The sequence below is a fragment of the Saccostrea echinata genome, unplaced genomic scaffold (genome assembly GCF_033153115.1).
Source record: "Saccostrea echinata isolate AGI-Se365-2 ecotype Australia unplaced genomic scaffold, CSIRO_AGI_Sech_v1 ptg000010l, whole genome shotgun sequence".
Lineage (NCBI taxonomy): Eukaryota > Metazoa > Mollusca > Bivalvia > Ostreida > Ostreidae > Saccostrea > Saccostrea echinata.
In genome coordinates this window covers 3029987-3174165 of record NW_026889759.1, presented here as the reverse complement: position 1 = coordinate 3174165, position 144179 = coordinate 3029987, and the positions used below count along the sequence as shown (strand labels likewise).

Here is a 144179-nt window from a genome sequence, read left to right as displayed (position 1 = left end):
TGTTATATTTAACAACAAAAGACTGCACCCCTTTCCCCCGCCTATCAAGGACTGCGTGACTCGCATAAGTGCTTTTCAGCTTATCATTCTAGATTCATGTTAATCATTAAAGGTTTTCTAAACACTTGATTTTTATTTTGGAAATTTTATCAAAACATACAATATATGAATTACCAGGCAATGCTTTCAAATGCAGGAGTGATCGGAAGGTCGCTGGTCAAGCCTGGCAGCGACAGAACTAAGTATAAAAAATAGGTAGCAACTATTCCTTCGCCAAGCGCTCGGTCTCGGTACTTTTAAGTGAAAGTTGCGGGTCTTTTGGATGAAACCTTAAAAACCGAGGCCCTGTGTCATGATTTTTTTAAATATGTGATTGTGAGTGAATATTCCATATGCATATATTGAAAAGATTCTGCCTTGGAAAAAGGAAAAATCAGTTTAATTTGACTCGCTACATGTAGGTGTAAAGTTGAACAGGAAGAATTTATGAAGTAGACTTAGAATATTCTTTGCTAAAAATATACAGTGTGTGATTGTGTGAATATGCTTTAAGATTTTGTCTTAGAAAAAAGGAAAAATCAGGTTTAATTTGACTTGTTGGGATTAAAGTTGTACACGAGGAATTTATAAAGTAGATCTTGAGTATTCTTTGCTAAAATATATAATTTTTTATAAAGAAGGTACAAAAGCCTGGTCTCAAAAGAGAAAAAAAAGGGGGAGAACTCAAAAAGACTTAATCATGAGATTAAAAAGTCTTCATAACGAGATAAATAGCCATTATTACGAATTAGGAAAGTCGTTATTAGAGAGAAAGCCATTTTCATGAGGAAAAAAGGTCATTATTGCAGGATATAGTTTTTGGGTCTTTTTTAGGTCTTCCTCATTAATAACCAAAAGCTTTGTATGCATTCATATATTCAATGTCTGGGCATTTTTCGACAGTTTTATTTTAAAAACAAAAGTATAAACGATGTATTATTGATGGTATTTTTAAACAGTTATTATTTAGTACCATTTTGTATCAGTCTCAAACATTTCTAAGAGTGTGTGTTGGGAGGGGGTAGTTAGTTTAATGTACAAAGCAGTCAATCCTTTCAAAGCTTTTTTTAATAAACAAATAATATATGCTGTAATCATGAGGCATTTTATACACACTGCCCTCCTTAAAATTAATCCGCCCTATTTTTCATTTTGTCAATATGAACTTACGTTGTGCAGAAATGCCTCATAGCATCACAATAGTGCGTTTCAAGTTTCACGGTACAATCTGGCTATTTGTTTGTCTGCGTTACTATGTAATAGACATGCCATTTTCACACGGCAATGCTTCTTAATGTAATTATAAATACAGTACCACTGTTGTTGCTCCTTTAGATGGTATCTCTGTTTTTGTGTTCTACCGAGATGTTGATTGTTGGAGGTTATTTGAACCTAAAGACTCGTTGGATATTGTAGCTTTGGTTTTTTTTATATTAGAAGTTAAATATTTTCATCGTGCTGTCTTTAATCTGGGGTTGCATTTTAAAAACATGTCTTTAAAAAAGCTGTAGTTTACATACATGCATACATACATACATACATACATACATACATACATACATATATATATATATATATATATATATATATATATATATATATATATATATATATATATATATATATATATATATATATATATATAAACTAACTATGTTTTGTTCATAAATTCTAGGTATGGCAAACGTTAGTATTTGATCTTGAAACAACCGATCATTTTCAAATTATAAATTAAATATCATCGTTGACGATTTTTTTTAGTTTCATAATAGATATCATAATATCTAGTAGAACTTAGCTATCGTTTACGACGGTAAACTTTGATGTACAAATGGTCATTACAGATTCTCTCTCAAAACTATAGTTTACAACAGTAAGTTATAGTTAACGTCTGTTAATTATAATTTATGAGTATAAATAAATTTTTTAACTAAAGTTTACGACCAAAAACTATAACAAGAGGCCCATGGGCCACATCGCTCACCTGAGCACATTTGCTAGGCAAAAGCACAAATTAGTTCAGCATTGAAAAGATTACCGGGGGGAGGGGGGGGGCTTGAATTTTAAACTACCTGATGATGCTTCCATGTCAATATAACAAATGGCTTTATTGTACTTGAGAAGATTTTAAAAAAAATTTTCCCATATATTCCTTTGTAAAAATTTGATCCTCCATTGTGGCTCCTCCCTATCCCAGAGGTCATCATTTGAACTTGAATCTACACTACCTGAGGATGCTTCCATATCAATATGACTAAACATAGCTTTCCTGTTCTTGAGAAGAAATATTTTTTCTATATGTTCGTATGTAAAACCTTCGATCCCCCAATGGGCCCCATCCAACCCCTAGGGGTCATCATTTGAACAAAATTGAATCTACACTACCTGAGGATGCTTCCATATCAAAATGACTAACCATGGTTTGCAGTTCTTCTTCAGAAGAAATTTTCCTATATATTTCTATTTAAGACTTTGATCCTCCATTGTGGCCCCATCCTACCCACGGGGGTCATGATTTGAACAAAATAGAATCTACACTACCTGAGGATGCTTCCACATAAATATGATCAATCAGGGCTTTGCTGTTCCTGAGAAGAAGATTTTTAAAATTTTTCCTATACATTTCTATGTAAAACTTTGATCCTCCATTGTGGCCCCGCCCTACCCCCGAGGGTCATGATTTGAATAATTTGAATCTACACTACCTGTGGATGCTTCCATATAAATATGAACAATCTGGGCTTTGCTGTTCCTGAGAAGAGGATTTTTCCTATATATTTCTATGTACAATTTTGATAGTCCATTGCGGCCCTGCCCTACCTCCGGTGGTCATGATTTGAACAAACTTGAATCTACACTACCTGAGGATGCTTCCATATAAGTATGACTCATCATGGCTTTGCTGTTCTTGAGAAGAAAATTTTTAAAGATTCTTCCTATATATTACTATGTAAAACTTTGATCCTCCATTGTGGCCCCTCCCTACCCCCTGGGGTCATGATTTTAACAAACTTGAATCTACACTACCTGAAGATGCTTCCATATAAATATGACTTATCATGACTTTGCTTTTCTTGAGAAGAAGATTTTTAAAGATTTTTCCTATATATTTCTATGTAAAACTTTGATCCTCCATTGTGGCCCCGCCCTACCCCCGGGGGTCATGGTTTGTACAAACTTGAATCTACACTACCTGAGGATGCTTCCATATAAATATGACTCATCATGGCTTTGCTGTTCTTGAGAAGAAGATTTTTAAAGATTTTTCCTATATATTTCTATGTAAAACTTTGATCCTCCATTGTGGCCCCTCCCTACCCCCGGGGGTCATGATTTGAACAAACTTGAATGTACACTACCTGAGGATGCTTCCACATGAGTTTCATCTTTCCTGGCCCTATGGTTCTTGAGAAGAAGATTTTTAAATGTTGCCATTATTTTTTCACTAATTCCTAATTATCTCCCCTTGAAAGAGGGCGTGGCCCTTCATTTGAACAAACTTGAATCCCCTTTACCCAAGGATACTTTGTGGAAAGTTTGGTTTAAATTGGCCCAGTGGTTCTTGAGAAGAAGTCGAAAATGTAAAAAAGTTTACAGACAGACAGACAGACGGACGCCGGACAAAATGTGATCAGAAAAGCTCACTTGAGCTTTCAGCTCAGGTGAGCTAAAAAGTACAAAAGTAAAACCTAGTTTATCTAATAAATATAGTTTATCGTGAAACTATTATTTAAAACTCCTAACTATGTTAATGTTAATGATAATTTATCAACAAAAACTATAATTAACATCATACATAAACTACAGTTTAGAACCTAGTTTTTTTTTCAACTATAAATTATTTAAAGCTCATTTTTGTGAATTTGACGTGTCGTCCCAGTTATCCTCAGTAAATTGTAATGACAAATTAACCTACAAATTGATTATTTTAAGAAACTATTAGTTTTTTGGTTTATTTCAGGACAAATATATTCTGCAAATACGTACCAGTACACTAATCATCATCTACAAGCATTTTTAAAATGTTTATACATGACTATTTAAAGTGTTATTGCATTGTAATCTTAAACTGAAAATAAATGTTTGGTTATAAAAATAAATCTACCACACGAGACAAGTATACAAAAACCAGCATATACAAAAAGAACAAACATAACACAAATTTACGAGAACTGCTTCACAAACTGACATAAAAATGTTCTTCTAATTAAATCCTGTAAATGGCATATCACCAAAAAAAATGTGTTGACTTCGAGTATATTTCATTGTATCTAAATGCCAAATTGGCGATGCTATAAAAGGATACTTAATTTTTATTCCAAAAAAAAATACGATGTACGAGAAGTACCTAACTTTGATAAAAAACTGTTGATTTAAATTGTCATATCTAGGCGAACATCTCCGAATTAACTTCTGCATAATTGTGGTGCATAAATTCATTATAAAAATTCATTCACTATTTTTAATATGAACACATAATTTTACATTTCAACTCGTTACTCTGCACTTCATTATCACAAACAGGTAAATTAAATCGGCATTTTCATTTCGCCACTTCAAAACAATATTACCAAATACATTCCCATATAAGTAATCTGTAGCAAGTTTGCATTTTTACTTCAAACTATCAATATCAGTTTTGAAAACAGTGCATTGTATATTTACTTCTTTCTCTTATTCAACATTTTTGGACTGTAAATGTATCATTAATCAAGTCACATATTCAGAAATCAACTCAACTTTTTCAGGACATCTACATCCATTGGCACTGCAAACTGGGGTTAAATTTATTGCCGTTCTATCAAGTTCTCTGCATTCATTTTCCTCACAATGTTTCATGTTATCATCACAAGCATAACACTTCATATATGTAATTTTTGCATACCCAGACGGTAGCAGCGAATCAGTTTCACCTTTATCTGAAAATTTATCAACTTCGACAACTTCTTTTTGAAGGTCTAATTTCATTTCAATGACCTCATCGCTTGGGTCACTGTTCTGTGCCCAGACTGAATTTAAGCTTTCTTGTGAAGCCATCTTGATAATTTGTTCGAAGCTGGAATTACTTGTTGGAGTGTGAACCACGTTGTTTAAATCCGTTACACCAGAATCGGTTAAGCTTGATTTCAGTGAAGGATGTTCCTCAATTTTGTGGACTGCATCAGAACTTTTACTGGAAATTATTTCGTAATCAGCATTGCTTTTCTCTGCATGGTGACCATCAACAAAATCATGGCGACCTTTGACATTTACTCGTTCCTCTTGGCATTTGTTGACCATGTCTACTGTATCATTATCACTGCTGTAGCTAGTGTACATCTGTAATTTGAAGTCATCTTCCAATGTGCTGTTAATTTCTTCGTTCTTGTATTTCTGTAATTATAAATTCTTATTGATAGTCATTATGAGATGAAAATATGTCAAAAAGAATGGTCAATTTCTTTTAAGAAGGAATAGCGAAAAAAAAAATTCCAATAGCTCACATTAGTACCTTTTGGAAAATTTCAGGTAGATCGATTCTGAATTCTTGACAGTATCTTTGCCTCGAGTATCTACAATTATACGAATCATTCAAATAACTGTGGGTGAGTAAGCCTATCCTTTAAATAGTACCAATCAAAATTAACTGTCACACAAATAACAATGATGAAGGCGAAGTTGGCTTTGGTTACCTTAGCAACAAAAGCAGAACGAATATCAACGCCAACGAGACCATAATCAGCACAACAGTGAGGACTCCATCTGGAATAACTGAAATCACAAAAGAAAATAACAAAAAAGGAGTTTTTATTGCAATTAAAGTGATTGCACTTTGATTGACTGATTGATTGATTGATACTGTCTGAAATTTTACGATATTCAGGCAGGCTTCGAACTTTGACAGATACATGTAACTAGAGTTGCTTTATAAGTCTGTTTTTATCAGTTCACAACCATTTTAGTCAGATTGGATAAATTCAACCGCTAAGACAAATGTGTATGACACTATTTTTGATAAGTTTACAGCGATTTTCAATGTTGATTTTGGCGATTTCTATCAAGCTTAAGGGGTTGTTGGCGTTATTTCCAAAGATCACATGAGTGTGACTTACAATGAGTGTCGATTCCGAACGTCATAATGTTACTGGCGGTATAAAGATCCCTTTCATATTAGTACATGTGTATTATCGATGCTAATGACATTTTAACTTACCTGTCAAGCTTTCTACCTTTTGAATACTGGCATCTTCACAACTGATGTTGACAGAGGAATAACAGCTCGCAAATGAAATGCCACCAGAAGTGTAATCATTGGCAACTAATGATACCCCAAACATCCAATCTCCATATTGGCCACTTGGAACTTTAATTGTATGTCGCAGTATGGCACCATTTTTATTTATCCAGTTGAAGTCACTCTGGAAGAGTGTTTAATTAAAAATTATTGGGGGTATCGTTCCTAGCATTGTCAAACATAGAAATTTAGCATTATATTGCTTCTTTTACATTTATGAATTTTGTCTTTTCAAAGAATTTTGTGCATTACATATGTGCAAATAGTTATTTCATTTCAGGGTTTTGAATCACCTTTTTCCCGAACTAATCAAAGTAGAATCAATATTACTCCAATTTTACCAGTCTACCATTTTATATGACAAAGACGTACAAGACAGGTATGGCTTTCCCGAAAACCACGACAGTAGTAGAAAATGGTGTACCGGATGTTCCTTCGGAATTTCTCTCTTATATCACAAGATACCGTATACAGATCGCTGCCATCGTCCTTCATAGCTGTTACACCGACAGGACGGAAATCTGACAAAATTTTAATACATTTTATACTTTTTTCAGTATCCGTTTCCTCAGCCATATTTGTTTTTTCATATTATCTTTCTAATGAACCCTTTCATAATCTTCAGTTTCCCCTTAAATATAAATCAATCGTGTTTAACTAGACACCATTGTTTTTCTTAACTAGAATACTTATCATTGCCTTATGGTAAATATTTTAATTACTTTTTTGTTTTCCATCAATAAATGCTACAGATATACGTATAAATCTGAATTATTATGCAATAACAAAACTTAACAAAAGTATGTATTGTGGCGTGTGGTCAACATGCATGGTTAATTCATCAATGTTTTCAAGGTTAATGTGTTATTTAAAAATCTTCTTTTGGGTTGTTTGACGCCAAAAGTACAAGTGAATTTTATGCAAAAGATATAATGAATCGTTGCCTTATTTTGTACCAAGAATTGCCAGGCTGTAACAGTTGAAGGCGACTGTAGGTCGTATTAACAATGGGAACAATGCCTTCGATGGGCCTTTTTATAGCTACAAGATTAGTTTGTATGCCATCCTAGTACTTTCTTCTTATCTTAAAGTACATATTCCGCCATATTTTTTTTCGTTTTCGCAGCATAAATATGTATTTTGTAAATGTACCCTATAACAATGACAAATTGCGTTACACATATGAAATATCTTGTGTTACCTGGTGCAATTTACCTGCTTTCGCTTTGTGAATGTTAACGTATGTGGAAGGGTCACTGCATCCTATGTCATTACACGACCTAATTCTTACGGTAATTTTATCATTGCCTTTAATCCAGTTGGATGGAATTTCTATTGTTGTGTTCGGTTTTGTCGTGATGTTGGAGGTCACCTGACCACTTTCGAGTCGCAGGATGGAGTAATTATAATTTTTTGAAGTGTTATATTTGGAAGGAATTTTCTACAAAATTAAAACCATACTTTATTTTTTATATAAATAAGCTCAAACTTAAAGGTATGCGATTGTAAATTTGTGATCATATAAGTAATTATTAACTTTCCTGTTAACTACTTGTAATGGTTTTATTTGCCAAAAAAAAAAATTCTTCGTGTAGTAATTCTATTAGGTCAAAGCCTCGAGAGCTATTGCCACCCTTTAAAAAACAACGCTTTTGCAAAAAAATGAGTTGCAAAAAGTGCAGGATGCTAATTAGACATTTCTTTCTCTCATTATTATGTGTAAGCATGACATCGAAATGCATAACTGATTCTTTAATTGACATGTGTGTTAAAAATAATGACTTCAACTAGGTGTATGCGTGATTGTATTATAACCTTCAAGTACAATCGAACTCGACCACTTCCTTTTTCAAAGTAATATGCCCATTTTGTTGTTTCTGGTGCATGTGTTGGAACTGTAAAACAAAAATTAAATCAGACAAGACCAATCCATAAATTATTGTACTATATATGACATGATGAGGTAGAATGATTATATATATATATATATATATATATATATATATATATATATATATATATATATATATATATATATATCTTCAAAATTAAAAAAGATAACAGATCAGCCATTTTTAAACATGGCATGTTTTAATTACAATGCACATAATAAAATTTGCAACTTGATTTACTTGAGGCATGATATTATAAACATTGAATCACAAAAGCATCACGCAGCATGATACCTCCTTCTTTTGTGACTGTTTTGCCACAGACAGGTTTACTCCAATGACCAATGGCTTCAAATAACCTAGTTTGTATACAAATTTCGTAACGAGTGAAAGGTTTCAAATCTGTGATATTCTTCTCGTAATTCTCCTGTATTTCAGTTATCCACTGTGTCAGATTTGTTAACTAAAACATAATAATAATTGTAACCATTGAATCAATTTCAGACATGCACATCATACATGTCATAGTCAAATTCGCAGATTCGTTACAATTACGTATAATCGAACACACTAGTTAGAATTACCTCAGATTCTGAGTCTTGTAGTACACGTTTTTCAATTTGAAAAACAATTTTTCCAACTCTAGACAGAAATACATGTTCATGCAGCTGCACGACAATTGACATTGATATGTTGGATGGCACGAGTTCCAACTTTTGAATTGAAAGCATTGCTGAAATATAAAGTAATCATTGTGGTGAATTCTTATTGAATTTTGATAAACTTTTTAAAAAAAAATTGATATACATGTATGTATATTGCAGATAAAAGCTAGATACCATAGTTCTCCGGACTGATGTTGTATATTCTCGAGACATTTCCGAGTTGGTTCCATCCGTGTAGGTACACGTGGTATTTTCTGCCATTGTCACATGACCAGTGACAGGTTATACTTGTATTTGTGATGGTCTGGTTTGGACATGATACTAAATCGCTGTAGGGTTACAAGAAAAATCCTTCATTGATAGAACTTGCAGCAAAAACACGTTTATTTCCCTCGAAAATATATATTCCCAGTTTGAAAGTTAGTTTGTAACCTACAAAAGGCTATTTTTGACAAAATAAAAAAAAACACAAAATAATAATCTCGTTATAACGAGTTGGTATCTCGTTATCACGAGTTAGTCAACTCATTATAACGAGTTAAGTACTATCTCGTTATATAGAGTTGGTTGTCTCATTATTACGATATTCATTATAAACAATATTACTTTCGCTCTGGTAGCCAATGCTACTTAATCGCCATTTTTTATAGTAACATATGCCGCATCAATAACATATCATGATCAAATAAATAGTATCATCAATAAAAGTTCAATTTTCAGAAACACTACAAAGGAATAGATATTGTATAAAGTTTCGAAGGATTTTCTATGTTTATATTACATTAATAATTAAATAATTAAAGTCTGCTGTCTACGATGAGTATTAAATTTCAATATGATAAAAATACAAAATTCTCAGGACTTTATCACATTACACTGCTCTTCCTATATGATGAATTATCCATGAACAAAGAATTAATAATTATTAGACAGCTTTCTATAGATGCCAATCAATGATCACCTGAACTTAGATCCGCCCTTTACACTCCATCTTATTGTAATGTTCCATTTGGTCGGTACGGAGTTAGAGACTTGGGTTTTGGATTTATTCCAGGTACAGGTTAAATCTTTCAAATCCTGAGAAACACAATTAAAGTCTTCTGGAGGCTCGGGTATGACTGTAAAAAATTTCAAGAGTAAGTGATATTCGCGAGAAAAGTAATGCATTGTGTTTCAAATAAGATCTTTACCATGGTCATTGCCAAAAGTAAATTATAGACTAATAACGGCAAGGAAGAGTAAAATGATATTTTACAGGAAAATATGGAAGTATTACATGTAACTTTACAAATTACAGCATTATGTCAGTATGAAATGCACTGGTATTAGAATAAAGTTCTAAGTAAGCATTGTTTTTTTTTTATTCATATACCTCCTACTTTCAGTATAATGTACGTTTCTTCTGTGGTGTTATGATCCAAACAAATGTAGGTTCCGCTGTCATTGGCCTGTAAGGACTGAAATCTCACCCTCACCTGTGAACCCAAACTCTCAACTTCTGTGAGGTTTCTGCAATCACGCGATGAGATACAATGCATAAGCTGCAATTCAGCTGCCGAACTATCGGATGAACGACATCGAAGATCAAGTTTTGAGTTTGCGTGTCGTATCAGAGTTGTTGAGTTATACTTCGAAAGCGGCTCCATCTCTGTTCACAAAATAGTACCGAAAAAGTAACACAAAAAGTTATGGCTGAACAATACAGAGCACGCAAACATCTAAATACCATGATACTACAGTATATCCCCTTGAAAATCCCCCATCAACTTCTTTGTTGGAAAATAATGGCAGATTTGAAATTAAGTAAAAAGGCTCTTAAAATATATACAAATAAGTAAGTTTTTCCTGTCTGCGTACGGTCAGTTTATATTGTGCTGTGGTTTTCTCCAACTTCGACATTTTTGCAATGTCTGTTATTGAGATTAAAACCTTGGTGCATTCATTGTATACGGGTTTGTCACTGATATAGCACAACCATATGTATATATTTGGTGGCGTCTCCATATGAGTGAAAAATTCTCGAGAGGGACGTTAAACAACAAACAAACAACCAATCAATCTTATTGACCGATGTAGATGAACTACGTTTATTATTAGACAGATGTAGATGAGCCACCTTTATAACTGACCGCTGTAGATGAGCTTCGTTTATTACTGGTGATGTTACTGTAGTTCAAAATGACGACCTAAAAGCTATCATTTTAAAATTTTCTGCCATCCGAAAAAAATCAAAATAAGCGAGTTTATTGGTCTGTAGAGACGACTATACAGGGTTAGTAGGTGGATAAAACATATACGTTGATTAAAGAATATGTCTAGAATTTGGGAATAAAAGGTAGTTGATTGACTAATGCTGGAAAGTGGACAAATTCTCCCCAACCGTGCGCAGAAAATCTTGCACCGTAAATTGCATCATATTTGCATTACGGGATCTGTAGCGTAGTCAAAGACTAAACACGCTACAGTTCTGCAGCTAGAAGTGGTGCAAATCAAATGTAGATTCTAAAAATACGCAAAGGAAAAATCAAAATCTCAAAAACTTTTCAAAGATTAATAACATTTAAACATATGACTTATCTACACTTTATACAACTATTCCACACGAAAAATTAAAGAGCAGGCTTTTTTGACATCGTAGACAACTGCTTTCCCAGTAAAAATGGAACTCGTAAATTTTCATATCTTATGATTGGTCATCTGCAAAATTATTATGTACACGCTAATGTACGATTAAAACTTACCCATACCGTTGTTTAGATTCTAGCGCGCTATTTCATGATTACGCTACTCAGTTGAAGATGAATATTGCGCTAAATTTTTTAGTGCACTAATTGATGTACGCTTGCAGTATGTGATCGATGCATATGAGCTATACGTTTACTATTAACCGATGCAGATGGGCTACGTTTTTATCATATACTGACCGATGCAGATGATGTGACCAATGCAGATGAGCTACGTTAATTATTGACCAATGCAGATGAGCTCCCTTAATTATTAACCAATGCAGATGAGCTCCGTTTTGAATATGACCGATTCAGGTGAGGTTGTTAATTTAAGTATATGTGACCGATACATATGAACTACGTTTTGCAATATACATGATAGTTAAGCTTGACTTTCAGTGATTGGATGAAAAAAAAAAACACTGCAAAATTAGAGATTATAAAAGTTTTACAAATAATTAAATTTTCTGGAATGTAGGTTTCTTCGTGGCATTTTTTATAAGGACAAAATCATGCCGCATCACTGAGTTATGAGAATTTTAATGTGTTTTCACAGCTTGATAAAAGAATCAACACTCGTATTTCAGTTAACACACAAAGGGTCATTTAAGATACTATATATGCAATAATATATGTATTTAAATATGTCTAACCTATTATTTAGTAAATAAAGTTCGAGATAATTATTTTTTCTAGTAAGTTTCATTCAATTTGAAGTTCAAATCCCATGTAGAAAACTATTGCATAAATTCTGAAGTTAATTTGTATGGATTGATCGAAAGTATCTTTTCTATTCATATTCTTTTCATATGTACACGTTGATGGAACACTGTTTTATAGATAACTGTCCATCAACTATGCAAGATTAGTTTATATTAAACGATTAAATATGACATCTCATACCACCTTAACCTGGTCTGACATGAATGAAAAAAGGTACTTTATGAGGTACAAATACGAGCTTCTTATTATAAACCATTCCACACTGCTAATGACATCAACATGACAGGGAAATTGCACTGTATGTTTATTTAAATCATATGAACATCTAATATTATAATTCAGTTCATCATTAAGACATTTAGTCTTCCAGAGAGTTCGAACATTGAGGGACTTTCAAAAAGGTGAGACTCGATTGTATGTTACGACTGGTGGGACAGCAAAATCACTCCGAAGCATAGAGGTCAGAAGCAAATTGAAAGTGGGGGGAGGGGTAAACCAACAATAAAAAATGTTTTGTGTGGCTTAACCCCAATTTCAATGCCTATATTAACTATATCAATCTTTGCAAAAAAAGTGGGGGCTAAGCATGGGCCCCTAGCCCCCCCCCCCCGGTTCCGACGCTATGCGAAGCATTCTAGTATTCGAGATATCAAAGTTTCACTTAGCAAATTTTAACTTTACTTGAGATACATGTCTGTATTTGAAACTTCTTACGAGAAATGAATATATTTAATCAAACAGGTTGAATAAGGTACACAAATTTATTTTTACCTATAATAAATGGAGCTGTTGCCTGGATGTCTAGATAATGATAAACCTTCAAAGAAGGCGGAGTTTAAGAATATACCGGTAATACTGGGGCAAGAAAATCTCAATCCAATGCTTACATTATTGATCATTCATCTTTTTATCCTAATATAAATTTTTATGCATTTCAGATGAATCTGTACATCGGAAAGTCATTGCAAATTACAAATTATTGAATGTAATAATTTACATGAAAGCGAACACATACCGATGTTAGTAGACGCGAAAGTAAATCCAAAAGTGCAAAAAACTGCCAAGGACAAATACATGTCGGCTAAGTACAATAAACTGGATGCACAAATCTCAGATGTTTAAATAAGCACAAAATTTATAATATGTTATGCGTACTTGTTTTTAAATCGTTCACCCATAGAAAGGAATCACACAAGCGCTAAACTCGATCTCACTATAACAACCTTAAGGACAGAGGTACAAAAATAGTGATCAAATTTCATTAAACTGAAAGAGCAGGTCGAAATTGTATCTTATTTATCGAAGTTTTTTCACTGTGTTCATCAATTGTAACTTCATCGTGGTATAAAGTTGTCATAAAAAACTTTCATGAACTGCACAGCTGTTCAATATATGTTGAAAAATAAACCTTTGAAATCAAGGCCTCGCGTTGTTTTTGTTCCCGATGGATCAATTTTTTGTCAACATAGGGTTTCATCAAATTTCCACTTCTTTTTGTGTATGTTTTTTACTTCTTAAAAGTGTCCAATACATTTTCATGGGGTGGTTCACTTAAAATATTAATGCTGGAACTCTTTCTCTCAATATAGAAAACACAAAGTGGGTAACTGTAATATCTTTCATTTTGTTTTTATCTTTAAAACTGAGAAGTTTGCAGTATTCAGTCGTATTAATTTTCAAAAAAAAAAATTTCCCACAGACCACGACAAAAAGTTCCTGAGTTACTGTCTGTGGGTCATATTTTGGGTAATTAATAGCGATTCTCTGTAACCACTTAAACTTCTTTGCCACGCATGGTCACCGATTTTGATGAAACTTTGCCCATTATTACAACTTGACACAAGAAACATATATCAAATAAAATTTCGTTGCTATGTGTCTTGGTTGCCATGGTAACAGCCAGAAAAGTTGAAAAAATTGAGATTTTCAGCTACTTTAAATCTTTATTAAGTCTTATTAAAGACTAAGAAAAACAAACAAACCATTCTCCCAAAAACATGACACCTTGTTGCCACTTATGCTATAAAGAAACTATTTAGAATTAATCTCTAAGTAAGTGGTAACCATGGGTACATTTGGAATACATTTTAGATGCTGAAAAATGCTGAAAAACGCTTTATAGTCACAAATGATAGATGTTACATGATCAAACTCAATCAACAACGTAAGAAAAACAATGAAAAATATTTGACCTCATGTAATTAGGTATTGGCAATATTATTCTAAAAATAACTTTCATCGTTGCCATGGTAACACAGTGTCACCATGCAAAATCTGTTGCTATGATTGGGTTAATGCTACTATCTTGAGGAAATACAATAAAATTCATGACTGGCACATATACATCCTTAGGACCTTGCAACACCGACAACATAAGAAAAATTGAGATTAATTGTTACTTTGCAGTGTAACCATGGGAACAACGTACTAGTTGTTTAAAGTGATATTTTTTTGCTGCTTTGGGTATTTACTAACCTTTTAATCAAGAAAAATATTATTTGAATCACCTTGAATAGTACTTATCTCGTAGAACTAAAGTTGAATATCATATATTGATAAAGTTTATTGAAAAATACAACACTGTTGCTATGGTTACCAAGAAGAGAAAATGTTCGATTTTGTTAATTTTTTGTCAATATTAGACCCTATGTGCCAGCTTCTTGCATCCAGTTAGAGATTGGGTGATAGTCAAAACTTAAAGTCAGGTTAGTTGTTCACATATATCAATCATTAAAGTTTTGGGAATCTACATACAACTGTACGTATCCAAGGAAACCGAGTATTTTTCAGATTTTTATGCATGTTTTTTCGCCTTATTTCCATAGCAACGCACTATTTAAAGAATTGAAATTGAATTTTTTGAAATGTGAAAATTAGGGTCACACCAAGGCCTTTAAAAATTGATCATCAGTTATATAGAAATATGCTTTTTAAAAAGATAGGATAAGATTAAAACACTAAGAGAGTAAATTTAAAATCCCTTCGTGGTATTAAAACCATGGCAACCATTGCCAACCTATAAGAAATATCATATTTTGTCCTAGGTATATGTTACAAGGATCTCTTCTCTATTAATTGCTTGCATTTCAACCTATAATTGTTTTTTATTCTTAAGTGTATGACTTTATAAAATTAAATGAACAAAATTATTACTTTTGAATACTTTGTTTCCATAGTAACGTATGTTATAGATGATTTACCAAACATGTTTATCATGCATTTAAGACACCAGGCCTTCAACTTTCAGAAACAGTCATTGCCACTTGTTTGCTTTGCTGCGAACGTTAACTGTGGGACTCTGAAGATGTTGAAAAATGCCATTTTTCAAACTTTAGGACATGTTGCCATGGTAACCATGTCACGTAGCAACCAATTTCTGCCTGATCTGAGTTTACGGTATCAAAGACTTTTATCATAGAGAGTTTGGAGAAATTCTGAGACTATGCGTGCCACAGCTTCTATATAAAAGTTCAAGTCGTTACAGAGAATGGCTCTTAAAGCCAAATCCATTCTTCCCTCATAGAGTTTGTCTCCATATTTGTATGTTTGGTAGTCCTCCCATTTAATGTCTCCTAAATTACAATATTACAGCATTAAATACAATGCTTGATAAGAAATATAACCTTTATATCAGAGAACAATCTTCATGTCTTTGATTTGAATTGAGAATGCAAGCAATATGCTTGAAGATTGTGCAATACATGTATCCAGTAATGGATGAATGGAAATTCTCTGTCGAAGTTCTAGATAAACAATCCATACCACTAGCAACCTGGTGTTGTAAAGCATGGTTATTAATTCTTCCTGCATGTTTATCTTCATGTGTCAAGTTTTTATTGTACATGTACTATCATATTACATTAGAAATTGTAAGAGGGGTCAAAATTTCTGATTAATCACGCTTCTAATATATTGAACAAGAAGCCAATAGGACACATCGCTCACCTGAACACTTTGGCTGGAGAAAAGCAGAAATCAGTTCATTATTGAAAAGTTTAAATATAAAGTGGTTCAATCCTATTTCCCAGGAGGTCGTGATTTGAACAATCTTTAATCTACACATGAAGGATGTTTCCACTTTGTTTAATCATGGCTTTAGAAGATTTTTTAAAAAATAAAATTCTACCTATTTTTATGTAAAAGTTTGATCTTCTGTTGTGGCCCCGCCATACCTCCGGGTTGGGAAAGGGGGGGGGGGGGGTCATGATTTGAACAAACTTGAATCTAAACTACCTGAGGACGCTTCTGTATTATTATGACTAATCATGGCTTTGCAGTTCTTGAGAAGATTTTTAAAGACTATTCCTATATATTCTTATATATATAACTTTGATCCCCTGTTGTGTCCCCTCTTCACTCCCAGGGGTCAGGATTTGAATTTGAATCTACACTATCCGAGGATGCCTTTGTATTAATATGACTAATCATGGATTTGCTGTTCTTTAAAGATTTTTCCTGTATATTCCTATGTAAAACTTTGATCACACATCGTGGCCCCACCCTAGCCCCAGGGAACATGATTTGAACAAACTTTAATCTACACTTATCTACCTGAGGATGCTTCCATATAAATATGACTAATCATGGGCTTCCTGTTCTTGAGAATATTTTTATAAAGATTTTTCCCTATAATAATCCTATGTAAAACTTTGATCGCCCCTTGTAGCTCCATCCTAGTCCCGGAATAAATTTGAATTTACACTATGTAATCTTTAATGGCATATTTGTTCTTGAGAAGAAGATTTTTAAAAGATGCCATTAAATTTTCACGAATTCTTTATTACTGAGTATTACCCCTTGGAAGAGGGCTTGGCCCTTCATTTGAAGGATGCTTTTCATCCAAGGATGTTTTCTAGCAACTTTGGTTGAAAGTGGCCTGGTGGTTCTTGAGAAGAAGTCGAAAATGGTAGAAGTTTACAGACGACAGTTGAAAGACGACACACGACAGACATGAACACCCTTCGACCGGAAAAGCTCACTTGAGCCTTCAGCTCAGGTGAGCTAAAAATATTATGTCAATGAATGTTTTCTAATTGGAAAACTCAACAAAATACATTATTTCTCATGTGGAAAGTACAGGTCACATGCAGCAACAAACTCAGGATGTATTTCCTGGTTGTCTTTCAAATATATAGAAAAGGTCTTATTGCATTATAATGATATCTGACTGTATGCATTTTCAATAAATAATTCAAGGAAGGTTTTTTTTTCTCTTTTTTTTTCATTTAGAACATACAGTTATTTAAACAAGTGACTGGCTAAGGAATTCTAATTTTGTATGTTTATATCTAGAAATTATAGATAACATTACCCTATTAAAAGTAATATACAGTCCTACAAACACTACCAGTGCAAGTTGGATTAATGCAGGGTCAAAAGTTAACAATCTTACAGTGAACTTGACTCCTAAACTTTCACTTGTAACAAAATAATTGAAAGTTTTAAAATGTGGTCAAAAAACTAGATAAAAGACAAAGTTCTAACTATCTGACTTATAATGCATAGGTGACCGAAATGTTCCAGAAAGATGACCATTCATTCAGTTCAGACTTCATATGAATTACCTCTTATGATTTACAGGCCAAGAAGTGCTGTTTCAATGTATCATCCTCTTCATTTCCCAGAATGCATTGAATAATTTGACTCATGGGAGCAATAATACCTGATCCAGCTGCCAAAAGAAGCATCTTTCTGTATTGCAAAATGAGTTCAAAATATTGCTAAGAATAGAGACTTTGACTTTCTTACGTCATATTGTATACAAAATCAGAGTAAATCAAAGTGACAAAGTAATGTAAGTTATAAATCCCTCAATACTATGGATTTTTAGTGTTGGTGTAATATTTGTACTTACATTACAACAAAGAGTCAGAGATGCAGACTGTAGCAGGTATATATATATCTGAGTAATCAAAATAAATGATAGGATAGAAAAATAGTGTTAATCTAACTCTATGTTTAACAGGTCTGGACGATTTCCATATATGGAAGTCAACTGAAGAAGGTTAACTGAAAGTTGCTATAAATATGCTTCATATGTATGCATGTAATTAAATTTGTCTGCCCAATCAGAAAAGACCATTTTCACACACCCCAAAACAGACAGAACATAAAATTTTTGACAAAAAAATCTTTAGAAGTAAGATGAAAAGTTTGGAAGAATACGGTATTCCCAACATATTTACCCTGAACAAACTTGACATTTTCATCTCGAAAAAAGCACATTAATACGATATTTTAGAAAGGAATAGATCACATTGTTAAAATAATTGTCAAATACAATTATAACATGTACCAGAAAATGCTCTATGTTGGTATATGTATAGTTTTACTTAGCCGTCCATTTTCATAGATTACGTTAAGTTTCAATAGATCTATATTGCATCCAAGTGTTCATCGGATCGTATAAGACTAGTTTTTAAAATATCACGTGTTTCATGAGTGCCAAATACCATGTTATATACACTTTAAACAGGCAAAGAAAAGTTGTAAAACATGAGGGAAAGGAATGTTTTTATCACCATGAGCAGAGAATAACAAAACAAAATAACAATGTCTCTGCCATAATTAACTTACCATGCACACCAGAAACTTGAAAATTTTGTTATCGATTTTTTTTTAAACATTGTATTTCTTGCCTGAAAATGTCAGAAGCTTTATTGAAGCACATATTTAAGTGTATTTAAAGTAGATTCAAAATTTTCTTAATTTATTTTACCTTTAACAATCCGGAAAATAAATCCCCTATGCCCAGTTCTTCGTTTTACTGGCTCCGAGGTGTTCCGAGTGAGCTGTCGCTATAGTGACGTCATAATAGTTATCTCATCATCGAGAAGCTGATTATATTTTGATTACTTCTTGAAACCCTCCTTATTTTTTCTCTGAAAAGAAGAGAAGGATGGCAAGGAGAGTTAATCCGGGTATTACTATCAATGAGGATAGATATCCATTAGTAAGTATTTGTACAAAATATTAAAAAAGTGTTAATATTAGCATAGATATAACCGAGATGTAATCATGCTGAATATGACCTATGTGTACCCCTTTTCTAGGGTGTGTGTTTCCTCCATGAAGGCCTTCATATTAAATCTCTTATGTTTTGTTTTAAATTAAAGTTTCCTCTCGATGTTGTACATTTATCTAAATAACTACAGCAGCTGGATTAAATTTGATGGCTTTTATCAAAACTTTGTAAGCATTTGTAAACATATTATCGATAACCTCACTCATCGAATCATAAATTCTGAACTGGGGGAAAAAAAACTTGCCCTGTTCCAGTGGCACACCCTTATTACTTCTGTCGTTTACTGGTTTGTATGAGTTAAATTACGCGACTATATTTTCAAATAAAACTCAATATCCGACACTTTGTATATATGAGAAAGTACTCCCACCATACTTGTTACATGATGCTTTTTCATGTGTCACAGACTCCTTAAACGGTATCTGATTTTTTTCCTTAATAGGCAGCCTTGGATGTAAATTTTTACGAACCAAGATTCGATTATACCAGAGAGGAGATCGAACACGTGAGTATGATTTATGTTTATGGAAATACATGTATATAGATATAGGTAAATATAACGGTAAAAAATACACTTTTTGATCTTATTATTTTAAAAAGAATTGCTATAATATTCAGATATTAGACTCTCCGTTATAAATGTATCACGAAAAAATGTCTATTTTGTTTACATCACACTATAATTCAACAATAAAGTTTGTCTTTAATCCTGTCGTCTATTTATTGTCTCTTTTCATCCAAGTACGCTGAACAGTTTTCAACCAAAAGGGAAATTCGGTCAATTGTAGACTAGTACATATAATTTCAAGTTTGATCGTGATGGGACCGCAAACAAGTGTCAGATTTCTAAATTCGATTCAAAATTTTGGAGCGATTCTTCAAACTACAAAATATGCAATAAGCAAATTCAGAGAACTTTCGAAGTCTTATTAGTTGGGATGCAACGATTCAGTGTATTTTGTCTGTCATGTCTTGTCTGTCTATCATGTTAGAAGAAGTTATACTTTTAGGTCACTTGAGTCAATGTGGGGACCTATCGCTATCCGTTTTTGTCCGATGTTGTATGCCGTGTATTGGTCGTAAACTTTTGAAAATTTTCAACTTCTTCTCAGGAACCACTTAACCAATTTCAGCCAATTTTGGCTTATAACAACAAAATATACTGAATTTCATGGTCCCCGCCCCGCTCGGGCTTGAGGGATGGGGCTAAAACTATCAAAATTAATGCAATCTTTTAAAACTTAATTCTTTGCTCCCGGACATCAAGCAGTCAAACTATTAATTATAACAAGCGATGAGTCCTTTGCAAAAAATTTGAAATTGATGGTCAGGGGTTCTGGAGTTAGGGTCGAACTCTATTGATCACATAGTGAAAGTGCATAAATTCTTTAAAATCTTCTTCCCCCCCCCCCCCTTGAGCAGATAAAATAAGTGTATTCACTATTGTGATGATGAGCAAGGATGTCTGTTCTAAAATTTGGAATTTTATGACCCGAGGGTCAGGCGTTTTTTGGTAACCCCCCCGGGGGGGGGGTCTATTGATTATAAAGTGAAAAAAGAACAGAGCTGTGGTTTGATTAAATACATAGGCATTTACGATGAAGGGGTAAATGTACTCGGAGTATAGAAAATAAAAATGTAGACTAGCTCGGTAAATTAAGATTTGATCACAAACACAAAGATTCTAACTTGCCAAAAAATACTAGATCTAGGATTACGATGTAGAATGACAACCTTGAAAAGTACAATGCTGTGTGGAACAAAGAGGAAATAGTTACATTTTCCTTTAGTCCAATTGTATGTTATTATTGACCCTAAAATAGAGCACAGAAAAGAAAAGACTTTGACATGAATTAAAATTACAAATTCATACTCTTACATCTGCTTGCTCCTGGTGCTAGTATATTTTTTGTCTTTGGTTTGTTTGTTAAAAACCAGTTCATTCATGTTCTTCCTATTGCTAGTCTACTCTGATAACAGGTTTCAAGAAAATCAACCTGCTCTCTTTATGTTCAACAGCTAGGCCCTATTTTGTCAGTGGATGTTATGAGAGTATGCTCTGGGGTATTTTTATATAAATACTTTAATGACATTTGCTGTTAGTCATTATGAAGATTTAAGACTTTGTCCCACATTCAAGTACTGGTGGGAGAAAATGTCCCACACAGCAGAATATATGGGATAAATCCTATGTTTGGCAGTGTGTGGGAGAAAATATCCCACTGATCAGTATCCGTGGGATTTATCCCATTTGTACAATTTTGTGGGAGAAAATATCCCATCTGAGATTTTTTCTCCCATGGGAGAATGGTGGGATAGTACTTGGGACAAAAAATCCCACCATTCTTCCATGGGATTCTGATATTTAGGACTTTATATTTTTGAAAATAGATAAGCTTGTGAATTCAGCATGAGATTATGTGATACTGCTAAAAAATCCCACCAAGAAATATTAAAGTTTCTTTGATATCGCAATTAGAAATGGTAGTAAAAAGTCCGGACTATGTCGTGTCCGGAGTTAAATGTCGCACTGTTAATGGATTATTTCTTTGAAAATCTTCTTCTATGCTCCAGGATATTAAGCAAACAAACTAAGTGCATAGTTATGATGAGCAAGAATGCCTTCCAATATTATGAATTTCATGGCCCGAGCCAGGGTTCGGTCGTTAGGGTGGGGCTCTGTTGAATATACATGTATAATAGTGAAAATGAATAATAATATATATTTCTTTGAAAATCTACTTCTCTATCCCTGGTATTCAGCAAACTAACAAAGTGCATGGTAATGATTAGCAAGTGTTCGTCGTCCAAAATTGCAAATTTCATGACCACTCGGTCTTGTGTTCTGTTGTGTGTGTGTGTGGGGGGGGGGTCTATTGATTACATAGTAAAAATGCTTTATTTCTTTGAAAGTCTTCACTTTCCCCGGGTAATGCATATAAACAAGTAAGCCAAGTGCTTTTTTTTACAACGAGAGCAAGGAGTACTTCTGGGCTACCAGAAGATATTTTAAAAATATTTTTCAGAGTATTTGTTATGCATGTTTTTAAAATCATACGTACAAACAAGTACTTTATTTATACTTTCAGTATTTCATCTCGCCACGAAGGCAGCTTGTTTCAAGATTTGCATGGAGCATGGGTGTTTACGATGAACCAGAATCGGTAAGATCTTTATTAGTCTACATATTAAGAGTTCACCATTGAACTAAATTTATGATGTAAATTGACTATCCTCTGGTCTAACATGTAACTGAAAGGTTACAAGGGTCAAGGGCCTCTGAGATACGCTAGGGTATTAATTATATCTCATTTCATCTGGATCATCTTTCGTACATCACTAGACTGTTTTAGCTGATCGTAGAGCAATATTTAAACCGGCTAATATAAAGGGGAAATCTTTAAATCTAAAATGTTCTTCTCAAGAACAGCAAAGACTTTATTAGTCATATTTATATAGAAGCATCCTCAGGTAGTGTATATTCAAGTGTCAGCCTGTTCAAATCGGAAGCTGACTGAACAGCTGCCAAATTAAATTTACGTGTAAAAATGTAGTACTTACTCTCAACTGCTTTTTGAAACAATGCAACCTCTAAATATAACAACCGAAATAAAAAAAAATAAACATCAATAGTAATAGTTTTGAAAATTTCAGTCATTTGTAAAGAGCTTCAATTATCATCAAATTGCATAATATTTAGATAAGTAGAATCAAACTAACTGATGTCGGTAATGTGTGTATGTTGTCTTCCAGGACGAGGATCAACCGTCCACCAGTACTCAGGGCTACACACCACCTGAATTACCGGAAGTGCCTCTTCACTGGTCCTACTTTCGCCATCGATACATCGGACATGATGTATGGATATCTTTTATCATTTTAAACAAAAAAATGTCAAATCATCATGATGTTTCAGATGAGAGAGAGAGAAAGAGAGAGAATCAAACTATATTTCAAACTTGAAAACAGTTGTATTAATCTTATAAATACAATTTTGCAGGATACCTTCACCGGTTTATGTCTCGATGATACCATCACAGAGATTGCTGTAAATAGCCTGGTACGTATCACTGGAACAAATGGTGTCCCTTACATGTTTTTTTATTCGATAAATTAAAATTACTTGAGATTTTCCAAAAATAATATAAAAATAAGACTCACTGATATTATGATATACTATAATTTATCTGCATATGTTTCTTAATTATATTATGTTTTAGTATATATGTTTTCAATGAGCAGGATCACGGTTTACCTTGTTTTAGTAGATATTTTATATGCATTTGATGTAACCATTCCATGTGGTTCTTTAAAGTGAATTTCTATAGTATGTGAATTCTGAAGGTAAGCATTTTTATTCATATACATTACATAGGCGGATCCAACGTTGGGGTGGGGTTCAGAGAGGTCTGGACCCCCACCCCTTGAAGATTCAGTGCTGTAAGATTAAAATGTTATATATTTCTCTTTTTTTAACCAAATTTATTTTGATACTAATATGTCTCTACTTTGCAGAGATTTAGCTGACATAACATGGGCCTTTCCTCTATAGAAATATTCCTGGATCCGCCCTTATATTTATCTATCAGATAGAGCGTGGTTTCATTAAACACCAGTACTAATAATTCTTTAAATTACCTTTTCAATCATAGTATTGAGATATGGACCAACAAATGAAGCATCAATTAAAAACGTTATACTCCGATATACATGTTTCTGTTGTGGACGGAAATTTATATGTTATGTGAATTGTTACAATAATCAGTTTAACCTTCCCGCTGCAATCTGAGACGATTTGTTCAAAGGCGATAAAATGGGCAAATATTCCCATAATTACATGTACATGTATATTATAGCTAATTATGATGTCATGATGCTAAGAAGAATAAAAATAAGTAAGATTCCTGTTAAGAAATAATTTGGTTTTATGGCGGAAATAAAATACAAATGTGTATTTTATGAAATCAAGGATGCGTATGAAAACTTGACTTTTTTTTTTGGACTAACACATTAAAGATTAAAGATTAATTGTCAGTAAGTATTCAATATATAAAATAGAAAGTTAATTATCAATGAGCATTTTTTTAAAAAGATGTTTATTTTCTTTATTATTTATCATAGTGGGACCATTTTGTTAATTCTGAAAATTTCCTTTTTGTTTTGGTTGTTTGTTGGTCCATGTTGTTTTACATGTATGTATACAGTACACGTACATTTGTTTGTTTGAGATATCTAGATGAGAAGGTTGTTTGTTTGTTTGTTTTTTCCTTCAATGTATATAATTGAAGGTTGCTCACAATAAATCTTTGATAAACGTTGTTAAATAATAAAAATTAAAATAACACGTAATTTCTTTAAAAAAAAAATGAGAAAAAGCTAATTACTCAATGATATCTGTACACAGCGATTTTTCGTACAACTACATTACCTAAAGTAAAAGATCCTAATTGATTCATTTTATTTTTTTTTTTAAATATTTACGAAACGTTTTCTGTTCTGTACATTTCTATCATTTATAGACTAAAAAGCTCGTAGATAAGGATCTGCTCATAGCTTTCTGTGACGCTGCAGATGTGCCAGAAGCCCGCAAAGCAGCCCCCAAAAAGGTAACACACATTTTAACTTGATGCCAGTGGTGTTTTTTATACTTCATTTCAATTTTTAAATACTCAATGTTATACTCCTATTTTTTCAGCCGAATTTCTTGCGTCGTATACTGCGCCGATGTTTTGGACGATGTTTTGGACAACCACATGAAATGGAGCAGCAATAGCTTTCAAATATAGACAAAACTTTAAAAAAGGATTGGTGATTTTGGAGCAAATTATTATCATCATTTTTTTAAAAATATTTATGGATGTAGGATCTTAAGAAATGTAATTTTTTTTAAGTGTAATATCACAGGCACCTGACGTATGCTTGCCGTGCCCCGTTTTTTTTTTTTTTTTTTAATTTCTGTACCGTTTAGACAAGGTCTGTTATCAAAAAGCTAATATGTAATAGCTTCTGGTATATGTATTCTCAGAAAGTCGGCGATGGGGTGGGGTGGGGTACACAATCGAAACGCCAGGTCCCTGTGGTAAAATTATATGACGCTTCATTCTCAGTAGTTTATGTCACAAAAATACGTACACCAATCCGATTAGATAGAATGAACTATTGCAACTTTGATCGTCTACGCATGTGCTCCATGTAACCATAAGACAGTGCTCTTCGCTCCATTGAGCACAATTTTTTTTATGGATAATTTCATGGATAATCATAATTTATTGTATTATTATTATTTATTTATTTATTTATTTTTGTATATTTGTAAAAAAAATTCAATATTTTTTTTTGTCTGTATGTTTAACGAAGAATAATTATGTGTAAATTTGTGTAAATTTATGTATTAAATGTATTAATTTTTTGCATCAAAAATTTTTTTTTTCCTTGATATGACAAAGGCTTAAATGTCCAGCATCTGTACACCGTTTGTTTGAGATTGTAAACTTTTAATAACTTTCCCCTTCTCACTAGAATCTGTTATCAAATTTTCACCAAACCTGGCACCAAGCTTAAGGATAAATTAAATTTCTTCATATGCTTAATTAATGTTGGAACAAGTTAGAAAGTGCAAAATATGCCACAATCTCACAGATCTTGACAGAATTTACAGTGTTTGTATAATAGACCATTTTGCCGTGGAGCGATATCCTACTGGTACATTAAAATTATACATTCGTATCTATAATTATGAAAATGTTTTGAATTGAGTCCATTTCTCCAATTGGAAAGCTTTACGCCAACACATGTTCTGGATTTGATAGTATGGACTGAGTGAGCATTGTTAGCTCATTTCATCAAAGCTGGGAAATCTTATGTAATAGTTTCGGCGTCCAAGGTTCTTACCAACTACTTCTGTGTCCTATACCGGTATTGATAAGATATATTTCCTTGATATGAACATAGAATACATGAATGAAAATCTAGTATGTTTCATTGTACCAGTTAGGCTTCAGATGCTACATTTTTAGCCAAAGAATATCTAAGTTAATGTTTTTGGAACTGTTAAATTTTTTGTGAGCAGGTCTCCTTCCCAAATGACTATAAGCCCTATGTTGACAAATGTATGGATGATACTTGTACATGTAGATATGCAGACTTGCTTCGAATAGTGATTCTGACCTATATTTTCCAGAGGAATGACCAGATTAACGTTTTTGGACTAAGTTCATTTTAAAGTAACTATGAGCACTATAGTGACTAAACAGGACTTGGATCTGACCTATATTTTCCAGATGATTGAAAAGGTTACCAGTTTACTAGAGGACCTATGCATAATAATATATAATAATATGATACAGACGTACAGTGCAGGGAACCAATGCTGATACGTAAATCAGCATGAGCATCCAGCTACAGTAACCATTTTTCCCAATCAAATTTTATTAATCCCTATAACCATGATTTAACTATACCGCAACAAAATTTGGAGGGGGCAACCAGCCTTTCAATGAACACTTTCAATACTCAAAAAGTAATGTTTGAGAAAGCCCCCCCCCCCCCTTACAGCCTTAGACAGTGAATCAAGCCTATTCAAGGACAAATTTCCAAAAGTGGACACAAAGGTTAAACACTTCCAAATCGTTATCGTGCTAAATAAGTCTCCATCTCAAAATTAAGTGCCAAAACTCATACCAAAACAAAGAAAACCAAAACAAAGTGCTATTTCATCAATTTCTTCTTTGTATACTAATGTAAACTTAAACAATTGAAAAGTTTGCCATCCAATTGTAACTCCTTTCTTAGGCTTTCTAGCTTTAACTAAGCTTTTCAGTGCTAATTAAGCTAGATGTGTCAGATTTTCAATTCATCAAGGGTGTGACAGACAAAGACCTTTAGAGAAAATAGTGCTAACAATATCAGTTTTCAAAAGTTTTTTTTTAAATAAACATAGAAATATAAAATTGTTAACAGTGAAACTGTGTCCAGGCCCCTTGAAAAGCAGCGATGAACACTCACTCAAATAACATGGGACGGGAAGGGCAAATGGTCATATCTGACGAAAATGCAGGTTTAGAATAAGATCACAGAATCAGTCGAAATTTGGTGAAAGGAATAGTTAAAGGAAGACATAATTAAGTCGACATAATATCTGACAAGCCAACTTGTCAGAAAATTATATAGACTTGTCAGATAATTATGTTGACTTGTCAGATAATTATGTCGACTTGTCACAAAAATATGTTTACTTATCAGGAAATTATGTTGACTTGTCAGATAATTATGTCGACTTGTCACAAAAATATATTTACTTATCAGAAAACTATGTCGACTTGTCAGTTATTATGATGACAAGTAGATGTCAGTCAGTGGCTGCTGCTATAATAATAAGATACCGAGTTCTTGGTTGTTGTGATTTTTATCTGACAAGTTGACATTAATATTTTTTTTTTTTTTTTTTTTTTTTTTTTTTTTTTTTTTTTGAATTCCACAATGCTATAATACAAACATAAACATATGAAATTGACACAATCTTTTCATTGTAGTATTCATTTTTTTTTTGAGAGACAGAAAGAGAAAGAAAGCTGGAGAGAGATAGGATAAGGGAGAGAGGAGAGGGAGAGAGAAAAGATGAGTTAAAAGAGAATGTGGATGACAGATAAATAGAGGAGACCTGTAGCAAAACTAGTTTAAAGACAGGGTTTATTCATGTTAGTCTAAAAGTATGGAGTGCCATTTTTGCCAGGAGGTGTTAAACTCATTTATTTTATTGTATTCCCTTGCTGTATATTTCAATGACTTATAAATAATTTTGAATTCATTCAGAAAACCATGGATAGAGAGGCTGAGGTTTTGACAACGAACTCTGTAGATATATTGTTTCATTGACAAAAGCAGTATATTTAAAGATTTTGATGATATTGTATTACTTGTATCTCCAAATATAAAAGTTTTACCATCTAGATTTAATAAAATGTCTTTTTGGTGACAGTGTCTAACAAAACCATCTAGAAATTGTTGTACAACTGGACATTGCCAAATTAAATGATATATTGTTTCTTCCTCTGCTTCACAAAATGTACATAGGTTAGAGTCTGTTTTACCTATTTTAAACATAAAACTATTGGTTGTCAATATATAATGATTGATTCTGTATTGAAGCCATTGTAATTTACTGTTTTGGGTTGTTATAATAGGCAGATAATAAATTTCTTTCCAGTTTGTATCTGTCAAGTTGAAAAAATTTGCCCATTTTCCCATACCCACAGGTTTTATTACTGATTTATTTAGTATATCATACATAGGCTTTGATCCTTTTTTGGTTAATACATTAATATCTGACAAGTCAAAATAAACATCTGATAAGTGGTGGTAGAAATATGCCACCATGGTATAGGGAATCCGTGGAATAAAAGCTGCAATAAAAGAAAAATTAAGGGAGTAAAGATTTCTAAATATGATTGTGTTTCAAATATTTCCTAAATGTTGTTGTTGAAATGCAGGTAACATATTCCAATAAAGAACCCTCACTGTTCAATGGCCCCGAGTGACGGATATAGGTCTAAATTTGAAGACCTTCATCGGTATATTGTGAAGTCTCTATATCAGTGAAAAATTCTCGAATTGGACGTAAAACAACATAGGCGTATAATCAATCAAATAACAAAAAAAATGTGTTTTTGAAACACTGATGCCTCTGTATGGCAGCTTATTGCCAAAGTTAAAGTTTCTCAAATGCAAGTCGTACTACAAAGTCATGAGAGCAAAAATATTGGTGCCAATGGAAGGTCTTATCACAAGGAATATACATGTGAAATATGAAAGCCTTTGCAGCAACCATTCAGAAACCATGGTCAAGGTTAGTTTTTTAAAAATAGATCAAACTTCAAGGTCAAGATATAGAGGTAAAAAATATTGGTACTTGAGAAAATGTCTCGTCACATGGAAAACACCTGTGAAAGCCTTAGCAGCGTTCAAAGGTTATGGCCAAAGTTAATTTTTTTTCAAAAAAAGTCAAACTCCAAGGTCAAAGTAAAAATTGTTGCTACCTAAAGAAAGTCCTTTCACAAGAAAAACTCTAAGAAATATGAAAGCCCTATCACCAGCCATTCAAAAGTTATAGCCAAGGTTAAAGTTTGGTTTAATTCTGCAAAAATGGGTCAAACTCCAAGGTCAAGATCAAGAGGTCAAATAATTATGTTGGTAACCAAAGAAAAGTCTTGTCACAAGGGATATTCATGTGATTATGAAAGCCCTAGCTTCAACCATTAAAAAGTTATGGGCAAGGTTTTAAGTTTTTGCCAACAACAAGACAGAAGGCAAAAATAATACGCCCCTGAATCTTCAATGATTGGGCATAAAAATCAAAGCATCACAGCATGATTTGGATACCCTCTAGCTAAATTTTTAATATGGAATGGGTCTTTGTATCAAGTTGATGAAAGTGTAAAAAAAAAAAAAAAAAACACTGTTCAAAATTTGACCTTATGCATCCAATTTATATACAAGTTTTCGTTCAAGCCTAATGATGCTTGTTGCTATTTTGGTATTTTAATTGTAATCAATTTCACTTTCACAGTATTCAAGTAGTGTCAATTTTTGCATACCAAGCATATGGTAATAAACCTTAAATAAATTCAACAAAAAGAGGAATTTTTTAGAAATATATTTATAGATTATTTTTATCTGTCGCTATGTAGGCATATGGCTTGACTAATCCCCTCATCTTCTTTTAATTCACACTCATTGCTTTTTATAATAATATTTTGGAATGGGATTACTTCTATGGGCCAAAATCAGGAAAAGGATATGGGCGTATTTTGAATTAATGATGTGTACAAATTATGTGTATGAATCATTCATAGTTTAATGTTCATTGTCCTTCAGTTCACCCATATAAAATATTGTTTTCCTAAGATAGCTTATTTATAATTAAAATGCTCATACATGTAATTTCAGCATACCTTGCGGGGCAAAATTTGACAGAAAATATAGTTTTTTAACACAACAATTTTATAAAGGAATAAGTCTTTTATCCCCATGAGAGTTGTCTCTCTTATCAGAGAATCACTGAACCTTAAATGTCCAGCCAAGCAAATGATTTGGTCGGATGACCACAGCAGTTTTTTTTTCTCTTTTGTATATTTGAACTGATCCGTTCGACTTCCAAACCATTGATCCAGTATACAACTGAAGAAAATAGGCTGGAAAAATAGGATATATAATACATTGAAAGGACAAGATAGGTTAAGACCACTTTTTGGCCCCTGGTTTGGGGTGTCTTCTAAGATGATGCAATAGTTCATCAATAAAAACCTGTTGTCATCCCTGATACAGAATGAGTATTGATTCTCAGGTATGGGGTACACAGAGATCACAGGAAGGTCACAAAGAGTGTAAATTTCCATATTTTTTCATTTTTATGCAAATTTTCATTCATTTTAAAGCACTTTTTTTTCCAGAAAATACAGAGCACAAACTTGCCTATCTACCAAATTTATATATTTCAAACATTATTATCAGATGCATCTTATGTATCAAAATCTCAGATAGGCAAGCTTGTCCTCTGTGTTTCCTGAAGTGAAAAGTGTCTCAAATTTATGAAATTCCACCAGAATCGAGAAAATTTGGGAAAATGTTCTACTTCTGCACCCTCTTGTGGCCTCCCTGTATGCTTGGAATCAAAATTAATCCTGTTTTTAAAACAAGCATCATTTTAAGTTCTTAATTGCAAACTATCACAATTTTAACTGTGTTTTGATTTTTACATCAAATAAGGGGCCATATTCGGCCATCACCATACCTTGTCCTTTTATAATATATTACACATACTTTTGTTTTTAATTTGCTCCACCATTAAAAAACATCGGATTAACACCACCACTCAACTTTATCTCACTATTACAACTTTGGGGGCAAAGGTACTAAATATAGTGATCAAATTTCATTAATCTGAAAAAAAAAACAGGTTGAAGTTGTATGTATTTATTGAAGTTTTTTTCATTGTGTGCATCAACTGCAATTTCTTACAGAAATTGTAAAATTGTCATAAAAACTATCATGAACTGCAAAGTTGTTCAATATATGTTGAAAAATAAACCTGTGAAATCAAACTTGTTTTGTTCTTGATGGATAAATTTTTGTCACTTAAGGCTCTCCTCAAATTTCCATTTTTTGTAAAAAAAAAGTTTATATCTTAAAAGTGTGTTACACATTTATTATGTTCCTAATATTTTTCATTTTTCTTTTTTAATTTTTAAAACACAGCAAACTATGAATATGTGAAGCATATTTGTCAACTTTGTTTTCAAAATCTATGTATCTGAGTTTCTTTAAAACTGAGAAGTTTACAATGCTCAATCATGTCATTGTCAAAAGATTTTGTCCCACAGACCAAGACAAAAGTTCCTGAGTTAATGTCAGAGGGTGACACATTTTTGGTGAGAAAATCCAAATCCATTCTACCTTCACAGACTTGATCCCCATACCTGTAAGACCCTCCATTTCCTGTCTCCTAAAAAAAATAATACAGCATGAAATACTACACATGATAATAAATAATAAAACTGTACATCAAAGAGTGGGGTAATGTTGAATGTGTCCTTGTAAACAGAATGCAAATGGCATTTTGATATGCTTGAAGAGTGTACAAAAATGTGGAAACAGACAAATACAAGTTCTCTGTTGAAGTAATATACAAACAATGCATACCATTAGAAACATGTTGTAAGTAAAGATGGTAAATTTTTCCTCTTCAAATTCATGTCCATTGTGTAAAGTTACTAACCTGCTATCATATTACATTAAGAAAAATTAAAAGCAGCAAATTTTGAATATTTATTCATACTTCATAATTCATTCTGAAAAACGAAAAATTCAAATTTTATATATAAAAAGAATTAGGTAACTGAAAATAGAAAAAAAATATAATGTCAATGTTTTCTGTGAGGAAAAATCAATAAAATGCATTGTTTCTCAACTGAAAAATATGGGTCATATGCAGCAACAAATTCAAGATCATAGGCGTCGGAAGCAAATTGAAAGTGAGGGGGCTAATTGAAAGGGGGGGGGGGCTAAACCAACAAAAAAAGGTAAGCCCCAGTTTTCAATGCCTATATTATGTCTATCTTTGCAAAAAAAGTGGGAGGGGGGCTTAGCCCCCCCCCCCCCAGCCCCCCTGGTTCCTATGCCTATGAAGATTGGCAGTATACACGACTTCATGAATTTCTATGTAAGATAGATCCAGGTACTGTAAGGTCTCTAGCTACTACATATGCACCCTCTCCAAAAAACTTCCTGGTTGCCTTTCTAAGTAGGTCTAATGACATTGTAATAATATCTGACTTGATGCTTCAATAATTTAAGATTTTTTTAAAAATGTTAGCAACCTACTGCAATGATTTTAAACAAGAGGCCCATGGGCCACATCACTCACTTAAGTACTTTGGCTAGGAAAAAGCAGAAATCAGTTCAGTATTGAAAAGTTTAAATATAAATGTGGCTCCAACATTTGATCTTCTATTGAGGCCTTCCTCCAGGGATGATTGGAATACTTTGAAACTACTCTACCTGAGGATGCTTCTGAATTAATAAGACTGGCTTTGATGTTCTTGAGAAGAACATTTTTATTGATATATACTTCATATTCTTTTTTTATTACTTTGATAACTTTGTTCCCCTGTTGTGGCCCCACCCAACCCTCAGGGGTCATGATTTGAACAAACTGGAATCTACACTACCTGAGGATACTTCTATATCAATATGACTTCAAGAGACTTCGCTGTCCTTGAGAAGAAATTCTGCAAGATTTTTTCCTTTATATTCCTATGTAAAATTGAATCCTTTATTGTGACCAGACCCAATCCCTAGGGGTCATGCTCTGAACAAACATGAATCAACACTACCTGAAGATGCTTCCATATTAATATGACTAATCATGGCTATGCTGTTCTTGAGAAGAAAATTTTTCAAGATTTTTCCTATTTATTCCAATGTTAAACTTTGATCACCCATTCTGGCCCCAACCTACCCCGGAGGTCATGAATTGAACAAACCTGAATCTACAATACCTGAGGATGCTTCCATTATCAATATGACTCAACACGACTTTGTTATTCTTTAGAAGAGGAATTTTCAAGTTTTTCCTTTATACTGTATTCCTATGTAAAACTTTGATCCCCAATTGTGGTCCCACCCTACCCCCAGGGCTCATGATTTGAAGAAACTTGAATCTACTCTACCTGAGGATGCTTCCGTATATGGCATTGCTGTTCTTGAGAAGAAGATTTTCAAAGTTTTTTCCAATGTATTCCTATGAAAAACTTTGTTCCCCCATTGTGGCCCCACCTTACCCTTGAGGGTCATGACTTGTACAAAATTGAATCTACACTATGTAAAGAAGATTTCACATAAGTTTCAACTTTTTTGGCCCAATGGTTCTTGAGAAGAAGATTTTTAAGAGATACCAGCAAAGGACTATATTCGATAATGACCAATATTTGCCCACCAAAATTAAACTTTGACGGAGAAATCTTTAATTATGTTCTAAAACAGGAGGATATCTACAGACTTCAAAGCATTGAATATTTTCATAAGCCATAGCACCATATGTTAGATATGACGTCAGAAAAATGACGTAAATTCAAAATTTTCATGATTTACACAGAAAAAGGTGTATATTACGTCAATATTTTGAGTAAAAATCACTGAGCGGAGGCCTGCTCCAACTCAATATTTTAATATAATGTGTAGAATGATAATATCAATGAAATATGTAAATATTGTTCTGGAGCAGGCCTGAGCTCTATAAATTTTGTAGTAAAAATTGAACAAATTTTGTCCATTTTTTCCCCTCTTTCTGAAAAATAACATAAAATCCAAATAGTTTGTGATGTCATAGAAACAAAAAATGCCAATAACCTACTTTGAAACTATAATATTTTTTGTTCATTTAGATTTCTCATACAATATATAAAATTCAGCACATTTCAAAAATTTTTCAAAATATGACTTTTGGAGGGGGCAAAAATATGCATATACCGCATATAGTTCTTTTCACTATTTCTTAATTATCTCCCTAGGAAGAGGGGGTGGCCCTTCATTTGAACACACTTGAATCCCCTTTACCTTTACCCTTTACTCTATGCCAAGTTTGGTTGAAATTGGCCCAGTGGGTCTCGAAAAGAAGATGAAAATGTGAAAAGCAACAATAACAGACAACGGACAAATTTCTATCAGAAAAGCTCACTTGAGCCTTCGGCTCAGGTGAGCTAAAAAGTCTGTTATATACAAAATATATGTCACATTATTTGAACCAAATCTTCAAAAGCTTGATTGACTGTGTGCAATCTACAAGCATATTCACTGCAAGTTTGATCAAAGCAGGGTTAAAAGTTATTATTTCTAATGTTGACTATTACACTTTTGTCTCATCCATCACTTCTAACAAAATGAAAATAATAGAAAGTTTGACAGTGTGATCAAAGAATTGGATTACAGACAAAAGTTCTAACTACCTGACTTAATACATAGGTGACAGAAAAGTTCCAGAATGATGACCATTCATTCAGTTCAGACTTCATAAGAATTTCCTCATATGATTTACAGGCATAGAAGAGCTGTATCAATGTATCATCCTCTTCATTTCCCAGAATGCATTGGATAACTTGACTCATGGGAGCAATGCCTGTTCCAGCAGCCAACAGAAATAACTTCCTGTTCTGCAAAATGAGATCAAAACAAAAAAAATGCTTAAGAAACATGTATGCCTCCTCCCACATGTGGTAATATTAAAAAGGGAACAACTTTAAATTAAGAATGTCTGTAATGATAATGAAAACAATTGGTCATCTTCTAGTCTGAGGCACACATTACTAAGTTTGATCTCTATGACTTCTCAGAGTGTACCATGCACCAAAATTGATGTCTGTATAGCAAATTGCTCTCCAGATACTGAACTGACATAATCAGTGTCTATGTTGTTTGACCCTTGATCTTTGAGCTTGTGATCTGAAAATCAACAGGGGTCATCTACTACCAAGGGGGAACAAGTGTACTAAGTTTGATGTCTATCAAGCAAAGAGTTCTTCAGATATTGAGTGTTCAATATGTTCAATGATCAGTATCTTCCTATGTCCAGTTTGACCCTTTACCTTTGATCTTGTGACCTCAAAATCAATAGGGGTCATCTACTCCAATGTACCAAGTCTGCCAAGCAAAGTGTTCTTAAAATATTGAGCAACAATATCTTTATATATTTACATTTCCAAATATTTTTCTTAAGATTCTTTGCAATTAGAAGACTGTTCATTTTCTCATGAACTACCATGGATGAGCAAGAATATTTAATTTATACATAATTTTAATCACAAAAAGTGAATATGATTGGGCAGCAGACAAACCCTAATTTATCCCTCTCCCTACAACAAGCAAGAATATCACCATTGTGACATCATAATACCATACTTGATGTCAAAACTATAGTGCAAACTGTTTTGTTCAAAAATGATCATTGAATGACATAAATTTGTGGCAATTCATCAGACAAATAATGTAAATATAAGATATGAATTTAATTTTTGAGAATTCATGAGGTACATGAACTACAGAGGTTCTGACCAAACTTTTCTCAAAAGCTGAAGAGTGTCATACCTTAAGTATAACTAGTATACCAAGTTTGATGTCCAACAAGCAAAGAATTCTCAAGATATTTAGTAATAAATATATTCCTATTTCCAGTTTGACCCTTGTTCTTGTGATAAAATATTTGGTCATCTACTCTTCAATGGGAACCAGTGTACCAAGTTAAATGTCTACCTAGCAATGGGTTTTCAAGATATTGTATGAACAATACTTGATCTACCAAAATACTGACCAACTGACCTACCTACCGAGAGGTGCAAAGCAATATGCCCTTTGCAAGGGGGGCATAAATATTGCTTAGAATAAAGACTGATTCTCCTAGTTTCATATTATATATATAAACTTTAAGGTTCATTGACCCTCTGATAAGAGAGATAACTCTCACAGCTAAATGCCTATTATTCGTTTATAAAAATATCAAGTTAGGCATTTCTTCAGATTTTGTCCTGCAAGGTATGCTGAAATTATGTCCATTTTAATTATAAATTAGAATTTCTTTTGAACAAATCATAAGTGTTAAAGCAAAATTTTATCAAGTAAACAAAGTGATGATATTAACCTTAAGGAACATGTCTTTCATGTAGCAGCAGAATTATTACAAATCCCCAGATAACCTGGACTTTCAGTGGGTACTTATCTTACAATGAACAGTTTAAACAAACATGGAGTAAGACTGTATATCAATGTAAACAGATTCAAACATTAGCACATGAAAATACAATAAATTTTGCAGAGTTTAATTGGTGCATACTGCACTTTCTATTACCAAAACCTCAGGCTTACATTATCTCCTTGTCAGCAAACACCCAAAAATATCTTAAAAATTATTACCTTGTTAGGAGAATACTGAAGATTTCCAAATGGCCCTCTGACTTCAATACCCATACCAACACTCCACTGTCTGACACAGTGACTCATTTTCCCATGGTCATAAATCTGAGTTTGAATAAATAACAAGTAAAGACTAGAAGTATTTTTTCCATTAACTTACAGCATCTGAAGGATAGTTTTTTTTTTTTTTTTACTTCAGTCAAGCTCAAAAACAACAATCAACTAAATGTTCCTTTTTTATGCATTGACTGAGAAATATAAAATACATGATAACTGTCTTGAAATATAAGTGATATTTGGGCGAGGGTGAGAAAACATGATAGAGGGCAGCACTTGCTGAGCTCTCTTTCATGTTTTCGACCTGAGCACAAATATTGCTTATATTGCAAGACAGTTATCATGTATTTTTTTATTCTGCAACATATTTTTACACATGACCTCTAAAACAAGCTATTTCCAACAAATTTAGGCACGTTTCTTCAGTTGAAACTATGACACCATAGTGTAAACAATGATATACATGTATATGACGTCACAATGCTCAAGGCTATATATTTCGGTCCCTAGGAAAGGATACCAGTAATCTCCAGAACCCATCAATTATAGTTCTATATAAAATAATGACACAGGAAATAACAGAAGAATTGCAATTTCTGAATTGATAATACATGTGTTTTACTAAATACCATCCATAGCTGTGTATATATACACATATTTTTAAAAAGAAAATCCTTGGCACACAAAGTGTTTGCTTCTCTCTTAGGCAAAATTAAGGTAATCCTAATAATGATAAAATTTAAAATTCTGATAAAAGGACATTAACAACTCTATAGGATCCAAATGACAGGTGAACATGAAAAGATCAAAAATGAATTTTGTAATGAATAGAATCTAAAATGATTTCATGCAAGACAAATTAAAAGTTTTTTATTTATTTTATTTCACCTATTTTGGTGGTGAATCCAGGATTCTTGAAAGGATGGGGGGAAAGGGGAGAGGGTAGGAGCAGGCCTAGGGTCACCTTAGGGCCCCCAGTGGGTCCAGGGTAAAGCTTTGATGAGGGTCTATTGAGGCCCCAAGAAGCTACAAGGTTTTAAGTCTTTTAAAAACATTTTTGAGTTATTTTAGCTATGTTTTATGTAAATAAAAGCAATATCTAACAAGAAAATAGAATTTATTCATCACTACATATTGAGCCCCCACCCTAAATATGCCAGTGCAGTTTGTGTCCCATTAAGTCATTCAAAGTATTTTGATAATATTAAAAAAATCTTTGTTTACATAAAATGCTAATGAAATGCAGCATGAATTATTTACCAATAATAAAAATTTTCTTGAGATAGTCATTTTTCGCACACTCTGATCATTGTCTTAAATTCAATCACATAAATAAATACATGTAAAAGAATAAACCAAATCCTTATTTTAAAATTTTTGAAAGGGAGGTAACTATGTATCTTGTAAAACTAGCACTGTAAAATGTTACCTTGATGAGGAGATCAAAATGTCCCAAACAACTGACATCAGATATAGGGGTATACTGTCGACTAACTGCTGAACCATTGTTTGTATCCCTAGAATATAAACATCAGTGTCCAAATAAATGATAACAAGTATTGTTATATATATTGTTTTTTAACAATGAACAAATCACTATTAAATCAATATTATTCAATATGAAACAAAATTAGTTTTTGTTTCCTTCATGTAATGAACTTATACTCAGATACATGTATATATGTATCTATTATCAACCAAATATTTTTTTTTTTCGAAGATGAAAGTGAAAATTATTATTACCTAATTATGATATGCTGTCCAACTTTGAGGCCCAAGGATGAAAATTCTGGCAATTTCAGTCGAAAGCGAAAACAATTTTTTGTTTCTTGTCTGATTTCTGTGATACAAAACTTCCTATACTCAGAATCAGTCAGCAAATGATCATCAGACTGAAATTTAAAAAAAAAACACATCAACCTAACACTGATTATTTCCATTACTGAACAAAACTCTCTTTATCTTAGGGTTTAAATAAATATTTTTTTGTTAAAATGTTTGCCAATTGCTACACAGGTTTACTGTCTTCTTTATCAACATTGTAGAATTTACATATATTAAATTACCAGATTTTCTTCATTTCTCTGGTTTTCTTTTATTTTTCTGCATTCTTTTCTCCATATTTTTAAATCCTGTTCATAGATATCAAACACACAAGGTACACATCCTGACCCACAACAGTCTGTATCCTCAGGTTTTAGAGGGGGACAAGGCAGCGAGACTCCAGGTTCTTTACTGGGACTGTTGTCACAATTCATTGAATTGCAATCATCAACTTGCTCAATATTTTTATCACTGGTTTTAATATGTACTACATTCATAATAGAGACACTGATACGTTTAAAAGCCTTGTGTTTTCCATGCTGGGAAGTAATGCTAATGTACTAACAAAATAAAAAACAGTACATTTTGTGAGGGAAAATCACAGCAGTTCATGTATATACATATCTTCAGTTAAAGTAAAAATAATAACATAAATTCAAATAAGTAACAGCAATTGTTCCAGACTTTGAGTTATTTCTGTGGTGAATTCTGATCGACTTTCTGGGGCTTTGTCATGCTCATTGGCATGTCCATCATTAAGCAGGTCCACCAGGAATGACCCTCCCTCACAGTACATTTGTTTGACTGAGTCTGTTTGAGTTTTCCTTGCTCTTCACTTTCAGTTCTGTTGATATTGTTCGTCTCATCTTCTTCATCACGTTTCCTTTTACAAGATGAATTCACAGAACTATCCATTGTCATATAACTTTAAATTACATAAAAAACTCTAAAATAAATCTAAATTAAAAAAAAAGGGGAAATGTTAAATCAACATGAACTGTCAGATCAGCTAGAGGAATATTCAACAGAATGCAACAAGACAGGTTGCCAGGTATTCTCTTTAGAGAAGTGGACAAGGTGCAGTCATACTACATTATCTCTGCAAAGGGTACTACTAAACAGAGAACCCTAGAGAACTCTAAAGAACCCTAGAGAACCCTAACGATTTTTAATTATTTATTGTTTGTAAATGAAATATTTATGTTTTAAATAATCAATATAGCATACAAAAACAAAATTAAATTTAAAAAAAGAATATTATGCCAGGTGTTATGCTTATTTTCAATGGAATACTAATGTATGAAGACTTCATCATACTTTGTGTTATTTTTAATTATTTTTTCAAATAACTTTATGCCAGAGTTAATGACTAAGAGTTCTATATAACTTTAAAAATAAAATTAAATAAAAAATAATGTGAAAAAGAATTGTAAAATTATGTGGTAAAATTATTATTTCAATTAACAACGTATTTGAAATTCAGTCGGGATCGGGATGACATAAAATATTACACTACTCTATGTTGTTCTTTCGAGGGAAAACATCCATAAAAAATTCATGTTATTGATTTTATAGATAGAATATGATTTATAAAGTAAAAATAAACTCAATTATGCATAAAATTTATTTGAATTGACCAAATAAACCTTGAGTTCTCTAGGGTTCTCTAGAGTTCTCTGTTTAGTAGGACCGCTCTGCAAAGCAACCTATCAAAGACCGTCAGTTTCTTAATTACTTGAAATCTCCCAAAGTAACACTTGAAGGATCTACTTTCCTTTTCAACAGATACATAAATATGTTTTTCACTCTGACTCTCTGTTCTCCGTCAACTTCAGTTCAGATTCTCAAAACGAGAAATCACGAAGACACGATAAATGCAAAAACTTCATTGTGTTCTTTCCGTAAAGTGTTTAAAAATTCAAAGTTTTTGATGACTATTAAAAATTGTCTTAATTCTAAATAATTTATTGGCAGTTAATTATATGAATCTAACTCTGTTTATGAGAGATAAACAGCAATCAATAAACATTTTCATTTCTTTTTAAATTCCGGAAATTATTTTCAAATAATAGTATCTCCCAAGTTGTAAACACAGTGTTGATACTGATAATAGGGTTTCTCAGTTTCTCCAATTTCCTATTTCCTTTCATCGTCAAATGAAATGCTCAGTATTAAACGGTAAACTGGTATTATCTTTCATCTTATGTTTGTTCTGAATGTATAAACGACATATTAGATTCTCTGCAGAGAAAATTCGAATTTACGTTTTATTTCCCCAGACTAGAACTGTACTTTTTAAGATATTTGTGAAAGACGCATCATTCTAAGATCAAAATGATAATATTCAGCCCAGTCCTTTTCATAGTATATGTGCCTATCTCAATTGGTAAATTAAAAATGTATCTTGATATCAGACAAGGTGTTAAATTTACCTCCTGTTTGATCACCCACAGGACACTTTGCTTATTATTATCTAATGTTTTTCAGCGCTCAGTCTTAGGCCTGTTCAACATTGTGTATGTTCTCTAACGCTCATTAAAATTCCTTATCCCTCTTACAGAAATGTTTGCAAGCACTTGTGAACTTTCGCTCATTTGAACAGGCCTCAGGTTTTGTTTCATACATTAGCTGCATGTGTACTTTTAATATTGATGTGATGGTTTTTGTATTTTGTCTATTTTTAGCTAGTGGTATTTTCCATGTATTGTATGTTTTATTATTTAGAGTTATCACCCTTTGCGCAGAAACCATACGGGTTATGTGCATCCAGGCTTCGTACCTGTCCGGGTTTCACCGTTGACAAATAATATCGACATATATACTTCTCCACAGTTCAGGCTAGATAAAGTTTGTTCCCAGATATATTTTAGGGGCAGGAGTTAAAATTAAGGGTATTACTGAAAATCACACTCTCCTTCAATTATATCTTAATAATTGTTTTTCAAATTACTTGTTTTATTTTTGCTTTTTACCAGAATGTAATTATTAAAACACTGAAAATCTCTTACCCTTCTTGAACTCAGTGATTGGATATTATACGGGAACTGAACCCTGGACAGTACCGTGTTACACTGAACATTGTAAAGTACAAGAAACCTGTACATCGACAGCTTAAATCACTCATATTGTGAACTTGATGGATATAATATTAATTTATGTTTATAAAAACAAAATTCTTTGCTGTAAGCAAGTTTTACCATAGTAATTAATTCACATTCATTAGTAAATTGGAGAATCTATTTAATGCCTGGCCTGTTATCACACTTAGATAGTGTCAGACTCTATGTGAAAACAGGCTCTGTGGCCTAATTGATTGGAGTTTTCAACCATTAACTTGAATTTGAGGTACTGAAAGGAACAACTTGAAACATGACTTGGTATCCAAAGAGCAATTTCTCAGTTCAGCATATCTCTTGTATTTGATATCCTGTAAAATCACATATATTCATGGGGTAAAATTTTTGTGTTCTGAGGAAAAAATATGGATTCATGGGGATATGATTTCTTGGATGAAGAACTGATGAGTAATATATATATACGTTTATGAAATTTTACAGTTCATGGTAGACATGAATTCATGGGTCTCTTCATACCTTGAAAACAACAAATATTAAATTTAAACCTCCACAAACATTAGAGATTTCACAGTATCTGTGTCAGAAAAACAAAGTTCAACAGCAATGAAACTGAAAAGATATGCTACAAGAAGATGAAAATAAAAATTTCACCAATTTTCTTTCAGATGAAGCTACTTACAGCAAATATAGATCAATGGAGGACCCTAAATAAGCTGTTGTCTGTTAGGAGGAGAATACTGGTTAGAAGTTTTCTACACAACAAGCCAAAATATTTGTCAAAGATGTTCCAGAAATTTACTGATCTCCCAAAGCAAGGGGAGATAACTTCAATTAGTCACAGAGTAAGCGTTTGTTTACAGTACTAATATTTGTGCATTGTTGAATAATTCGTTATTATTTTCTTTTAGATATGCATACAGTATTAGAAATTCTTTATCTGTGTTAAATGTGAAATCCACTATTTTCTTTCAAAGTAGCGCATTGATAGTCATAATCAACAGAAAAATTATTTTACAGACTAATAAAAAATTTTCATTTGCTTCCTTCACTGCTGATTTGCTACTTCATAAATGAGTGTAAGGGACAAAAATTTAAGAACTAATTTTAATCAGATTCTTCACATTTCAGCTCTTTTTGGCCAATGGAATCTACTATCCTAGCTCGCTAGGTGTATTCACTCTTATGCCTCAAGGTCTGAGAGCTCTACAAAAGTTAATCAAGATTATAGACCAAGAAATGGAAGCTATAGGAGCGGAGAAAATTCAGATGCCATCATTGGTACCAAAACGCCTCTGGAAAACCACTGGTGTGTATACTGATTTTGATAATTTTTATAATCTAATTAAAATTAAATGTTCTGAATGTGCTACTGCTTCTCAAGAGATATAAATTGTTTATATATTGCTTATTGCTCAAATGTGTTTTACTGTTAAAAAAAAGTTACTTTTAAATTTTCAGTCTTTGTCATTTTTATCTAAATTATCAAATGTAAATTTTGTTCCTGCACTGTATTTAGTTAAGATAGCTATTTAATTTTTGTATTATGTTAAATTGCTGTTATATATATATATTTTTTTTCTATAGGGAGGTGGGATGCAATGGGAGCAGAGTTATTCAGATTAGAGGACAGACATAAAAAAGGATATTGCCTTGGTCCTGTAAGAGAGAATGTCAGATATGACAGCTGGGCTTTATTTATTTTAATCCTCATAAATGATTAGTATTAGGCCCAAGAAAAATATATGTTAGTTTACTACTTTGTATTATATGTAAATAAAAAATTAGGTTGGTAGGAAGGATTATTATTTTGTTTAATACTAAACATTTTGGGTTTAAAATGTAAATTAAATATTTTAAATTTAGATGTAAACATGAAATATGTATTGATTAACAATACTTTTGTTAAATAACTTGTTTTACAACAGATCTAGATATACAGCTTTTAGTATGAATGTTTATTTCAATACAAATTAGAAATTTATAACCAGTTAAAAATATGATGTATATCATATTATGGCATGAATATTGTGATATATCGTATCAAAATATTATAAGACATGGTAGAAGGTGTATCATCAAAGCCCAATAATTGATAGTTCTTAATGAATCTAAAAACATAATAGTGTTTTGTCTTTTTATTGTGAAGCAATGAGAGATAACTCTGGTAACTTTATATATTTCATTGAATTTGAATAAATGATTGTAAAGCATGTGTTTGAGAAAACTTTGATTTTGTTAAAAAAAAAAAAAAAAATCAGATTTTTGTGTGATTTTAAACATTTTTTTTTATGAAGACACATGAAGAAATTGTTACAGAGCTGTTAGCCAGTCAGCTGAATTTCCAGCACAGGTTCCCTACCAAGCTATATCAAGTAAGGATAACAGCATAATGCATTAAATAGATTCCGTAACAGTTTGACTTGAACAAAAATTGTTTAGGTACTGCCGGTACATGTAGTAGAAAAGGGTTTTTTTTTTTAAATACATGTAGTCCATATTTACTTTCATCTTTGGTTGATGGGGTTTAAATAAGAATTGGATTAGAATTTTCAAGTATACAGTAACTGTCCTATTTGATGTCAAATCATCACATACTCTTGAAACTTATTATTTATTTAATTATTTTTATTAAAAGGGGTATTTTGAATACTTTTCTTACTGTCAAAATAAATGCTAACTTTTCTTTTTTTCTGGCCAGAAGAAAAAGTCTGATTAGAAAATTTCATTCTTGCAAAGTCTACTTTCTGCTAACAATAATGAGAACTTTGACACAAAATATAATTGAAATTATTCCTAATCTATTATAGATAACAAAGAAATTTAGAGATGAACCAGCACCTCACCATGGTTTTTTAAGAAGTAGGGAATTTGAAATGAAAGGTATCCTTTTTCTTGTAAATTGACAGCCAATTATGTGTGTATATGTTTGTGTGTGCTGGGGGGGGGGGGGGGGGGGGGGAGAAGACAAAAGTTTCACTTAAAAAAATTACTTTATTAGGCCTATCATTTTTTACCTTTTTTTTCTTTTGTTTATTTGTAGATCTGTATACTTTTCATACCTCAGAGGAGGATGCAAAAAGTACCTATGAGGAGGTGATTCAGGCTTATGAGAAAATTCTACAGAGACTTCAGTTGGAGTTTGTTAAAGGTATTTGCAGAGTGAGAAGTCTTGTATCTTTCATTCACTTTCATCAATACACTCTCTTGCTCAGTTTGAATCTGTCCAATTTTAGATTACCGTAATTTACGGATGATAGGTCAATACTTTTTTCCTCAGAATTGTTGGCGTTGCCCTGTTCAAAGAATTGACCTTTCTAAGGCTCAAGTTTACAAAAAAGGCCCCAAAAGTTAAAAAAAAATAGCCTTTCGACTTATTGAAAGCATCGTCATATAGTCCGTAAATTACAGTATCCATGGCAATGTGGTCTCTAAAGACTTTAGAGGAAATAATTTATTTCTATTTGGGGATGTCACTGGAGCTTGAGATTTATGCAAATGTTTGTCTTATTAGAATACATTTTGGCATATTCAATGTTATAAAATATTTGAATTGTAGTATGGAAAGTTTCAAAACAAAAATACACCAATTTATTTAATAAAAAAAACCCACATAATTCCAAAACATTGACAGAATGCTTAATTATTTTTTTTATGGTGACTCACAGCAAATACAACCTTGTGGCTATATTTTCTTCAGTTTTGACATTTTTTTAGGTGAACATTGTTAGTGTTTTTTAGGCTAACATTGTTAGTGTTTATAGATAAACATTGTTAGTGTTTCCCCTTTGTTACAGCTGAGGCAGCCACTGGCTTGATTGGGGGGTCTCAATCACATGAGTTTCACCTGAAATGTCCAGGTGTAGGGGAGGATCTAGTATACACTTGTACCAGGCAGGTAGTTCTGAAGTTTAAAAAAACCTTGCAATAATATGCTTTATTTCCAATACATTTATTTCAATTGATAGATTTCTATATCAGAAACTGTTTTGAAGTTCTCCCCCTTAGACTGAAAAAAACTCAAAACAGTAAGTCGAGATAAAATATTTATTGTCATATTCTTTTTACCTTATATCAGACATTAAAAAATGCAATGCAGTTTGAGTTATTAAATGCAAATATATCATAAACCAGGACCAAGTCAGACTGAGGTATTTGGCCAACTACAGTTTGAGTTTTAACTTGTTATTTCAAAGTGATGGATATTTCAGGGGTATTTTTTTTACCTCCATACTGGAGAGTTTGAGATACTATTCTAAAGTTTAGCTGTGAAAAGTTTGTTCATACATGATGTATACTAATGGCAGCTTTAAATTCTTGCCTTTGCTTTCTTTCAGTTGTGGGTACAGTGGTAATAAAGAAGTTCTAGGTATGTTTATGTTCAGTTATCACTGTATGTTTAGAATATCATGTAACTGCTTTTATTTATTTGTAAACATGATAGTGTCATGTCCAAATTTGGATGCATGCCATTGACATGCTATTAAATGTATAATGTAATTCCATTTTTCCATCAGTGAATAAGTTGATAATCATTTGAAACCCCTTATACATTCAAACCTCATTATCTCAAACTCGATGGGACCAAGAAAAAACTTCGAGATATCTGAGGGTTCGAGATATCGAGGGGAAAATACTTGAGAAATACATGGTTAGGACTTCCCAAATACTTCGACATATCCATGGTATTCAAGATATCCATGTTCTAGATATCGAAGTTCAACTGTATTACCAAATACCTGTGCTTATTCTTAAGGTTCATGAGCCTTCTATTCACTCTTTTAAAATTTTGTTTTAAATGCTCACAATTTTCCAAAAGAATTTGATTGATAATTAAATTGCACATTATTTCAGCATACCTTACAGTGCAAAATTGGTCAGATTGAAATTGCATTTTGACAATTCTGTAAAGGAATACATGAAATAGTCAATCAATCATACCAGTAAGAGTTATCTCTCTTATCAGAGTGTTGATGAACCTTAAATTTCAGTTTTTGTGTCATATATTATGAATAGGTTGATACTTGTACAGTAAACACGCTTATAGCAAAGGCCAGGGACAGACAATTTTGCTTCATTGTAAACATAATTTGTTATATCTGTTAAATTCACAATATTACACAAAATTTTTAAAACCACAAGGAACAAAAATCATTTCACTGTAAGTGTAAATTCATTACATGTATATTTGAATGTTCACTATAAGCATGTTTTACTATGTCAAGCTTTTTTCCTTCTTTCTTTTAACAAGAAAAAGAAGACGAATGTTCATCTTGTAAATCCAATAGACTGGAATCATTTAATGCCATAGAGGTAAAAAACAAATCTCTCAAACCTTCTCATAATTATATGCAACTTCAAACAGCAGATCTAGAATACATGCAGGCATTTGCTTGATCAGTATTGGAACTTGTTTGATTTCTAGGACAATAATACTACACTTGACTTTGACTAAGAGTTACCATAGCTCAAGACAGATCTTCAAATCATATTAGATGTTGTACTACTGAAAATTATCACATCATTAAAAAAATGTATCTCTCAGTAGTATGGATAAATAGAGCTGACTTTTTCCTTATTTTTGCAATTACTTATCATTTGTTGCAGTTAACATATTATTTTTTTAGGTGTAAGTTGTTTGCAATTTAAGTTATATATTAACATATCTAGGTAGGCCATGCATTCCTCTTGGGACAAAAATACTCAAAACCTTTGGGGGCCATGTATAGAGCAGAAGATCAGAAAATGAAGTGAGAAAAGACTTTATTCATTCTAAATAATTCTTTTTAACAATTTGTCAATTAAACTTGTAGCACCATAAGTACAAATCATGCAAGTAGTGTCCAGATTGATATTTTTACTGTGTATAGACTACGGATTAAATACTGGACTATTTTCAGGGTGCTTGAGATGGGATGCTATGGTATGGGTGTGTCTAGGCTTTTACAGGCCTCCGTAGAAGTACAGAGTGATGGGAAACACATCAAATGGCCCAGATTGATTGCACCATATCAGATAGTGATTATACCACAAAAGGTTTGTCTTCTCTCTCTCTCTTTCTCTCTCTCTCTCTCTAGAAGAATTGCTGAGGAGGGAGTGGAGGCATTTGCAGTGTTTAATATTTATAGCTTTATTGATAATTCATTCACCTCCTAAAGTCTAAGCCCCATGTCCCTGTCGTAGGAGGTGGAAATGGGTTATGCTGGCTAATGGGGCTATGCCTGCAGCATGAGCCATTCATCCCTTCTACGGTAAACACTGACTACAGAAAGAGATAATTCTTTCACAAACTTCTTGTTCACATAACAATCATTTAATGATAAAAAGAAAAGGGTTTGTGTATGATAGGATATTTTTTAATGAATTCTAGGTAAGATATTTAGAATACAGATTTAATTGAAACCAAACACCTGTAGTTTGCACAAATTCACATTTACAGTTCAATTGATATCAAACATTAAATGTTGTGGCATTTTATGTTTTAAAAAAGTTCAAAATGAAAATTTTGAGTCATTCAGAGTGGATGTTTTTTTGTGTAATTTGTTAGTTTGAGATTGCAGGGGGGTTCTGTTAACTTGAATTCAATACAGTGATTCAGACAATTATAGAAATGTATGCATATTTAATTTTTACAGCAGTGTGATTTTTATGCAAAACTGAAAGCATGCTATCTTAATAGGCATTTGATTTAAGGGGGTTACCCTCTGATAAGAGAGATAACTCCCCAAGTAAATAATCATGAAATTACCCATAGCTTGTCATAACAGAGTTAAGTAGTGGAGACCTTCAAATAGTCAATTCAATTAAAACCAGCATACATGTAGGAGGAAACATTGAGTTCTATTTTCTTCTGCCTATATTTTTCATAGTTTTTGATTCTAATTGACCTAAAACATTTGCATCCAGATTTTTAACACTTACAAATTATATAGTTCTATCCTTTTTTCCAGTTTAAAACTGCAGTAATGCATCATGTACCATTTAAAGAATTTTCATTATTAATACAATTTTTTTCCTTGTTAAAAATATTTTAAAGAAAGATAACTCGTTGAAGGATGCATTTTTTTTTTCAAGCACAGATTAAAATCTGATATTCTGTTTTATTATGTTTTCTAATATGAATTTAATATGTATGACACTAAGTACGATTTTCATATAAACCTCAAATTTTAAAATTTTATGTAAATGATTATAATTTGTTGCTCTTCCAATTCTCTGCTTCAAACTTTCTTCATATCATGGTCATACATAAATTTTTTTGAAAAAATAAACACCACTTCATACCTCATACTGTTTTCCATTTGATGTTTGTTTGTATGTTGTTTAATGTCCCTCTCGAGAATTTTTCACTCATACAGAGATGCCACCAGTTGCCTCCGGAGAGCTGCAAATTTTATCCTATACTCGGCACTTACAGCCATTGAGCAGTGAGGGATCTTTTTCGTGCCAGCACCTACTGCGACATGGGAACTCGGTTTATATGGTCTCATCCGAAGGACCGGTCTCCATGACCCACAGTGGGATTTGAACCCGCGACGTAAGGATCAACTCCTTACTTCGCGCCTCTAGAGCAGACGCTCTAACCACTGCACCACGTGGGCAATGTTTTCCATTTGAATCTATTGCTATAATTAAAGATGAAAACCAATGTTGGGAAGTTTTAAAAAAAAAAATTTAATGAAATTTTGAGCAGAGGGTCATTACACCTTAATCTAGAATTTAATCTATAATAATATATTTTTACGCCATGTGATTTTTATTGATGCTGAATTTCAGAAGGGAGCATCAGATGATGAATTCAGAAAGTTAACAGAACTGCTATATGAACAGCTACAGTACATACCATCAACAGCAGGGGAGGTAATTATTGATGATCGGTTGTCAATAACAATCGGGAGAAGAATTGTGGATGCCAGGTGTCAAGGGTTTCCTTATGCCGTTGTCATTGGCAACAAGGTAAACATTTCCACAGGATTATTGCAGATTTCATTTTCTTAATTATTAATTAGCTCTTTGATAGCTGGGACCAAAGTTGTTATGTACTTCTATTGTCATTTCATATCCTCTAACCTGCAAAAAAAACTTGTAGTTTTAAATGTGTGCATTGATTGATTTTACAGGCTATTGAAAGAGAAGATGGGCTGGAAGTGATAGACATTTATTCTGATAATGAATCTATAACAAATTTAACAATAGCACAGGTGGCTGATTATTTCAGTAAAAAATAAAATCTCTCTAAAATGTTGTAAATCTTCTTTCTTTTTCTTATGCAGGTAAGATATGGTGTTGGGTGGGCATGAAATACATTGCTTTAGAGAGAGAGAGAGAGGTGGGGGGGGGGGGGGTAAAGAACAAGAGAACATCATACAATTGTCAATACACTGAATATTTATTTGTGTATCAATGAATACAATATTGATTAAGTTTTCAGACAAAGATATTTCCTAAGGATAATTTATCAGTGATGCAGATGACTTTCTTGAGTTTCTATCAATACTTCTCAGGGAAACCTTATCAAATGGAATTGATTCTGAGCCAACATTGTTATACAGTGGTAGGAAAAATGCAGCCCTGTAAAAATCTCTGTTTTTACTTAGTAACAATCCAATTACAAACCCATTCTTACAACTATGTGAAACATTGTTGAAATGTTTCAGGAATGGATTTTCGGTTTACAGAAATGAGTTATTTATAATTACCAATAATTTTGTTGCGTGTCCAACGACAAGTGCGTCATTTCTTTAATGTCAATGTACTCAATGGCTCCATATGGAATGGCGTCTAGCTTTACCATCTGTAATCATTGGGGACTCGTAAATACGTGTACAAAGAATATGTGTTGTGCATCACAGAAATATGCATATTGTTGTCTAGAGAGCTGTAAAATGTCTCCTAAAAATATGTTGTTTTCAAAATAACTTTCACCAGAAGCTGATTTTTAAGTAGAAATAAAATTGAAGATTACATTTCTTAATCTTGTACACAATGAATAAAACATGTCTCCGCATTCAATCTTGTAATTTCACGCTTTTTAAACGCTTTTATGTATATACTTCAGACGAAAGGCAATGTTTATAAATTATTAATTTTGGGTACATAGGAATCATTTTTCCTCTCATTCCCAAATTAGCCATTCCCTTCCTTTCCAAATAAAAAAAAAAGCTTTTTAAGTTGTCAAAGATTAAAGAAAATAAAAGTTACTGGATTAATTTTTGACATGGAAGACCTCCTCATATTGGAAATGAAAAAAAACCCTAGAATTTCCTGATGATTTTTTGATATGTAATCATGAAATATGTCGAACGACACGAGGGTTGTAGTCTGATAAGCGTGTAAACTAACGTATTCTGTAATTTTATACCAAGTTTTGATGGAAACACACGTCACAAGCAACATCATCCCCCTCTGTACGGTCATTTTTCATGTATTCATTATTTAAAATTCGATCACCTAACCTTATTTCAGTTGATAAAACACATAAGGTTGATTTTATGGTTTAAAAAAAAAAAAAAAAATCAACGACAATCATGAAAGTTCGAGATGTCATTGAAATTTACTCGAATTAAGGCTTAACTTTGAAAGCTTTCACCAGTAGTTAGTTGTTTTATCCTCCTCCCCCCCCCCCCCATCAAAAAAATATGAGAAGGTTTTCCAAATGTCATGTACGAATAATTGGCCTTGTGAAATATCGTACAGTTTTTCATTATTTACAAGAGTAAGAAACGAATAAGGGGGGGGGGGGTTCCAAACACCGTGTCTTTATCTAATGTCTGTGTGACATCTTTCATTGACCATCAATGAAAATATGATCAGAAGTAGTTATTCATTACTAAAAATCTTGTGACTAGATAAATTCGAACTACACAAATACTGTGGAAGAATGGGAATAGAAAGCTGTTTCTGCTTAATTAATACAATAGATTCTCGTTCTCTCTCTCTCTCCTTTTTTCTTCCTCTCTCTCTATCCTTTTAATTTTCTTCCTGGTTTGTAAATACTGGGATGCATATCTTCCCCTTGTTTGCAAAATAATCGTAATTTGTTTGTATCTTTGGTCCATTTTCTCGCGAGAAGAACCTGTAACATTCTTATTAATTATTGATTCGTGTGATCAACTTATCCTGATCGGTACTCTGATACGAAGAGTATCCGTGGGGATAATTAGGTTGATTGATTCGTTAATAATCGCGAATGAACCAGTTTAATGAGGCACAATTGTCTTTATACCGTTGTATAACATTAAAATCCCACCTTAACAAATTAACGGGCGTTTTAATAATCACCGGTTAAAACAAAAGAAAGATTTTTAATTCCTTATCTGGTGGTTCGCGAGGAACGGGCAACGACTGGTCATAAATATATTCATGGATGATGTTGAATCCAATCAAAAACATCACACGAAGGTAGTCATAACGACCCAAAACAAAAGCATTGTAAACAAGGAGGAAAAGCGGATCGAGAGCATTAAAATCCTATTTGGCGCATTTCTGCATTCGGGCAAAAGTCAGTGTTGCGACCGCGGAGACGTAATCATCTTACATCGCAAAAAAACGGAGGACCTAGAACTGAGCGTATAGCAGCAAGATGGGTTGTAACAACAGCAAAGGCGCAACAGCAACCACAGGCCCATCAGAGGGCAATGGGCAACAGGAGCAAGCCCCCGCAACACAGACGGGTAAGGAATGCCTTTTTTGTCGATTTTTCATTTTTGAGTTTAAAATGTGGATTTGGCAACTAATTTCAGTAGAAGTGCAAGTTTTGTATATTATTTGCAGATTGTAAAACAAGTTTCATATTAATTACGAAAATTCTGGAAGATATATGTATGTAGAAGCTTAGTCATTTGATGATTTAGTTATCTGAAATCTTCTTTAAAGCTCCACAGTTAGACATTGTGTCGTTCCGAGATGTCAACTTTTAATAATAGAAGGTCCCCCGTCTAGTAAAGGCATCTTAATCGCGTGTGGAGATAACATTCTACCCCTATTCGAGGAAGTAGATCATAAATGAAACAGGTCCAACACAGATCGAAACCTGTTATTTTTTTTGTTCGATCGCTATAATTACGCAGTTCCCCATTAAAACATAGTTCAAATCAATGTTTTAGCTATTTGGCATTAAGCTCGTGTTCTTTATCTGCTATCTTATACCAATCGACCAAAATAAGTCTATGGATATGTTTAACAAACAGATACTGGTAACAAATTTTAAATATTTATGATAGTAGCTACATAGCTACACAAAAATATAAACCCAATCTGGAATTTATGACTTTCCATATAGGCATAATCGAGGAAAAGACAACTTAGATATACAAGTATACTTTATCTTGGAACACTTTTATCGATCAACTTTTAATAAAGGGTTTTAAACATCCTTTTTTTTTAATTTCTGCTCGTCAAAGAGCAAGATACATGTATATACTCGAAGTTAAAAGCAATCGTAATAATTAGCACTAGTGTGTGGCGGGAAGTCAACCAAAAAATTGTTTTCGGAGGTTTTGACGAACATATCAATTATTTATCAAAGAAGTGATGGGATTTCACTTCATGCAAAAAGTAGGGACGTCCTCTTAATAATAATATTAGAACTTTTTTTTACGTAACAACGGAGAATGGAACACGGGATGCATGTTCATTTGTCTGTTTTTCGTACTAATTAGAGTTTTAGTCATTTTTTTTCTTCCAACGTTTTCGTGTCTTATCCTGTTTTGTATGAATTGCAAAACATGTATGTCAAAACTTTAATTATAGGGCCTTTGAATAGGAATTTATGATCGTGAACGGGGTTGAGCAAAGAAAATTAATTAGCACACAAACTGTTTAATGCGCCAACATCATAAGTAATAATGATAACTGGTTTGAAAGAAAATTGATACAAGACCGTATTACACGAGAGGAAGAGAGAGAATTCCTAAGTCCCCCTACCCATTAATCGGATTTTTCATTTTATTCACAAAATTAATATGGTCCAGTAATGTATACCTCCATTTTAGTTGCCCTAAAAGTCACTTCGAAGTGAAATAACATCTTACATGTTTTATTTCTTGTTTCGGATAATTCAGTAAAATTATTATTATTCTCGTTTTTCGCTCACCCCCCTTTTTTTTCTTCCCGACTGGCCCTCAAGAGACATTTCATGAGTGCAAAGCAGGGACAGGCCTGGCCACAGATTATTAACGGCCTTGAGACTTGCAATGAAACAAGGAGGGGGAAGGTTAAGTCTAATCCGTCTATACCAATAAAAATTAACCGCACTGCAAAAGGCTTGGCAGATTTATGAAAATTATTTACAATGAACTTAGCTGCTAAAGTTCAGTTCAGACAATACCCCTAATCTTGCTAGCATGCGTGCACGCTGAGCTTAAAACGTCACACGATCCGGTTCATATATATGTTGATGGGGGGAGTCCAAAGCTGATTACGATTCGCGAAGGTGCACTTTTTTATTGTATATGTTCTATTAAAGGACTTTGTAACCAAACGAACTTTGACAGATAGTATTTTGAAATAATAATTTCTGATTCTGTTTTTGCAATGTGTAACTAATAAACAAGTAAACAGTTCACTTGCATGATAGATAATATGATAGATACATACATGTATGTAAGTCGTTCATTTTAAATCTGTAGCAAGATAAAAATTATTGGAAAACATACATTTTTTCATCCGAAGACACGTGTGTATATACGGGGAGTGATGTGGAGGGGGGGGGGGTATGTAATAAAGATACATAATTTCTTAATACATACGTACTAGCACCTCTATAATTTTCGTTTTTGTACCTCGCTTTCGTGAAAGGGAGGGGAATTAAATCTCATTCGTCTGTCTGTCAGTGAGGGGACTTAAATCTCATTTGTCAGTCTGTCACAAAAAAAATAACCTTGGTCACAACTTTTTGAATGAGAAAAAATAGGGCTTTCATATTTCACAAGTAAATTACCCGTGACAAGACCTTTCCAAATGAACGATGATTTATTTTTTTGAACCCGTCACTTTCTACTTTTCAAAATTTTAACATTGTTGATAAAAATTTGAATGAGAGAAAATAGGGCGTTCATATTTTTTGACATGTGCATTACCTGTGACAAAACCTTACCAAATGTGCTATGATTTTTGACTTTGAAGTTTGACCTACTTTTCAACAATTTTAATATTGGTGATAAGTTTTGAATGAAAGAAGATACGGCATTCAAATTTGACATGTGCATTACCTGTTACTAAACTTTTCAGAGTGCACTATGGTTTTTGACCTCGTGACCTTAACCTTAAAGTTAAGCCTAAAGTACTTTTCAAAAATTTAAACATTGGTCATAACTTTTGATTGAAAGAAGGTAAAGCTTTCATATTTAATATGTACATTACCTGTGACTACTTCTCTCAAGAAGAACTATCATTTTTTATATCATGACCTTGACCTAGAAGTTTGATTTACTTACTTTGGCCAAAACTTTTGCTCCATGCATGCAGAAGAGACTTTTTTTTCACGTGTGCATTAATTGTATATAATAAGACCTTTCGGACTGTATTAAGAATTTTACCTCATGACCTTGATCTTGAAATGTGATTGAATGATGTAACTTAAATCTTGACGGTAACTTTTTTAATTCAAAATTTTAAATATGTTTTGTATGATGGACAGACAAGACAGGACACACAGACAAGACAGTTACAATATGCCATAAATAACTGCATCATAACCACTAAGACACCAAAAGCTGGGGACCACAGCTCTTTGAATTTGCTTGTTAAATTCAATTCCTTAAGTAATCAGAGACTGGTGAAAGCTTACGGACGAGGGTCGGGATTTATAGGTTTCAAAAATTAAGATGTCAAAATAGGTGGACCGTAAGGGCAGGAAACTCCCAATAATTTTAAGCTGTATTTTATACGTCATTGGGGAAAATGCTCTATTTTTATTATTAAGGTAAAATGTGCATCCAGTAATATATTTACACAAAAAAACATGTCTCTTTTATAGAATCTGCGCCAGCACAGAACACAGATCCCCCCGCCGCCGAGTCTGAACAGACGGAACAAGCAGCAGAATAGTGATAGGTTAGTATACTGTTCGGAAACTTACAGAATTAATGAAATATGAAAATGTACCCTAAAAAAAATTTAATAAATCTCAGAGTTTTTTTTATTTTACATGTGTATCATTTTAAAGTTAATATTTTTATATTAAAAATGATAATAATTCTATGTATCAATGCTCTAATTCTTAGTAACTTTAAAGTTTAATGGAGTTGTCAATTAACTAAATTGATTTTTACTTTTCTAATTTCTTTTCAGGGATAAAATTAAAGCTAGGTCATTTTCAATTATGTATCACTGGATCAGTAAAATGGATTTTATTGGCAAAACAGTTTTCTCTTAAACTCATTTCTTACTATTCAAAAAGATAAAGCAAGGAACTTTTAAACCAGTGAAAAAGCACACACACACAAAAGAGCCCACTCAAGGGAGACTATCCGTCCTGGACTATTTTTTTTCTTTAGTTACTTTTTTTACCCTGTGATGTATTTGTCTTCACAACATGGTGTGGATGAACATGAATTTATTGGAAGTCTGACTTATTCCAATTTTACTGTGATGGATGAAAGTTGAGGAAGAATGTGTGAGTTAAAATGCAGAACATGGAATGTTGGTGCATTTTTTTGATATAAATGTATTACTGTGATCTATACCAGTATTATACTATGAAGTACACTGCTATTGGAATATTACTAATGATGGACTCTTTAATGTATAGACATGTTTGTGTTGTCACAATTAAATTCTGTCTTTATTTAACTGTATTGAAATTGAATTATGATTGACAGCGTAATAAAAAGTGTTAATTTCATCAACTGGCTATTATATAGTTAAAAGTTAATAAATTATTATATACACTTTCAATTCTTGTTTTTCCAATTTACATGAATTGTTTAATTCAATTAACTCTAAACAAATAAATCTTTTCCTCATTTTAGAAGACTTTGGACATATTTCAAGCCCACACACTGAATAAGATTAATGAACAGATACATGAAACAAAAAGCCGTGCATGGTTAACATAGCATACTTTAATCACTTGATGTTTTTTTTGGGGGGGTGGGGGGGGGGTTACTGTCTGACAATCATTAAACTCAACTTGTTTGCTGCCCCATCCTTCATCATGGTACAGGGAGATGTTATATTCACACTCCTTTTTATTATGATTACCAATTCTTTATTCCCAATTAAAATTCATGTACCTTTTTTTTTGGGGGGGGGGGATAAGTTCTTTGAATTATCATTTAATCTTCAACTACATTGCCTAACTGATGTGTAGAAAGACACCATATGCAAATCAAGTGATTTTAGGATTGGGAGATGTACACTGTATTACATTATTGTCTCTTAAATTCATAACGAATAGAGTCATTTTCAGTAGAAACAGTCTACATTTCCATCATCTTAACTGACTAAGGCTCATTTTTTTCAATTTACACAATCTGTAAAATTTAGGACAAAATTAAAGAGGCCTTCCATGTAAAAAAAACAAAGCATAACTATACTGACACCTTTGTATAAATATTGTACAGGTATATCAACTGCAGTTTCTGTTTGTCACCTGAGAAACACTTTGTCAAAATGGGCCAGATATTGTCCCTGAATGCTAACATAAGGCATCTTAATATAATATAGAATCCTTAATATCAGTGAATCTCTGAGAACGATGAACAATACACATTTACATTTTAAGGTTTTATCAGTTTTATGTTTAAATTTGAGCTATTGTAAATACCATCTGAAGATAAACCAGTATTAACTGAAACACTTCAAATACAGAAGTCAAGTGGAGACCTAGCTATCTATAAATCCTACAGAGAGACACAAAACGATTTTGGGACAGATTATAGCACTCAGAAAGTGATCTAGCTGCTTCAATCTGTGTAATAGTGTTTTACATGTATATAGCTTGTAGGTGTCATTATACCTTGATAATATCTGCCCATTACCTCTGTTAAAGTGAATATAATTTCAATCTTCCATTAAATAATTATGAACATTTAAAAGCCAGCACTTATACCAAGTTTCATGTTGATTCACAAAATTTTATTGTCTGTGCATGATTAGTTGAGCAGGCATGACCCGGTAAACTTTTGAATTGTAAGAATCTCTGTCAAAGCTTAGGTGGTCAGCTATAACTAAAAACTGAGTAGAATCATCTAAATCTGCACAGGCAGTAGACTCTTACTAAAAGTGGCATCTACTGCATATTTATCCACAGGTAAACTCATTAACTGCATGAAGACACCGTGACCTATACATTATACTAAGTAGCCACAAAGGAATTCAAACCATCACATGACAATTGTCAGAGTAACACATTTCAATCTTCTAGTTTTTTCAATGAAAATATTATTTTCCCTTTAAAAAAATAAAATTTCGTCTTTATAATATGTATAAAATATATTAAATACAGTACAATTTGCTTATTATTATATGGGTTTCATATAAAACACTGTTATTTTTGTAGAATGTTGAAACACAAAAAAAAAAAAAAAAACATTTCTTAACAATTCAATGTAAATTCCTCCCATTATAATTTTCATTTAAAGAAACCCAAAAAACAAAATTAGCACAATTAGGAACACAAACAGGAATGGCATTTCTGCAGTTGCTGTTTTTAGACCTACGTTGGCTTTTATTATAGGTTGCTTATTATAATATTTATACCTTGTTTGAAAAAATAAACTATTATAATAAGCAAATTATATTGTACTACTTTGGAATAAAATTGCTAGATTTTTAAATCTTACACTTCAATCCAGCTATGTTCATTAAGAAACACACATACTGGATTTTTCCTCATGACAAAATAACTAGTAATATGTTTCCAGCTCATAATACAATTTTATTATGAAAAATATAAATTTGTCTTTATAAAATGAATATAAAGTACTCAATAATGCTTTTTGAAAAAAATTACAATAAAATTCAAACTTATGATTCTACCTATAATTCAGTATAAAACAGTCAGATATTGGATTTTCCCAATAATGTGATGACAAAAGTACTTTTAAAAACTACAGTTTTGCCTCTAGTCATTGGGAGTCCACCAGTGTTCCAACTATGGCTATTGCTTCTATTTCTACTTTAGCCCCCTGTAACAGAGAAGAGCCATATAAATATGAATCCATCACAAGATAATCGATAATCATTATATTAATGAACTGATAATCACTTAATACAATGCATTAACTTAATGGTTATCATTTAGGCTGCTTTTAAGACATATGATCTATGAAAATTTGATACTTGCTTAAATTACTACCATCATTCCTATCAATATGTTTAACAGAGTTATTTCCCTTGAGGAAATATTCCTCTCAATACTCAATAAATAGTAGGGGAAGTGTCAATGTACTCATTGATATGTAAATGTAGTTGCCTTCAGGCTGAACTCTGTCATATTCTACACAAATGATTAATTATTCATGGTTTTTGCTATATTGTATGCTTTTACTGCTTCACAGTCTATCAAAAACTGCATGTATTTATAGCAACATGTACATTATTTAGCATATTGATCGCAGTGCTTATAATTTTTTTTAATGAAATATTCAGAGAAAAAATCCTATAAACAATTAAAAGAAAGACCAAGGTCTTTTCAGCCTTCATTTTTTTTGCCAACTTATTTAATTATATTATTTCATACTTTTTAAAGCTTAAACAGCCTTTCATTTCTGTGTCACCTGCAGAGCAGAGGGACACTTGGGGATCACTTTACCCAGGGTCTGTCTGGCCATCTGTCACACCTTATATTTTGAGAACTGTAAGAGGTATTGATTTGATATTTTGTGCATATATTGCTTGGTACTATAGCTTTTATAAATTACCATGATTACTGACCTCATGACCTTTGAACTTGACCTTTGACCTTCATTTCGAAACAGTTGATAGTGCTGATATACAGCATATTTTTGACATTTTAGAGGTAAGTTTATGCTATTTAGCATGTGCAAAGTTTGTTATAAAATATTATCCATAATACCAGTGTTACAGATTACCTCTCCTTGACCTTTGACCTTCTTTGCAAAATACTCTGGATGTTTTATTTCACTTGCATGTTTTAAATTTTTAGAGGCAGGGTTTTGATAATATTATCATTTATATCACATTTTTATGAGCTTATGACACTGTACTTTGAAACTGTATGATATACAGTTTATACCACACAAACTTATAACATGTATTTAAACACTGTCAAAATACACTGGGATCGGGATCCTACAATGGATCATGTAGACTGACAATTGCAGTAAAGACAGACTGAAATCTGTGTTGGAGGATTGTTGGATTATATAAACACGTAATAAAATGATAAATAGTTATTTCTAATAATTTCAATTTCATTATTCATTTTAGACTTACAGGGTGGGGAATCATATTTCTTATTCTATCATAGTCATACTATGCATGGAATTTTTTTTCTTAGGTAAATGCATGAACTACAGTATAATGCCCTCTTAAATTTATTTGCATCTGTTATTAAGCAGGTGACACAAACCTTCCATTGAATACTCTAGTTATTTATTAGACCTATTTGGCAAGGGGCTGTGGGTTCATACCAGGTTGATCAAAGGGGAAATACACTGTAGACCAATTACTTAAAACTTGTGAAAATTATCAAAACAGTTGCAAAATAGCCAGGTTTTCAATGGAAAAACATCTCTTCTTAAAAGAAAAGTCAATTTCACCTGAACAAATGTGAAATATCTTTAAAAAAAAGGGGGGGGGGGTATAATTTGCGTCATTTTCATGGTACAAAAAGACCAATGAATTCATATCTCATGAGAGTTGATAAAATTTCAAATATATATAACAAAGTTTACCAACACTTCTTCAAACACAAAATATAATCCAAAGAAGTTATATTTTTTCTACAGAAAATTCTCTAAAACATTGATGGCACAAAATGAAATGTAGAAAACACCACAGAGTCTGACACATCTGCTTCTTAATTGGATATTTTACTTGAGAAAGACAGTGACACTGATGGCAAACTAACAACTAAACTTTATAATACTTGTAATGACTTCAACTTTTCTATTGTCAACTTCCCATATTTGGTAGGAATATACCATTATTCACTGCATGTGGAGTTTATGTCTCCAAGTTGATATGCAAGAGCATGTTCTTATTTCAAGCAATTTTCAAAATGAGGCAGACTACTAACAAATGAGTTGATGATAACCTTGTTTAAACTCAACATTTCACAAACTCTATGGCTGATATAACCTTGTTTGCAAACACAATCTGTTGTTAAGTCAAATGTTGACTGTCATCTTTCATACCAATTGTTTGGCCATTATTTTCATACTGAATTGACTATTGAATATCCAACCAGGACAAAGGGCACACAGCAGTTGTGACCTGTCAACAGGGGATACTTACCCCTACATGGCACCTGATCCCATCACTGATGTTTTAAGAAGTGAAAGTATTGCATATTCATTTGAAGATAACAAATGGTAATCATGCTCAAAAGTCCAATGAAACAATATAAATTGTGAGCAGAGTAAACGTGGACCTCTGGAAGTTACGATCACAAGCACAGATAACACTAGCATCTACTAGATGCATTGGGACATTGTGCATTGTCATGCAAATAAGCATCCTTCTGAACAACTGTGTAAAGCAATATAATTATGCATGCAATGATGGAAAGCACTGAAAACATCTTAATATAACAGTCGTAAACACAATCAGAAACATGAATGATTTGCTTTTTTTGTAAACAGTTTTTGCTAGGGACTAACAAACTCACATAAAAATGATCTAAGCATGTTAATTTTTTTATGTTTATGGGAAAAATGCATGATTGAGAGACTTTAATAACTTGACTGCATGTGTATCTTTTAAAGTTGTTTCATTCAATAGGCAGTTGCAAGTAGGACATTTCTACCAATCTAAGCAAAATCAGATCTTTGATCTACCCTTTAATTACTGGATCACAAGTAATATTTAATGAAAATGCAGGTATTCTCATGTAATTTTACAGTAGTAACAAAATTTTCTACACAATTGTCCTACCTTTGGTAATGCCGCTACTTGATATGCTGCCCGGGCTGGAAAACTCTTTTGGAAAACTAGAAAATGAAATGGACACTGAATTAACATAAAGCATGATGAATAAACTTTCTGTGTGAATTTTCCTTATATAAACAATGCTTTCAAAAACTTTTTTCCAGACCTAATTTTGTCTTTTCCGATTGAAATATTTTTACAAAAATCAATAAAAATATGCAAAAGTTTGGAAAATACCTGATCTGCAGAATTGAGAATCAATGTTAGTGTGTAGGAGAAAGTTAATAAATGAATTTGAATTAAATTCATAAATATAAGGATGGTACTTAAAAATCTATAATGGAAATGTTTGTACATGTAAGCTTCCATTAAGTACTAGTATGAAACCTTTCAGTGCATACTTGTATAAAATATGACAAGAGAGTTGTCCTGCATGTATCAATGACAAATACTTCCGTGGGTTTACTGAGTAATAAAAAAAATCTGTTAAAGATTGATGTATTTCCATGGCATGGTTTATATATATCCTCTTAATGACATAAATACAATGTATTTCATTTTAAAAAAGGAAAAAGAAAATAGTTTAAATTATCTTCACTATAAAGCCTTTTTGATAGCATTTTTTGGCTGAATGTCATTTTAATAAATAATAAAGTGTTGTGAAAGGCATAATGACAGAGTATCAAATGTTAGACTCAGCCAAAGAGACATGTCTGGAAAATGAAAGTTGATGCCAAACAATCTAGGTGTTTAAATGCTTCAGAGACCTAAATACTTACATTTGGAATAAACTTCATTTACAGCCCCAAAGTTATTGATATCATCCAATAAAACTGTGGCTTTGACAACTGTTAAATAAAGAAGTAGTACAGCATGAAACTTTTCTTCATTGCCACAGAAAATAAAATCAAATCAAGCATGAAATTATTTTTATGAATCTGTTTGGGTATGCTTTATACCTATTTTACTAAGCTTTATGCTACATATACAGCACTTTCACATATTACATGTACTGGAAAACTGACTGCTGCAGTAGTCAGCAAAATGCTTAAAGCCTGCAAGTTTATTGCTCATTGGTAAATAAAATTTGTAATGGATAGCCTATTCTCATTGTTTTTATGCACCATACAGGTGCATAGGGGTGCAATAATCAATTATTGGGCTCCGGATCTCGGACAAAATAAACTCAACAGAGTTATCTAACTTTTAACTACATTTGTACATGTAATTTATTTCTGGAAGTTCACTCTGTTTACAAAATTAGACACCACCCCAACCCCCATCACACCCCTCCGAACGCAGATACCATGCAAAATCAAATTTATAGCTCTGCAAAAAAAATATGTCTTACAACATACAGCAAATCTAAACATCAGAGGATAATCAGTGAAAAGCTATGATGGAAAAAAGGGATATATGTGGATAGATCTGCAGCTATACAGTGCATAAAAAAAATACAGTATTGGATTACTTTTTATAGTAATGTCCACTGTGGGGTGTAAATGTATGAAGGTCTCTTGTAATTTATTCTTTCACTGTAAAGATATTGTTTTTAATGTTAAGAATGAGGCAAATACTGTTCCAATATGGACATTGCAATATTATGTAACTTGTATGTCAAAAAATTCTACATCTTGTGATGTCAAGATTTTTTTAAATCTCACTTCTCATATGAGGTACATTCAAGAGCATAGCATTTTTCCTATATATTCCTTTCTAAAACTTTGATTCCCCATTATGGCCCCACCCTACCCCCAGGGGTCATGATTTGAACAAACTTGAAACCTGAGAATGCTTCTTAATAATATGAATAATCATAGTTTTGCTGTTCTTGAGAAAATGATTTTTTAAGATTTTTTCCAATATATTCCTATGTAAAACTTTGATCCTCCAATTGTGGCCCCAACCTACTCTCAGGAATTTGAACAAATTTGAATTTACACTATCATTATGTAATGAAGTTTTCACATAAATTTCAACTTTTCTGGCCCACTTGTTCTTGAGAAGAAGATTTTTAAAACATGCCACCAAATTTTCTCGAATTCTTGATTATCTCCCCTTGAAAGAGGGCATTGCCTCTCATTTGATCAAACTTGAATCCCTTTCACCCAAGAATACTTTGTGGTAAGTTTGGTTGAAAATGTCCCAGTGGTTCTTAAGAAGAAGTCAGAAAGAAGTGAAAAGTTTACAGAGAGACGGACAGCTAGATGGACGGATAGACAGATGGACGCTGGACAAAACGTGATCATGCAGGCTCCCGGGCCATATATCTTAGACAAGCTCATTTTTGATCTCAGTCTCACTTTTACTAAAGGAATTAATAGTGGAAAAGTGAGACTGAGATCAAAAGTAAGCTTTTCTTAGTTTTATGACCCTGAGGCTAGATAATTAAGCTCACGAGTTTTCAGCTCAGGTGAGCTAATAAAGTGGGTTCTTTTCTCCATCCTAGTGAATCAAATGTAAATTTACATACACATTTTTGCTTGAGTTCATCTCAGAGTTCAGCTCACTTTGTTCCAAAATTAGTTATTACTAAAACATTTGTATATGAAACTAACATCTAGCAGCTAGGTGAGCTGTCAATAGAGCTAGATATCTATCACCTAGCTGCTAGGTTATCTGCTACAATCTTGAACACAGCCATGATGTAAATAACCCACTTTTTAAAATGTAGGGTTAATTTTTACCCCCACAGATCTGGAAAAAAAATATGTTCATAGTGTCTTCTCCACATACATAAACAGATGGAACAAACAAAGAGTGATTACTGCAGGACACATGCATATCTTGTGGGACCGTAATAATTTTTTTTATCCTCATCAATTTTGTACAGTAGACTTTTGAATGAATTGAAATCTGACAGAATGGTAAGAACTAGCATTCAGTCTGAGAAATTGAGATTTATTGCATATAATTCTCTTTGCAAATACAGGACTAATTACTTTAATAGTACATATATTGGTACATGTAATTGGAAAATGCCTTCTACAGGGTATGTGAACCATTCTTCTGAATACAATTACAGAATCCTCTCAAATTCACTAAAATATGCTAGAGTCAGCATAATTAAAGTAGTTATATAAACCATTATCAAAGATTGAATTTGAAGGGTGTGTTAGTATATTTTGACATGGAAGCCATAAAATGATGTACATTTAATTCAACACTATCATCAACATGTAAAAGAATCCTTACCGTTATTCATAGTGGTACCTGCCTCTTCAAGAATAGCCTGCATATTTTTTAAGGCCTGTCAATGATTAAAATGCAAAAAATTTCTGATTTAAAGAAACTTGATCAGTGTTGATATAAAATAAAATATACAGTTACACATGTATACAAAATCTATTTGGGAAACCTCTATCATTATCATTTTGCACAAATTTGGAATGGAAAAGATATAAAAATATACTGCATTAATTATAGTTTAATTGATTAAAGGCATTATAACTTCATGGAACTTTAAAACAGCTCACTGTCCGCAACTGTACACAATAGAAACAATATATACAGGTATAAAGATCGTTCAAACAGCTTATTTTTATTTCTTGGACTTCACTGCGGTTTGGCTTTTTCTACAAAAATGCATCTTAATTTGCTAACCAAGGATTATGAACAGCTAATTTTTCTTTTAAGAAGAGTGGAGCAGATCACAAATCTTGGTTAGCTGAGAGGACAAAAATGATTGGACTTGAGTTATCCATTGGTCATACAAGGACTTAGATACTTAACATTACACCACAATCGTTCAGCATTCCAATAGTACTGACCTGTTCTGTTTCAGGGACCACACCTCCTGGTACTAGGTTTCCTGCCTGATTCATTCCTATCTGTCCAGATACGTAAAGCGTGTGCTCAACGAGAACTGCCTGGCTGTAAATAACATACTGTAACTCATTCAACAAAGATTATCAGAAGTGAATACTTTGGTAAGACCATCATTAAAAATATCTTTGTTTCCCCTAACCCGACCCCAAAATCTCAAGTTGGGTCGGTAGGTAGGTAAATTATTTCTTTTTTTCTGACAGCAGTTTTGGAAATACATTCTGAAAAATTGAATAATATCTATAAATAAGAAAGAACAAAAGAAACCGATTTTTAAACCGAATATCATACAAATGAAGCAACATGTATGGTAAATTAATTCACAAATATTATTCATTTGAACTTGTGAAATATCTCAGGCCAGCGTAAATTTATTGAAATCAAATATTTACAAAAACACAAGACAAGACGCAAATACAGAACCATCGGACATTTGAGTACATTTTTAAAACCTACTCTACTTACATAGACAAAATGTCAAGGGCCTTGTGTGGCGCAGTAATTCTAGTGTTTCGTTTTGGAGTCACGACGTAATTCAGGAGCTTATTCTAAGTCACAGGTCCCGACGTGGGAGACCGGTCAGTCGAATAAGACCGTAAAAAACGTAGGTCCAGTGTCGGAGTATACATGTAGATGGCACGTAAAAGATCCCTTACTGATGCTTAATAATCAATGGCCATAAGTGCCGAGTAAAAGTCTAAATTAGGAGCCCTCCGACGGCTCAACAATTTCTAAAAGTATTTTAAAGCAAAGAAACAACCTGTTTTCAAGGGCCTAACTAAAGAAATATAAACTGGACGTCTCAGGAAGCCGTACCATAAGCAAATTTTAAAGATTTCAACACTATTTGGAAATAGTGTACATGTATAAACAATGTATAATTCAACCAAACCATATCTTAAATGATTAAAGTTTCATATATCTAATTTTATAGTCACGGAGTTAATACCCCATAGATGAAAGGAATAAAGAAACGACATCTGAATTTTATTTATCAAGATGAAATAATCATACAAAGACATATTTACAACTCCTATGGTCTTATATAGTAAAAATGGGATCATACATGAACTGTTTATTAGATCGAAACGAATCAAATGCAGTGAAATTTTTGATATGTATTCACAAAGAGCGCCCCTCATCTGCTCATGAGGCAGGCTTTGCTATGCGTACTACGTACGTAAATTTTAGAAGACACATTTGTAAATACCATCTTAACACTCCTTAGTCATGGTACATTAATTCACGAGATGTCTCGAGAGTTTCGGATTCTAATAAGTTAAAGATGTATAAGATTAATACGTCACCATTGTTTTATAACACGAACTAACCCTCTGTGGCCACATGTTGTGGACACCAAACAAAAGCTGCCGTTCTGATAAAAAATGGATTTTGATGAAATTGTATTTTATAAAGTTGATTAACAATAAAAAAAAAATATTTCAATAATCTGATTAAAAAAAACTTTTCAGTCGGCACGATTTAAGTGGGTCGGTCGCGTTAGGGGAAACAAAGGTAATTTCTATTTTGGCCTAATTTTAAGGGTTTTGTAGAGACGTAAAAAGCTGCAAGCATGGGTTAATAAAATTATTCCTATTTTAAGGAATCTTCATATCAATCTGAATAAGACTAGTTCTTAATCAGTGTTCAAAAGCTGACTATCTTTGCTCTGGGTTGCTTTTTTATACAGCTATACAGTTAGTACAAATATTAGTAGTTACTGTTACTATCAAAATTTTTGTTTATTTCAAAAAAAAAAAAGGGAAACATGTATTAAACTGCATAAAAATAGCTAAATCAAACTTTTTTGAATAGCTAAATAAAGCTAAACGTAAATATACTGATGGACCTGCTAAGGTCAGAGAGCAGTTCTAAAGGTTAAATATCATTAGGCCTATCAGATGAAACACAAATTGTCAGGAATCAGTCACAGAAAAAAAAAAATCACCTGTATGGCCCTATAGCCGATGGTGCTTTTGCTGTCTGGATTATTCGTCTTACGAAGCCTGACATTTTTAGCATACGTATCTTATCAACGTGTTGACGGTCCAAAAGAAGGAAAAGTGAAAATGAAAGTAGGTTATAAAATGAACGAAGATCTGAACCGGCTTCCTCGGCTATATCTGTACGAAAAAAGGGGAAAAAAGATAATATATGGTTAATAAGATTTTTCATATAACAGTGAGTTTTTCTATAATCCTCTCTAGGCATTTATTGCTAAGATATATGAAAACATCATCCGGAAAAAAATAATTTTGACGCGTTTCTTTTCTCATTTATTTTTTTTTCAAGATGTCTGCGCCCATACGAAGAACCACCTTGCATGATCGAGCTTAAAATTTGCTATTAAAAAAAAAGACTGACATGGAGCAGTTTGGTAAGAAAAGGAAATATGATGGGAAAGCGGACTTTGCTAAGAAACAGAGAATCCATGAAAAAATCCTGTCCGAAGCACCTCAAGGTACAATTTTATAGTAGACCTACGTACATGTCAGGTGCATGTTGTACTGGCATGTATAAATATGGAATGAGAGAGAAAGAGAGAGAGCGAGAGAGACGATATACATTAGAGCTATGAATGATGTGTGCCAGAGACTTAAATTTTAAGTCTTAGATAATAAATGAAATTTAATATTTTTAAGTGAAACGTTAAAGCATCATTATTATGATAGTTATGTCCCTTTTTTGAGCTGAATTAATTTATTTCTATATAACAACAGCTAAGATTTTATAGAATTTATTTTTTATTTTATTTTAGCCATTAATGTAGTTGAATATGCAAAGTGTAGGGCTGCAGAGTTGCAGCTTCTAGATGCTGCCACCAAACAGAGAAAGGTTTCCCAAGCTGTAAATGGACTGATGTCTATTTCCATGCGGCGGAGAGCAATGAGTCACAACATTAAAAGGTTGCCTCACAGAGTGAGAGAGGTGACAAATTTCTTGATTCTATATTTAAATTGGTTATTTAATACTTAAAACTCTTGCTATAGATATGCATATATGGTGTTATTTTTAGAGTAATTTTGATATCAACTTTAACAGGTTGTAGCCTACTACTGTACTTCTAATGCTTATGGATTAATCAGTTAGTATTCAAACCATAAATGACTTTTTTTATTTTTACAATTCTCCTCAACTGGCAATAGTTCTAACTGTGTATTACTTAATGGTAAAAAAATATTCTTGTCATAATGTAATAGTATAGGTGATTAAAGCACAGTTGCTTTGCTGTCTAAAAAGGAATTTTTGCAAGTACTGAAGTTCGTAACCCCCCCCCCCCATCCCCCAAGTATTCATGATATACACTGAAAATGAATGTGAAATGTGATTTAATTTGTAGATGGTGACAATAAAGGCTAATAAACACAAAAAACCAAGTAGAAGGCATCGAAGACGACCTAAAAACTTGCTGCAGGAGTATGTTCGACGCCAGAAAACCAAAGTTTGGCTTGAAACTCACATTTGGCATGCAAAACGATTCAAAATGGTAGAAAAATGGGGTTACAGAATTCCTTACCAACCAACAGATAAAAGTTCTCGAGCATCTTACAGGGCAACTCAACATCATTGTCAAATGATAGTAAGCATGGGTTCAATATCAGCTTTCAGTATATTTTTAATCAACCCCAGAAACTTAAACATACTCTCTGATTACTTAATTAAGTCTCTATGTGTTACTGTGTGTAATGTTTTGGGGGAGGGGAAGGAGGGGGGAGATGGGTGAATTTTATGTACTAGAAAGAAATTCATCATCATTTTCTTTACAAAGTATTCTTGTTTCAATTTATGTACTTTTCAAAAACTCTTTATAACATTTGACAAAAAGCAACTTCAGTATATGCCTATGACAAAAGATTACATGATATGATGATATCAATAATATTGAAATTTTTTTTAACAGGATGTTTCCTATATGTGCTGTATAGAAGTTCAAGGAAATGAAGAATATATTCTCAGTGGCGTCTCTCGTCTGTGTAATTCACAAACTGGTAAAAAGTTCTTCCTTGAATTAATAATGAACAAGAATAACTTGATCTTTCTTAATAAATACATATTACTTGTCCCAAGTTTTCTTACATTTAAAAAAAGTTACAACAAATTACATTATGAAGCAAATTACCTGAAGTTAACAGATAAAGTTGTGAAATACAATATACGTTGTTTCTACTGAATTTTCAGGACTAACCTTTGGAGCCAAGCTGTATTTGGAAGGAACCAGAGAGGGTAGCTGTGTATTGTACAAACAAGGTCAGTATCCTTTGGGTGCCATTGGCCCAGTCACTTTCTTTTGGAGACCCACGTCTGAATCACACCCTCTTCGTCAGCTATGGATTTGGTGTCATCCTGCTTCCTATAATGAACTGTGGCAGGAATTAGAGGCTAGTTTTTCCCATACAGAAGACTGTGCAGCACAGGATGTTTCTGTAGAAGTCAGTTGTCCAGTTGATGAAATGGGAAAAGGGAAAAATGTATCAGAACTTAAGGATAAATCTCCTGTAAACAATAATTCTGAAAAACAAGAGATTCAAACTGGAAAGAAGGATGGGGAGGAGATAAAGAAAACAGATGATAATTGTAGGACATTTAGTGAATACAAGGGTAAGGGGAAGCAACAAAAAGGTAAAAAGGAAACGACTCAGAAACCAACTGAGGAGCAAGTAATAAAGGTAGTGAACAGAAAATCTCAGATTGGGAAGATCTTGATGACCTCTTTGAAAGACAGACTTGTGAGACATCGCTATATTGGACCAGAGTCCCAGAAAGTTCTGGAACAAACTCTCCAGATAGCAGATATCATGTTCAACAAAAGTGAACCATCTCACTGGTGGAAACAGTACTTCCAGGACCAAAAGCACTCTCTGGGCTTTAACCAGCAGAGGGAATTCTGGGAAGGAGTGTGTCATTGTCAGTCTGCTGCAGAGTTGTCCCCCCATAGTGTTATTGGTCTGGCTGTCAGAGATCCTAGAGTCATCAAAGCAAAGAAATGGAATGATTTGGCAAATAAAGGTACTAAAGTAAAAGTAAACTAATTCAGATATCATGTATGCCAAAATCTTGCCTATTTCAATGAAGATATTTAGTCCCTTTCAGTAAATGCCATTGTTTATAATGTTGTATAATCCAAAATGTTGTCAAATATAGCAAATTTCTCTGGAACCAGTGGTGTCCGGTTAGACAAGTTCATTGTACAGTTGAACTTTGGTATCTCAAACACCAATATCTCGAATACCATGGATATGTCAAAGTGATTTGGAAGTCCCAACCACATATTCCTTTAGCATTTTACCTTTGATATCTCTTCAAGAAAAAACTTTGAGAACGAGAAAAAACTGAGATATCCAAGGATTTTTTTGATCCCATGTCGTTTGAGATAACGAAGTTTGAATGTATATCCTATCTCCTCTATCTTCTTTTGTTGAAAAAGAATACAATTTTCAAAGAGGTATACTTAGTATGTATCAATCTGAAGAGATATTCTAGAAAGCTATTTGAATTTTCAGTTTAGCAGAGTAATAATGGTCTTTGTCAAACATCAATTTTAGAAACTTCAGAGCCCATGGTGTCTGATGATACAGGAGCCAATGCACTGAAGATCAGCCAGGACATCTCCTCTTCGCCCTTATGGGAGGAAGAAATCAGGAAGACAGTGATTTCAACAAAAATGTCAGACTTTGAAATCAATCAGCTGAAATCAGAACATATTGTTCCAGGTTTGTGAAGAATGCAGTGATTCAGTGAAAACTTACTCTCTGTAGGTAATACTATAATAATACATGTACTGTAAACCAACTATTATTCATGACCACATTTATTTATGATTCATCAGTTTGAAATCCATCTGCAACTACTAATTTTAGTAACTGATGAAAAATTCTACATAAATAAACTGTTAAATAACATTTGTGTGTGTGTGTGTGTGGGGGGGGGGGGGGGTATATATGCTAAGAAAAGGTCATAAAACTTGCAAATAAAAGTTGGTTTACAGTATTATTTTGTTGTTAAGCAAGTATGTTTGCCATTATCTGGACTTCCTTAGGAATTGCCTCTTAATTTGCTGCAGGGACAAGTTACTCAAAGGAGGGTATTGTGTAAAATCTTTTGTAATTGATTACACAGACTCATAACATGTTTTTACCATAATTGATATTGATTTTTTATGGTACATTATTTTAGGGACAGAGTTAATACTAGGGGAAGATGAAAGTAGGATTCCTGTTCTTCTCATTCAGAAAGAAGGAATCAATCCCACAGACATGAACCACAGTCACTATGGGAGTGGATGGGATCTAGTCCTTCCTGCAGGATGGAGCATGGCATTCTGGATAGCCAGTATCTATCATGGGGCAAGAGCAGGAGGTTTGCGTGAATTACAATGCCTGGCCAATGAACAACAGGGTGAACACTTTCCAGAAGATTTCCCAGATACAGCAGCAGGACAAGCAGAAGAAAACAGGATAAAGAGTGAAAAAGAGGCTGAGCATAGCAGACGACCTCCTGCCAAAAGACCAAACTTCACCAAGTTAGGTGTGGTTCACCCATTCAGTTGGGCATGGAATGAACTGGTTGATGAGAAAGATGATAGCAAGGATTTTTATGTGTTAAGAGAAAAAAATGATCTCAAAACCTTGAGGAAAGTATTTAATATTGCTTCTGGGAAAAACAAGAAATGTTTGAAAGATAGAATTGATGAGGAATCGCATGCCTCCTTCAAAGACATCATTAGTAGACACAAACAATCATTGGTTTACGTCAAAATAGCGATGAATTCCAAAGGCTGTCCTGAAGAAATGGGAACTATCTCCATACCAACAAAGGAAGATGTCAATAGAATGAAAGCTGACGGGTTTTTTGTTGGACCAATTAAACTTCAACAAACAGACCCTCAGCAAGAGGAAAAGAAAGAGAAAAGAAGAAAAGCGAAACTATTTAAGAAAGGTATCTTAAATCTACCACCAAAAAAGACACCAGAGATTAAAGCAGACAACTTGGAGAGTGTAGATGATGGTGATAGGGAAGTCATTGGGTATATTAAGCATGGTGGATTTTCATTAAGCAGTGGGCAGGGAGCTGGGAAGGGATTCTGTTCCCTGCTAGGTTTAGAAAAACTACATCAATCTCTACCTTATCAGCGGAATCTTGTTTTAATTAGAAATCCCCGAACACTGCAGTACAGATTTGCTCAGATATCCGTGTAACAGATATACAGTTTACAGTTGTGATAACTTGAGATACCATTAGGACTGTGTTCGTTGTTATTAAAACCTGTTGTTTATTGTTGTTCATGAATTAAAATCATCATCATCAGAATCTTGTAAGTTTTGGTACTCTTTATAGAAATGCACAGAAAATCTATATAAAATGTTCTTTATTATATTTTTTTTTACACCAGTGATCCTTTATGAGTGGCCTAAGAATTGACCAGCACTGCTTATTTGATAAACTGACTAATGGTGATGTTACATGTTCAGTCAGATTCTCAATAAATATCAAAAGAAATAAATCATTTTCTTGATTTCCTTGTATTCAATATTTTCAATCATTTATTGAATGATTTTATCCTGTCTTACTTAGCAAAGGATATCCCTATGTACCCTATGTATAGCTCTGTACCTGTATTGTTTTGATCCTAAAAATAGTCCCACCTTACTCAAATCCCTCTGTGGTTAAGATTTAAACAAAATGTTCTGCACTACATCATATTTCTTCCATTTCTATAATGTAAACAAAAGGCTCAAAGGCATTGACAGTAACCTGAGTCTCAATAGTTTCTGCAGGCTATTCATGACCATTTTGAGTCTGCTTGGAACTGGTATGGACTTCTCATATGACAATTTTTTTTTACAATTTGAATTTTATAAAGGGTTAGCTGCTCATTCTAGTAATTCAAACCATTTACCTCCTGCTTATCCATGAGGAATGAAGATTATCAAAGATGTAATTTATGTTCAATTTATGACTGACTAATCACCACCCCGGGGCCTCATCCCTGGACCAAGGGGCCATGAATTTCAAAATTTTGGTAGAGGGTTTAGTGTTGATATAATCATCCAAACAGTTTGTCTGCCAGATATCCGTAAGAAAATAGGATTTTAAAAGGCCAGTGCATTTTCAATACATGCTGCATTTTCAATTTATATGACTAACTTAGCCCTACCCTGGGGCCTGAAACCAGTGACCATGAATTAAACAATTTTCATAGAGGGGTCACTGCTTAGTTATGATAATCATGTTTATTAGTTATGATAATCATGCCAACGGTTTGACTACTTTATGTCCAGGAGTAAAATATAAACAAGTCAGGCCCATGGGCCACAGCGCTCACCTGAGTAACTTTGGCCTTGCTGTTTTTCACCTGATTTCTCCCCCCCCCCCTATACTACTTATTGTGGCCCCGCCCTATCCCCAGGGGTCATGATTTGAACAATTGGAATCTACACTACCCCAGGATGCTTCCAAGTAAGTTTCAGCTTATCTGGCCCAGTGGTTCTTGAGAAGAAGATTTTTAAAGATTTTTCCTATATATTTCAATGTAAAACTTGGATTCCCTATTGTGGCCCCGCCCTACCCCCGGGGTCATGATTTGAACAATTTAAAATCTACACTACCCCAGCATGCTTCCACATAAGTCTCATCTTTTCTGGCCCAGTGGTTCTTGAGAAGAAGATTTTTAAAGATTTTTCCTATATATATCAATGTAAAACTTGGATTCCCTATTATGGCCCCGCCCTACTCCCGGGGGTCATGATTTGAATAATTTAGAATCTACACTACCCCAGGATGCTTCCACATAAGTTTCAGTTTTTCAGGCCCAGTGGTTCTTGAGAAGAAGATTTTTAAAGATTTTTCCTATATATTTCAATGTAAAACTTAGATTCCCTATTATGACCCCACCCTACCCCCGGGGGTCATGATTTGAATAATTTAGAATCTACACTACCCCAGCATGCTTCCACATAAGTTTCAGCTTTTCAGGCCCAGTGGTTCTTGAGAAGAAGATTTTTAAAGATTTTTCCTATATATTTCAATGTAAAACTTGGATTCCCTATTATGGCCCCGCCCTACCCCCGGGGGTTATGATTTGAACAATTTAGAATCTACACTACCCCAGGATGCTTCCACATAAGTTTCAGCTTTTCAGGCCCAGTGGTTCTTGAGAAGAAGATTTTTAAAGATTTTTCCTATATATTTCAATGTAAAACTTGGATTCCCTATTATGGCCCCGCCCTACCCTCGGGGGTCATGATTTGAATAATTTAGAATCTACACTTCCCCAGCATGCTTCCACATAAGTTTCAGCTTTTCAGGCCCAGTGGTTCTTGAGAAGAAGATTTTAAAAGATTTTTCCTATATATTTCAATGTAAAACTTGGATTCCCTATTGTGGCCCCGCCCTATCCCTGGGGGTCATGATTTGAACAATTTAGAATCTACACTTCCCCAGCATGCTTGCAAGTAAGTTTCAGCTTTTCTGGCCCAGTGGTTCTTGAGAAGAAGATTTTAAAAGATTTTTACTACATATTTCAATGTAAAACTTGGATTTCCTATTGTGGCCCCGCCCTGCCCCCAGGGGTCATGTTTTGAACAATTTAGAATCTACACTACCTTAGGATTCTTCCAGATAAGTTTCAGCTTTTCTGGCCCAGTGGTTCTTGAGAAGAAGATTTTTTAATGACCCCATCCAATTTTTGTATTTTCTTGATTATCTCCCCTTTGATGGGGACTTGGCCCTTCATTTTAAAAATTTAAACTCCCCTTCACCCAAGGTTGCTTTGTACCAAGTTTGGTTAAAATTGGCCCAGTGGTTCTTGAGAAGAAGTCGAAAATGTGAAAAGTTTACAGACGGACAGACAGACGGACGGACGACGGACAACGGGTGATCAGAGAAGCTCACTTGAGCTTTCAGCTCAGGTGAGCTAAAAAAGATTTAAGGTTGCATTAATTTTGATGGTCACATCCCTCCGCAAGTAGCCATTTGAAAAAGTCAAATTGGTAACAAAAGTGATTTTGATCAAAGTGATGGGGTACAGCTTTACACTTTGTTATGATAATACAGTTGAAAGAATAAGCATCTTAAAAACCAATATCTTGAATAGCAGGAATATGTCAGAGTGAATCAGTTGTCTTTCCCTTATAACATTTAAGTTTCCACTTCTGCATCTCATGTCACACTATGTGTGAGGTACTGAAATCAAATTGAACATTTTACTACCCCCCCCCCCCCCAATATAGTTTCATAGAGTTATGCATATGAAGTCTGAACTTCAACATTTAGCATGGATTGCATGTACATGTAGCTACTCCTTGTTCCTTGTATGCAAATAGCATTTTATTATAGAAACATACAGCAATCTTTCTATAATGGAATTAATCAATCTGAAGAGAAAAGAAAATAAATGCTTTAAATACAGAGTATTTTCTTGATATTTTATTTCATTCTTTCAAAACAATGTGACAGTATATTGTAGATATACATGTATAATCTAGTCAGAACTAATTAACTTATTTTCTCTTATTTAAACAGAAGGATTTAGTAGATTATTTTTTTTTCAAACCAAATGTGCCAAATAGATATATTTTTACAGGTATTTTTAAAACACATGATTATGAGAGAAACCAGTAAATGCATATTAGCAGTTTGAAACAAGGATAGAGAAAGAAATCATGGGTATAAACATCTGAAATTTTCTGTGCTGTTAATTTCAGGGCATCAATGGGAAAACAGAAAGTGTAATACATGTAGTTTTTTTCTGCAATGCTACTTCATATTTAGAAGGCATACATAATAATACACTATGGAGGACTTGATAATAAGAAGCTATTTCCTCTGCAAGTTCTTTTTAGTTTTGTTCATTAAATTACCATGTGTAGTAGATTGGGCTACATGTATATGAGTCGTGGATATTGACCCGAATAGCTCAATGGTCAGAAGACTTAACTAGTGATATGAAGTTTACTAGTAGGGGTCGTCCTGGATTCGATTTCAAGTCCAGTCATACATTTTTTTAATTCATTCCTCCTTTCCTACTACATTTGGAAACCAGTGTGGGGGTCAAGTTATATGTAAATTAATAAATCCTGGCAATGCGAACTTGTATTGTGTGTCTTCGAGGTTGCATGAAGACTGTTTAAGGAGGGAGGAATGTGGTAGTTTGGGCTATAAGGACCGTGGATATTGGCCTGGGTAGCTCAGTTGTAAGAGCATTCGACTAGTATTTGATACAGGGGTACCAGGTTTGATTCCTGATCCAGCCATATATTTTCTTTATTCTTTCTTTCCTTACTACTTCACATGCCTAAACTTCCATGTTTACATATTGCATGTTTTAACAAAGGAATATCGAATCTTAACTTGATTTTCAACAATAGAAGATGCCATTTTTGAAAAGAAAACAAAAAAGAGGTTTCTAATGAGCAAAAAAAAAGTATCACAAGTAAGTCAAGAATGATATGGTATTGAGATCCAACTTTGTATATATTGATACCGTTAGTATTGTTCATCTCTAACCACAATTTTAAAGATGCATTATAAGAAAGCATAAACAGCAGTGTATTTACTACACTTCTTTGTTCTGACACACCAGAAAAATATTTTTAAAATAAACATATACTGGCACATAAACATTAATCAAGGACTATACACTTTTATCAAGAATGTTGTCCTCTCATAGTTTTCAATACAGCTTGTCTTCACAAGATTTTGATATTTTGCTTCAACAATTTGTGATAATAAGCCCATAGTTCAAATACATTGTACATATACATGTAAATATAAATCTGTAATATGAAAAACTTCTTTAACACTTTTGACAGATATTTTTGCTGTAATCTTTTTATAAACTCTGATTAAAATAAATATGATGTTTACTAAAGGAAATGATTTTGAAATCATCTGAATCAGCACATTAAAAATATTAATACTAAATTCATTGTAACTAAAGTACCAATTACTAGTACTGTAAATTGATACGAAAAAATTGTGCAAATTTAAATCGATGGACAAAAATAATCAAATTAATCAATACAAATATTCATGAACAATTTTAAAAAGTCTTGCTTAAATGAATGCTACTTGCGATTATATGGTGAATGCATACAGTCACATGCGTTTATAACAGATGGCTACAGTAAAACCATGCATATAAAAATAAGTTAACCTCCCAAATCCAGAACTATGGAAAAATAAACGATACACAGTATTTAATGAATTGCCGAAAGAGCAAGACAAATTAACCGTTCCTGGCGATTCTTTATTACCATTTGAAGAAAGAATTCTTTTTTTTTTCATTAACCATCTCCTTAGCAGAGAGATTCTTTATCAAACATTCCTTTTACACAGAAATGTTTCTGTAATGAAAGAAATAACTCAACACACAAGTAGGAAAAAGTTCTGCATGCATAATTATGACAGGATAATTTGAAAAAAAAAACTTATATCAAAAAGTCTGCACACTGATATCAGCACAGAATATCAGCAAGTGTCACTAGCACACTTTGTTACTCAACGAGTTATTGCACAATGGTCTGTAGCACTTGAGGTATTACTATCTGTGCAAAGTCTCTCAACATCTAGAACTATAAATATGTCACTCATTTTACATTTTAGCCTCAACAACCAACCAATAATTTGACTAGTGGTAATCAGGATAGAATTGTTTCTAGGAATTTCTTTGCATCTGCCAGTTCCTAAAAAAAAATAATACAAGGAATTAGTGTAGTATGTTTTAGAATAGGAATTCTACATACTTAGAAGCTTTAAAGTGTTTTGCTGAAGACTTGGAAAAAGTCTGGGCTAGATGTTTCCAAATCAAAAACTTGGAAGTAAAAACCCCATTTTCTGTCAAATTTCGAATTCAAGATCATTTTCTTGAAATATTTTTAAATTTAACTACCAGTAATGAAACCATATTGATGAACACATTTAAAGATCTGAAGTCTATAAATGCTGCCATGGTTAAAGCATAATTATATATTTGTCTATCAATTGAAGGTCTTATTTTGAGAGCAGATAAAGGCTATTACTGCACATAGTCCTTTGTTTTTATGGATTTAATGCATTAGTATTTTCATTCCGTTCATACCTCTGGACAAGAAGTGTGAGCCATAGGATATTTGTGAAAGGAATAATTGTCACACATGGATGCCAGAACCTTGGATGTGATTTCTCCCCACTGGAAAGGTACAAGTGGATCCTCTGTACCGTGAGCTTGGAATATCGCCATATCTTTTATGTTATTGGACTTCTTCACCTGTTAAAAAAATATACAGAATGAAATTTTTACAGAAACATGGAACATTATCGGACTTCTTGACCTGTATAAAGAATGAAATTTTTACACAAACATGGAATATGGGATAATATTTCTTACAGGAAAAAATTACAGTCTCAAAATATATAATTGTCAATGCATTTTTTATTTACATGCTGTAAACCAACTACGATTTGAAACAACTATTTTCTCCATCATGAACCAGTGTAGAATTGGAGACAATTTTATAAGATGACATTGAATTCATTGATGACGTGGTTTATTGGAGAACAATGGCATTTCTTTGATCTTTGCAATAACTGTAGTAGAATAGTTAATAAAATTTGCTTTCAATACATCAGTAAAACATAGACAATACATTGTTGATCAGCATATAAGATATGGGTCAATGTTTGTTTTGAAATAGTGACTAAAGCAAGGGATGACAAATCCCATTGCCCGACCCCCAGGGCTAGTGAATTTTAGGAGAGGGCAAGTGAAATTTTATCAACCACTTGCCCATGGCCAAGTGACTTAAATAATAAAATAAATATTTAAGTCATAGATTTCATTTTGGGCTCAGGGGATTGCATGTTCTACTCAGTATTTTCTTTCTATTTTTTTGAAATATATATAAATACAGTGTAACGCTTCAGATGTCAAACACTCCCGCAAATGCTAGGAATAAAAACCAAGTCGCTAAATAAAGTTTATAATTTATTGAGGTAGTTCAACAGAGAAAATGAGTGACAGTGTGTAAAATTGACAAGTCTCAACCCTTGGGACAAAAGACAAAAATCAGTACAACTACTGATACGAACGGATATAAACTGGCACTATTTCCAGTATAACATTTATGTATAAATGCTTGATATTCAACACATCATAACACATGAAAAGTGGGGGAGGGATCGTTACAACAGTATTAGTTTATGGTTGGGCAAGCAAAAATTCAGGTAGGGCAAGTGAATTTTCACCATACACTTGCCCTTGGACAAGTGCCTAAAAAATCTATTTGTCAGCCCCTGCTAAAGCTTGGATGATGCTACTAGTAAACTTCATAAAAGTTAAATGATTCTTATATTTTGATAACCCTTTACAGTACCAGATACATGTAATGAACTTTTTTTTCAAAATTAATTTTAGATTTACAGTTACATCAAAAAGAGAGTGGTGAATGCTATCTGAAAAAATGCAAAGCATAATGTGATGTCTTTTTCATGCATCTCACAAATGCCTGTGTCTATAAATTTTCTAAACGGCCCTTGCACATTTCTGAAGTACAAGTGGTTACCTGATCTAATTTTCTGTGCATAGGCAGCCATGTGCTAAAGGCCAGAATTCCTGCCAGTTTTTTGTCAGTGCTCAGTGCTTGGTGTAGGGCCACGGACCCTCCCTGGGAGAAACCACCAATCACAATCCGGTTAGCTGGAATACCTGCCTTTTCTTCTTCTTCTATTAGTTTCCTTACTGAATGAATGAACAATGTGGAGAAAAATCACATCTACTTGGACATCATACTTGTAAAATACTGGTGATTTTGGCAGTACATGTATTTAACTGATATGTCATAATGCATACTGGTAGTAACTTAAACAGTACATGTATTTACCATAATCTCTTTTTAAAATCATTCCAGACAGGTTTATTCATTACAATTGTAAGACAATATTTGAAAAATTCACTAATAAAAGATTTCCCAGATAAATAGTTACTTACAAATTTCTGAGGAGGCCTTTATCCCTTCCTCATCTTCTGGACTATCTGGACCCAAGCCAATTATATCAAACCTACAGTGAAATATTTCTAGCTACATTCACATTTAGTGTAAGGTTATATTCACCTTTAATCAGAGGATACAATATTACACAATTCTTTGATCTGATGATGTTGATCTTACCATGATGGCATTTTCATTCCAGCATTTAATGTGACTGAATTAATTGGTCTGTAATGTAAAAAATAACACATTCATATAAATCAAAAAGAAAAAAAAACACTTCAAACTCATTACATGTACATAGATTCATGCATTCATTAGTACTTCCATGGTTTGAACTGTTTCAATATTCATGTGCCAGTGATTGAGGCACTCACCATGTTTCTGGGAGAAAAGGGGATGGGAAGTGGGGGGTGGAGGTACATGTAGGGTCTGGAGGGATATCTCTCCTAAATGCCAAATTTTTTAAAAATAAATTGGTACAATTTTGATGAGTTCTGGTACATTCTGGAATCTCGAAGTCTTTTTTTTTTCAAATACCCGTACATGTATTAAATAAACAAAATCTAGCAGCATTACTTATAACAGATGAATAATGATTTCATTCTGTTTTAAAATAATACCTTTGATTTTTTGAAAACATTATTCTCTTTCAGAAGGAAAAAATATTCTTTTCAACCAAAAACAATGTAATTTAATCCAGGTCATAGAATTCTATATAAAGACAGGTTTTAAACATCAATTTTAAAATTTGATTCACTGTATTTTAAGCTTATATATAATGAACTGGGAATAAAGCTATCAAATTGATCTGAACAGCTGCAATAAGGAAAGAATGTTCATTTACTTGAGAACAAGTGTTTTTGTAAATATTGAATAATTTGGAAACATTCGTTTACCATTTTACCTCTCCTGATTGAAGCTTATACCTCAACATGACAGAATATGTAAATGTGGCAATAAAGTGAATGTACTTTGTACTAAAAATATAGGATGCAAGAAACATCTATTGTCTGACAGAGGTTTTGCTGCTTTAATATTTTGATTTTTAAAAAGCAGGTGTCATTGTGAAGAAGCGGTCTTGGCTTTATGTATAATATATTAAAATTAAAAGAAGAGTAAAAATAAAACAATTGAAAACAATGTAATAAAGATTGAAATAAATAACAATTATTCATGATGTCTTTGTTGAATAATTATTTATAAATGGGTTTACATGAAAACAATTTTGTGAAATGGGCAACTACCCCAGATATGTTGAGGCCTAAAAGTGTTTGGGGTAATACAGCATACATGTACTTTATGAGTTTATATGAAAAAATTGTGAAATATGTATATTAACAACACCAGGTGTATGGCGACCTTTGGTATAGGCCTATGACACTCCTGTATGCACTTTTACTTTCATTGCAATAATTTGTTTATCACAATATGTAGACTATCAATAAACTAAAAGCCATGCTAAATTATCATGTACTTTGTTCAGCTTCCCGACAACATGAAAAGAAACTTTGTGTTCTGTGTGCCAATCTTGTCAATATTTGTCAATGGAATACGTGTAATTATTAATAATGAAAACTCCAATATGGTTAATTTAGATGCTCAGCTATTTAAAATAAAATCTTCAAGAAAAATCATTATATGCTGGCTTTATATACTCAAGTTTAAATACATGGATATGGAATAATTAAATCAATGATTTATTTTCATTTCATCTCATCAGGAAGGAGATACTTTTAACTTCACCAATGCAAAATTCACAGCTGGTCACCATTTCAAAGTAAAATTGTTCATAAAGATCCATAATCACACCTACATTTGTATACCATAAACTCAATTTCAGTTTCCATGACATATATATACAACTAAAACACACTATACTGGGGAATGTACAAACTCATTTTCCAAAATGAAACTGACTATAGGCACCAGTTAAAAAACTTTGGCCTAGCTATTAGTATAAGGAAATCATGTAAAATAAATTAATAGGCAAACTCATAAAATCAAAATCAATACTTACGCATTTGGACACACACATTTTATATGCTGTAGTTTCATGCTTCTGAAGCAGTCTGCCCACCCATGACTTGAAAAAGAAATGAAATTTCAGAATAAGTACAATATTGATTGATTCTACAACTGAAAAAAGTTATTTTCATTCCCTGTAATTACAAAACTTATCAATATGAATTAACTTATGGGATATGATGACTTATGTTTATAATAAATCAAAATTGTTCATCCCTGGATTGATTGATTGTGTGTTGTTGAACATCTCATTCGAGAATTTTTCACTCATATAAAGACATCACAATATGCCCGTGAAGGGATTCAAATTGAGACCTATACTTGGCACTCAGGGCCATTGAGCAATGAGGGTTCTTTATCGTGCCAACACCTGCCGTGACACAGGACCTCGGTTTTTAAGGTCATATCTGAAAGACCTGTGACTTTCACTTCTAATGCTGGGCGCTTGGCGCAGGTTTGACACTGCGTGGTGAGCGAGAATTGAACCCCAGTCTTCCGATCACAAAGCGAACACCCTACCACTAGGCTACCGTGACCAGTCTTCATCCCTGGAACTTTTGCCATAAACGTGCTTTTACTGTATAGTTATAATTGGGATAGTTAGTTTTAGGAACTGTTTCTTATTAGATGATGCCTAAGTACCAAATATCACTATTAGAATGATTGAGACAATAATGTGATGATAGACCAGTGTAATGCAAGATCTTGGAACATTATACAATTTTGTTTGCCTGAGGCTGCTAGGTTGAAACCTGGTTTGGCAAAACGTATTCTGCCCAAGAACCCAGTAAATAAATGTTTTGTTTTACCTTTTAAAATTGTTTTCTATAAAAATTTTGTGCTGGCTTTCACGTTTACAATGATAAACTCAATTCCTTAATTGTTGAACACTAACAAATGCAAATTAGACTTGGACAATCCCATCTAAGCTGTTCAAATTCAAATTATGTGTAACGTACAAAATATCATAACGGTCCATCATCCGGTTGGACATCTAACTGAGTAGTCCAACATCATATTTTTATGGACACTCAGTAAAAACATTGGAAATATTAGACTAATAAATATAGATTTAAATAGAAAACAATTTTGAAAGGTATAATAATCAATTTTGTTGGAAAAATTAAATAAGCCATGACCCTAATGACCCTAATGATCATCTGCATTACAAGAGCATAGATGAACTTCTGTACATTTTTTATGATGTAAAAAATTACACTTTGTTTCATTCTATTTTTTAATCTAGCAGCATTACTGATTAATAAACAAAGAGATTGACATTTAGAATTCCATCATTTGCACATCTGTCATAACTTTCTCTTGTCAATACAGCAGGTGCAAGGTATAAAAAATCATAGGAACAGATGTGACATGTCCTTATTAACTTTAGAAAATTTTTCATCATCTACATGTATACTGTATACTTGTAATATCCACATTGATTATTTCTAGCTATTAAGCCTCTTACATACCAGTGGTTATTTGTAATCAGTCATCCCGGATAATGAGGATGTTCCCAGTTTTCGTCATCTCATTATGCTAAAACTCATTATTTATAGACTTCATAAGATTAATCTTCCTTTATAAATATCTTATTACTTTCAAAATAACTGTTATCATCCCTAAACATTGAGGCTATACTATATGTTAGAAAGTTTGCTATCTGAGTCCTTGAACACACATCATTGAATTTTCTAATAGTAATAATCACATGCCACTTTGATCAACTTTCACTTTGATGAACTTCACACAGAAAACTGAGCTTCAAATTTTGCTTTAATTTTTAGTTCAAACAGCTTTTGAAAGTTATAATTAACACTACTGAAATAAAAATTATTAATGATTCTACCATAGTTGTTGCCAAGATCAAAGAAATGCTATGGACATTATTCTCCTGACCAATAAATCACAAACATCATCGACAGATTATCAGATCAGAAACACATATCAAACATGTACAGGTGAAATGAATATATAACTTTAGCATGTTTAGAATGTAATACTTATTTAGACCATACTGATGTGTTGACTTCTGCAGTCTTAATGTTGTGTATTCCTAAACTAGAAATATGTCCATAGGACATGAATGCCCCGCCAAGGGTATATTAGTAATGAAGCATTTTAACACAAATTGAGAAAAGTGAGGTCAAGGTCAAAGGAAAGGTCAAGGTGAAAAAATATTGATGCAGTTGAATAGCTTTCATCAGTATGTATCAGCATATGAAGTTTGACACAAATTTAAGAAAAGTGAGGTCAAGGTCAAAGGAAAGGTCAAGGTAAAAAATACTGATGCAGTTAGATAGCTCTCATCAGTATGTATCAGCATATGAAGTTTGTTAGAAATATCTTGAATGGTTTCATTAAAACTGAGCTAAACACTAATTTAAGAAAAGTGAGGTCAAGGTCAAAAGAAAGGTCAATGTCAAAAAATGTTGTTGCAGTTGAATAGCTTACATCAGTATGTATCAACATATGAAGTTTGATTACACTATCTTGAATGGTATCTTTAAAACTGAGCTAAACACTAATTTAAGAAAAGTGAGGTCAAAGTCAAAAGAAAGGTCAAGGTCAAAAAATGTTGATGCAGTTGAATAACTTACATCAGTATATATCAACATATGAAGTTTGATTACACTATCTTGAATTGTATCTTTAAAACTGAGCTAAACACTAATTTAAGAAAAGTGAGGTCAAGGTCAAAGGAAAGTTCAAGGTCAAAAAATGTTGATGCAGTTGCATAGCTCTCATCAATATCTATCAGCATATGAAGTTTGATAAAAATATCTTGGATAGTTTCTTTGAAACTGAGCTTTGAACAGAGCTAAACGCAGAGTGTGACGGAAGGACAGACGGAAGGAAGGAAGACGGACATGAATAAACATTATATGCTCCGGCCATATTCATGGTGGGGCATAAAAAGCTGATAAATATTTCAGACTATTTTTATAGCTAAAGGGGACTGATCCATGTACCTTCCAAAATCATTTAGTACACTCTGTGATTTTACTGATAAAACAATACAGGAGAATATTTCTTTCATTCTTGATTACCTCCCCTTGAAAGAGAGCGTGGCCCTTCATTTGAACAAACTTGAAACCCCTTCACCCAAGGATTCTTTGAGACCAAGTTTGGTTGAAATTGGCCCTGTGGTTCTTGAGAAGAAGACAAAAATGTGAAAAGTACGACACACAAAATGTTATCAGAAAACCTTATGAGCTTTCAGCTCAGGTGAGCTAAAAATCGACATCTGATTTTGCTATTTTATAAACATAACAAGATGTGTTTGTGAAACACTGATGCCCCCATATGGCAGCTTATGGCGAAGGTTAAAGTTTCTTCAAATGCAAGTCAAAATCCAGGCCAATAGATAAAAAATTTTGATACCCAAAGAAAGGTCTTGTCTCGCGGAATACACCTGTGAAATTTGAAAGACCTAGATACAACTGTTCAAAAGTTATGGCCAAGGTTAAAGTTTTTTAAATAAAAGTCAAACGTCAAGGTCAAGGTCAAAGTGGTTGGTATCCAAAGGAAGATCTTGTCACAAGGATTACATATGTGAAGTATGAAAGCCCTAGCACCAACCATTCAAAAGTTATGGCTAAGGTTAAAGTTTTTCAAAAGTAGGTCAAACTCCTAGGTCAAGGTCAAAGGGTCAAAGTGGTTGGTATCCAAAGGAAGGTCTTGTCACAAGGAATATATATGTGAAGTATGAAAGCTCTAGCATCAACCATTCAAAAGTTATGGCCAAGGTTAAAGTTTTTCAAAAGTAGGTCAAACTCATAGGTCAAGGTCAAAAGGTCAAAGTGGTGGTTGGTATCCAAAGGAAGGTCTTGTCGCAAGGATTACATATGTGAAGTATGGAAGCCCTAGCTCCAACCATTCAAAAGTTATGGCCAAGGTTAAAGTTTTTCAAAAGTAGGTCAAACTCCTAGGTCAAGGTCAAAGGGTCAAAGTGGTTGATATCCAGAGGAAGGTCTTGTCACAAGGAATACACATGTGAAGTTTGAAACCCTAAGCACCAACTGTTCAAAAGTTATGGCCAAGGTTAAAGTTTTTCAAAAGTAGGTCAAACTCCAAGGTCAAGGTCAAAAGGTCAAAGTTGTTGGTATCCAAAGGAAGGCCTTGTCACAAAGAATACACATGTGAAGTTTGAAACCCCAAGCACCAACTGTTCAGAAGTTATGGCCAAGGTTAAAGTCTCATAAAATTTTGCAAAAGTGGGTCAAACTCCAAGGTCAAGGTCAAAAGGTCAAATATGATGGTACCCAAAGAAAGGTCTTGTCACAAGGAATACACATGTGAAATATGAAAGTCATAGCTCCAACCAATCAAAAGTTATGGGCAAGGTTAAAGTTGACAACAGACAGACAGACAAACAGACAAACGGACAAACAGACAAACGGACAAACAGACAAACAGATAAACAGACAACTAGACAGACAGGACAAAAACAATATACCCCCGGGATCTTTCGATCCGGGGGCATAATAAAAATTAGTCAATATATGTTACAAACAAATTTATAAATGATTAGAAGATATTTTTTAATCCAACAAGAGCTCAAATCATCTACATTCCATTACAATTGACAAGTAAACAAACAAGTTGACCCTCTGGTGTTACATAGAACAGCCTGATCGCGACATGGTGACCTAATTCATTTCTCTATAGAGGAAACGATCATTTGTATTAATAACTATTAGTAGAACAGAAATAAAGTTTGTGTTCTTGCGGATGTTGTAAGATAGCCTCCTTGGTCTCGAAATATTGTGTGAAATATATTAAAAGCCTTGGCTATTAGTGTAAATCACACAGACTTGAAAATATGAATATATATTTGCAGGTCTGTGTGATTTACACACCAATAACGCATATCAAACTAAAAAATAATCCCCATATTTACATTTTACATGTTAAAAGCAGTAAAAATACACTTAAGGTTTGAATTTATCACTACCCTATATCATTATATTTTTATTAATGTCTGTTGCCACATTGATACATCACTTTTGCAAGAGTTTCTCTGTGTATATTTCTACCTGTGAGTACATATGAAAATGCTATTCAAATCAATTTCATAGTTGGTTTATTTAAAAAAAAAAAACCAGAGCAAATGTAAATATTTGAAAATGGCTTCCTTAATTCTTCAAAATGGCATTCTTTGTTGGAATTCAATTAAATTGTTCTTAATTAAGTTACATTTCAAGAAAATCAGAGGTATTAAGATTCTAAATCATTTAGACTAGTTTAAGGGTTTGCTTCTACAAAACGTAAGGAAAAGAATCCCAAAACAGTGGGCATAAATACATATATACCTTCCAAATTTTAAAGTATTTCATTAAAAATCTATTAAAATAGCTAGCAACCCAATCACAAGGCCAGAAATGCAAGAAATCATTAAAAAATATACAGAAACAAATTTTGATGTAAAAAAAAAATGTGTAGACTAGCTGGTTTAATATTGAACACAATATATACCCGAAATTTCCAACATTTTGGTCAAAGAATTCTACAAGGAGGTAACTCTGAAATAAAATTTTAAAGAGTAATGGTTGTGAAAGATAGGAATTTCTTCTTTCCATGGACCTATTTCACCTGTTATGTACACGTGTTTTACTGCTTTTTGGTTTAATTGTATCATTTTGTAGAGAAGGGAATTTATAACCTGATCACATATTGTGCCCATTAACAGTGGGAACTTATGGCTCTATTCAGTGTACTAGTAATAGTGATGAGAGCACTGGTTGAGAAGATTCTATGAAATGGTATTGGACAATGGTGGTCAAGGCAATAAAGCTACCAGAATTAAATCAATACTTGTAATTACAATGTGTATCACAGGCCATATACATTACAGTGGCCATCAAAACTGGAGTATAATGGCAATTCCTTGTCTTACTACATCTTCCTCAGTAATTGCCACTTCCCCCTGGACTTCTTATTACAAAGAATCCATTGCACATAGAATGATATGGTAGCAGCATACATGAGTCATAGCAGTGTTCAAATCTCTATGAAATTTACATTGACACATGAGTTAATTACTGACATTTCTAGACAGAATTGGATAAACATCTAAGGATCTTCAAGTTAGTCATTCAATTTATGAAAGTATGAAAAATTTTCTCTAAATCATTAGAGTTTTATGTAACTTTTCATCAATGCTTTGTTGACATGTTACATGTGTATAATTTTTGCAATGGGTTCAATTTCTAACGGTAAGTAATAGATTATGTCCTTTTGAAGACTGCTGTAGATTCTTTAATAAATGTGAGGAATAAATTGCAGCCTAATTTTGTGAGAAGCACCACTCACGAAATAAAATTACTCGCTTTTATTTTTATGTTGCTGAAATACATGTAAAAACGCTAGACAAACAGTCTAATTGCAAATTTATAATCTTGTGATTTGACATCACAATATTATATAAGTGTAAACTAAAGAATCAACAGTTCTTATTTTAACAATTGAGAATACTTAAAATTAGCCATATACAACTATGCATATGTACTGTAAAATATATATATATCAATATTCTGATCAAGATATTTTTAAAATACTACATGTACTGTATTTATATATAATATATATCATGCCTTACCCTGTATCTCCAAGGCCATGCAGGAATATTAACTGAAAAAAAATATATATAAAGATTAATTAAGAATAAGTCTAATTAAAACACTTAGGAAGCATATATGCACAGTTTTCAATGCCTTCGGTGGATTGTATTGAATTGTGTAAGTGTATAATGTGTGCTCCACTCAAATACTCAGTAAAAATGTAACATGTTTTACATTCAGACTTTAAAATATATAAGAATTAAAATGATAAATGAAACTTAGCTGATGTCAATTATCACACTTCCCTATCACCTTGACAAAATGTGATATCCTATTCTAAATAATGTGCACATGTACTATGATAATGTGTGTACTCTTCCAACTTAAAATCTACATGGAATAAATATATATATGCAGCTTAATATAGTCATAAGGTGGCTTCATATGGTTTGTTGAAACATACATGCATTGCAGATTTTATTGTATTTGACAGAATTAATGTTACATAATTGCTCTATGCCTTACAAAGAAACTTTCAGAAATATAATTTTTTCAATAAAAGTTTTACATCTGTATCCTTGATAATTTTATAGATTTGTGTAATTTAAACATGTTAAACAGATCAAGTGTCTCTTTTTTCATGTTTATAATACAATAAAAGCAATACATTTCAGCAAAACTTTTGAATATGTTTAAATTTAATATAATAAAAATGAGGAATTTGAAATAACCAACAGGTACGTGGCCCACTGTCAGCCCTATCTATGAATTTCATCAACTTTTGAACATATTGAATTCTTAAATTTGCATAGTTTTCTATTATTGTACAGTTTCTAAACTTTAAAAAGCATACATCTATATATAAATATACAATTTATTTAATATTAATACTTTAGATTGAAATGTAAAAGCAATTAACAGGTTGTGACCAATCGCATCAATGGGATATAAATTATAATAGCCTGTTTGGGATATAATATATCCAAAATGGGATATAAATTTTCAGTGCAAAAAAATATTTTGGCTTTAAATATATATGATAAATCCACATGAATATAAATTGAATGCAATAACTTTAGGCAAGGAAGTTTTTCTATCCACCCTACAATTTAAGAGATTGATTTCCAAGAAGTTTAAAATCTTCTGATCAGGGGATCAATCTCCCAAACAGTGTATTTTACAGTATTTTAAGTATTTTGATGTGGATTTATAATATTTACTAGAAGTAAATGAAAAATCTTCCAATTTTTGCACTGTAAATTTATGTCTCATTTGGGATATTATGTCCCATTTAGGCGATTGCTCCCAACCTGATTACCAGTAAATTGGCCATCACATAATTTAGCAAATAAACTTATAAATGGCAGAGTTGCAAACCTCTGTTATTTATTACAAAATGTTTCATTATGTCAATCAATATTAAAAGCCATGGTTAATAATTATATGCGATTTAATTCTCATGTGTTTCCAGCAAATTTCAATACTACAAAAAATTGCATTTAATACTTTAATGGATTCATCATGAGCACATTCGAAGATTCGATCATGTTCATTCATTTCTTTATAACTTTAAATGAAGATGTCATTTATAAAATACATTTGTAGGCTTATGAAACATTGTCAGATTGTAACACAAGCTGCGTACTGAAAAAATCTTTTCAAAGGCACACTGATTTCAGTAAATTAAAAAATTATTTTAAAAAAAGGCTCTAAACGGTTAACTACTCTTCAATACACGTGACCCGTTTCAAGTGTCGCACAGGGGCTATATACATGTATAGAACATGTAAATAGTAGATACGTAAGCCTAAGGACATTCAATACTGCTACCGATTTTCATTGAATAAACATGACAAGAAAACGTGAACTCACGGTGGCGGTATGTCTCGCCTGAGCAGCTACAGTGACCGGTGGTGGCATGTCTTGTGATGCACTATTTCCCATACACTGCCCAGATATTTACTTTGATGAATAGACGGTAAAACCTTCTTTCACCGGATGTGGAATATGTAAATAATGTGCGCATGCACAAATATTTAAGAATAAAAACATTAAAAAACGATATGGGTAAGCTGTAGTGATAAACTGTATCTTTTTTGCTTTAGATGTGCATATTTTTTCCGTAATATATAACACTGACTAAACTTGAAAATATACATAATTACGTTGTATTTTATGTCCATTGAAATTTACTTCCTAAGAATTTTTGCGTTTTAATAATTTCTTTGATTGATTCTTTAATATGAATCTACCTTGCTAGGTTCAGTGGCTGGAATATTGAAAGGATGAGATAATGGAAATCTATGATAATTTAGAGGCTTCAAAGAATGTATCTGGTGATTCTCATTCCACAACAAGATATCAGGTTTGTTCAATGTAAAGGACAAAAGATTTTGTGCGAAATAGCATAATTTTGACGATATATGATGTAAATACTAAAACAGGTAAAGATTTACTTTACTTTCAGTAGTCCATCTGTTTTACAACTATGATACACTGTAGTCTCTGAAAACAGCAAAAGCTGAAATCAATGACATACACTATGAGTATCTTTTTATGAATTGTTTGAAGTTAATACTAGTCCTTTTTGTGCATATAATACACAGATAACAGGATTGCTTAATGTTGTAACAAGAAAGGAAAAATGTATGCAGAGGTCCCGGGTTCAATTCCCAGTCCGGTCATACATTTTCTCCTTTCCTGTCAAGTCCAGTCATTTTTAATGTACCCATGCATATCCAAAAATCACTTTGCATAAGATGAAGTGCACAATGTGAATGAGAGAAGAAATGGAAGATATTCAACGTTTTATAGTTGGATATGGAATTTTTTCTCTAGCGGGGCAGGATTTTTTGATATTTTTTGTGAGGGGGAAGCATGAGTGAAAATATTAAAAAAAATTCTGTTTTCACAAGTGATTTGAATTCCATATTGAACATAAAACATTGAATTTTCAGTTTAATACATTTTCTTTGATTTTCCCTTTGCCTCGACCTGTTTTGCAGTGTTATAGGCTGTAAAGTCATAGTTGAGCAGTTGTGAGACGTTATTTTTTTCCATACTAGTTTAATTAACTCTTAATAGAGTGTTATGCTTGGCTGCACTTCAGACAAGGCTAAAAACTGAAGTAGGACACTATATACAATATATAAGTTTAAAACTGGCACACTTAGTAGATGGTATTGGTCAGCTGTCACCTGGTGTATGTGTCCAACTGGGACTCGAAGGACTCTTTATAATGATGGTGCTAAGGCAACCTTAAGTAGTAGGAAGTTCTAGTCCCAGATTGTCCTCAGAAAAAATATGTAGCTTACTAGCAATGTGGGTCCACATATGTGGTAACCAGAACACATGAGTGCTTCTGGTCCTGCTGTCAGAGTTAGGTATAGATCTGCAGGTATGGCTTCTAAGGCATGCTTGATCTTGTAAAGCAAGACGAGTCTATATAATCTTCAATTGTCTGATCTAATGGTTCCCAGTGAGGATCTCTATTCATCTGGGTGATGCTGTCTGAATGGTGTTCATGATACATGTAATTCCTTGTGGCAAATTGTGCTGCTCTTCTTTGCACTTTCTCAAGCTGGTGGATGTGCTTGGAGTGCCAACCCCCAGGGTTGGTTGTAATAGCCCCTGGTATGCTGCAGATCTTGCTGATGTCAGCATCACCTCATGTTGCACCTAATGAAGCCCAGTATCATAGACTCACAGCTAACTAGCTAAGTGATTGTGAGGTTAAAAATTTTAACAATCGTTGGTATTTTTATGCCCCGCCATGAATATGGCCGGGGCATATAGTGTTTGTCATGTCCGTCTTCCGTCCTACTGTTCTTCCGTCTGTCCTTCCGTCACACTTTGCGTTTAGCTCTGTTCAAAGCTCAGTTTCAAAGAAACTATCCAAGATATTTTTATCAAACTTCATATGCTGATAGATATTGATGAGGGCTATGCAACTGCATCAACATTTTTTGACCTTGACCTTTCCTTTGACCTTGACCTCACTTTTCTTAAATTAGTGTTTAGCTCAGTTTTAAAGATACCATTCAAGATAGTGTAATCAAACTTCATATGTTGATACATACTGATGTAAGCTATTCAATTGCATCAACATTTTTTTGACCTTGACCTTTATTTTGACCTTGACCTCACTTTTCTTAAATTAATGTTTAGCTCTGTTTTAATGAAACCATTCAAGATATTTCTAACAAACTTCATATGCTGATACATACTGATGAGAGCTATTCAACTGCATCAATATTTTTTACCTTGACCTTTCCTTTGACCTTGACCTCACTTTTCTTAAATAAGTTTTTAGCTCAGTTTTAAAGATACCATTCAAGATAGTGTTATCAAACTTCATATGCTGATACATACTGATGAGAGCTATTCAACTGCATCAACATTTTTTGACCTTGACCTTTCCTTTGACCTTGACCTCACTTTTCTTGAATTAGTGTCAAACTTCATATGCTGATACATACTGATGAGAGCTATTCAACTGCATCAATATTTTTTGACCTTGACCTTTCCTTTGTCCTTGACCTCACTTTTCTTAAATTAGTGTTTAGCTCAGTTTTAAAGAAACCATTCATAATATTTTCATCAAACTTCATATGCTAATACATACTGATGTAACCTTTTCAACTGCATCAACATTTTTTGACCTTGACCTTTCCTTTGACCTTGACCTCACTTTTCTTAAATTAGTGTCAAACTTCATATGCTGATACATACTGATGAGAGCTATTCAACTGCATCAATATTTTTTGACCTTGACCTTTCCTTTGACCTTGACCTCACTTTTCTTAAATTAGTGTTTAGCTCAGTTTTAAAGAAACCATTCATAATATTTTCATCAAACTTCATATGCTAATACATACTGATGTAACCTTTTCAACTACATCAACATTTTTTGATCTTGACCTTTCCTTTGATCTTGACCTCACTTTTCTTAAATTAGTTTCTGAATCAAACGTCATATGCTGATACATACGGATGTAAGCTATTCAACTGCATCAATATTTTTTGACCTTGACCTTTCCTTTGACCTTGACCTCACTTTTCTCAATTTGTGTTAAAATGTTGCATTACTAATATACCCTTGGCGGGGCATTCATGTCCTATGGACATATTTCTAGTTAGTCTCTGTTAGAATGGTTTATTTACTATCAATGTCTTATAACAGGCTTGGTAGTATTTTTTATAACACTCTTTATGAAAGGAACACACTAACAAACACAACTGCTAGTTGAGACATAGTTTACATAGACTTCAGTCTATCATAAACAGAACTTTTCAAATGCTCCTCATATTTCATTATTGAAATGTAATAACGTTATTTATTTGTTAAATTTTATTGTGAAAAGCGACTTTACACTAACAAACAGATACAAATCAGAGAGAGGGAGAGTGGAAAAAGTGTTTCGTACTCTTGAACAGTATTTCAGCCAGATAATCTTTAACGTGTGAAGTATTTTATTTTTTCAAACTCAACGGCACGTGTTTAATCCATTGATTGCGCGTCGACCCTTTATGACGTCACTGAGAAATTTTTTTTTAATGAACCTAAACTATGTTTCTTGAAGCCCAAAAAAGTAATAATAATTGACAAAATGTGCCATTTGCACAGTTTCTAGTATGTGTACACAGGTTGTACTGCAAAATATATGTATGGTATGTTAAAACCTGTGTTAATATTTGTAACAATTGGTTTTTTAGGACATTTTGGTTGGATGTCTTCTAGCAATTGGTGGAAATCTTGTAATAAGCATTTCTTTGAATATACAGGTAGAAATGATTTCAAAATTATTTTTAAAACTTAAGGATATAAACCTTTAATTTATTTTCAAACTACTGGTAGTAATAATTTTGTTTTTTTATTGTCTTTATCTGTGATCAACATGTGTCATACAGTTAACTTTTGAAAATGATAACAATGTATGAATTTTTTTCTAATACAGAAGTACAGTCACATGAAAAATGCAGAGAAGACCACACAAGTCCACTATACCAAGGATCCGTTGTGGTGGATCGGGATACTGCTGATGGGCTTGGGTGAGATTGGTAATTTTTCAGCATATGGATTTTCACCAGCATCACTCGTAGCTCCCTTAGGAACAACAACAGTTGTAGGTTTGTAGCATTGCCGTGCTTCCTAAGAAATTTTCGACATTACAATTCTGAATCAGAAGGAACTTGATATTGTACATGTATTACATTTTGTTGTCAATTTGTTCATAAGACAGTTTCTACAGAAAATTACAAACTTATGCTGGTAAGCATTGTAAAGTTATACTATATGTTTTGCAGCTAATATGTTCTTGGCAGCTTTGATTTTAAAAGAGAAAATAAAAGCTGAACATTTGTTTGGTAAGTAATTTGTGAAGTATATTGTTTAATCTGCAACATGGTAAAATTTAAGCCTTATATGCCAAAGTAAAATATTCAGACTTACAAGCAAATTGTAAATAGAGATCCAATGATTGTTAAATAAAAGATAAAATTTAAGATAAAATCTAAATCTAGGCAAGGAACCTATTATATGTGCTCAATATTGGAGGTATGTCTGATCTCATTATTTATATTGAAAAATTCAATTTTCAAGAAAACATTTTTGGTTGTGGAACATAGAAATAAATATTCAGTGTAATTAATATCATATTGTTAATTAAAGTGTCACTGTAATATGATGAATGTCTTGTTCTCTGTGTGATAGTTTTAAGAAATATATGTCTCATTATGCATTCTTCACAGGATCTGCTTTAGCTGTTATTGGAGCTTTCCTGCTGATAGCCTTCTCTGCTAAAGTAAGATAATTTGCTTCCAGATGTTTAATACCAAAGAAAATCCTAGAGTAAATGTCAAGGTCTACATACTGGTTTTAATTAAAGTAGCATAGTTTGTATGTAGGAGATGCGAAGTTGGTCAAGAAATGAGAAACTCATAATAGTCAGGTGAAGAAGAAGGCCTATGAACCTCATTTTGCTAGCTGTATAATAATAGAGATAAAAAGCAATAAACTTATGCTATTCCTTTCCTATTTTCTTTCTTGTTTATGCATATAAACATTTGTGAATGATGTTTGTGAATCCATTTATTCCAGAATGAAAAAGTTTTAAATGGAGATGAAATAAATGAAGCCCTCACTCAGCTGTCATTCATCATATACATTGTAAGTATTTTTTTTTTTTTTGCTTCATAAATGTCTGATGTTGCTTTATGAGCTTGACTTGCATGTCAAATTTCATAAATGATTTTTTTAATTATAATTCACATAATATCTCAAATAGACTGGTAAAGTTCAAAAGTTGATTTTGATTTTTGTCACTATAAAAAATAGTTCTTTTGTTTATCCAGATTAACAGCTGACTTGCTCATGATGACAAATACTTGTGACACAAGACTGTCTTTTGTTTATATGTACTAATTTCAAAGATATTTGTAACTGTGAAATGTATATGTTATTGTATATGTTATTCTTTTTTCAGTGTGTTGAGATCATAATTCTAGGAGTATTATTCTTCCTTCTCTACTTCAAGGAGATGAAGAAAGTGATCATTTATTTACTCATTTCTTCTATTGTTGGTAAGCTTATCAATTCACCAATAAACATAAAACACAACAATATATATCAAATTTCAAAGTAGCTGACTGTTTTATGACATTTTCCTAGATATACATTCATGACACTACTCTGTGAAACAACTACATGTATGTGTTTGTTGTTGATTTTAATGGGAGCAGTAAAAGTTTTCCGGCTCAGATTTATATCAAGCTTTTGTGTTGTCTTTCAGCTTCATTTACCGTAATAGCAGCAAAAGCAGTGTCCAGTATGTTACAGATAGCTTTTGATGGCTTTTCTCAGTTTTCCTATCCCATTCTGTACATAATGCTGATTGTCATGCTTGTCACTGCCATTACACAGATTAAGTAAGTTTGTGTTGAAAATTGGGGGGGGGGGGGTATTCTGTAATGGGTCATCATTTTACATGTAGGAATAAAAAGAGTAATTTTTTTATCATTCTGAATTCTACTTGATGAAATGAAATTGAGAATTATAAAAAGGATGTGATTGTTAAAATAGTTTCATTTGCAGGTTTCTAAATGAAGCAATGAAAGCCTTTGATTCCACAGTGGTAGTGCCTACAAATTTTGTCTTCTTTACAATAAGTGCAATCATAGCTGGTAAGAATTTGATATAAATAACATACAAATTTAAATTAAAAAGATAAATTTTTATCTAAAGGACACAAAGTAAGCAAAACGAATGTTTTGCTCACCTGAGTCCTTAGATTAAGTGAGCTGTTTTTATCAATAATTGTTGTGGCCCCGCATGAAAATCAGGCCTGATCATGAAATTCAGGAGCCTTATAGGAATCACATTGTCTCTCTGTCCATCTGTCTGTCAACACTTTTGAAGTGATTTGATTGACTTGAACAGTTTTGAGTGTAACCTTTTCAAATTACTTTACTATGAGAGGAAGACGCCTGCTATTATTGCTGTCGTATTGCTTTGTCTGTCTGTATGTATGTAGGAATGTTTATCCATGATCAAGAAAGTATTGCAATGAACACTCATTGTGACACGATAACTCAAACATTTTTCAAGTTCTTTACAGAAGTACTTTTTCTGTGAGAGGAACACACCTATACATTTTGGAGACATATCATTTGGACTATGTGTCTGTATGTATGTCCAAATGTATATCCATAAACATTTTTGTTGTGATATGATACAGTTTTCATCATAATACAAAAATGTTTTTTCAAATTTTGTACATAAGTATCCTGCTGCAAGAGGATTACATCTATAAATTGTGAAATGATATCACTAGGCATTGACCATAAGAGAAACACATATTAATTTTGTAGTCTATCCATCTTTCTGTCATCATTGGTTACCCATGAGTGATTCACATCAATTCTCTCTTTGAGGATCGAAGCTTGTGGACTCGAAACTTTGGTTGGCGATGGTGTCTGTCTGTGTGTCAACACTGATAAATCAGATAATACATGTACATGTAGTTCTAAAGCATTTATTAGTTATTGTTCCATGTCACCTTGCTTATGTGGTATATTTTGTTCTAAACATTAAGATTTTCACCTTCCTATGACAACCCTAAGCATGGCCCTCTCTGACTTTGTCATATTATAGTTTGCACACATGGTGAATTTCTGCTTAAAATGAAGACACCCTTCTTGACCAAGAAGTACAAAATAATGAAACATTATTTTCATATATGAAGTAGCAATTTTCTTCCTGTCTCTGCAGGTTCTTTATTTTGATATATTTACATTTCCAAATATTTTTCCTTAAGATTCTTTGCAAATTAGAAAAAAGTTCATGTTCTCATGAACTACTGTGGGATGAGTAAGAATATTTCCATTGTGATGTGATTGAAGTAAAAAAATAGTGCAAACTTTTTTTTTCAAAAATGATCCTTGAATGACAAAAATATGTGCCAAGTCATCTGAAAAATAATGTAAATATAAGATATGAATTAAATTTTTGAGAATTCATGAGGTACATGAACTACAACGCTTCACGCCTGCATATGCGCTTCATGAAATATGCAAGCGTGAAGCGTCTTAGTTCATGTCCTCATGAATTCTCAAAAATTAAATTCATCTCCTAAGTAATCAAAGCTACATTTAATAATAGGATTTTTGGTAGACTTAACATTAACAGCATTGTTATTACAGGTATAGTTTTCTACAAGGAATTTTGGGGAATGAATGCCCTGGAGGTATTCATGTTTCTTATAGGGTAAGCATTTCAGAACTGAATTATGCATAGCATTTGAAACACACACATCATGAATCTGTATTGAAAAAAAAAAATTAAAAGTAATATGCAATACTTTCTTTTAACAGAAGTAAATTTAATATATTTTTATTTACTTTTAAGGTGCTTTTTATCATTTGTTGGTGTTTATTTCATCACACTGGGGAAAATGTCTGCTGCAAATAATACAGATGAAGTCCGCGAGCCGTCCTCCTCTACAGAGTACGTCCAACAGATTTCTCCTGGGATCTTTCCTTGTAAGTTTCAATTGATCAAACAGAATAGAAAAAAGGTTTCACATTTGACGGTCGATCTAATTTTCAGAAATGACACCATCCTGATTTGACAGTTCTACATAAATGACATCATTAAAATTCTATTGACTCAGAGAGTCTTCCATGAAGATGTACTAGTGTGAGACTAAGAGAAAGAAGGAATTTTCATGTCATATTTTTACCGTTTTTGTTGCAGCATGGCTTTTAGCAACAGTCAATGTGGGTGAAGTTCAACCGAAAGGGGAAGTAACTCATTTATCTGATTCAGATAGGGCACCATTCTTTCAATCCAAGACTGGAACAGACAGTTTTACATCACAAGATACCATCTGCAGTTCGACAACAAGTTCCCCTGTTCATTCAGGAGGAGCCCAGGCTAACTATGGAGCCACAGAGCAATGAATTCCAGCATTAGCAAACTAAAAGTCCATATGTGTACCCGAATCTCTTATTTTATTGAATGCACTGAGTATTAGCTTGTCAGCATGTATACACTTTTAATTTGTAAACTTAATTATATGTGATATAAGCTGTTTGCTTATACTGTAATTGATAGTACATGTATACACTTTATGTATACATAAATATATGTTATATAAGCTGTTTGCTTATACATGTTTTGTAATTGACAGTATATGTATACACTTTATGTATACATGAATATATGTTATGTAAGTTGTTTGTTTGTATTGTAATAGACAGTATTGCTTGTGTCATGCACATCTACTGTAATACATATAGGTACATTTATTTGTGGGTGTAAAGATTTATTTTTTCACAACATATTTTTCTGGAGGAAAGCTTTCTCGCTTTTTTTTGGTTCACTTGCCTCCCCCTTTCCACATTATTGAATGACAAGCATGTCCCATTTTAAGATAGGTACATGTATAAAGTAATTTAGCATGGTATATTTACCTTTTATGTAAATTGTATTGAAATACATGTAGTTTGTTTAAAATAAGGAGTTATTATATTGTCAGACTTATATTAATTCAAGTAATATGTAGGCATATCTGTATGTAGGAAATGTAGTTTAGATTGAATGTTCATGAGCGAATGAACTTGGATGTTCCAAACCAACATATTTCCTTAAACATGTACATGTCTTTCAGTATTATTCCATATACACAAATGTTCCCCATTTACATGCTAATGTATAAATGTATGTAGATATATCTTTTTCAATCTGTTCAGAATTTATTTTCCTAAATAACCTAAAAAATTAGTATTTATTTGTTTCCAAGAAAAGTTATTGTGGCATCTTTTTTCTGTGTTTGTACAGAGGACAATCTTTTATTGTTGTATAGTGTACTGGTTCCATACTTCCGACTTTTTGATATGTTCCTGTGCACTGATGAGTGTCCATAAGAAAATGACCTTGGGATTTATTTCAAAAGAGTCTGAATTTCAAAGGTTAGTGTTATTAAAATGAATAATAATATAAAGATACATCTATATATAATTCAAATATATACAATGTATTGATTTTCAAATACATAATTTTTAAGCTCTGAAAAAAGTTTGACTTCAGTTTTACATTTTGTGTAAACTTTAATTACTAAACGAATGTAAAACATTATTTACTTTATCATTTTAATACTGATAATTTTTAAATTTTCATTTTATTGTCACTAACACATGATTGAATGGATTTTGAATAATTCTGAGATCCTTTGAAGTACTTTACATTGAATTTACATTTTAGTTGGGTTTGTTTTCTATGTCAAGTACAGTTAAACTTCATTATCTAGAACATGGAATGTTGAAGTCACTTGGAAGTCTCAACAACTCTTTCTTTATGCATTTTAACCTTGTTATCTTGAATCTTATATTTCAAACTTTTTTCTCAGTCTCTTCAGAGAGTTCGCGATAACAGAGTTTGACTGCATGTACCAGTTTTTACAAATATGTAATGCAACTCATTGTCAATTAAATATGTAAGCAATAACTGAAAGTTCAGTTTCTTTTGGATCATTTTAAAGATGTTAGCTCATGTAAGCAAGGTGATGCAGCATAAACCATCTATTGTGTTCATGTGCTATTAGTATGTCTTTTAATATACATGTTATGATGTATAAATATCTTTTCCTTTTTTTTTTCTTCTATGTTATTAATATAGATACTATATAAGGAAATTAATGAATATTTACAAGTATATGTTAAGAAATATATAGACTATATGTATGTGTGGTTTTTATTTTTCTGTTGAACTCTGCCTTTCAGAAATTGTTTTTGTTGATACTGTATTCATTTTTGATTTGTGATTTTTTTTTTTTTATTTGACTCAGGTGAATTGTTTGTGACATTCCATTTATGCTATAAAAAGTCTTTGTTGAAAACAATTTTGGAAGTTCTTATCATGACCATTTAGTTTATCCTTGTTGTTTTGTAAATATTATAAATGAGAGGCTGCTTCAGATCTACAATTAAGTGAAATTCGGACAAGAATCTTTAAGAAATATTTAGCATATATATTTAGTGAATAAAAGTTAGCAAAAAGTTCAGGATAATTTTTTTTTTACTTTTTATGCATTTTCAGGATATGTTATGAGATGCATAGAAGTGAGAATAAATAATGGTAATTACTATGGAACCATTATAATTCATGGGGCCTAATGTTGTGGGCAAGCAAAATTTCACCGATTCTTGGGAATGAAATTCCATGGTAACTCCTTTATACAGAAGATACAATGAATCAAAACGTTGACTGAATAATAGTTTATGGGGATGTAAATTATGGGTAGGGGTGACCCATAAAATCCATGAACATTGGTCCCTCACAAACAATGATGTTTCCATAGTAGGCATTTTGTTCATGTGCAAAATCATCACTTCAGAAATGTGTTTTGAATTTTGATACAGTTTATGAAGAACAAATAACTTCATTATTTAGGTAGGTGCTAGTACATGTAGTTGTGTTCATAAAAAAATTGTATAAGTAGCAAGTCTTTTTAAACTACTTTGGAGAGGCTATTTTGCATAATTTTCTCTTTTTGGATCATTTCCGTCCATTTTGCATCTTTTTCATAGCAGTGGGTATTTTGTATTTGGCAATATTTGTTTATTTTTTGTTTAATATTCTTACTCTGGGCATTTAATGTAAAATGTATTCATATGTTATGTATCCTATATCTTATAGAATACAGTGCTGTGAATAAAATTAGTTTATCAGCATATTCATGTATGATTTATTTTGAAATAAATACTGGAAAAGCATAAGCTGTAACCTTATAGCGATTAGTCTTTTTCTACTTTCTGATATCACTTGTCCAGAATATAAAGTGTTTCCTCTTGTCCCATCCTTACAACATCAAGGGTTCTGAGTACACTTGTGTTTATAGAACCCCTGACAAACATCATTATTTTTTTTGCTTCTCTCATTGAGAAGCACCAGTCAAATTGGGACTTAGAAAGTTGACATAAAATGTAAACAGAAAGGTAGCAATGGACACCTCAATGCTCATGTTACAAGTTGTTTGTCACCAAAAGGCTTAATGTAATTGGTCTTAAGATAAGAAAACCAATCAGGATTTGTAATTTCCCAGAAATACATGTATGTTGCTGCAGTTAGCCCTTAAAAAAATGAAGTTTATCAGGAATCCCACAGCCATGAGTGGACTCAGGACCTCTGACACTGTGAGGAAGTCCTTGGCCGAATTTAGTCCAAACTTCACCCTTAGAGTGTCTGCATATAATTTGCACTGACAAAACTATGGTCAAGGTAAAAAAAATCTTTGGAACATATTTACCACAGCTCTGTAGTTACCTCCCCTTGGCTCATTCTGGCTCAACTTCACCCATAAAGTGCCCAGGGAAAAACATGGTTTGGGCCGTGGATATCGCCCTGAATAGCTCAGTGGGTAGAGCACCTGACTAGTGATGCAGGGGTCCCCGGGTTTGATTCCTGGTCCAGCCATACATTTTCTCCTTTCCTGTTACAAAATTTGGTGCCATTGACCACCCCTGGATTTCAAGGACGAGACAATTTAAGGAGGGTGGAGTGTAATTGTTTGAGCTGTGGATATCAGTCTGGATAGCTCAGTGGGTAGAGCACCTGACTAGTGATGCAGGGTTCCCTTGTTCGATTCCCGGTCCAGCCATACATTTTCTCCTTTCCTGTTATATGTAATCTCTCACCTGGCTTAAAATTCCCCTAAAGCTAGATTTCTAGTTGGCATTGGGTGTGGAGTGACTAAGTATATTCATATGAGCAATACCTCAACCTCACCCCAAGATATTTTCAAGGAGGTAAATTACTAATAATATTACAAATTATTCTTTTTTTTAAAAGAATTTAAAGAATAGAAAAAAAGAAGCAGTCTGGGATAAAGAATCTGGGGGGATAAGACGAGTCATGTGCCCATGCCCATTTTTCGGCTATGCAAGAACATTTATTGGAAAAAATCTCTCAATTGTTCGAATTTACTTAAGCATTTTAATGTTTACTGTAGTTTTCAAAATGATATTTATATTCTAAACAAGCTAAACAGTTGACTTTCATTTACTGTCACAAATGTCTAACATGGGTAAGGACTTCTATTAATTAATCTGCATATTGAGTGTTTACACTTATTGTGGAGATATTATAAAAATGTTAACATCGTATATAATGATAATGGTGATCTAGAAGCGCTTTTATTTAAAATAAATAAAACGGGAATAAAAGTATTCAAATATCTATTATAATTTTTATCCGGCATTTTAAATAATTTACTGTAAATAAGTTCATTACTACATGTATATATTTTATTTCCAGTGAAAAATATGTTATTCCTATAGACATTTTTTATAAAGTAAAACAAAATTAAAACCAAAGAAATCAAAAAAAAAAAAAAAAAAAAAAAAAAATCAGAGCATGACTCGAACACTTTCCTCAATAAACGTCCCTTTAAAGAGCTCCTCGCTAACCACTAGACCACGGAGTCACACTAACATGTCCATTTAAATAGCATACAGTTCTCTATATTTAGCAAGCGTTTTTGGACTTAGAATTTTTTAAGACCACGGTGAAAATTTAAGTAAGTTAACTTAATTTTTTATGTAGAGTGGGTCTTCATACCAAATTTTTGCAAGTGTAAAAAGCAACATCTTTCCATTGCCTTTCATTAATCGTTCTCAAAAAAATGGTACGATGACCCACTCTATTTAAAAAATGTAGTTATATCATCCAATTTATGTCAGTTTCTGTGAAAATTGAGCGTGATGCCATTTTGTTGTGTTAATCAGAATCATTTTCGCTGTTACAGTATTCAGGTTTTGTCAAATTTATATGAAAATGGTAATAAGCATTACATTAATTCAACAAAAAGTGAAAATTTTGTAAAATGAATTTATTGATTTTTATCGATCGTTATGTAGGCATATGGCTCGGCTTATCCCCCCAGTTTCTTTGAAAATGAATTCCTACTAAATAATTAACATACTAAACTAATGTTTTTCCTTTACACTTTTTCAATTGATTGATTGATTTTCTTCTTTTTTTTAATTGAAAATTGATAAGATATCCTATATTGTGAACAGATTTTTTTCGGTGCATAAGGCCAGGGACCTATATATACTATTAAAATATATAAATATACGTATATATGTCCCTGATAAGGCTATAGCGCGAACATCGAAGGAACGAATTGTCAACGCAACCAGATCTATAATCCTCGCCTTGAAATAAAGCTCTTTGAAGTAAATTCAGGCATATCAATATACTAGTTTACCAGTACAGTTACAGTACGTTTTGTTGACAGATCCGACATCTTTTTGTCATGTGACCTAACGGTTTGATGCCAATCAAATAACAGTAAATCGGTCACGTGGTCAGCAACCACCTAGTTTACAACATGTCTGAAACTGAATCAGAGCTGGCTTTGTCCATCTATAATCCACAGGATATGCACGTGTGGACAAAGGATGTTAACTGAAGTGCATCAGTAGGTGTATGTTTCATTTCTGAACAAGGTCGTCGTTGTTTAAGTTCAATGATTTGGAAATTTGCGTATTTCCTAACGTTAAATAAATTATCATTTTATGCTTTCTTTATCGAGAGATTTCAAAGCACAAGGTTATAAACCACGCGTTGAACATTGAAGAGTGCATATCAGCTGTGTAATTAAAAGTTAAGAAATTGCATCAAAATATTCACCGATAACATGATTATCTTGTATATTTACTGCCAAAGTAGTATAAATGTACTAACCAGCCAACATATACAAAAATGTCATTTACTTCATAGATCAAACAGCTATTTCAAAATCTGATAGACCTCTATGAAAACTTTCTTGATCTTTGATTTCATGTTAAGCCAAACTAGACATGTCAAACTAAAATTTCAGGTTGAATGATCCAATATATTTTGTTTGCTTTATTAAGGTTCTATCATGTTTTCTTGTTTTGAATATACAGGTACATAAAGAAAGATAATGAGTGAGTTCAGAGTTGGGGGACTTTTGTTTACCTCCAAATTTGACTCTGGTAACTTAGCTCGAGTTGAAAAAGTATCTAAAGATGAAGAGGAAGAAGGTATACTGACAGAACTCAATAAGTTTATGAGAGAGTGTAGGATCCTAGATAGAACGTTCTATAGTTAAAATGATATTGTCCTACGGACCTGGTTTAACAAGAGAATTCGTTCCATGTATTGGCAATGTAGCAAAATAAACATGGGCAATAAACTCGAACTCTGTGCATTTTCTATGAACAATCCAGAGAGTTCCGAATGTCAACATGGTGTGTAAATTTGAAGCGAGGAAAAAACGTTGAGAAAATGAGTTGAATTTTCGTATTTATATGGATTATTTTTTAAGTTAAAAGGCATACACAATCTCAGAAAGGTTTGTTATGATTTGAATTTGGTAGTTATTTTCAGTGCAACTCCTTTTGTATTCTTCAAAATCATTTCAGAGCGGATCCGCTCCGATTTGCTACATTGCAAGTATATGGGACGTATTCTAACTGTGGTGAGGGCTTGTCCCGAGACACTGTGACAGTTAGATTATTCTAACTAATAGGACCCAAGTTCTCAGAATCTGGTAAAACTATGCATTTTTCCAGACCCAGCACTGATTTACCATGCACCAAGATACATTTATTACATCATGAAATACACACACTACCTTTGAATCACTGAACTAGTTCAATATACTTTCACTTTGAAATTGAAAAATATAACTTGTAATTAAATGCTTTTTGCAGAATGATGTAATCCTAAATTAAAACAAATCATTCAGTGATTCCCTTAAAATAACTTGTAAAAGTAGAAAATGTGAAGACTCCACATATTTATTCATAAGATTATTGATTAAAATCTACCAACAAAAACCAACAAGCCTGTGACATTTGCATAGACTATGAAAAAACCAGTTAAATATGTACATAAGCAGCTATTGACAATAAAGAATTTCATTTCATTTTCAATTTAAAAACATTTTAATGTATTTACTATCTAGATAATGTGAAGTATTATGGGGAGCCAAAGCCAGATTATGAGTTTAATGTGTGGACACACCCAGACTGTCACGGCACAGAGTTTGAGAATGGAAACAGGTGAGTAAATGAGTGTGATACAGTTGTAATGGTTTGGGCTGTGGATGTCAGCCTGGGTAGCTCAGTGGTTAGAGCACCTGACTAGTGATACAGGGGTCACGAGTTCAATTCCATGTAGCCATACATTTTCTCCTTTCCTGAACACAGTAAAACTTGCTTACCAGGGATTCCATAAGGAATACAGTTGAACCTTATTATCTCAGACATGGCAGGAGTGTCAAAGTGTTGTACATGTATTTATTATTTCTAAGCAACTATTTTTTGTTGCTAAGTTGACAATAAAGATATAGGAATCTTAATTCATTTCTCAATGTCTGCGAACACTAGCATTCCTGACATTTCAAAATAATACATTTGACATGTATCAACCAAATGATAAGTCATGAAAACAAATGATAATTTATTTTTGCCAGGTCCTGGTTTTATTTTGGCATTAGAGGTTGGTCTCCAAACCGCTTAATCAAAATAAACATCATGAATCTCAATCGACAAGGAAAATTGTTCAGTCAGGGCCATTGTCCATTTACAAGAACTGTTCCAGGGAAGCCAAGATGGGAGAGGATAAGAGACAGACCCTCGTATGAGGTTTGTTACATTGAATGTTAATGGCTAACTGCAGTAATCTTGTATGTATATAATAGGAGAAACAGGCTCTCATATGATGTTTGTTATATTGAATGTTAGCTAGTGTGTAACTTAAGGAATCTATTTTTTTACGAAATGATTGTTCATCATGAATCATTTTTACTGTGATCTTGAATTCCAAAAGCACAGATAAGCCTTTAGAATATACAGTAGAGCCTGGTTAATCTGGACACTTCTGTTCCCAAGTAAATTGTCTGGATTAATGAAGTGTTTGGATTACTGAGATGGATCTTTTATAATTGGTAGTCATAAAGTTTAATTTTGTTCCCCCCCAAAATTGTCCGGACTTAGTATTGGCGTCCTGATTAACGAGGTTTCACTTTAATCAGGTCAAACCTGGTAAGAACCATGTAGATATTTATACAAACTATCATACTTTATTTAGAATGCAGATGGTCAGTTTATCTTGACCTTTACCTATCGTTTTCTGGATGTAAAGGCAGCCATAACATACTTTGCCTTTTGTTACCCATGGTCCTATATGGAACAGCAAGAGAGACTCAATGAATATGACAAAAGATTTTCTCTCTGCAAGGAACTTAATACTTCCAGGTAAATATAGTAGAATTATCATTGAAAATGTGTCAATTTTATTGAATATATTTATTCTTAAATTCAATTTACTTATGTGTACATTGGTAACTATTCAGAGATGTTTTCAAATATTCATTTATAAAGCAGAAGACAATTTATTTGCGTATCATCCTGGTAAACAGTTATGCTAAATATGCAAAACATTTGACTATGATCCAAATTAAGCAGTACTTAGTTTTCTTCTCGATAACTTTTTTTGACTTCCATAAATGGCAAGGTTAATATGCTAATAGCCTGTTAACCCAAATACAGTAAAACACACTTATAGCGAACACACTTATAAAGAATTGATGCTTACAGTGAAGTGATTTTTATTCCCTGTGGCTTTAAAATATATTGTGAACTTAACAGATATAACAAAATATGTTTATAATGAAGCAAACTCATCTGTCCCCTGCACTTTGTTATAAGCGTGTTTTTAGTGTACTTTACAATGTGTTTTTAATGAATATGCTTTTATCTGTTATAGTCCAAAGGACAGCATTTACTACCACCGAGAATTGCTGTGTCACTCAATAGACAAGTTACGCATTGATCTGGTGACCGTTAGTTCTTGTCATGGAATCAGTTCAGAAACAGAGCCTCGCTTTGATCACAATCTGTTTCCAGAGAAAGATGTTCCCAGGTGCAAAAAGTTTCGGGGAAAAAGGGTAAGCATACAGTACTTTTTCTGTAGAACAGTAAAATAAAGAAAGCATGATTTATCATTAAATCAGATTGTTATAGAATAATTCCTTAAGCTGACCACACTATGTGACAAGCAGTTATATAGGTTATTGGACAATGACCAACTTCTTTTAAAAATAACAGAACTAACCTAGCTTTAAAAAAACAAGTTCTAAGGCATAAATTTAAGAATCTTAATGCATTTTGTTTGAATTTAAAAAAAAATTACTTTTCTCTATAAACAATGTTCTAATTAATATACTTCAACTTTTCAGGTGTTCTTCCTAAGTAGCCGAGTTCACCCTGGGGAAACTCCAGCCAGTTTTGTTTTTAACGGATTCTTAGAATTCATCTTAAAAGAAAATGATCCACGTGCCAAAGCTTTAAGAAGACAATATATATTCAAATTTATCCCTATACTGAACCCAGATGGTGTTCAAAGGGGACACTATAGAACAGATCAGAGAGGAGTGAATCTGAATAGGTTGTACTTAGATCCCAGTATAGACCTTCATCCATCCATATACGGTGCTAAAAGTATGTTAGTCTATCACCATGTGAAAAACAGGGTAGTGCGAGAGAATGACAATGTGAATATCCGTATTAACTTCCCAGGTCACATTCTGACCTCTAGTCCAGATGCCCCGACTGCTCGAAAAGAGGTGGTGCATCATGATGCGGGGGACCTCAACAACCACAGCAAGTCAGCTGTCAACGGTGCTTATTCTGCTGGGAGAGACAGGGGTGTTCACAATGGTCATGGGGATCCATATTCATTACCCCCAAAGGAAAACTCTTGGGTCAGTCAGACCAGTTCTCATGATGGGGGACTAATGCCTCCTTCTGGGAGGTTGAAAATTGAGCCATTAAATCTCGGGGATTTGGACAGAATGGACACAACATTAAGTGAATCTCGTAAACTGATGGGCAATGACAGTATTCACATGTCCTCTTCCTGTAGCAGTGTTCTGAGTAATGTGACTCTGAAAAATGAGAGGAAGACAGTAGACAGTGAACTCCGTCTGCGTCTCTCAGAACTGAACATGTCGGACGATTGTCGTGGTAAAATGACGGGACTAAGTATGATGACGTCAGTGAGTGTGGGACTTAATGACTCAGACATTGAGGATCTGTATAACAATGAACACCTGGGTAATGAGGGCTCAGAAGATGAAGGTGACTTTGTGCCTTCCTTTGGCAACAATGCCCCTCATCTTTCTGACCCTTCCCTACATCAGATACCTCCCTCAGACAGCGGCATAGCATTCTATGTTGATCTACATGGGCATGCCTCTAAAAGAGGATGCTTTATATATGGAAATTATTTTGAAGATGAAGATACTCAGGTGAGCAACATCTTCAATTGAATGTATTTTAAAGTACCAGGTATCTTCAATTTAAGGCAATCTGACATAGATTATAGAATTATGTTCTTCAAAATTTCTATTTTGTAATATTTTTTTTTGATACAGGTAGATAATATGCTCTTTCCAAAGCTGATCTCTATGAATACTGCACATTTTGATTTCACTGGGTGTAATTTCTCTGAGAGAAACATGTATGCCAAGGATAAGCGAGATGGAATGTCCAAAGAAGGCAGTGGCCGAGTGGCCATACACAAAGCATTAGGAATCATCCACAGGTAGATCACAATTCTAACCAAAGCAGTTTGTCTGAATATAAATGATGCCCATTGCTAGTTGGAAATTTAAATATGTTAATTTTAAACAAAACCTTTGAACTAATATACAAAATAAATGGACAGTATCAATGGTATTTCTTGACCCCCCTCCCCCTCCCTTAAGAAAAAAAAAGAAAACCCAGTAGAAAGGGAAATAGAGTATAGATGTTTGCTTTATAAAAGTTTTGTATCAGTGTCTCTGTCAGTGAAATGTTCTTACTCATTCACATAAACTTGGGGGATCTGTTAATGTACTGCACTGTACTTTTATTATAGCTACACCTTAGAATGTAACTACAACACGGGGAGAATGGTCAATCCTGTACCCCCAGCTCAGGGTGATGATGGCAAGGCCACACCTCCCCCAGTTGCTGGCTTCCCACCTAAATACACACAAGCTCACTACGAAGAAGTAAGTTTTAATTGATGTTTAATATTTCAAGTCCATTTCTTTGTACAATGCAATGCAGCAAGACATAGAAAATACATTATTTGAATTTTTATGATACAGTCTGTATGTATTTCTTATCCCTTTACTATTTACTAGTGTATTTAAAACAGCACATTCTTTAAAAAAAATGAACATTGTAACTACTTGTAGTTTAGTTTGGTGTTTACTAGAATGATAAACATGTAATAGTTTATTGAAAGATGACCAGGCAACAATACATTTATCACTTATTTAACTGACTAAAGAAGAAATTTTTTTACTTGAAGGTTGGTAGAGCCCTTGCCATTGCTGCAATAGATTGGAACGAGAGTAACCCCTGGTCTCGGATTGGTATGTCCGAACACAACCATCTAAATGGGGTCAAGGAGAGTGTTAGACGTTACATCAGGAGCATGAGGGGTGGACCCAGGATCCCCCGAAATCCCTCAAAGACTTATCTCAGAAACAAGTAATTATAAGTTACTGTATTTCATAGACCTACAATGGCATTATTGGTCAAAGCAAGCAAATTAGTTTCATTGATATCCTTGTTCAAGAAGGCTGCCTTACTTTAATATGTGTTTGTGCACAGTGTTTATTGAAAAACAGGGCGTCTATTTTCTAATCCTTTGTAAAAATTTTCATCAAGATGATGGTAAAAGCTGTAAATGTTGATTTTGCAAGCTTTTTTTTTTCAAATTTTATGTGATTACTTACTATTCCTTTTGTTAAAATTTTATTTGCAGTAGTGTTAGCAGTAACAACAGTAATAAATCAAACTTTAACCAAAACAATCGATTACCATTTTCTCGGAACAACTCAAATGATACCAGTAGCATAAGTAATAATGGACCTGGCTCCAGATTTAACAGTGGTTCCAATAATAATGGACCCACCTCCAGATTCAACAGTGGTTCCACTAATACTGGGCCCACCTCCAGATTTAACAACAGTACCAGTAACGGGGGATCAGCTTCCAGGTTTAACAAGAGAGACTCCTCCGCTAACAACCCCCCAAAGAGAGAGCTGGGACCTGTCAGGGAAGGTATGTTTGGAAATTTTTTTGTATTTAACATTGAAGAAAGAACTTTTGCCTAAAATATTCCATAGCATATCAGTTTCTTCATTATGAACATTGTTAGTTCTGTAGACACTTAGAGGGGTAATACAGAATTATATGGGGTCCTTGAAAAAATGCATATTGGGTTAGGTGTAAGCCTTGCCCAATATGTATTTTTTCAAGGACCCCATATATTTCCGTATTATCCCTCTAAGTGTCTACATAACAAATTTATCCTGTCGAAGATGTTTTAATAAAGTTCATTATAAGCAAACCGTTCCGTAACAATTGTGACATCATTTGATGCTTAAGTGACTTCAGTTATTAGGCTTCTTGCGTGTTTAAATGAAAACAACATATTGAATATGATCTGGACAGTATGGCACGTGGAGGGGGGCAAATTGAAATGATGTGTGGTGTTTAGGTCACGTGGACGCGGCTTATTAACAATATAATGTAGGTAGGCAGCATAATATGGTTTAATACAGTATTTTTCTCGACCAGTGAAATTTCAAGATTTTTATCAGAGGCAGGATAAGTATATATGTCAGAAAACCATAATTACAAACAGGAATAACCGCTATAAGATTTGTTACATGTACATTTTTTGTGTTAAAGTTTCCACATTTATAGCTTACTTGGTATGTATTCAAAATAAAAAACTAGTTTAACTCATCTCTACATACAGCAGTGGAATTGTGCAGATGATAATTGTGTTTAAATGGCCATATCTGTGTTATCTCTAACAATTACTGCAGGAATTTTTTAAGGAGGTCCTGCACTGACATTCAATTCTATTTTGATTTACAGCAGCTAGACCAAATCTTAATACTCAGCCTCAACAGAGGAAAAGGCCAACACCAACAAATTACATGCCAATACAGACGTCTCGATCCACAAGTAACCAGCCAGTTACCTTGGCAATGACCACTGCCGACGTTCATACACAGAGACAGTACTCAGCTGACAATGCCACAAAGACATTGGATGAAGAAACCCTAAACCCACTGAAACATGTCAATCTTGTAAGTCATTTATTATACTTACATACAGTTGAACTTCAACTTTTTCTTTATAAATTTTAACCTCTCTCGGATATCTTGAAGTTTTCTTCTCTGTCCCATCAAGTTTGAGATACATTTAAGGAAGTTTGACTGTGCTTAGATAGTTTCTGTATATCGTTTCAGAAATATCATTATGCCAAAAGGATATACTTAAGTAGATCTGTGCAATGTTATGTATTTATCTTATTTTTATTTTCAGCTTGCCATCGCAAAGAAACCTGGGCCCCCTAGTCGAATACCCTTACCCACAGGTCAGCAGTTCATGCAGCTGAGTTCCCCAACAGTTCAAGAGTTATCTCCTCCTCGAGTGCCAAATCGCAGTGGTAGATACACCCAGAGAACCCCCCAGCCATATCCTGTCAGAAAAGCTAGTGCTGAGATCATCTCTTTGAACAATGACTCCCCACTTGGTTCTCATGGGACCAGTCTTACCAGTGTTACCCCAGGGGATCTTCCACCCACCACTCCAGGTAGTAACCACCCTCCTGCCATCCCCACCCCTCCCGCAGAAATGAATGGACTGGACAATCCAAAGTAATTAGTTTTTATTGAAAATGTACATTTACTAAAATGTTAATGATTTTCAATTTTTTTTTACTCCATGAGTTTTATTCTGAATTAACTGAAAAGAAAACGCTGTTTTAAAGAAATCAAGTCTCAATCCTTTAGAGAATTACCATTTAATTTTTGAATGTTATTTTTACATTAGTAGTGAAAGTGCTAAACGTCGGAGGAGATATATGTATATGAAGAGAAGAATGGTGAACCAGAGCCCGAAATTAGGAAGTGCCTCCAATAAAGGTCAGCCAAAGACAGGGGACACAAGTAGTGAGACAGAGCGTGCTAAGAATAGACGTAGAAGGCGTAAATCCCTGCGAAAAGTTAACCAATCTCCGTCTTCAGATGAGACGGGGCAAGGTAACTCAGCTTCTGAGGGCCAGGGCACCAAACACCCTCCTCCATCACTCAGTCTCACCAATTAATAATGATTTCAGTTTTTCAGAGGGTGGATCTAGGAATAATGTCACAGTGTTGTATTTAATGGCTTTCTTCACAATAACTGTATTATGCAGTTGTTTTCAGACTCCTAAATTTTTTTTCTAATACCCCATGTACATGTATATGAAGCTCAACAATTTCATGTGAGTGCATAATTTTTCCTCTCACATTCTAGATCCACCTCTGTTTTTTTTTTTCCCTGTCCACAAGAATTGACTATTGTGATTTTTCTCACCGGTTGATGGATGTGGTGTTCTGCATGATAAAAATCACTCATGATTGCATGTTCTGTTTTTGCTGTCACAGCTAATTATACTTTCTACCATTACTTGCAGTACTTCTGTCCAGTGGTGAAAAACAGCTCAATATATATCGCACAGGGTCAAAGGTTAATTTCCAAAATACATGTATATCTAACAGAAAATCAGGCTTATGATATATGAATAAATGTAGGTCTTTAAAAACATTCTAACAGTAGTTTTAGGTTGTTCAAAACTGCCACCAGTTTAAAAAAAATGCTCTACCTGTAGTAAGGTAAAAGGCAGTGGTAAAATTTAGAATTCCTGTATATAGTCAAAGTAGGTGCAGCTTCTTGTGTGTGAATAGTTTCAGTATAAATGCAGAGATGTATAGATGCAGAGTACAAATTAATGCCCAAGTTTTAACAGAAGAGTATCCATTCTCTTGTTTTTCTGTTTTTTTGGTTGGCAAGAAAGGTAGTTAGGCTGTGCTAGTTAGTATACTGTAAGAACCACTCTGATGTTTGGGTGTACGATAGATGAATTTATATCATCTGAAGCATCTGCAATTTTACAAGTCCTACATTTTGTAGACTATGAATGATATTCCAGAGAATGAATTTTCTACATTCTACACACCCATACATATCAATTAGTGTTGTTAGTGAATAACCCCCCCCCCCCCCCCATTAGATTTGATCCTTTTTCAAACCAACCATGTTTGTTGCATAAAGGCAATAATGTTGATGAAACATTCTACTTCCAATTGGAATCCTTACACAGAATGAATTAATTTTCATTACAGTGTGAATTTAAAGTTCATTTAAAATTGAAGGATATGTACAAAGGCTGATTTATTCATTTGAAAAGTATAGTGAATGCTTTTGTGATATCTTGGGGAAAGGAGAAATTGTGGCATAAAATAGCATCACTTATTGTAAGATAAGGAAATTCCATTCTGTTGTACCATATGGAATTTGTCTTCCCTTATACCTTTAATCAGTGAATTTTTTTTTTGGGGGGTTGTGGTAAGGGTACAGAGTACACTCTTATACAGTATGTCTAATATTAGACCTGTATTCTTATGACCACTTTAGTTACAAAATTTCTTTTGTTCTAAATAATCTTTATTTTATATTACAGTGGTCTTAAGTGTAACTTCAGGCAAGTTGTTTGACAAATTAATAATGCTGGCAGTAATTCATTTATCTCAGATGCTGTGAATTGTTTTGTGGCCTAAGAATATATCATTTCCTGCTTCAGATTCAGTTTGTCTGTGAATTCTTGCATATTTCTGAGAAATGGTTACAAAATAATCAATACTTTTTGTGGGACATGTACTCATTACATAAGTAGTTAACACCAACTTGATTTTTTTTTTTTGAGCTCTTAATAACTTTTTATGGACTGGTGTGTTTTAAAGTACATGTATTTTATATTCATACATCCCCCCTATTAAACCTTAATTAAATTTTGTCTGATAGAGATTAAAGGAAATGTATACTTTCTACTAAATTCTACCAAAGGCAAATAATAGTGGAAGTGCAACATTTAATCTGGAATCACAAGCAGAGTTAACTACATGTACAAAAATACATTGCATGTGCATAAACTGACAAAGAAGAATATAAAAATAATGCACAGAGAGTCATTTAATGCAGATTTTAAAATTATAATGGGAAGTAAAATTACTGTGCCTGATCATGTTGGACAAGTATTTAATTAATGCAGGTAACTTATAAAGCATTTTATCATGAGGGATTCTTCAATTGTGACAGGAAGCCACTCTAAATAGAAACTCACAAAGCCAGATTTGACTGTAATTTAAATTGGCTGTTTGATTTTACTTTTCTCTGAAATAAAAAAAAAACAACAAAGAAAGATTGAAGACTTCCATCACCCACAATAACTGTTTTGCTGCTTGTATGGTCTTGCTGTGTATAAAATATGTCTCATCTTTTTGCGCAAACTGTAAAGTACAAAATATACTTGTAGATGATGTAAAATTCTCAGAAATTTTTGTTTAATTCCTGTCTTAAAAACAGAAACCTTGTGAAAAAGTAAAACATTGTCAAGTATTCGACAAAGAGTGAAAATCAATCTTGTAGTTTTCACTTGTGTTACCGTAGTAACATGTGTTTTTGTGTTGTCACAGTTAATTTTGGCACAAGTTCTACGGGTGGTGGAAAACATGGTATAGAGGGCAGTTCTCTCGGACTGTCGCCAAGGTAACGGCAAGTAGTGTCACAATGCTAACAGCCGTGCAGACACAAGGATGAGATATTATACGGATTTATTTCACATCATGCCATATTAATTAAGCACAAGCAGTCTCATCAAGCTAAAACTGCATAGACTTTCTTGCAACCCCCAAAAAGTGCACTATCATATTGGATTTAAGAAATATTCCATTTCTTTTATTAGTGTAATTTTCATATATTATAGGTCTAATGCTAAAATTACTAATTTGAAATACTTCTGATAATCAAAAAAGTCTGAGAATTATCATTGTTTTGTGGAAAAAATCGAGCACATCCATAAAGTGATTATAAACCCCTGTTTAAGAGAGAGAAAAAAATTGTATGGTTAAATGCTCTTAATCTTTTATTAACATTTTAATCAGTAAACCTTGCATTTCCGTTATCCTTCACATGCATCGAGTTTGATGAAAGACATATACATTAATTTGTTTGATATTGACATATAATTTAACAGTCATCTTTTTTATATACATACCTTTGAAATACAAACTATAGTAATTAGACGCTCCACACTTTATTCATATCTCATCCTTGCACTTGCTTAATTGATATGTTTCGATTTTGAGTTCAATTTTAAAGTTTTTCATATAAGGTGTCTATTCTTCATGACTGATGTTCTGTTATAAACTGTAGGGTTCTTGCAATAAGTGGGGTAGGTAAAGCTAATGCCTATTGCTCATATGATGGTGGGCTTAAGTAATGTTGCTTTTAACTTGCAGAAATATTTTACACGTATACTCTTAACATATGCAATTCATAATATAAGCCAGTATCATATGGTTTTGATGTAGTTCACGTCAGATAAGGTGTATTCTCAAAATAAGAAGCCTTTCTTCAATGTTAAAAGTTACGTTCACATGGGACAGAGATGGGAGATCCGATTGTTGTTATAAGTTTGTCTTTTGTTCAACAGGATTTGTTGGTTTCATTGTTCTGCATTAACAATTGTCTGAAAAAATATTTTTGATTTAATTAGAAATAAATACTAATTATTTATCCTTTGCAAAATAGTTCATTAAATTTTTACCCTATTAATCTTAACTACCAAGTTTGTGTGTTTATCACATGTTTATATACCTCTTTATCTTATGGATATCAGAATATCTATAGAATAAATTTTGTGGCATAAAAAAACCCAACAAAAACCAAAAGGGTGTATAAAAGCCAATAAAATGAGGTAAAAACATTTGATAAAAGAAATATATCCCATTGTTTTTGATGGGACATGATTTTTATCCAACTTATGTGTTTTCTATCTCCTTGTCCAAGGCTTAGGGATAGAAAATGCACAATTTTTGCATAAAAGTCTTATCCAGTCACAAAATATGGGAAATCAGAAATACATATACTGTATATCTTTAAGATTTGTAATGCCTCAGTTTTTTTACACTACATTATGAGTGAATTTGTAGCATGTATTTTGCTTACTATTTATATCATTTGCTTGCAAGTTAATTCAATTTGCAGAGAGGAAAAAAAACTGAAATTGCCTAATTAAATTTGTGGAGTAACATAAATACATGTATATTAAGAAAGATGTTTTCTATAAAATTCAAATGACAATTAACTAATGAAAAAAAACATGCTCATAAAGTTTGACATAATCTTTTTCAGTGGTTGTGAAATAATTGTGAAAAAGGCTCAAGATATTGAAATATGTGTAAAAATTAATACCTGTACTTGAAATCATATTATCATTTTTTTTTATTTGACTTTTGCCAGTTTAAGCATACATTTCTGTGTGATAGCTGTATACAGTATGGTGATTGAATGTTTCAGACTCAGCAACCCCAGTTTTTACGACTACCCAGACACTCGTCTCCCCCTCAGACAGTTATCGACTCCAATCAGAAAACAGCTTAACTCCGCGCCAGTAAGTAGAATCAGTACTAATTAACTTATGTTAAGTTCAGTTGTAACATCTAAAGGGATATTATCATATGTATTGAAAATATTACATCAACCATAATCAAATGGAATCTATTCATGTATAATCTGAGTAAGCCAACAGCTCTTGCTGTGTTTATCCTGTCATTTCATCTCAGCTTTGTAATCAAGATTAAGAAAAAATATTTGCAGGGTGGCTTAATTAGTTTTTATCTTGAAAATAAGCAATTCTGATCCAAACCCTTGATTTCCAATTAAAGTTTGACAAATAATCTCGACTATATTTCATTTATTAAACCAATGAGGCTTTGAGGAGATAATGTAATGTTCAAGTCTAAAGATAAGCAAAAATTTCTTATTTTTAATTTTATTTTATTATTATTATTTTTTTTTATTTTATTTTTTTTTTTTTGAAATAATCAACTTTCAGACTTTATTTGTTTCTTGCCAAATTTAATTCATTCATGCTCAGCCTTAAATACATGTATGTAATGATATTAATCAATCCTATAAAACTGAGAAAAAAATATGCACAATTTCATTATAAATTCATAATAGTTGTGCCAATTACTTGCTTGGGGTTTCTTTGGAGTGAAATAAGTATTTACTTTTCTCAGCTCACTTGCATTATTTGTGTAATTAAGTACTCAAGTGAAAGAAATTATCTTTTTCATAGCATTACATGAAACAAACTTACATGTTCCAAGTTAATCGATTTTTGTTTATCAGGCCTAAAGAAGAATAGATTTTGAATTATACTAAAGCTTTATTGGCAATTAATAGTGAAGATTTGTCGGTTTTAATTTCTACGATACTTAACACATATTTGATAATATTTCAGGATTCCTCTACAGTGATGTACCTGGATATCAAAAGAAAGACCACCTCCTCCAAGTCTCAACGTGACCATAGGTTCTCCCCAAGTAAACTCACAGTCTTCTGGATTGATGACTGAGACCAGAGAAGAAAAGGCCATTTCTGACTTTTAAAAAAGGGGATTGGAGTTAATTGATACAAGTTTCGGAGAAATGATGCAAGAATACTGTGAATACTCAATGCGCAACTTCGAACAAGTGATGATCAACATACATGTACATGTATTTCTTTCTAGCTGCTTTCAAACTGTTGACTGTATATGACTGCTTTATTTCAAACAAAAATTTTCTGGTTTTTAAGTTTAGTATTTTAAACTTCCCAATCTCACCACTTCCCAAATAAAAAAAAAATTAATATGTCACTCTGACACCAAAATATGTTATTAAACATCAAGTTTTGCTGATACTTTTAGGTCACCTGAGTCACCTAGGTACAGTAAAACTCAGTTTTAAAGATTTTGCTTATAAAGAAATTTTGTTTATAAGGAACTTTTTACAAATCCCCAAGAGGACTTATCTATTTGTTTCTTAAACAGATATAAAGAATCTCAGTTATATTAAGGAAGCAGAATTCGAGGTCCCAGTGACTTCTTCATATCTGAGTTTTACTGTAATCTATTTCTGATATTTTAAGGTCATTAGAGTCACTGAGATAATCTAGCTTATTACCTTTTTTAATTTTTATCATTTTAACAGTAAAATTTCTTTTTCAGTTTTTATCTGAATTCTGTGATATTGTTTTGAAAGCATTGAATTAAGATGCCAAATGAAGGTTAACAACTTATTTTTTGTACAATTTATTTCTCATTTGAAAATGACTTTAAACCTGATAGTCTTTAACAACTTGTTCATTGTGACTTCATGAATATTCCTTGCATTAATTGTAATGTGTGTTTCAAAGATGTTAAATTTCATTTATTTTAAATGAGGGAATGCTTTAACTGAAATTAATTTCTTTAAAAAAAAAAAAGGCTAACTTCTAAGTATTTTTTTTATTTATTATTCATTTTAATTATGGAAAAAATGAAAATGAAAAGCATCAAAATTTTGCTTCTTTGCCTGTATAAACAAAATGATTTATTCATTAATGATAGTATCAAAAGTAAATTCCAATACTCAGTGCGCAACTTCGAACAAGTGATGATCAACATACATGTACATGTATTTCTTTCTAGCTGCTTTCAAACTGTTGACTGTATATGACTGCTATATTTCAAACAAAACTTTTCTCTTTTTTTTTTAAGTTCAATATTTTAAACTCCCAAAGCTCCCCACTCCCCAAATAAAAAAAAATTTATACATGTATCACTGACAGGTAAAGTAAAACTCAGTTATAAAGATTTTGCTTATAAAGAAATTTTGTTTATAAGGAACTTTTTACAAATCCCAAGAGGAGTTATCTATTTGTTTCTTAAACAGATATAAAGAATCTCAGTTATATTAAGGAAGCAGAATTCGAGGTCCCAGTGACTTCTTCATAACTGAGTTTTACTGTAATCTATTTCTGATATTTTAAGGTCATTTAGAGTCACTGAGATGATCTAGCTAATTACCTTTAAAATTTTTATCATAGTAAAATTTCTTTTTCAGTTTTTTTTTTCTGAATTCTGTGATATTGTTTTCAAAAGCATTGTATTGAAATGCCAAATGAAGGTTAACAACTTATATTTCTTTTGAAAATGACCTCAAACCTGATGGTCTGTAAAAGCTTGTTCATTGTTATTTCATGAAAATTCTTTGCATTAATTTTAATGTGGTTTCAAAGATGTTGAATTTCATTTACTTATGAGGGAATGCTTTAACTAATTTAATTAATTTCTTTTAAAAACATTTAGCACTAAATTCTAAGTATTTTTTATTTATTATTCATTAAACTTATGGAAAAAAAATGAAAAGCATAAAAATTTTGCTTCTTTGCTTGTCTAAACAAAATGATTTATTCATTAATGATAGTAAATTCCATTTCGTTTTGTTGGATTAGCTGACAAAATGCAGAAATGTGAACAGTAAATTTGATGATTTTATTCCATTTGTCAAGTTTTTTGCTGTATTTTCTGTTGCTGCCATATATTAATGTATTCATATCTAGTCCCAAGAAACTCTTAAGTTGCCAGTTGTTAGTAATATAGATAGAAAATTCAGTGTATAGAGATTTCTGTGAGTGTGTATAAACATATACCGGTATACAAATACCATGAACATGTGTCTGGCTTTGTTGCATACTGTAATGTCTAATCAGGGTGGGTTTTTTTTTTCTTAACTTTAATTCATTTTTAACTTTTTGTGACTGTAGTTCATAAAATGGCAGTAAGTTAATGTATTTATAATCCAAATGGCATTAAATTAATGTATAATCCATACAGCATTAAGTCAATGTATAACCCCTATATATATTGACTGACAGTGCTACATGTACAGGAAAAAAATTCAATCTTTTTTAATTAATGAACTCAGTTTTACTAGTACTATAACTTATTCTTTTTTACATTAAAACTGCTTTAAGATAGAAATAAAAAACTGTTTGCTACATGTAGCTACTTTTCTGATTTTAATATCATATGCTTAAAAACATATTGAATACAACTGTTTATTTAATATTAATATTTATTGTACAGTTCATGTACTGAGTATTTTTAAAAGATCTGTGATACAGAAAATCATATCCATAAAAAGTTTTATTTGTTTTAAATCTTCTATGTTGTAATATTGTTCTCCTTGTCTATTTTTCATTTTTTATAGAAGTGTAGTTGTTTTTCATTTCTTTGTTTAAGGGTCCATGATGGTGATCAAATAATGTATCATGACCCTTTTTTTTTAATTATTATTTACTAGTGTAACTTAAAAGATGTAATCAGGTTTCCTGGATGTATATCCTATGGCTTAGTCTGATTTTTATTAATCTAGCAGGTCTAATATTAACAGTGCTCTAGAGTAGTGCAGGTGTATATTGAACAAATCCTAGAAGGAACAGTCATTATTATGTGTTATTTGGCATTTATGCAAATTTTGCTGTGAATTATTCTTCCGAATCCAAATGTGATAAAGTATATCCAAATGTTTTGATCTGACATATCAGACAAATAAATACACAATTCTTCAGTGAGGCAATATTGTATTTTAATGAAAGATGAGGTTTGCAGAAAGCCTGTTGTCAATCATCCTATGTTAATGGTCTGAACATTTTTAGCTCACCTGAGCCAAAGGCTTATGAGCTTTTATAATCAAAGGGCATCTGATGTCTGTCCGTGGTGTTGTCTTAATTTTTTTCACATTTTCACCTTCTGATGAACCATTTTAACCAGTTTTGTTGAAATGAAAAGACATGCCCTTTTTCTAGGGATGGTAACTAAGAATAAACATAGGTAATCAGAGTTGCAGAGCTCGCCTCAACGAATGTTGTCTTTAAGTAAAGCGAAGTCCAACACTAAACTAATAATCTAGTAGTGTCCATCCCTAGATGCAACATTTATGCAAATTTGGTCTGATAGGGCTCGCAGTTACTTGGGAATAGACTTATCTGAAAACTTAAAACTAGTTACTCATCCAGAAAATGTAAGACAAATCCAGCATCTGAAGCAAGTTTGAGATTGTTCGTCCCTTGATGCATCATCCATGCAAGTTTGGTTCAGATAGGCCTTATAGTTACTTGGAAATTAGATCTGCTCCAAAAACTTTAAGCTGGTTACTCATCCGGAAACTATAGGTCAGATCCAGTATCTGAAGCAAGTCCAGTAGTGTGCATCCTTAGATGTATCATCCATGCAAGTTTGGTCAGTATAAGGTTTATAGATACTTGGAAATGACATCTGCTCCAAAAACTTTAACCTGCTCACTCATCCGGAAAATATAGGTCAGATTCAGCATCCGAAGCAAGTCCAGTAGTGTGCATCCTTAGATGTATCATCCATGCAAGTTTGGTCAATATAGGGCTCATAGTTACATGGAAATGAGACCTACTCCAAAAACTTGAACCTGCTCCAAAAACATTAACCTGGTCATTCTTTAGCTGAAATTGCAGCATCTGAAACCTTGACTTGACCTTGACTGGTACAATGAAATACACTAGAAGCATCCTCCATGCATCTCTGACTAATATAGGAAGTACTTGAAAAGAAAACTGCTCCAAAAACCTTAACCTGGGACGCCGATGCCGAGGGTATTACATAAGCTCCCCCAACTTCGTTGAGGTGAGCTAAAAATATTGTGGGTACGTAAGAAAATTCCTCGTATAGTGTAGATTAAAGTTTCTTGAAATCATGTCCCAGGGCCTAGGGTGGGGCCACAACAGGGATCATAGTTTAACATAAAAGTACACATCCGGTGAAACGTAAACATCAACAATAACAGAGCTCGTGCCATTTACAAAACAGTTTACGTTCCACCAGGTATGTTCAATTTGTTAAACTCTGCACACATCACTGAGCATGGACTGACAATACTGGCAAGTTGAATTTGCTTTCTCACATTTCTACTCTGAATTTTCTGGATTATATATTTAATTTTTTCATTAATACACAACAAAATTCCTACTTTTCTTAAGTATTAAGGATAAAGTTTACTTTGTGAAAGTGCAAGGATGTGTCGATCAAACACGTCCCAAAATTAATAGTTTCAATAATTTCCTAATAAAACAAGTTTTTTATTATATTTCCTGTGAAATGCTATAGCAACATACAAGTCATGATATTATACAGAAAATATTAACTTCAAATCTGTGTCTCTGTCAATTTACCCTGGTCACTCAACTGGAAAATGTAGGTCAGATCCAGCATCCGAAGCAAGTCAAGTAGTGTGCATTTGTGCATCCTTAGATGTATCATCCATGCAAGTTTGGTCAATATAGGGCTTATACATGTAGTTACTTGGAAATGAGATCTGATCCAAAAACTTTAACCTGATTACTCATCCGGAAAATGTAGGTCAGATCCAGCATCTGAAGCAAGTCCAGTAGTGTGCATCCTTAGATGTATCATCCATGCAAGATTGGTCAATATAGGGCTTATAGTTACTTGGAAATGAGACCTGCTCCAAAAACTTGAACCTGGTCATTCATCGGGAAAATGTAGGTCAGATCCAGCATCCGAAGCAAGCGTGGTAGTGTGCATGTATCATCCATGCAAGTTTGGTCAATATAAGGCTTACAGTTATTTGGAAATGAGATCTGCTCCAAACACATTAACCTGGTCATTTTTCAAGTGATATTGCAGCATTAAACCTTGACTCTTATAATGAAACATACTAGAAGCATCATTCATGCATCTCTAATTAATATAGGGCATAGAAGTACATGTACTTGAAAAGAAATCTGCTCCAAAAACTTTAACCTGGGACGCCGACGGTATTACATAAGCTCCCCCAACTTCGTTGAGGGGAGCTAAAAAGTACCCCATAATACTTGCCAGGTGACTCTGTGCAATGGCCTTTAGGCAGAGAATCGAGTCTGATACTCCTTAATACATTATACTTTTTCTCGCTGCAAAGCAGGTTTTGATACAAATAGAAGTTCACTTTACATATTTTTCCCTAAACTCTCCCCTTCAGATATCTCCAGCCAAGTCTGCATACCAATCAATACAGCATCACTTTTAAAAATCAAGACAGATAAATGGCAATGTGACCGCCTAATAGAAGTCTTTACTTGGCTGTGTTGAGTCTATCATTTCCCGTATTTAACTAAAAAAAATTCTTGATAGCTGCTTTATTGTGTAGTGAAAATTGGAACAATGGAATCATTTCATAATTTGATTAACATATCTCCAACATGCAATGGTATGTACAATTTCAATAAATATCACAAAGTTAGCAGTTTGAAGTTGCACTAAATGTACATCAAGATGCCTGATGATTCATCCTGGGTCATGACCTGAACAAACACCAATCAGAATGAAGAATGTGGAGGTAGACTATGAGGCTACAGCCCTGGGGGGTTCTCCAACATCCATGGCCTCCTTTTTCTTAGAATCACTTTCCTGAAATAATACAAGAATTGTTAGGAATTTCATTTTCAAAATAATATTACATAATTATTGTAATTTAGCAAAACTTCATCTTTCTCACTCAATTACCAGATCTACTTTTTAAGTTAGGGAAACTTTTTTTTCCAAATAACAAAATACACGTAAATCTAATATTAAGTCCCAGATGTTATAACATCCATTCAATGAAAACATTTAAACAAACCATCATGCAGTATGTTTACATTTTTTTTTCATGAACTGTGGTACAACTTCAATGGTAAGAATGGTTTTCTCACTCTTTAATACTCAAAGAGTATACCATACCGACAGCCTCTGTTCCCCCTTCTTGAAATGATTATTTTTTTGTTTGTGTTTGTTTGTTTTTTTTGTGTGTGTGTGTGTGTGTGTTTTTTGTTGTTTTTTTTTAATTTTGATCCAGTACCCTCTCTTTTTATATGCCCCCCCCCCCCCATTGGAAATATATACCACTTAAACTTTAATCCAATTACCCAATTATTCTTTGTGCTACATTTGTTTCAGTTCTGCAGTATTTCAGTAGAAGTCAAAAATGCTAAATGTCAACAGAAATCCTGAACTGTTTTTTAGAAAAGGCAAGTCAACCTCTTGTTTCTTAAAAGCTAAAATTGCTATATATGAACCAAGAAAATCTTGAAAAATTCATCACAATTGAGTATTTTTAAATGTAGATTTTATCCAATATACTCCTATGTAAAACTTGACCTCCTACTGTGGTCCCACCCTACCCCTTGAACACACTACGTATGAATCTTTCATATAAGTTTCAACCTTTCAGACCCAGTGGTTCTTGAGAAGATTTTTAAAATATGCCATTAAATTCTTCACACATTCTTAATTATCTCCCCTAGAAAAAGGGTTTAGCCCATCATTTGAACAAACTTGAATCAATTCACCAAAGGATGCTTTGTGGCAAATTTGGTTGAAATTCTTCCCAGTGGTTCTTGAGAAGAAGTTGAAAATGTAACAAGAGGCCCATGGGCCACATCGCTCACCTGAGCACATTGGCTAGGAAAAAAAGCAAAAATCAGTACAGTATTGAAAAGTTTACAGGGAGGGGGGTGTTGAATTTTAAACTACCTGATGATGCTTTCATATCAATATAACAAATATCTTTGTTGTTCTTGAGCAGCAGATTTGTTTCCCATATATTCATTTGTAAAAATTTGATCCCTCATTGTGGCCCCACCCTACCCCCGGGGGCCCTCATTTGAACAAATTTCATTCTACACTACCGAAAGATGCCTCCATATCAATTTGACTAATCATGGCTTTTCTGTTCTTGAGAAAAAGACTTTTTCCTATATATTCCTCTGTAAACTTTGATCACCCATTGTGGCCCCAACCTATCCCCGGGGTAATGATTTGAACAAACTTGAATCTTCACTATCTGAGGATGCTTCCATATAAATATGACCAATCATGGCTTTACTGTTCTTAAGAAGAAGATTTTTAAAGATATTTTCCTATATATTTCTATGTAAAACTTTGATCCCCCCTTGTGGCCCCACCCTACCCCCGGGGGTTATTATTTGAACAAATTTGAATCTTCACTACCTGAGGATGCTTCCACAAAAATATGACCAATCATGGCTTTGCTGTTCTTATGAAGAAGATTTTTAAAGGTTTTTTTCTATATATTTCTATGTAAAACTTGGATCCCCCATTGTGGCCCCACCCTTCCCCTGGGGGTCATGATTTGAACAAACTTGAATCTACACTACCTGAGGATGCTTCCATAAAAATATGACCAATCATGGCTTTGCTGTTCTTAAGAAGAAGATTTTTAAAGATATTGTCCTATATATTTCTATGTAAAACTTGGATCCCCCATTGTGGCCCCACCCTTCCCCTGGGGGTCATGATATGAACAAACTTGAATCTACACTACCTGAGGATGCTTCCATAAAAATATGACCAATCATGGCTTTGCTGTTCTTAAGAAGAAAATTTTTAAAGATATTGTCCTATATATTTCTATGTAAAACTTGGATCCCCCATTGTGGCCCCACCCTACCCCCGGGGGTCATGATTTGAACAAACTTGAATCTACACTACCTGAGGATGTTTCCATATAAATATGACCAATCTTGGCTTTACTGTTCTTAAGAAGAAGATTTTTAAAGATATTTTCCTATATATTTCTATGTAAAACTTGGATCCCCCATTGTGGCCCCACCCTATCCCCGGGGGCCATGATTTGAACAAACTTGAATCTACACTACCTGAGGATGTTTCCACATAAGTTTCATCTTTCCTGGCCCAGTGGTTCTTGAGAAGAAGATTTTTAAATGATGCCATTATTTTTTCACTAATTCCTAATTATCTCCCCTTGAAAGAGGGCTTGGCCCTTCATTTGAACAAACTTGAATCCCCTTTACCCAAGGATGCTTTGTGGCAAGTTTGGTTGAATTTGGCCCAGTGGTTCTTGAGAAGAAGATGAAAATGTGAAAAGTTTACAACAACAACGCCAACGACAACGACAACAGACAACGGACAAATTTTGATCAGAAAAGCTCACTTGAGCCTTTGGCTCAGGTGAGCTAAAAAGTTAACAAATGGCACACGACATATGGATGCCAGACACACAGTGATCAGAAAACCTCACTTGAGCCTTAGGGTCAGGTGACCCAGAAATACCATGCAAAACAACAACAAAATTTAATCATTTGAATTTCTTTGCAACAACTGAATTTAACAATCCTTACTTGGTGCACACAAAATCATGCAATGTGTAAAGTAACTGGAATGGTAATTTTGGGACTGATTTACCGATTCAGATTTTTCATTGGCAGTACCATTCGGTTTCGTTGTAGCATCCCCTGATCCATCCTCCTGTCTAGTTTTCTTTGTGTCTGCTTCAGCACTTTCCTCCTCCTCTGGCTTCCTCTGTAAGACAGTATAATTCACACTCATAAATGGGAGGGAATTTCTATATATACCAAAAAATCTGATCCTAAGCATAAAGAAAGGAGGGTCAATTCAATGTTAAATTTTATACACTTGAGTTAAGAGTATCACTCTTGAATAGAGCATTTAAAGTTTTGGTAACTATCATCAATTAAATTTTACATAATTTGAGCTTAAATCAAGATTCAGTTGCTAATATAACCAAATTTAATTCCTCTTCTAAATAAGCCACTACATGGTATCGCACATGGCATCATACATAGACTAAGCATCAAAAGGAATCATCGCAGATGTATTCTGTAAGTGAGCACAGGATCATAACCATTTTATATTTTATTATGAGGTATTTTAGTTTAAATACTTAAATACATGAAAACAATACATGGGTAAAATAATTACCTTTCTTCTGACAAGATGGCTGATGTCTGAAGCTGCCTTCTGTGGCTAACAAGAGGGGAAAAATACAAATGAAAAGCACATGAACATATTAAAGTGAGAGTATATGGCTCATCACTATAAGATACAGCATCTATATGAATTCATTACCTCTGATGAATCTGTTGATTCTGCAGGTTTCAATTCACTTGTTGCTGCAGCCTGTAATTAAAATTGAAATCTACCTTGAATGTAACTTTGATAACATCATATGATATTAAATGCTTTAACAATCTGTAAATTATATTTTATTCACAAGAGAACTTCACTTCCTCACAAAATTTCCAGGTGTCTCAAAGTAAAACAGTGAAAAAATCAGTTTATGCCATTTACCAATAGAACAAGTAATGCGTGAAATTATTCTCTGGCAATAACTACATCCCAATGAAATAAAGCTCCTTAAAATGATTTGCACTTAAATTCAAGCATTATGAGGTGGATGGTATTAAGAGAGAGATTCTGTCTCTCATACATACATTTATGTGTTCAGTTTAAAGATTACAATTTTAAAATCTTGCTAATTAGAGCTGTAATTATAACAGAAGAAAAGAATAAATACCAGTGTTTCTTTCGTTAGTGTTTTCAGCTCATCAATATTTTTCTTTTCTTCCTCCATGTCTTCTATCTAAGGAAGTCATAACCATAAAAGATATAGTTATACTGAACATTCAAAAGGGGAGAGATGTTACCCGTATTAAGAAATTAAGCGATGACAGTTCAAACAAATCTAGTATATTTTAAAGAGTTCTTACTTTACTTCTGATGTCAGGAAGAATTTCTTCTAAATCTTTTATTTCTTGCTGGGCTGCCTTAATTGGGTCATCAGCAGGTAATGGTTCTACAAAGAAGATTTAAATTTGAGGGGAAAAGTTAACAGGATAAACATGCAACTCTTTAAAAATTGGTAAGATGAAACTTCAAATAGGATATTAAAAATATGAACTAATCAACCTTAATTTTGTGCACAAGTGAATATAAACTTAAAGTTTTCTTTTTTATGTCATTTATCTGGAGGATGGGTGAAGTTTTTACCTTTCCCTTTCCCCTGTGTTCCCTCTTCCACCATTTTCTTTAATTTATCTGCCAACAAAAATTGTAACTAGGGTTGGATACCATTAAGGATGAAAAGGTACGATACCATATCGGTATTTTTGAAACGATATGGTATTTTTAATGATACGGTACTATGCATTGATGAATGAGAATGAGGGTTCATTTTATAACAAATGTGCCTTCACCATTCACTAACCTTTCAATGATATAAACTAAAATGAGCTTATAAACTTTGTTCCATGCTTTTAAGAGATAACAATAGATATTCCTAATATTCAAATTACAAACATTTCATTTCAACCTTTTAATAATGATCAACAAAACAAATCAATTGAATCCCAAACAAATTAATTTGCACAAATCGGCTGACTGCTTCACCCGGTTGCCAGGACCCCTTTTGTTTGGTCGCACTAAATGACAAAACATTAGATAATGGATAGATATTATTTTTGCAACATTTTGCATTTTTAATTTACATTTATTATCAGTTTTTAGTGAAGGTATTTTGATTTTTTTTTTTAAATATATGTATTGGTTTACCTCAAATATCGGCAGTCGAAAGTAAGTATCGTTCTAAGAATCCATTTTGTTACATGTAATTAGCCTACCTTTTCAATGAGCGGAGAATTCGATTATCGTTTTTTTTTTTTTTAAATCAAATTGAATGCATTAAAATGTTTTAAAGATTAAGAAGTACTGTTATTAGTACTGGTATTAAATGAAACGGTATTTTACCGGTATTTTTGAAGTAACTATTCGGTACGGTATTGGTACCGAGGACCGGTATCCAACCCTAATTGTAACTGTTCATAAAACCAACAGATCAGCGCCAAATTACCTAGATACTTATCATTTCATCAAGAGATAAATGAAATATTAATCCACAGCTGATTGGTACATGCAAAATTCAAAATATACTCAAGTTTGTTGCAAGTGTGTGAAAAATTAATTTTTATGCAAAAAACCAATACCTCATTAAAATGCATGTGCCTTAATTTTTTTCTTTTCTTTTCTTTTCTTTTTTTTTTTTTTGCCTTATCGACAAATATTAAGATAAGATTTTTAAAAAAAAATAACAGTATTACTTGTACTTACTCATTTTGGCTTCCATAACTTTAATTGCTTTTCTATACTGATCTATGGAATCATCATATTGCTTGTTGAACCCATGTGCTAATCCAAGCTGATAATGACTAATAGCAAGTTAAGAAAAATATCTAACAAAGACTACATCAACTTTCCTTGCCCCTTTTTTTCTTTACATGGTGATTCCATACCTGCTAACACATTTTTTTTCTTTTTTAAAACATATAATAAGGAAATATATGGCATACATGTTCTCCTTTGTATACAACTTTCAAGTGCTGTTTATGTATTCATCCACTAATCAATATTTCAGGGTAGCATAGTAGGGAATCTTTTTTTCAACAATTATTATATTAATTTACAATTCAATATACTGATGTATTTGTAAATGAAACAAAAAAAATGCTTATTGTTTAAATAAACTAAATAAACATTTTATTGTTGATATGTATGTCTGTATAAATAATCCTGTAACATAGGTTTAAGTGTGTAAAATATTGTATATTTAATTTGTTCTTCACAGTATGTTTCATTGATGGAAAGGCCCTAAGTATATACAAGAGGCTCAAGGGCCTTAACGGTCACCTGAGTATAAAACAACAATCCATAGAAGATACATAGAGTATAAAATAAACTGATATAAGAAGCTTTTGTAAATCTTTGATTTTCCCTTGTGGCCCCACCCTATCCCAAGAGTCCAGAGTCATGATTTGAACAAAATTGAATCTATACTAGCTGAGGATGTTTCCATGTATATATAACCAATCATGGCTTTGCTGTTCTTGAGAAAAGAATTTTTTTCAATTTTTAATGATTTTTTTCTATGTACTTCTATGTAAAACTTTGATCATATTAAAATGACTAATCATGGCTTTGCAGTTCTTGAGAAGAAGAAATTTTCCTATATATTCCTATGTAAGACTTTGATTCCCCATTTTGGCCCCACCCTACCCGGGGGGGGGGGGGGGGGGGGGGTCAGGATTTTAACAAACTTGAATCTACACTACCTGAGGATGCTTCCATATATTGATCAATCATGGCTTTGCTGTTTATGAGAAGAAGATTTTAAAAGATTTTTCCTATATATTTCCATGTAAAACATTGATCATCCATTGTGGTCCCACCCTACCCCATGGGTGTCATGATTTGAACAAACTTGAATCTACAATACCTGAGGATGCTTCCATATAAATATGACTCATCACAACTTTGCTGTTTTTGAGAAGAAGATTTTTAAAGATTTTTCCTATATATTTTTATGTAAACTTTGATCATCCATTGTGGCCCCGCCCTACCCCCGGGGGTCATGATTTGAACAAACTTGAATCTACACTACCTGAGAATGCTTCCATATAAATATGACTCATCATGGCTTTGCTGTTCTTGAGAAGAAGATTTTTAAAGATTTTTCCTATATATTTCTATGTAAACTTTGATCATCCATTGTGGCCCCACTCTACCCCCGGGGGTCATGATTTGAACAAAATCGAATCTACACTACCTGAAGATGCTTCCACATAAATATGAGCAATTAGGGCTTAGCTGTTCTTGAGAAGAAGATTTTTAAAGATTTTTCCTATATATTTCTATGTAAAACTTTGATCCTCCATTGTGGCCCCACCCTACCCCGGGGGTTATGATTTGAACAAACTTGAGTCTACACTACCTGAGGATGTTTCCATACAAATTTCATCTTACCTGGTCCAGTGGTTCTTGAGAAGAAGATTTTTAAAAGATACAATTAATTTTTCACTAATTCTTAATTATCTCCCCTTGGAAGAAGGCGTGGCCCTTCATTTCAACAAACTTGAATCATCTTTACCCAAGGATAGTTTGTGGCAAGTTTGGTGAAAATTGGCCCAGTGGTTCTTGAGAAGAAGTCGAAAATGTGAAAAGTTTATGCACGATGCACACCCGCACGCCGACGGACGAAAACAGATAGCAATAGGTCACCTGAGTGGCTCAGGTGGCCTTAAAATATATAATTAATCTGTATGTAACAATATGTTTCATGGTGGAAGAGCCCATTGCTTTAGAAATTCTTCATATACATGGAAGTGGCCTTGAAAACCAGGTTCCAACTAGCTAACCATTAATGGATTGTTTAAGGTAAATGGTTCTCAGTAGATATAAATATTGTACTATGAGATTGTACTATGAGAGCTATATGTGTTTACGTGAACTTTCATAGTGCTGAAGGATACGTTTCAGCTAAAAGTCTGTCATCTGGCTCTAATTCAGCTTCTTGGATTTTAAGACATTCTTTGAAATCTGATATTGCTTGCTCATAATTTTCTAAAAAAAAAAAAAGTACAAAAGAACTTTTATAAAATTACTTAAAAACACTAAAATAAACACTCTACAGCATCAAATTACAGCCAAACCATGTCACCTTAAACTAGTGATGGGAAATCGGAAAAAAATCATAATCGATTATCGGTAATAATCGGCTGCACATAATCGATTAATAATCGATTATAATCGAATCTTTAACTTAAATGAAATAAATATAAAAAAGTTAAACTAATTCAGATTTAAGTGCAGATTCCCCCCCCAAAAAAATCATTTAATTAATTATATTCATATATGTTTATTCATTTTTTCCTTTATTGAAGTGGAAAAAAGGATTTCTTTACTTTAAAAAAAATATATTATTGAATGGGAATTTATTTTACAAAAAATTCTCATTAAAAATATTGAATGGGGGAATATTACTGATATTAGTCCCACCTTGCATTACATTTATTTATTTCTTGGAATTACAAGTTTAAAAAGTAGTTATCAAGAATTTGGACCTGTATTCCTGATTTTAATAACGTTTACAGATCGTCTGTACTATTAATATTTTCCTGTGTATACAGTAGTAAACCTCTTAATATTGTCCGTTTTTCTGTTATTAGTCTGACCCTATAATCAATCATGGCGGTAAATATCAACATGGCAAGGATACCTTCGATATTTTAAACATTCATCACTACTTTAGAACTCTTTGCACATGGATTTGGTAATAAAATTAAAGTATTACAATATTACTTTTTGTCAGCGATGTCGGCAACATTTATTTTGTAATCGATTAGTAGCATCGAAGAGCTCCTAACGACCGACAATCGATCGTCGGCGACAATCGGCCCATCACTACCTTAAACTGAACAGGACCAACATTGAACTTAGATATATCAGAGGATTTGAGATAACAGGCAACTATCCCTGGTATTCAAGATATTGGTGTTTGAGATAATGAAGTTTAACTGTATTATAATTTATTTTAATCAATGATTTAAAATATACTTGTGATTTATACCTGTTTCTAAACTGACTTCTCCCAATTTGAGGAAGGACTCTGCAGCCTTCAGTTTGGATTTTTTGTCTTCATCTCTGAAACAAGTCCAATAAATTCAAACCCCTATGACTAACCATTATCACCAGGCATACAAGTTACTAGTTATGCTATTCAAAAAGACACATCTGTAGTGTAGCATAAGGTCTTTTCAGCTTTGCCAAAATGGAGCACCTTACATAAGTGACACATGGATATTGAACTAACTTTTTAACTTTTTCAAATTTAGTATTCTAACAAATCTACTGACTTTAAGTAGATCACTTTGGCCAGTTCCAGCATCTCCCAGGCCAACTGCAAATTGGATATGTCATCAGGATTCTGTAACAAAGACACATATACATGTAAATTTATATAAGATAATCAATAAATAAACACAGGTATATGAAATAGAGTGAAACATCAACAATCTGGCTACAAGTAACAGATTAATCAAATTAAACCTCAACAACTGACTAATCAACCATCAGTTACCTCCTTCTTCCCCTCCTCAACAACTGACTAATCAACCATCAGTTACCTCTTTCTTCTTGTCCTCCTCAACGACTAACCAACCATCAGTTACCTCTTTCTTCTTCCCCTTATCAACAACTGACTAATCAACCAACAGTTACCTCTTTCTTCTTGCCCTCCTCTCCCTCTTCCTGAGAGTCTTGAGACTCCTCTGCTGTCTCTCCCTCCTCTGCTGTGTCTCCTTCCTCAGCAGTCTCTCCCTCCTCAGCTGTATCCCCTTCCTCTGCTGTCTCACCCTCCTCTTCCTCACCCTCCTCCTCTCCTTCCTCCTCTTTAAAAAAAACAAGTTTTGATGAAATATTTTTAATGAAGATCAAATACATCCTTAAGTTCTAAAATCTAAATTTTACATTGCAGAGTTCTGATTTTAAGGCAATTTAAGTTGATGTTGTCCCTAGTTTTGCATGTTTTGACTAATAAAAACATGGTTGATGGATACATATAAAAAAATTTCAAGAAAATTCTCATTGATGTCTATGTACATTGAATATACATGTACACACAAATGTATATCAAATATGCTTTTTTGCACCATAAAACTGGGTTAAATTCTATTCTTACATGTACTTAACTTATTCCATTGTTTACATATAATTTTTATTCCATATTTATCTAGAGATAAGGTTGTATACGTATTTTAATTCATTGAATTTCACCTTTTCCCCATCACTACTGCGTTTATTTAAAAATCACCATAACTGGCTAAGATCGAAAAATACATTAAATTTTGTTCTCTATCAAATCATACTGAAAATTAAAAAGATCCATTAATGTTTATTTTCCAGCTGCAAATGGATAGATTTTAGTACTGTTTAAATAATTACATAATATCAATTCAATTAAATTCATACTGCAAATATATTTTAAAAATTCTTCTAACACAATTAGATTTGACTGCTATCAACACATCTCATCATGTATAAGTAAGTAAAGTAAAGTAAAACAAATTAATGTAAAACAAGTGCAGCAACTTCTTTGAGTGCATATTTAGGAAAAATGTTAGAAATGACAGATTACCCACAAACAAAAAAGAACACATCCCACTGCCTCATGCAAATAAATATACTCAGAATTCCAAGCATTACAAGCAAGCACAAAAGCTCAACAGAACAGCTTTCAACATCAACAGTGAACACATCCAATATGCACACCTTTGTCCTCTTTCTTTTCCCCTTCCACTGTCCCATTTTTCAATGGTTCACCATCAGATTTCCCTTTTTCCTGATCAGTTTCCATTTTCTCCTTAACCTCAGCTTCCTTTTTATCACATTCTTTTTCCCCCTCCTTAGAACCCTCATTTTCTGCCATAGCATCATAAACTTCCATACGAAGCTTTTCACGTTCCTCTCCTACCAAGGCAATTCAGGCTCTTACAGGCATTTTTAGACCAGAATAACAATATCTCTTAGCACTAATATTTTAACTTTTAAATAAGAATTCTTCAAATTCAATTACAGAATGTAAAGGACAAACAAAAGTTCCTTATCCATTGCACTGAACACTTAGTGCTTTTTTCCTAACAGATGTATCATTATTCTTTAGCCACACACCATTTAGATCTGCTGGTTCAAACTGTTCAGTGGGTTTTTTATCTTCTTCAGTTTCTTCTTCCTCGGGAACTACAAATCACAATCCTAGAGATTCAAAAACTTGACTCTCACTTATTTAATTTTGTCACTGTTGAAGTAACAGCAACCCCCCCCCCTTCCCTCCAAGAAAAAGGACAGGATTGACTGCTATCAAACTTCTGATAAAGCTGAGATTCCAGACATTCCCATCTTAAGGAATATGCCTTTATTTTGGAGTTCTTTAACTTAATATAAGCCCTACATTTAATCAATATCAAAAACCTCAGAGAGTTTACAAAAAGCTTTTTTAACAGGAACAAACCAAATATAATCCATTCAAAACTTTTTGTTGAAGCACAAAACATTCATCAATTGGCTTCCACCACACTTCCACTTATTACTAGTACTGTACAGTGTTATTACTACTATGGGTATAAAAATTATGCCACTCTTAGAAACACACATAAATCAAAAGCTACCTACCTCCTTGCAGAGCATTTCCAAGTACACCAGTTTCCATTCTGGCAAGATCTAGCAGTGACTGTCCATAGTAGAAATAAGCCTCTGCACATTCTTTAGCTGTTTCTCCATATGCTTTTGCTCTGGAATCATGTTTTTTAAGTTGTCAAGTACTTTAGACTTTAAATATATAGTGTCAAACTAATAAAACATCTAAATCAAAACTTTCATACTAGCATCAGAATTATCAAGGTGCAGAAATCTTTACAAATATAAAATCTTGTCAGATTATATACATTAATATTCTTGTGACAAATTAGATGTTGAGGTGGTGTCCATCTCATGGTCTCATTTTAAAGGAAAGAATCAATGCACACATGACAAGAAATGTAGGCTGACCCTTTCGAAATCTTTGGTCAATATCACTGCACATCCACAAGTATACTTATAACCATATCAACAAGTAAGACTGGACCAAAAGAAGATATACTCTAATACTTATTCAGAAATGAACTTTGACCTTGACTTTTGTTTCAAAGAAACCCAGACCTTTGAGTTACAGACTTGGTTCATGGTCAGTAAAGACACTCTGGGACTGAATTTTGACTAAGAGGTAAAGAAGATGTGCTTTGGACAAGTGATATTGGATGAAAATAATAATTTAAGCAATGAAAATCATGCCAAAATTGTTATCTCTAGCAACAGATTTGCTGCATGACTTCAAAATATTGAGGTATTCATGCTTGATTAAAACTTGTCAACTTACAGAACTTTGCATGCCTCCTGGAACTGGTTGACAGCATTAGGAATTTCTCCACACACCATATTGCGCTTTCCTTGAGCCAAGATGGCAACAGCAGTCTCTGCAGCTTCCATCCTGTAATGCAATAATATGATTTCTGTTTGATACAAATAAAAACTTTAAACAAATCACATCTATATTTAAATGATTGAAGATAAATTATGATACAAATGACTAAAAGAATGATTAGTACTACTATCTTAACAAGTCTGACATTCCAAATTCAAGGAAACAAGAAATATCGAATCATCTTTGTTTACTCCTTCAATTTGTACACTATAAAGATCCCTATCAAAAGTTGTATCACTGTAGGAGAATGTTAAATCAACACTTGTAATTCCATTCACTGACACACACCTTTCCTTGTCTGATGATGAACTGGTACCGGGTGTATCCATCCTGTCGTTTATAAACGAAATCCCGTGCAAATAATGAGCTCGAGTATATTTCCCGCCTTATTTGCCTTGTTCAGCAAAGTGAAAATATGACGTATAACACAACAAGTCTCTAAACCAAAGTTTATAACTTTTATTTGCTCTTATTTTGATTAAATTCACAAAATAATCTATATTCATTTAAAGACTTATTTTGTTTTACTCAGCTGCACAACCAATTGCTTTTTGGGGAGGAAATCCTCTTTGAGATTATACGCAAATCTTTAATGCGTCATCTTCCTTTTTCAGGCGGCCATATTAGAGACCTCGTGGGTCCAACTGTTATACACAAGATTCAAGGTAAAAATAAGAAACTTGGACACAGTATTACGGTTTATTAGGAAAGATAAACAAATCTGATTTGTATTCTATGTTTTAGTAAGATAAATCTTATCAGTGAATCTTTGTGTGCGTTATGAAAAGTGAATAACAACAACGTGCATCCTCTTGTTGAACATGATATCCCTAGTGATAAGCAAACGAGTGGATTGTACCAATTATAACGTTTAATTCAGGGTACTTATGATCAGAAACATGTTGTTCAAGAAGGTAACAGTGTTTAGGAGAACGATTATCTTCCCGTTTTCTTTATTATTACCTACTAACTCCTTCAATCCTTGGTACTTTTTTGAAAGTGTTTCATATATTTACCTTGACCTTAATTTTCACTCGCCTATTTTGCGCCTTTTATGTCAAAGCTATAAGCTCACACTTAAGAACGTACAACACAAGTTATATTTTGTATGCAACATGTTGAAAGATTGTTGTAGATTACCATCAAAGATTGTTTTTAGGTATATATTAATAACTAATAACCATTTCTCTTATAAACGATGTTAGATGGGGTAATTGCTAATAAATTAAGCAGTATTTGTTGTTGAATTACAACTGATGTTCATTTTAAATATAAACACTGAAATATTCAACCAATCATTGATTTAGGAAAGGGATCGTTAGAATAAGGCCAAAAAAATAATAGTCTTGTTTCCTGCTACCCGACCTACCCTATTTTTTTGCACCAGACCCTAAAGTTTTTTTTTAAGTTTTGGAAGAAAAAAAATCGGAAATTTCTGGCATTTCAGCGTTCTGTCACCATAATCGGTTTCCGTGTTAACACAAAACAAACATTTCATGAGATTCTTGTTTTAGATATGGACTTTCATAAAATACCACTTGAGTTGTGCATAAAAAGACATGAAATTTAATTTTGCAAGACAATATTGACCTGTGACATGTTAATTTTATCTTGTTATGTATTAGTTCATATACAAAAAATGTTGTCGGAAAAAAATAAAATAAAGATATAAAATAATTTTCCTACCTACCTACCCTATTTTTTCCAGGCTGGTAGCAGGAAACAAGACTATTATTTTTTTTGGCCTAAGGCCAAAAATAATAATAGTCTTGTTTCCTGCTACCCGACCTACCCTATTTTTTTGCACCCAACCCTAAAGTTTTTTTTAGGTTTTGGAAGAAAAAAACCCAGGAATTTCTGGAATTTCATTGTTCTGTCACCATAATCGGTTTTCGTGTTAACACAAAACAAGCATTTCATGAAATTCTTGTTTTAAATGTGGACTTTCATAAAATACCACTTGAGTTTTGCATTTATAAAAAGACATGAAATTTATTTTTAAAAGACAATATTGACCTGTGACATGTTTAATTTTATCTTGTATTAGTTCATATCCAAAAATGATGTCGGAAAAAAATAAAATAAAAATATAAAATAAAATAATTTTCCTACCTACCTACCCTATTTTTTTCAGGCTGGTAGCAGGAAACAAGACTATTATTTTTTTTGGCCTAATCTGTGTTTCAGGACAAGCCCTCACCATAGTTAGAATAAGTCCCATATACTTGCAATGTAGCAAATCGGATCGGATCTGTAATGATTTTGAAGAATGCAAAAGGAGTTGCACTGAAAATAACTATCAAATTAATCATAACAAATCTTCATGAGATTGTATATGCCTTTTAACCTACGAAATAATCCATATAAATATGAAAATTCAACTCATTTTCTCAACATTTTTTCCTCGCTTCAAATTTATACACCATGTTGACATTTGGAACTCTCTGGATTGTTCACAGAAAATGCACAGAGTTCGTTATCGCCTGTGTTTATTTTGCTACATTGCCAATACACGGAACAAATTCTGTCGTTAAACCGGGTCCATAGGACAGTATCATTTTAACGATAGAACGTTCTATCTAGGAAAGTGATTGGGTTTTGATTATATTTTTCCCTATGTTTTAGTTTATAATGTTCTCATTGCTATTTTGTTCTCCATTTTGAAAATCTTCATAAAGTTCTGGAAAGGAAAAAAAGAGACCAAAAAGACTTGAATCATTTAGAATTACATTTTCTTTTGCAGATGAATCCAGAAAAATTAAAGCAGTTGCAAGAACAAGTTCGTATAGGTGGAAAGGTTGGTATATTTTTATATAGATATTTAGATATTGAGAATAGATGCATTTGAAGTAACCCAGATTTTAAAATGAAAGTGTTCATCTTGATTATTTAGTTCAATTCCTGATGTGAACTTAGTTAGATCTATTGGAAAGGCAATGGGCTGTATTCCATATAAAATATGGAAGTTTGAGTAATTCTTATAAAAAAAAATCATGCCTCCAGTTTAGTTGAGTTTGGCTCTGTCAAAAAGTATGTTTAAAGAGCAAGATATTCAAAATCTAAATTTTGACTTAAGTTAGTTCTCAGTTTATGGTCATGGGACCAGTCTGGCTTTCTGAATTACTTCAGTTCTCAGATTATGTGGACAAATCTGAAACATTGCTGATAATTTATGTTATCTTTTTTTTTCAGTGAAGTTTATACAGTCATAATTGTTCTGATTTCTAACCTAAAGTCAAATTGTAACAAACACATATGTATTTTACACAGGGAACTGCAAGAAGGAAGAAGAAGGTAGTTCACAGAACCGCCACAACAGACGACAAAAAACTACAAAGTTCTCTCAAAAAACTGTCAGTGAACAACATTCCTGGCATTGAGGAGGTAGATTTTTAAACTCTCAGCAAAAAAGAATTCTGATCTTTGAAGCCTAGGAAGCTAGGATCTAATCAGGAGTCATGATCTTGGGTGCTCACTTTACATGTCAAGTTGACTTCATCTTAAAAGATTTTTATATTGTTCATGTTTCTATGATTTCACTTAGTCTCATTTTACAATTTTTTTTTCAATTCTCATATAGGTTAATATGATTAAAGAAGATGGTACTGTGATCCACTTTAACAATCCAAAAGTACAGGCCTCATTGGCAGCAAATACTTTTGCCATTACTGGACAGGCTGAGAACAAACGTAAGTACAGAAATTAAATTCTCACTCCAAAATTATCACAGTTATGTAATTTATATGAATGATGGTACAAAGATGCATGTTGATGTTTATTATTGTTTGCTTCCACAGAAGAGTTTGTTTATTTTGGGTGGGGGATGAGGGGTTAACTAGAAACTATGAATTGGAGGAGATTTGCTAATGCTTAATAACAACTGTAAGAAAATAGATTGAAATCCTTTGAACTTTCGAAAATATTGATTTTTGATTTTGTCTAGTGAGAGATAGTCACAATGAAATGAATGTCACCTTTATTATTTAGAAGAGCATCTTAAACAGAAGGTGTTTTATTAACTTGTTGGTAAGGCTTTAGTTACCTATAAACTCTATTTATTCTTGCTTGTGATACTTGGAGGAGTACAATGTGTAAAATAGATTGAATTTGTAATTAATGAAATAAAAATTAAATAATCTTTAAAATCTTGATGGAAAGCAGTTGGTTTAATTTGAGATCAAAAGTCAAACTACAACAGATGGAACATAAAAAAGAAAAAGAGAGAAAAACTACTAATTTTAGTTAGAACAAGCATTCTGAGAGTATTGCATTAGCTATACTAGTCCCCTACTGGCAAGTGTAAACTGGTTCCTGTTAAGAAAATGCCATAATTCCCTCAAAAATCAATGAAGCGGAATGAAATGCAAACTCGATCTATAACTAATCAAGGTAAAGTCACATACCAAAAATCGCTTAGTATCTGAAAGCGTTTAGAAGAAAATTGCAGAAAACCCTTGAAAATTGAAAAGGCCGTAATTCCGTCAAAAATCAATGAAGTGGAACGAAATGGAAACTTGATCTGTTACTCATCAAGATACACTTACATACAAAAAATCAGCTCAATGTCTGCAAGCGTTTAGGAAAAAAATGCGGAAAACCAAGTGGGACAGACTGACAGACAGACAGAGGGACAGACGGATAGACAGACAGACGGACGGACAGACTCAGAGGAAACCTATACTCCCCTCCGGTTTCACCGGTAGGGGACTAATAAGGAATATTCAGGAGTGAGATTAGAAGCCATGCAGGCTTGAAACTAAAACATATACCAGTAATATTAATAATTACATTAATCAAAAATTAATTGAAAATGACTTCTTTTAAATTAAGAAACAGGACAATAACTCTATATTTAAGATACTTTTCATATATTTTCATACTTCTGATCAAAAGAATTGTGATGATTAGTTATGTCTCCTAAAAAATGAAAAAAGAATTGGGCTTTAACCCAGTTGAGTAATCTGACATGTTTTATGGCATTTTTGCTTCTTAATTCTTGCAGAGATTGCAGAAATGTTACCAGGAATCTTAAACCAGCTAGGTGCCGAGAGTTTCAGCAGCCTAAAGAAATTGGCCTCAACTGTCGCTGGTAAATTTATCTTATTAATTACTCATTCACTGACAGAATAATTGAATTAGAATGGTTTAAAATTAATTATCTCAAGAATTTTTTTATTTAATTCCGAGTTTGATTTTAAGACTACCATTTTCCTGCTTTCAGCATCCGGTGACAACAAACAGTCCACAGACGACATTGATGAAGATGACGATGGAGTCCCAGGTACTCCCCACTTTCTGGTCTAACTCAGGGGTTCTCAAAATCAGCTGGGGTCCACTGTTTTGCCAACTATCAGCCAATTAACTTATACTGCTTTGTTTTCAAGTGTCAAATTCTACGAGTATAGAATGTCTTTTGTACCTTTATGAGAGTTTCTTACAAAAATATCTTTTAACATACCAAAATTTGACCATAATTTTTTTCTCCGAGGATGAAAATGATGATTAAAAAGTGTGTTGCTTTGAACATTGATCATCTTTTGCTTTATTTTTCAGAATTAGTGGAAAACTTTGATGAAACATCAAAAGGAGAGTGAAGAGGATGTGAAAAAAATTCATAAATAGTGCATGTACGTTTGTCGGTTTGTGATATTTACATTACTATCGAGTGTGAAGAGAAGTGTATGTTTCCCAGCCGTTATATTTGAGGAAAAGGCCGTTAATATTCTATATAACTCCATAAACTATTTGAACGAGGACAAAATATCCTTAAAACAAACAACTGCCATTATAAATATTTCATTATATGATCAAGGGTACTTGGACATTAGATGACTTAGATCTGTTGGCCCTTATATGCTATGTATTTATTTCATCTTTTATTCAAGTGCTTAAACCAAATAAACACACAAATTTTCTGTACAATGTTTGGTTTTTTTTTTCTTGTAAAGAAGAATGGTTTAAATGCATATATTTGAATATTTCGAACATGCTAAGTTGCATTTCCATGTGCATTTTGAACAAAGATAAGATATGCTACAGATATGGCCATTTCTTTAACATTGAAGCCCACATGGAGTTATTTGGATAAAAAAAGTGTGGGAAGTATATGTACTTCTTACTCTTTTTTTTTTATTATATCCAAGAAACAGACACTAGACCAGTTTTAATCAAAAATTTCATATAGTATCCATAAGTACTATTAAGGGGGAGTCAATTTTCAAAGGAAGAGGTTACAGCAAAATTTGGCCCCTTATTTGATATAAAAATCAAAACACAGTTAAAATTGTGTTTTTTATTTGAATGATACTTGTTTTAAAACCAGGAGTAATTTTGATTCAAAGCATACACAAAGGCCACAAGAAGATGACGAAGTAGGACATTTTACCGAATTTCTTCAATTCTGATGGCATTTATTTTTTGAGATACTTTTCACTTTGGGAAACTTGGAGCAGAAACTCGCCTATCTGAGATTTTCATACACGGATGCATCTAGATCAAATACTAGTACATGACATATGTAAATTTGTTAGGCAAACTTCTGAAACAAAATGTGGCTAATGTGCTTTAAAATTCAAGAATGAGAAAATTTTGAAAATGACAAATTTTGTGACCTTTCTGTGACAGCTGTATATATTCTATCACTTAGAATCAATACTTATTTTGTAGAAGGGATGACAACTGTTTTTTAACGATGAACTAATGCATTCTTCTTAGAGACACCCCAAAACAGGAGCCAAGAAGGGGTTTTAGCCTAACCTTGTCCTTT

At 33.0% G+C, this 144179-nt stretch overlaps 13 protein-coding genes and 1 long non-coding RNA gene across 22 annotated transcripts; 7 read left to right on the top strand and 7 right to left on the bottom strand.

The window, feature by feature from the left end:
• Positions 1-4126: 4126 nt before the first annotated feature.
• On the bottom strand, positions 4127-5787 carry LOC133184162 (uncharacterized). The gene is made up of 3 exons (XM_061319062.1): positions 5712-5787; positions 5531-5591; positions 4127-5412 (listed from the first exon to the last, which is right to left on the bottom strand). The coding sequence occupies exons 1-3, from the start codon at positions 5753-5755 to the stop codon at positions 4750-4752; spliced, it is 768 nt and encodes a 255-aa protein (XP_061175046.1). The 5' UTR covers positions 5756-5787; the 3' UTR covers positions 4127-4749.
• Positions 5788-5944: 157 nt separating this feature from the next.
• Positions 5945-6911, bottom strand: LOC133184486 (uncharacterized). The gene is made up of 3 exons (XM_061319575.1): positions 6686-6911; positions 6233-6437; positions 5945-5952 (listed from the first exon to the last, which is right to left on the bottom strand). The coding sequence occupies exons 1-3, from the start codon at positions 6887-6889 to the stop codon at positions 5945-5947; spliced, it is 417 nt and encodes a 138-aa protein (XP_061175559.1). The 5' UTR covers positions 6890-6911.
• A 576-nt stretch (positions 6912-7487) lies between these two features.
• LOC133184485 (uncharacterized) lies at positions 7488-10516 on the bottom strand. The gene is made up of 6 exons (XM_061319574.1): positions 10266-10516; positions 9045-9199; positions 8790-8938; positions 8500-8668; positions 8129-8208; positions 7488-7754 (listed from the first exon to the last, which is right to left on the bottom strand). The coding sequence occupies exons 1-6, from the start codon at positions 10514-10516 to the stop codon at positions 7488-7490; spliced, it is 1071 nt and encodes a 356-aa protein (XP_061175558.1).
• An 8678-nt stretch (positions 10517-19194) lies between these two features.
• LOC133184600 (uncharacterized) lies at positions 19195-25701 on the top strand. Its single transcript, XM_061319685.1, has 7 exons — positions 19195-19271; positions 19786-19848; positions 22433-22507; positions 23097-23201; positions 23344-23403; positions 24863-24949; positions 25039-25701. Exons 1-7 carry the CDS (start codon positions 19218-19220, stop codon positions 25114-25116), a joined length of 522 nt encoding a protein of 173 aa, XP_061175669.1. The 5' UTR covers positions 19195-19217; the 3' UTR covers positions 25117-25701.
• A 5874-nt stretch (positions 25702-31575) lies between these two features.
• LOC133184161 (NADH-cytochrome b5 reductase-like) lies at positions 31576-39634 on the bottom strand. Its single transcript, XM_061319061.1, has 6 exons — positions 38924-39634; positions 38601-38749; positions 38287-38374; positions 36801-36905; positions 34844-35047; positions 31576-31842 (listed from the first exon to the last, which is right to left on the bottom strand). Exons 1-6 carry the CDS (start codon positions 39176-39178, stop codon positions 31636-31638), a joined length of 1008 nt encoding a protein of 335 aa, XP_061175045.1. The 5' UTR covers positions 39179-39634; the 3' UTR covers positions 31576-31635.
• A 1186-nt stretch (positions 39635-40820) lies between these two features.
• LOC133184599 (probable proline--tRNA ligase, mitochondrial) lies at positions 40821-49999 on the top strand. The gene is made up of 14 exons (XM_061319684.1): positions 40821-40859; positions 42424-42600; positions 42887-43064; positions 43343-43416; positions 44053-44130; positions 44566-44638; positions 44799-44906; positions 45553-45649; positions 46093-46124; positions 47007-47068; positions 47426-47505; positions 47656-47791; positions 49532-49711; positions 49876-49999. The coding sequence occupies exons 2-14, from the start codon at positions 42424-42426 to the stop codon at positions 49981-49983; spliced, it is 1383 nt and encodes a 460-aa protein (XP_061175668.1). The 5' UTR covers positions 40821-40859; the 3' UTR covers positions 49984-49999.
• A 2173-nt stretch (positions 50000-52172) lies between these two features.
• On the top strand, positions 52173-56653 carry LOC133184598 (uncharacterized). The gene is made up of 3 exons (XR_009720824.1): positions 52173-52428; positions 55734-55810; positions 56048-56653. It is a non-coding gene; the product is annotated as an uncharacterized LOC133184598 (long non-coding RNA).
• A 1963-nt stretch (positions 56654-58616) lies between these two features.
• LOC133184597 (2-iminobutanoate/2-iminopropanoate deaminase-like) lies at positions 58617-67697 on the bottom strand. The gene is made up of 6 exons (XM_061319683.1): positions 67587-67697; positions 65584-65686; positions 65009-65063; positions 62593-62661; positions 61820-61875; positions 58617-58887 (listed from the first exon to the last, which is right to left on the bottom strand). Exons 1-6 carry the CDS (start codon positions 67658-67660, stop codon positions 58828-58830), a joined length of 417 nt encoding a protein of 138 aa, XP_061175667.1. The 5' UTR covers positions 67661-67697; the 3' UTR covers positions 58617-58827.
• Positions 67698-67976: 279 nt separating this feature from the next.
• Positions 67977-73142, top strand: LOC133184159 (ribonucleases P/MRP protein subunit POP1-like). Its single transcript, XM_061319057.1, has 7 exons — positions 67977-68099; positions 68397-68566; positions 68979-69218; positions 69540-69627; positions 69818-70645; positions 71182-71349; positions 71813-73142. Exons 1-7 carry the CDS (start codon positions 68003-68005, stop codon positions 72832-72834), a joined length of 2613 nt encoding a protein of 870 aa, XP_061175041.1. The 5' UTR covers positions 67977-68002; the 3' UTR covers positions 72835-73142.
• A 3742-nt stretch (positions 73143-76884) lies between these two features.
• On the bottom strand, positions 76885-91197 carry LOC133184156 (acyl-protein thioesterase 1-like). Its single transcript, XM_061319052.1, has 8 exons — positions 91068-91197; positions 89234-89265; positions 82625-82690; positions 80785-80832; positions 80604-80674; positions 80179-80354; positions 78717-78884; positions 76885-78321 (listed from the first exon to the last, which is right to left on the bottom strand). The coding sequence occupies exons 1-8, from the start codon at positions 91137-91139 to the stop codon at positions 78277-78279; spliced, it is 678 nt and encodes a 225-aa protein (XP_061175036.1). The 5' UTR covers positions 91140-91197; the 3' UTR covers positions 76885-78276.
• Positions 91198-91479: 282 nt separating this feature from the next.
• Positions 91480-99850, top strand: LOC133184596 (NIPA-like protein 2). Its single transcript, XM_061319682.1, has 12 exons — positions 91480-91560; positions 94911-94979; positions 95153-95324; positions 95502-95561; positions 95946-95998; positions 96295-96363; positions 96680-96776; positions 96986-97121; positions 97288-97376; positions 98895-98958; positions 99100-99233; positions 99448-99850. Exons 1-12 carry the CDS (start codon positions 91489-91491, stop codon positions 99651-99653), a joined length of 1221 nt encoding a protein of 406 aa, XP_061175666.1. The 5' UTR covers positions 91480-91488; the 3' UTR covers positions 99654-99850.
• A 5212-nt stretch (positions 99851-105062) lies between these two features.
• LOC133184155 (cytosolic carboxypeptidase-like protein 5) lies at positions 105063-120013 on the top strand. Of its 7 annotated transcripts, XM_061319046.1 has the most exons (18): positions 105063-105175; positions 105648-105764; positions 106691-106787; positions 107201-107372; positions 107818-107984; positions 108496-108676; positions 108968-110038; positions 110165-110334; positions 110650-110785; positions 111091-111272; positions 111550-111848; positions 112674-112888; positions 113127-113461; positions 113637-113845; positions 116321-116393; positions 117060-117078; positions 118206-118299; positions 119155-120012. In XM_061319046.1, exons 2-17 carry the CDS (start codon positions 105665-105667, stop codon positions 118287-118289), a joined length of 3510 nt encoding a protein of 1169 aa, XP_061175030.1. In that variant the 5' UTR covers positions 105063-105175; positions 105648-105664; the 3' UTR covers positions 118290-118299; positions 119155-120012. The 7 variants fall into 7 exon arrangements, with proteins under 7 accessions (XP_061175030.1, XP_061175031.1, XP_061175028.1 ...); XM_061319047.1 differs by lacking the exon at positions 117060-117078 and having other exon boundaries at positions 113637-113728; positions 119155-120013; XM_061319044.1 differs by lacking the exon at positions 117060-117078 and having other exon boundaries at positions 119155-120011.
• A 4858-nt stretch (positions 120014-124871) lies between these two features.
• LOC133184157 (protein HGV2-like) lies at positions 124872-137849 on the bottom strand. 3 transcript variants are annotated; one of them, XM_061319053.1, is made up of 17 exons: positions 137702-137849; positions 137309-137419; positions 136567-136685; positions 136066-136134; positions 135667-135864; positions 134617-134786; positions 134253-134323; positions 133967-134040; positions 132870-132960; positions 130675-130772; positions 129559-129606; positions 129279-129364; positions 129086-129151; positions 128638-128688; positions 128491-128535; positions 127954-128070; positions 124872-125157 (listed from the first exon to the last, which is right to left on the bottom strand). In XM_061319053.1, the coding sequence occupies exons 1-17, from the start codon at positions 137740-137742 to the stop codon at positions 125092-125094; spliced, it is 1521 nt and encodes a 506-aa protein (XP_061175037.1). In that variant the 5' UTR covers positions 137743-137849; the 3' UTR covers positions 124872-125091. The 3 variants fall into 3 exon arrangements, with proteins under 3 accessions (XP_061175037.1, XP_061175038.1, XP_061175039.1); XM_061319054.1 differs by having other exon boundaries at positions 137674-137731; XM_061319055.1 differs by lacking the exons at positions 135667-135864; positions 136066-136134.
• A 133-nt stretch (positions 137850-137982) lies between these two features.
• On the top strand, positions 137983-143335 carry LOC133184158 (transcription factor BTF3 homolog 4-like). Its single transcript, XM_061319056.1, has 7 exons — positions 137983-138078; positions 140157-140210; positions 140684-140797; positions 140994-141102; positions 142416-142502; positions 142635-142694; positions 142967-143335. Exons 2-7 carry the CDS (start codon positions 140157-140159, stop codon positions 143005-143007), a joined length of 465 nt encoding a protein of 154 aa, XP_061175040.1. The 5' UTR covers positions 137983-138078; the 3' UTR covers positions 143008-143335.
• Positions 143336-144179: the final 844 nt, after the last annotated feature.

Coding starts and splice junctions, on each gene's coding strand:
- LOC133184155 (XM_061319044.1), top strand. CDS start 105,665: ATGAGTGAGTTCAGAGTTGGGGGACTTTTGTTTACCTCCAAATTTGAC. Junction 105,765..106,690: donor TAAAGATGAAGAGGAAGAAG/GTATACTGACAG, acceptor TTTACTATCTAG/ATAATGTGAAGTATTATGGG. Junction 110,039..110,164: donor TTGAAGATGAAGATACTCAG/GTGAGCAACATC, acceptor TTTTTGATACAG/GTAGATAATATGCTCTTTCC.
- LOC133184158 (XM_061319056.1), top strand. CDS start 140,157: ATGAATCCAGAAAAATTAAAGCAGTTGCAAGAACAAGTTCGTATAGGT. Junction 140,798..140,993: donor ACATTCCTGGCATTGAGGAG/GTAGATTTTTAA, acceptor ATTCTCATATAG/GTTAATATGATTAAAGAAGA. Junction 142,503..142,634: donor ATTGGCCTCAACTGTCGCTG/GTAAATTTATCT, acceptor TCCTGCTTTCAG/CATCCGGTGACAACAAACAG.
- LOC133184599 (XM_061319684.1), top strand. CDS start 42,424: ATGAAGCTACTTACAGCAAATATAGATCAATGGAGGACCCTAAATAAG. Junction 43,065..43,342: donor ACGCCTCTGGAAAACCACTG/GTGTGTATACTG, acceptor TTTTTTCTATAG/GGAGGTGGGATGCAATGGGA. Junction 44,131..44,565: donor TCCCTACCAAGCTATATCAA/GTAAGGATAACA, acceptor AATCTATTATAG/ATAACAAAGAAATTTAGAGA.
- LOC133184157 (XM_061319053.1), bottom strand. CDS start 137,742: ATGGATACACCCGGTACCAGTTCATCATCAGACAAGGAAAG. Junction 136,686..137,308: donor CAGGAGGCATGCAAAGTTCT/GTAAGTTGACAA, acceptor ACATGATTCCAG/AGCAAAAGCATATGGAGAAA. Junction 129,607..130,674: donor AGTTATGGAAGCCAAAATGA/GTAAGTACAAGT, acceptor TTTTGTTGGCAG/ATAAATTAAAGAAAATGGTG.
- LOC133184162 (XM_061319062.1), bottom strand. CDS start 5,755: ATGGTCTCGTTGGCGTTGATATTCGTTCTGCTTTTGTTGCTAAG. Junction 5,592..5,711: donor GTTCTGCTTTTGTTGCTAAG/GTAACCAAAGCC, acceptor GTATAATTGTAG/ATACTCGAGGCAAAGATACT. Junction 5,413..5,530: donor TACCTGAAATTTTCCAAAAG/GTACTAATGTGA, acceptor TTATAATTACAG/AAATACAAGAACGAAGAAAT.
- LOC133184159 (XM_061319057.1), top strand. CDS start 68,003: ATGGAGCAGTTTGGTAAGAAAAGGAAATATGATGGGAAAGCGGACTTT. Junction 69,628..69,817: donor TCTGTGTAATTCACAAACTG/GTAAAAAGTTCT, acceptor CTGAATTTTCAG/GACTAACCTTTGGAGCCAAG. Junction 70,646..71,181: donor GAATGATTTGGCAAATAAAG/GTACTAAAGTAA, acceptor CATCAATTTTAG/AAACTTCAGAGCCCATGGTG.
- LOC133184161 (XM_061319061.1), bottom strand. CDS start 39,178: ATGAATGTAGTACATATTAAAACCAGTGATAAAAATATTGAGCAAGTT. Junction 36,906..38,286: donor ATTTTGATCTCCTCATCAAG/GTAACATTTTAC, acceptor ATTCAAACTCAG/ATTTATGACCATGGGAAAAT. Junction 31,843..34,843: donor TCACCTATGTATTAAGTCAG/GTAGTTAGAACT, acceptor TATTTTTTTTAG/GAGACAGGAAATGGAGGGTC.
- LOC133184485 (XM_061319574.1), bottom strand. CDS start 10,516: ATGGAGCCGCTTTCGAAGTATAACTCAACAACTCTGATACGACACGCA. Junction 8,939..9,044: donor CATCAGTCCGGAGAACTATG/GTATCTAGCTTT, acceptor TTTATATTTCAG/CAATGCTTTCAATTCAAAAG. Junction 7,755..8,128: donor GAGTTCGATTGTACTTGAAG/GTTATAATACAA, acceptor TTAATTTTGTAG/AAAATTCCTTCCAAATATAA.
- LOC133184600 (XM_061319685.1), top strand. CDS start 19,218: ATGGCAAGGAGAGTTAATCCGGGTATTACTATCAATGAGGATAGATAT. Junction 19,272..19,785: donor ATGAGGATAGATATCCATTA/GTAAGTATTTGT, acceptor TTTCCTTAATAG/GCAGCCTTGGATGTAAATTT. Junction 24,950..25,038: donor GCAAAGCAGCCCCCAAAAAG/GTAACACACATT, acceptor CTATTTTTTCAG/CCGAATTTCTTGCGTCGTAT.
- LOC133184597 (XM_061319683.1), bottom strand. CDS start 67,660: ATGCTAAAAATGTCAGGCTTCGTAAGACGAATAATCCAGACAGCAAAA. Junction 65,687..67,586: donor TCGGCTATAGGGCCATACAG/GTGATTTTTTTT, acceptor TGTTATTTACAG/CCAGGCAGTTCTCGTTGAGC. Junction 65,064..65,583: donor TGGTCCCTGAAACAGAACAG/GTCAGTACTATT, acceptor AATCATTGACAG/GCCTTAAAAAATATGCAGGC.
- LOC133184486 (XM_061319575.1), bottom strand. CDS start 6,889: ATGGCTGAGGAAACGGATACTGAAAAAAGTATAAAATGTATTAAAATT. Junction 6,438..6,685: donor GGGAAAGCCATACCTGTCTT/GTACGTCTTTGT, acceptor ACACTCTTCCAG/AGTGACTTCAACTGGATAAA.
- LOC133184596 (XM_061319682.1), top strand. CDS start 91,489: ATGGAAATCTATGATAATTTAGAGGCTTCAAAGAATGTATCTGGTGAT. Junction 97,377..98,894: donor AATAAGTGCAATCATAGCTG/GTAAGAATTTGA, acceptor TTGTTATTACAG/GTATAGTTTTCTACAAGGAA. Junction 99,234..99,447: donor TTCTCCTGGGATCTTTCCTT/GTAAGTTTCAAT, acceptor TTTTTGTTGCAG/CATGGCTTTTAGCAACAGTC.
- LOC133184156 (XM_061319052.1), bottom strand. CDS start 91,139: ATGGGAAATAGTGCATCACAAGACATGCCACCACCGGTCACTGTAGCT. Junction 82,691..89,233: donor CATGGCCTTGGAGATACAGG/GTAAGGCATGAT, acceptor TTCTTTTTCAAG/TCATGGGTGGGCAGACTGCT. Junction 78,885..80,178: donor TGCACAGAAAATTAGATCAG/GTAACCACTTGT, acceptor TTTTTTTAACAG/GTGAAGAAGTCCAATAACAT.